Source organism: Ruditapes philippinarum, unplaced genomic scaffold (genome assembly GCF_026571515.1).
Source record: "Ruditapes philippinarum isolate M1 unplaced genomic scaffold, ASM2657151v2 ctg216_1_1_1_1, whole genome shotgun sequence".
Lineage (NCBI taxonomy): Eukaryota > Metazoa > Mollusca > Bivalvia > Venerida > Veneridae > Ruditapes > Ruditapes philippinarum.
This window is the reverse complement of record NW_026866999.1, coordinates 149,802-270,257: the sequence shown is the minus strand read 5'-3', so window position 1 is coordinate 270,257 and position 120,456 is coordinate 149,802. Positions and strand designations below refer to the sequence as shown.

Genomic DNA, 120,456 nt, shown 5'->3' with positions numbered 1-120,456 from the left:
TTAATAATATAGTAATTTCTTAGAAAACCCTCTGGCAAATAGGTGAACAATAAAACAATAACCCTCTGGCAGCGAAAGGGTTAAAAAAAACTATAATAAAATTCTTGTTGGCCCTACTCATTTACAGTTTCTATTCAAGTTGATACAAATTACATTCAGATAAAAAAAAACGTGCATGAGTTAATAGATCGTTCATAATACACGTTGATTATTGTGATGCTAATCGTAACCATAAGCTACATATCTTTTTATCCGTGACATCAAGGCAAAAAACGAAGTGACACATTTAAAGGAGACCTTTGCTACCTTTGAAATGCATTGGTGTGTAACTCTCTCGTGAAGTCTTCTTTTTAATGTCTCCGCTCTTTTAATTAAAGTAAAAATTGCACTAAACACGGATTTTAAAATGAATCTATTAAACATACAAAAAACGTGTGAAACCTGAAAAACGACTTTCATTTAATGTTCTGTCACACATGTAAAATTGTTCATCACCCCAGTGTTTAATCTTTTTATTTCAGGTGTCGGAAATTTGTTCAAGATGCAGGTCAGGTACGAGAAGCACAAATTGTATTCGATTATCACATTAACCTTGAATTAATATTGATCTGCAATTATGTAAAAACATTTGATAAAAAGATTGTTTTTTTCTGTAATAGATTTTTAAATATAGTATTAATGTATATAGATCTATTATTTATTATGTGAATTTTATTTCCATAACATCTTCAAACAATGATTTCATGACCAGTGTTTTTCATTGTCAAACATGTTATCTTTGCAAAAGTAAATTTTATTCATGTTACACAATTAACTACAGTAACTGTGTTTTAAATCTGCGTGCGCAAAACATTTTCCTATTGCAAAGAAAGTCACCGACTATTGAAGAAATTCTTATTTGAAAACAACAATATTTCGAACGTAAACATATTGTATTTATCTATAATTTTCTAGTTAATTAAATTTATTTTGTTTGAATGGGAAGTAATGCACATGCCGCTAAAAATTCTAATAAAAATTTATTCCTTTTGCTTGAATTCTGTATAAAGAATGCTTTAATAATTAACCTTGAAAGAGAAATCAATGTGAAATTATTTCATGAACTTTTAAAAGCAAAAGGTAATCGAAATTATAACATTGAAATTATTAATCAAACATTTTTTTATTGACATGAGGTCATAAAAATGTGATACTACTGGTAATTTGAGATGAACGAGTTCTATATAAAAACAGATTTTTATTGACATAGATGGGTTGTTCTCGTTGCTTCAATGTGGGTAAGCTGGTTTGACTTCGGTCTGCAAACAACCCTTGGAACATTTTTTATCCCCTTGCTGGATGAATTTGGTGAAGCTCGTTCAGCTACAGCTGGTGTTCAGTCTATGTTTGTCGGTATCAACCAGGGATTAGGTATATATATCTTTTGCAACATATATACAGAATATTTAGATTTTGCTAAGTCTCTTCGTTGTAGTCTAGACTTTAGCGTTAAAGTTATTGTTACACAACATTCGTCTCACTTTGATATTACAAGATTATTTGATAAAATAGTGCAATAAAGTTCTTCACTCGGATACTGTTTCAGAGTGAAGATTGACATTGTACATCACATAAAACCTACATTTTCTCTAAATAGAACTAGTGTAGCAATAAAAATATATAATAAGTACCATGTATCAATGCCTTCGTATATTTGTAAAAATGTGACAGTGATTTCAAACATTACGTAACGTGAATACAGTAATTTGGGTTTACTAATCAAGATTTAAATGACAATGGATTGAAAAAAAAATAACACTTTTAAAACTTGATTTCTTTTCTTTACATCCAATTGTTCTTTTCTTTACAGGTGTTTTTGTTGGCCTATTAATCACGCGATTTGGAATCGCCAAGGTCACTTTAACAGGATCAGTTTTGCTTCCATTGGGGTTCTTTTTCTGCTATTTTTCAAAATCTTTAGTCCATGCCATCATTTGCATAAGCTTTTTCTCCGGTAAGGGTTTATAGATTCTGTTAAATAAGATGAAAGTATTTGCATAAAATGCATGTAAATTCTGAAACTAAAATCAATTTAAGAGGCGGATTCCTAAGTGTTGTAATTACTTGAATGTCTTGAAGGAACATTTACCTGTGAAGAGAAGGCACTTATCTAAGTGATTTCCAAATATAAAAAATAGGCATTAATTCAAAAATCAATGTTTGGTGTCAGTAAAATACCGCCGCAATTTTTGTAAAAAGTTTTTTCTTCATAAAAAACGTAGATAGTCCTTAATTTAACAGTGCACTATCCTGAAGACCACCATTTTTTCATTTTTCTTCTTCAAAAGTACATTATAAACCGGTATCTTATTTCATAGCTTTCATTACAATCAGGCAAAATTTGTTATATTTAAGAAATGAAACCAGTTCAAATTGAAGCCATGTTATCTCATCAGTATGCTATTGTTTTCTTGTTTGTGACATTTGAACGTTGTTGCCTATAATGTGCATTGTTATTAATAGAAAATGTTTCTATTTACAGCGATCGGCGTTTCTTTGATGTTCGTAAGTAGTGCAGTGATTTTGAGTCACGTGTTTACACAAAGACAGCTTCCAATTGCAATAGCATTTCATTCAGCGTCCATAAGCTTTGCCGGCCTAACATAACCATACCTCATGGATTACATCTTAGAAAACTTTCAGCTCCATGGTACATTCCTTATTTTAAGCGGATACCTGTTCAATAATCTAGCCATAAGTATTTTCTTTTCGTACACTCTTAGTAATGCTGATAAACAAAAAACGAAAGGAAAGTTGAAATGTCAGGGACGAGGAATAGTCATGAACGTCACTGGCAGAAATTCGACAACAGACTATAATATAATTAAATAGATTGATAAAGATCAAAGTAACATTGAAGTTTTTTCAGTAACGAAGAATGTCAATACATCTGAAGGTACCATTGACTCAAAAGAAAATGGCATAACGAAAATATCAGTGACAAATGATTCTCAAATAACACAGAATAAGCAGTTGAAATCTGGATCATCTTTTGAAAAGACTCAAACATTTGCCTGTAGTAAGATTGCTAGGAGCATAACTGATATTCTCTCTGTTCCATTTGTAACTATTCTTATGGCGACGGGAATAATCATCGCCTCACAAAATGGTTATGTGTCTCTGCTGATAGATATCTTTGAATCTAATGGTTACACACATAGTCAAGCATTGAATGCATTTCTTCCCCTTAACTTATGTGGACTAGCAGCGCGATTATTGCCAGGATTTTTGAAGCATATTTCCGGTATGAAACAACTCATCCTTGCAATATCTTTCACTGTCTGTGGAGGCGTGGGACAGATAGTAATCTGGCTTGCATCAAATTACGCAATGATGATGATTGGCGTTGGACTGACAGGAATCCCAATGGGCGGAGTCGTATGCGTTGCATCAATTGTTGTGGCAAAACTAGTTGAAAATCAGAATTTTCCTGTTGCGTTTGGGCTCATACTAACTACAATCGGCATCCTGGCTTCCACATGTGGCCCTGTTTATGGTAAAAATATATACCAGTCATTAACATGGCCCTTAGTAATGTCTCTATTATTCATTACCCCGCTAAATATCTTAAATTGTCGTACCCATCATTCAATTTAGACAAAACTATCCATCTTTTCAGGAAAAATTTCACAATTATAAGTACTGACTGAATAGCAGACTATGATATAGCATGGATGTGCCGGCGGATCTAGGTCTGCATAAGTTGCATGGATATATTTAGTTGCCGCTAGCAGGCTAAGGTTTATTATAAATTATTTTATTTCTCAACACGGAGACCATTACTTTAAACATGGGTGATAAACGACTCGGCTCCACTAGGTATTTCTGATGATAAGAATGATACTACATAGAAAAAACCTTAACAATAACTATCTCTAAGATTTCACATTATTTGTCGAATTACAAACTGTAAGCATAAAAAATATCAGGACCAAATAGTGTACTTTAAATATCCGACACAAAATGCATTCATTCATTTCAAAAGCTTCTTTCTTTATATTTTATAGTACGAAATTCTACTTCTATTAGCGATATTATATTTATATTTGTTGTATAAGTTAAAGTTGAATATTTTTCTTTTATTCGACTAATTTGGATCTTACTGTGTCTATTTTTCAACATCTTTTGGAAAATATTCTACCGTATCAAATATAGAGAAAATGACTTTTTTCAGTTGGAAAGAGCAATTAAGTCAAGGACACAATTTGAGGTTATAACAATCAGGGCGTATATCCTGACTAATGTAAGCATTTATTGCTGGGTGTATACGCACTGGACTTGAGCGGTCACGGTGACATTCAGCAATGGTTGTTTTCCTAAAATGGCAATATTTCAAACGTTGTTTAAAGTTGATACTCGTAGGTGACCTTTACCACATAATGTAAATCATTGATTATGTAAAAAAAACTAGATCGTTCCCCACATAGATACACAAAGTTAAGACAGTATATTTTTTATATAAGAAAGGGGTGTATATGAATAATTTTATTATTTCAATTCAAACACAATCATGTACTAAATTCAAATTCGTGTCCTCATTTGCAGACATAGCGTACATTGATAAAGGGGCATAAATTTGGTGACCCAGCAACTGTTTCATTAATCCTTTTTGAAAATAATTTTACCTGTCTCGAAATAAGTCAAATATAAAAAAACCACAAACTTTTAAGAATTTATATTTATAATTTATTATACTAGGATATTTAACCAAAAAAAATGATATGTTTAACCAATTATATTGACAAAAAGGCATGGTGAATTGGATGCATGGGGACTGTAATGACGTTGACATGCCTTAGCAAGACATACTTCACTATGCCCTTTTCTTCTCTATTTTCAATCGCTATCCCCGAGTGAATTGCATTTCGAAATCATGATTATGTTTTAAGTTAATTTGATTGAATAAATTAGTAGAAAAATGTTAACTTCAAATGTTCAAAAGTTTCTTCAAGAATACATTGCTTTTCTTTTCTTCCAGGTGCTTTTCGTGACTTCTCTGACAGTTACGCAGCAGTGCTTATAATTGACGCATCCATTAAGATGGTGGGATCAACCCTGTTTTTAATTGCACTTTTGACAAGTAAAGACAATCTTCAGTCTCCTAAAAGGACAGTACTGTAACCAGATTTGTTAGTTCCGTTCACTCCAGCGGCAATGTTCTCAACGGTGTAATATCAAGTGTGGAACGATTTTTGTAACTTAAGAGATTGGCGCAGCTCTGGTAGTGCATTTGAATGTCAAATTGCAAATACAATGTGTAATACTATATTACTGTACCATTATAAATCTTCATAAATTTGTCAAGAATATAAAATAATATACAAGAATACAATAAACTGTGTATAATAATGCAATATTGTTTGAACAAAAGTATTGCTGTGCTGATATTTGATTCACTTAAAATGCTATTAGCCAAGTTCTTGATCATTGTTGTTTATTGTCATTGTTGAAAATTGTCGATATCTTTACCCCATATATAACCTGCTAATCTTATTTTACTTTACACTGCACAGGCCTGAATTGGTTTAATTTAAATACAACGATTGACTATGTTAAGAACCCCAGTTATAGATGTGATTTGTTTACTTGCATTTTAAATGATTTTTAAATGTTCTGTTATAACTTATGTTCGTTGTCGCTGGTGTAGAAGAGAAAAAATGGTTGTTGAATGAATCTTATATATGACAGACATAAAAACAGCACAGTTTCTATTTTACTTCTCTTTTTCGTGAATGCGGTGCAGTAAGGAAGTGCGGGAGAATACATGTATTGCAGTGCAGGAGAATAAGGAAGTGCGGGAGAGTATTACAGTGCGGGAGAATAAGAAAATAATGCAGGAGTGGAAGGAAGTGCGGGAGAATGAGTTCGGGGGGAATGTTGCAGTGTGGGAGAATGGGTAAAAAAGTGCGGAAAAGTAAAGGAAGTTCGGGGAATGGGTAAAGAAGTGCGGGAGAGTAAAGGAAGTGTGTGAGAATAAGGAAATGCGGGAGAATACTGCAGTGCAGGAGAAAAAGGAAGTGCGGGAGAGTATTGCAATGCGGGAGAATAAGGAAGTGCAGGAGAATATTGCATTGCAGAACAGGAAGGAAGTGCGGTAGAATGAGTAAAGAAGTGCGGGAGAATATTGCAGTGCGGAAGAATAAGGAAGTGCGGGAGAATGGGTAAAGAAGTGCGAGAGAGTAAAGGAAGTGCGGGAGGATAAAGAAGTGCGAAAAAGTAAGGAAGTGCGGGAGAATAATGAAGTGCGGGGGTATCCTGCAGTACGGAGTGCGGAAGAATATTGCAGTGCGGGACAAGAAGGAAGTGCGTGAGAATGATTAAAGAAGTGCTGGAGAAAAAGGAAATGCGGGAGAATTAGGAAGTGCGAGAGAATGGGTAAAGAAGTGCTGAAGAGTAAAGGAAGTGCAGGAGAGAAAAGGAAGTGCGGGAGAATAAAGAAGTGTGGGAGAGTAGGGAAGTGCAGGAGGATAAGGAAATGCGGGGATAAACTGCAGTACGGGAGAATAAGGAAGTGCTGGAGAATATTGCATTGCGGGAGAGTAAGGAAGTGCGGGATGATAATGAAGTGTGGATAATGGGTAAAGAAGTGCGGGAGAATAAAGGGAATGCAGGGGAATAAGGAAGTGCTGAAGAGTAAAGAAAGTGTGTAAGAATACTTCAGTGCGGGAGAGTAAGGAAGTGCGGCAGAAAGCAGAATGCGATGCACATACTTGAATAGTCCTTACGTTTATTGTTGTAAAAGCTATGTCGTTAATCGAATCCTTGATATTTTGGAGAGTTTTCTCGTCGCATAAAACTCATTTTTATAGAGCAGCTTTTTAGGAGTGTGTATGTGTCATACTATCGAAAAATAAGTTAATATATGGTAAACTATTCCTAAAGGGAGAGGGCCACAACAATATTTCATTGCGTTATGTCTAAACATAACATATAAATATGCTGAAAGTAATTACTCAAAAAAGCTTAAACAAAATGACAGACGAAGTTCTTTCTTGATATATTTTATTTGCTAGATACTAGATACACATACTTCTTGAAAATGTGGAAAGAAAAGAAATATTTTCGTCGTGTACATTTCCACCTTTTAGAGCTTTGACATATTACTCCTCTTCACCACAGCACGTATATTTCCAGATGGGTTGTCTAATGCCGTATATACCTTTTAAAAATATATAAAGTAAACCTAATAAAAGCAAAACTAATAGTAAAGATATAAAATACCCTAAAACATTTATGAACATTACCGTTTCATAAACAGAAGCCTTTCGGGTTAACAATATGCCCCGCTAGGTATAGATCAATTTATGCCCCGAGTAATTTATTTAAAGCACAAAAAGAAGTTTGTCAGAAAAAAAACCCATCTGTAAGTAAGTTAAAAACCGGCCTCAAATGAAAACATAGCCTTTGATGAAAGTGCTATTTACTAAAGATGATGGGCAAAGAATGCGAAGTTTGTAAACTTGTAATCAGAACAATGAAACAGAAATAAAAGTGTCGATCTAATTAAGTCTGTTAATGAAAAAGAATAAGACAAATATCTCTAACGCTCTATGGCATCGGTTTCGGCACTTTTAAATCTTCAACTTTAAGTAGGTATTATCTATATGTAAATCATAGTATTGTATCGCTTATACCCTAGATTCCTGTGTATGACAAATTTTGATCAGTAAACACGACGTACATTTAAAAGAACTACTAGTTAGATATAATCAAGGTTAAATCATTTCTTTTCTATATGAAGTTGTATTTTCTAGTATAAAACTTACCCTGTTAAAACAGCCTTCAAAACTTATTTTGGGGAATTTCGTATAGTCAATTTCAAAGTAATGCTTGTTCGGGAAATTTATCTCCATTTGATGTATCTGAAAAAAATGAATTCATAATCCTAAATCCTTAACTAGTTTTACACCATTCATCAATAGTTTTCATTTGATGCAATATATACTGTTTATTTCATTATAGACTAAATTATATTCGTAATATGTAATATTATTTATTTATTTGGAATACAAGTCTTCTTTATATTACAGCTATAATAAGCTCATATTTGATAATTTAAAAAATAGATTTACTTCGAACCATTGAATCCTTGAATTAAACAGATGCCTGTAGTAGAAAGGTTTCTTGTTCACTGTTCAAATACTACATCAATATTACTAGCATTACGTTACTTTTGAATTCGATACCGCCAAAACTGTTGTTTTAAGGATAGATGGTGATATAATCTGTACAGACGATCAATGTACTTATTTTGAAAAACTCCCTCAATTCTTAATTGTACAATAAAAATTCACCCCCACTCTCCAATGAGGTTCAAAAGTCTAAAAACATAAAATTTGAATTTCTTACATCAGTTGGAACACTTACAACAGAAATATATACAAGAGATAATTAGGGAATACATTTACAAATTAATTGAAAACCATATTTTGTACTATTCTTAGCCTGGTTTGAGTATTAAGCGAAGCGGCGCTTTTTAATTTTGGGCCATTTTTCACGATTTTGTGGAATAGCGGAGTGAGCAAGTGATCTGATATTTGGTACACAAGTTATTGATATAGACCTACATTAAATGGAACGTTTATCTGGAAAAATTGTTTTCAGTCCCGTCATTTCAAAATATTCAGTAGAGACTCTTTAAGCATTTTTTTAAATTTCTCTTGCTAGTAGATCTACCAATACTTAATTATAATATAATTGCAGGACAATGACAGTGGCGGAATATACCTTGTTTTTCACGTGCGTATATGATAACCTTAACATCAAGATTGATAACACTTATTGTTCATTACCTGCGGAACTCTGGACAGAATTAATTTAGCTGTCATGTACAGCGTGTTCTCAACGTTTGCAGAGAAGACACCTTTGTCCGCTGGGCCTGCAAAACCTTCAAGTACTGCTCCTTTCACTTTATCCCTATGAAATTATTATAACATATTGTAAGAACAGGATAGAATTGAAGCAAAAAAAAATTTAACAGCGTCGGTAGCATTAAAAATATCAAATAACAGTAAATTTTATGAAAATTGCTCTTGCAGGAAATGGGATGTCAAACTTGTTAACATACCATATTAGATTTTTTTGTAGTTTATTCAGTGTCTAATGAGTATTTTTGGTTATTTATTCTTATTGTTGATTATTCCATGTGAATGCGACTCTTTTGTCCGTAAGAAACATTTTTTATTCTATCAGTATTAAAGACTTTTAAAAGGGCATATACCAACATCGGTATTCTCTAATTTCCAAACTAAAACACAATTGCACCTACGATTTTGTCTCTGAGAACTCTACAACATTGTATATTGTATATTATCAAAAAATATTTATAAAGATAAAACCTGTTTATAACTTATTTATGATTTTAGTGTTCCCCTAAGGAATGTTGGTAGGGTAATCATAATTATTTTTAAACTTACCATGTATCATTGAAGTCGACACCCTCGAAGTAACTGTACCACCAATTAGCTGTCACTACAGAGGAAAATATCCGGTCGTCGGAATACGGAAGAGTTCGGTATTCATCATCCACAAATCCTTTAAAAGCTGACTTGGTCGTTTTTAAAACGCGTAGCTCCCTTATACCGGAACACACAATGGGTTTTTCTGAAAGACAATGGAAATACATAAATATAGGGATTTCGGTTTAGATAAGTTGTTTTTGTTAGTGGTTATCCGGTTAACCGAACGTAGGTAAATTGTTATACAAGAAACAAGTACATTTATTTCACTCCTTCGTGGAATATGAATAAAATTGTTTACTGAAGCATTTGGTGTAACATGTAGAGAATTTTCAAATAAAGAGATAACATTACTTTTTACAAACCATGACAATTATTTTGCATTTATTTTATAATCTAATCCTTTATTTTATTTTTTTATTTTATTTTTTTTATTTTATTTTTTTATTTTTTATTATTTTTTTATTTGCTTTTTATACTAGATCTTTATTTAAATATTTAAAGAACAAGAGAATTGCTTAAAAGTTATTATTTTATATTCTCAATTGAGACTATAATTTTTTTATTCAAAGTAAACTTGTGTTGTTTTTTTAAGGTTTACATATTAATATTTTTCATCGTAATAATTACAAGTGAACATTTTAATCGGGGAAATTCAACATTAAAGGTAAAGCCTAATTTGTTTGTTAAAAAATAAGCTAAATATATCAAAAAAAGAAAATTATGTGAAATGACATGCAGTTACTACCCAAGTTTCTCCTTCTCACACAACTTGTTTCTAATTTAAAAACTAAAAATAAAATTCTTGTTTGCCCTACTACAATTTCTATGCAATATACAGTATCTTGTTACATTACACATATCAAATACATTTGTAATATAAATAGATAAACACATGATATAATTCAAAGATTTACAGTATATTGGAGAATGAACATATATTGATGCAGAAAAATTTGTTAAAATAAATGTATATCAAAATAATCTCATTTTTAATATCAGAATAATCTCATTTTAATATAACATTACTAGCGAAATCTAAACGTTTACAATATCTATGAAAATAATATATAACCTAAGCTTATCAACTTATCTTTTCTTTTACTATTTGCAAAATAAATAAATTTACATAAATTTAATAATATAGACTTTTCACATGACTGAAGTAATTCACGTTGATTATTGTGATGTAAATCTTAACCATAAGCTACCTACCTACATATCATTTTATAAAACCTTATATCTATGTCATCAATATGTTATAGTATTTTTAAATCGTTCGTCAAAAACTAGATGACACACTTAAAGGAGACCTTTGCTACCATTGAAATGCATTGGTGTGTAACTCTCTCGTAAAGTCTTCGTGTCCTTATGACAAATAATCGAAATTGCATTTCATCGCAATTTCCAATTTTTATTCATTTTGAATGTAGTCACTGTGGTAACAATTGTTTGATAATATTTTACAGTATATTGAAAAGAAACTTTTACCCTTTCAGTCCAAGTGTCCTCTTTTTTGGACGACTTTTCTCGTACAAAATTTTATACCGTTTTACACTGGACTGTATTGATTGTCTTCAGCATTTATTTTACCACGGTAATTGTCTTTAATTGAATTGTCCATCTTCCTTTCTTGGTATAAATTATTCATAATTTAAAGGAACATTTCGTAATATATACAGCTTGAAATTGATATGTTCTGGCTGATCTTGGTCTGAACAACTCGTATGAGTAGAGTGTGAAGCCGCCATAAGAGAAATGAGCCGCGTCACGACAAAATCAACATAATGGATTTGCGACCAGCATGGATCCAGACCAGCCTGCGCATCCGCGCAGTCTGATCAGGATCCATGCTGTTCGCTATCAGTTTCTTTACTTGTTTTAGGGTTTGTAAGCGAACAGCAAGGATCCTGATCAGACTGCGCGGATGCGCAGGCTGGTCTGGATCCATGCTGGTCGCAAACCCATTATGTTGGTTTTGTCGGGACGCGGCACAAATTATTTCATGCAATATTCACTAGCTTTGTAATTCTAGTCATAATACGACTTTTTATTAGGAAGCTCTTATCAATAATGTGTGGAAATAAAAAAAGTCTTAATTGGCAGTTACGACCCTTTTTACCAACCTTCAACACTTATTTGCACTTTTCAAATTTGGTCAACATAGCGTATCCTTTCTCACTTGGTCATAAAAAAGTTGCAATTCACAATTATGACCTTTTTTTAGGCGTCAAACTAGAGTGCCCCCATCAAGCAATTTTGCATTATCAAAGGAATAAGCAATTTGAGTAGAATCACCGATTTTTCGTTAGCTAGCTGGTAAGCTAACATGGGGAAAAATCAACGTCGTTTGTGGGGTTCGAACCAACAAAGTCGGCAGGAGAGAGACTGTAGCTAGCATCCTTAATCCCTTGCTAAAAGAAACAATTAAGATATGTATATTGATAACAGTTACCGTCACGTCGTTGGGAAACTTCACATATACGGACGCATTCTTTTACATATTGAAACGTGTGCACGTGTTTCTCACCATTCTGAAAATAAAAAAAAAACAAATACCATTGACGATGTTGTCATTAGAAAATTTGCAAAATAATTTATTTTCAAAAATAGTAGTTTACTTAACTTGTATAATAAATAACTTGTACAATAAATAATAATAGTAATAATAAAATATTTAGATGATTATCATATTTTCCAAAGCCCTTTCAAACATTTGCATATGTTAGAGAATATTAACAAAAGCATCCATATATTTCCTAGGGTACTGTATAACCGTAAATCTATTATTCGTAGCTGGCAGAAATTGATAAATATTATAACACCTTCCGTTATAAAACTTTTTATTATTATGTAATATCTTATAAAAGATATGTTTTCCCTTTTTTAATTTATTATTTTACACTTACAACATCAGTTTCTTACAAATTTGAGCATTTTATCAGTTAAAAAATAAGTTGGTATATTGCTATTTCAGGGAAAACAATATTTCAATTTACAATATCCATGCGTTTCCAAGGTTGTTCTTCAATTTTTATTTTGGCAGACGCCAGCTGTTGGTATTGTCTTAGAAAATGACCACAAATTAGAATTGCAAAACTTTCAATGCTGTGTATCTGAAAAGAAACAAAATAGCGATAATCTATGCAATATGTAATGCTAGAAGATATTACTTTGAAAAGTTGTATTAAAGTTTGCAGCGGACTAAATGCCAATAGTTTTGAGTATTTGAAATGCATATGCCATCATTTAGTTTTGGAAAGGCAAATGTAAATAGTTTTATTTATGTGATGGACCAGAGTAAAAAGGGCTTAATTCGTGTTTGGGAGAGAGCAGATACCGAAGAATTTAGTATTTTTAGGGAAAATGACAATAGGTTACATGTACATGCAGAGCACATGTAAAAAAACCTTTGACATTCGGATAGTAAATGGCAAATATAAAGGTTTTAGAATTTTAGGGACTAACTGTGAATCGGTTTTACGGGGGAATTTGACTAAAGATTTAAATATTGCGCAATTGGGAGGTAAAAATTCATTTGCATTTGAACTCTTGGTATTGATAAAAATAAACACAGTCACGTGACATTTTAATCAAAGATAAATTGTATACATATATATTTTTTTATAAATTCTGGCATGTTCCTTTAGAGCAAAAAAATCTCTGTTTCGTTTGACATGGCCAACAAGAGGAGAATGTCTCTTTTTATCTTTTTATCTTCTTATTACTTGAGGACAATTATCCACAAGAAAGCGTATATGTACATAAAAGCACTGTATCCTTACTTACGGTATGCTGCTTGGCAAGAACATGGACAATATTTTTCTGAGAATCTGTCGCTATCACATCTGAATTGTCTGCGAAAGTATAATCTCGGTAATTGTTTAAGCTTAAGGCCGTACACACTTCGAGTTCCTGCAGTGTATAATGTAAACAAGAGCACCGCTAGGCGGAGCATTATATGCCCGAAAATGATTTTTTTTAGTAAAGATGAAGCATTTGTAAGACATGGGAATTAAATAAAGTATTACCTCCTTCACAAAACAATCCTCCTTTGAAGTTTCAATATTGTGGTCCAAATGGAACTTAAGTTATGCCCCGGAAACTGTTTTCAGTTCTAAGGTAATAGTGACCTTGACCTTTGACCTTGTGACTCTAAAATCAATAGGGGTCTTCTACCCAATATGGACAATCATACTATGAAGTTTGAACACTGTGGGCCAAATGGAACTTAAGTTATCCTCCGGAAACTGTTTTCAGTTTTAAGGTCATAGTGACTTTGACCTTGTGACCCCAAAATCAATAGGGGTCTTCTACCCAATATGAATAATCATCCTATGAAGTTTGAACACTGTGGGCCAAATGGAACTTAAGTTATGCTCCGGAAACTTTTTCAGTTTTAAGGTCATAGTGACCTTGACCTTTGACCTTGTGACCCCAAAATCAATAGGGGTCTTCTACCTAATATGGACAATCATCCTATGAAGTTTGAACACTGTGGGCCAAATGGAACTTAAGTTATGCTCCGGAAACTGTTTTCAGTTTTAAGGTCATAGTGACCTTGACCTTTGACCTTGTGACCCCAAAATCAATAGGGGTCTTCTACCCAATATGGACAATCATCCTATGAAGTTTGAACACTGTGGGCCAAATGGAACTTAAGTTATGCTCTGGAAACTGTTTTCAGTTTTAAGGTAATAGTGACCTTGACCTTTGACCTTGTGACCCCAAAATCAATAGGGGTCTTCTACCCAATATGGACAATCATCCTATGAAGTTTGAATACTGTGGGCCAAATGGAACTTAAGTTATGCTCCGGAAACCAAATTGCTAACGGACGGACGGACGGAGGTTCTCACAGGACAGTAATTATGTGGCTACTCTATTGTTCTCTCTATTGTTTTTTTTAGCCACACAAAAGAAAATAGCCACATAAAAGCATTACGGAATGAATGACATCAAAGAGAAAGAACAGTTACCTATTGTCCCTCTGGCCACATAATTACTCTCCTGTGAGTGCGGACAGACAGACGGACGACAGGGGGTATAACATAATATGCCCGAAATTCTTTCGGGCATATAAAAAGGTTGATCTTTATTAACTTTTAGTCTGCTTTTTACTAATGCGAGCAATGCAGACAAATATAAGTCGGCATATTCGTGCCGGTTAACATTAAATTTTGATCCCGTTGAAAGTTGACTCCATGGGTCATTTTTCATTGTTGAGAACTGAACCTGGGTCATTTTTCAACATTAAAAATTGACTCTGCCTACAATTCAACATTAAATTTCAGTCAAAAATGCGTTGACAGTAACTGTTAGGGTCATTTTTAACGAAGAACAGGCGACATAAAAATGATATGGCCAATCCTTGGCCCATGCGAAATTCGAAAAAGGAAAGATAATCCGTATGTTGGTTAGGAACTGTTGTAGGAAGATTTAAGATATTTGTTTCTACTAGATGGTTATATGTGGTCGGAGTCCGACGTGTCCATCGAGACTTCCACAGAGAAAGCAACTTTTCAAACTAAGTTTTTTTTATCTAATAACGATTGTTCTTTCACGAACTAGTATCATCAACTGTAGAAATTCATTAAATATTCTCTTTAAATTGTGTTTAGAACAACTATATATATGCTCCATATGTTGTGTACAAATAAATCGATCTAAATGAACTTATACTATATTTTTAATGAGGCTCATATTTCACATTATTTTATTTATTTATTTATTTATTTTTATTTTCTTTTATTATTTTTTTATTTAGAAAAATATATTTATCTATTTTCTTTATTTCTTTATTTTATTTTTTTTTGTTTTTTTTGTGGTTTTTTTTTTTTGTTTTTTTTTTGTTTTGTTTTTTTTTTTGTTGTTTTTTTTTTTGTTGTTTTTTTTTTTTTTTTTTTTTTTTTTTTTTTTTTTTGGGGGGGGGGGGGGGAATGACACATACATGTATATTTAAGATGAACACAGATTTTTTATCAATCTGGTCATATCTTTTTTTCCCGATACTCGTGCCTTTGGGGAAAAGGTAAGTTTTCAACGTTGACAAATGACCCTTGGGGTCAATTTTCAACAGGGTCAAAATTTAATGTTACAAAAGTTTTTTTTCACCACAGGAGGCCGCAAAAAATTCAACAAAGGGTAATGTATATTCCATAGAATGTGTTCCAGAGGGTGTCATGACTTCAGTTTTTGCGTGAGTTTCATGTAAATCTTAGAACTAAATCATATACAAGAATAATTAAAATATCATATACTTACGATTAAATTGTGTATACGTGTATTTTATAATCTTTTCTAATACATGTACATATATATTGTACTTAAGGTAAATGTTTTACATGTATTACTAGTATCTGACTTGGTCAAAATAACACAATATGATATTTTAAAGTTTACGACACCATGACTATCATATACTATGCTCAACTTTTCTTATGAGTACATTTTGTCAAGATTGTAAATTTATACATAAAATGTTTATAACTTTGCACACAAGACATCATTTTCCGCAGAAATAATGATCAGTACTAGTCAAAATAGACGTGGTAATTATGTAAGTTGTTTTGATCGGCGTACATGTATGAAACCTTAAACTGCTGGACTTATCCAACTACTTTTAAATATCAGTTTTGGGGATTTCGTAACAGAGATTTGAAATTGGTCAGCGAAGAAATAGTTAAAGTATATGAAAGGAGTTAGTTACTGGCTGGGGCGACATCAAGGGGTGTTTCTGCTAAAAAAATGTGGCGAGGCCGTTAGGCCGCGACAATTTTTTGCAGAAACATCCCGAGATGTCGCCCAGCCAGTGTTATATCCTCGTAACTAACTCGTTTCATATACTGTTTTATCGCAATTGCATAATGTTTTTTTATGATAGAAATAAATAAATAAATCGTCAGCTACGTTACAGTTATTTATGATAAGGCAGTTTTTTTTCAAAATTGCCGCAAAAAAAAGATATACAAAAGACATCCTATGTTAGAGGCGGATTGTAAACTGTTACCAATATTGATTCAAGATTTAAGGGCCTTTTTCAGTGGAAATGATTCATTCAGCGGATGTACATTTTGATTAAATGAGAGTTAATTTCATTTCATTCACTATCTTTGTTTATATTTTTCATTGTATTTATTTTATTTTATTTTATTGATTCCATTTCTATTTTTTTTTTTTTGCTACTGGGAATGTTCGTTACCACTGCCCCATCGATAGAAATAAATAAATAATGAATAAATAAATAAATAAATAAATAAATAAATAAATAAATAAATAAATAAATAAATAAATAAATAAATAAATAAATAAATAAATAAAAATAAATAAATAAATAAATAAATAAATAAATAAATAAATAAATAAATAAAAATAATTAAATAAATCGTCAGCTACATTACAGTCATTTATGATAAGGCAGTTTTTTTTCAAAACTGCCGCAAAAAAAAAGATATACAAAAGACATCCTATGTTAGAGGCGGATTGTAAACTGTCACCAATATTGATTCACATTTAATATATATGAAACAATGAAAAAACTGTACTGCTATATATCAATACAGTTTTTCAAATGCTCATTGAAGTGTACTGAATATATGGGTTAGTAAGAACCAAACCATGCGATAACAGTATATAGAGTTTTCAGGATGGCTTGTCTCTCTCTCTATACAGGTAGCAAAGGCCAGCCACTTTGGTATCAGCACTGTCAGCACACTGGATTTTTTGGCCAGGATGTCGCAAAATTTTGAGAAGGCAAACGTAACGTATATTCTACAGGGATTGGTTTATTTACATGTACTAGTTTTCCAGAGGGGGGCCACGCTCCACTTTTTTTTTATTTCTGAGGTTAGACATTGGAGTACAATACAGAATTGAATTAAAACACATTCAATTCAAGAAACCACACCAATTATTTCTGGATCTAATCTCACCAATTTAGCCTCGTTTTCTTTTCTCGAGTCAAAAACAATCAAATGCATAATTATTATTCTCAATCTAGCCTCGTTTTGATATTTCGAGTCCAAAATATAATATCAAACCCATATTGCACACCAGGTAACTGTATCTTATAATTTAATACAAAAACAGTGTCGATTTTGTGTGTTTTCATAATTCAATGTGTTCTGTTTTTTAGAATTGTTGGTGTATTTTCTTTAATTTTATATGTTTTCATTAGCGCCTCGTCCAATATAGTCTTAACAACTGTATACTCGTCCAATAAAATTCAGTATCGTACTCAACAATGCATAATAACCTCATAGTGCAATACAGGTTTTGTGTATTACATGTTTATGGTCTAATGTAATTTTAAAAAATCCAAAAAAAATCTTATTTCATAGTGACCTCTTTCCAAAAAAGTGAGGAATATCTCTACTAATGTGTTCATTTGAAAATATTTAAAACGTTTTTTTCTAAAAAGATATTAATCAGGAATAGTGATGCTTTTAAAAATTAATAACAATAACAATAACTAACTTTAATAATAATAATAATAATAATAATAATTATAATTATAATAATAAAAATAATTTTAATAATAATAATAATAAGAGGAAGAAGAAGAAGAAGAACAACAACAACAACAATAATAATAATATTATTACCTTAATAGAATGATAATGTTGGTCCTTTTTGACAACAAGAAGTTTAATCCGGTTTTTTCCCCATTCCGACGAAACGAAGTCCAATTTCGCGCTTGTATTCATGACCATTATTTTATATATTACTTCAAATATACCAACAAAGTCTTCAAAAACAAGCAGGAAAAAAAGATTCAACTCTTAGTGTCAAAGAAATTGTGTTCTTGTTTTTTGTCTTACAGGTCATTAGCCGCGATATAGTTTACGGTCTATGCACGCGATATTTAAATTTTTAGATTTATTTTCGGCAGTATCCGTAACATATAATGACAGATACTGGTATATTAAAATTTTCCCAACTGAATATCTTAAATGAACGTGTCCATCTTTAAATCCGGACAAGATCATGTATTGCATTTTTGAGAAAAATTCAAAATATTAACTATTGCACATGACATCTTGGGCTGTACTGGTCGCATGTGTATATTCTGTAGGGCTTGCTTCGTCAATGCGCTGCAAAGTGTACCCTAACTCAGTCATCTTTTTAAAATCGAGATTTGTACTTTTTTCTACAGGACGTGACAAAATAGATTTTACGGCGTGAAATGAACATCACTTTGCCATCTTATTTGGAGGGGATGTTTTGTATAAAACGACCACTCAGTCGCACGATTCCTAATGTACACAGGCGTTTTAAAGCTTTAAAAACTGAGGCGAGAAAAATAGCGAAACGCATTACTTGACAGTTGTACTCCGAACCTGCTATCACTGTCTCAAATCCACCGTGTTTCCATGGACCTTTCCGGTTTTTTCGTAGTGGAACATTTAGCCACACCTTTTCCATTCATTGCTAGGTCAACTGCTCACAAACAGTATCACAAACAAAGCCATGTGTTCTTTTGTGCAAACCAGGTCAACCAGTGACTATGTACTATCTCAGTGTAGCAAAAGGATAACAAGTTAGCCTGTAAACACTGGAAAGGTCTATTGTGTATCTGATTGTCCGTTAATGCCGTCTTGATTAATCGTATATTCTACATGCATGAGATAAGTAATTACTGGTTAGTTAACCAGGAAAGCCTGTTAAGATGGATCGACAGCCGAAGTATGACCAAAAATGTGAAAATATCAGTAAAGCAAACAAACAACCGCAGCTGAATACTCGAGTGAGCGTTTTATTAACGAGTTAATAAAATTAAACTTTACTTATCTGCCCAAGCATTTTGAATATTCAAAATTAGTTGGGTTTTTTTTCGGGAAAATATACAGTCTATATGAACATCTAAATGCCTTATGCCAGGGTGATTCTTAATAGTTCATACCAAGTTTATATGTACTAGATATACAAATACTTTAAAAATAATGTAAAAATATTATGTCAGGTGTTGCGAATGTCCCCAGTATGAAATAACAGCAATTTTGTCTCTCCAACTTGCTTAACTGCGCGGCACCAAAACAACTTTAAATCTGTACATACGGGTGTAAACTTATTGTTAACTTGACATCCACACCTGACGAGTACGAGTGTCTGCAAGCAATACGTGCCACCTAACCAAAATGCCAGTGCACACCGTAAAACAAAACAATTACCTGTATAGTCTATAAAATGTGCACATTTAACTTCAGGAATTTCGTCAATTCAGCTTTTCTTCGTAAGTTTACGATTTCAACTTTCTTATGCCAAGAACATGATAGATCTTCTAAGAAACGTTTAATATAAAAGGGCTGTATGATAATTTTGTAGCTATAGACAACCTTTCTTAGAAACATAAGCAAGTAATACAGTTTTAAAATTTATAAATATACAAACAATAGTTTATTTGTGATACAGTACAAAAACAAATTATAAATGCATCAAATATTTTACAAATATTATGATATTATTATACATTATTGATTACAATATTGAATTCTATCGGATGAGTACACAGCTAAAACCTTTATTGGACGAGACACTAGCCGAGTCTGATGATAGGTGTTTACTCATCCAGAAGGATCAGTATTGTTCTTAACTATGTAATTTCTTGGCGTCATGGCTTTTCTTATACCGCTAGTTACTGTTACTGTTACAACAACTCGCATTCACAATCAAATTTTGCGAAAATGACACTAAGGCTTAGCTCAAAGCCATAGCATTATCCCACCATTTTATATTTTTTTTAATAATATCAGCTGTGAACTTGGAACAGTTCATTCAAAGTCTGAGAGATTGGTATTAGATATTTAATGTTTTTGTACAAATGAGCTACTGAGTGAGCTATTAGTCACTCTGTATGGATGTGATCTGGCTCTGTACTGGTGGCCTCTTTTAGCGTCATTAGTCCTGTTAGTTTTGTAATGCCTAGCATAAGCTCTTACGGTAGAAACATATGTTTTCCCATACAAGGTAACATATATAATATGAAACCCCAAGAGTAGGGTAAATCTTTACTCCATAACTTATAATTAATTTAACTTTAGCAGAGGACAAAAAGGTTATGCTTTTACAAGTTTTGGGCATTATAGTTTCTAAGTAAAATATCTTTTGAATTCAAGTTACTTCCTTATATAAGAGGAAAAATAAATTAAATAAATAATCCATTTTCACAGAAGTTCACCAAGCAAATTGCTACAGCCAAATATTTCTTTTGGTTGGGTTTCACATCACGACAACACAATAAAGGACATATTGAAAGTTTCAAGCTTTACTGGTGCATTATTTCAGGCATAAAATATGCAGACACTTCTTCTCTTGATTGTTTTCTATGATTTTTATCATTCAATTTATATTGTATTTGCGGAGAAAGTTTATTGTTCTGATTTTCTAACAGGATCAGACGTGGACAACATGTTTGTAAATAATAATTTCTTTCGGGAAACAATTGTCAAATTGTATTAAGTTACAATATGCAACCAAAATGTTGAAAGTTTGTCAAGATCTAATAATCATATATTTCTTATTAATTTACGAAGAAAATACATTGACTAAGTCGCAAATAACTTGATTATATTCGCCGACAAAAGGCGTTAAACCTGTGTAAAAATTCTATACCATATATGAAAAATATCACATTTTCCGGCGTTACCGCGAAGCACAATTTACGTACATCAGCGTTACCTCATAAAAACGACTTGAATCTCATTTTATCAGTTTATTTTCAATTTTCTATATCTCAAGAAGTAAGGTTTATGTCACCTGCCTACCGAAAATCGAAATTTTACTGAATAATATGCATTGTTGTACTTATAAGAGCCGACAAAAGCCAAAATCTCGCTCAAAACGGTGGTGAAGCCATCATTTTCACGAATGATCTTGAAAAGTAAACAATTTCGTGGAAATTATCTTGGTAAGGAATAAATAGTAATGTCTTCGCAGCCGTAAATGCGGCTGTTCATTTTTTCAGTTCGGTTCAATAAAACACATATTGGTCAGTTTACTTACCGCGTTGGAAATCCTGTCAGGTACCCGCCATTTATTGCACAATGCTGCGTTATTTATTGCACGAATCGTACGTTATTTTCACATTCCGGCGTTACTGGATATACACGGTTGTAAAGTTAAGCTCCGAACAAGCCCTTTCAAATAAATCTAATGAAGGGGAATAACTCTAAAAGAAGGCAAGATAAAGTTATTGTTCTTGCACAATGTACTTTCTACCAATGTGCTACGAGTAAGTCATTGTATGAAGTTTGAGGAAAATCCCTCAAGTACGTTGGAGGTGAGCTTCGATAGTTTTTGTTTGTTTGTTTCATTTTACGCCTTTTCCCCAACAGTATTTCAGTCATATAGGCGGGTAGTTAACTAACCATCGTTCCTGGAGAGTAACACCAGTACTAGACTACCTTCCTCCACGCTAAACTACCAAAGCATCTCCCGGGATCGAACCCACGCCAGAGAGGTAACTGGATTAGGAGTCATCGACTCAAATCCCTCGACCATCGAGGCGGTTAGCTTCGGAAGTAAATCTGATGAAAGGGAATAACTCTAAAAGAAGGCAAGGTAGAGTTACTTACACATTACACTCACTCCCAATGTGCTCTGTATATAAAGTGTGTTAAGTTTGCAGAAAAACTATTTAAAGTAAATCTGATATAGGGGAATAACTCTAAAAAGGCAAGGTAGAGTTATTATTCTTGCACTTCCTCACAATGTGCCTTGTCAGTGTTTAAACTTTGAAGAAAATTGCTAAAGTACATTTGGAGTTATGCTCCCGAAAAATGGGGACAAGCACACAGATGCACAGACCCAGCTCGCCAAATTACAACCATAATCCGAACTTATCATACAGCTCTGGTGTAATATGTTAGTTGTACAAATAAATTGATAAACATTTTGACATTTTCACAAAGTTTTTTATCTTTTATTGTTGCATGTATATGACGCATACCATGCATGTATTTCATGTAAACAGAATAATTAACAATGTTCAGGACATAAAGCACATGTAAAAGAAATAATTACACAAAGGGCAACAACTTTCTTTTCCCTTGCCATATTCTAAATAGTACATGTATAATTCTAACAAAAACAAATGAATAGTAAAACTGTTATTAAACCTCTAATCAACAGCTAATTTAAAAAAAAAACAGTAACATATTAGTATTATAATTATTTTCATTCTTTTCATCATATATGATACAGACAAAAGAGTCCCTTATGACCATCTGACTTTTGAAAACTTGCTGGATAGCATTCTTAGAGTCTAAAACCTCAACATAAATCATGGCAAAGTGGGATTTAAACCCACAAGAGAGCACATTTATATAACATGAAGTCAGTGACCTCAATCATTTGGCTTTAAAGATCTCCATAATATGCTCACATAAAATCTCAATCAAAATTTGACTTATATTACATCTAAAATGTCAGCACTTTAGGAGTAAATATTAATAAAACAATGTTACGAGAAAGCATTGTGTATACTATATCTTATAATATTTTATATATTTTATTAACTAGTACTAACAACATGTTTTAAAGTTGAAATAGATAGAGGCTTTAAAACTTATACAAAAACATGTAAGATCAGATCTAATGTCACTTTAACAAAATGAACAAACAATAACAATTTATTTACAACAATTTATGATCACCTAAAATCATTAGAGACTACATTTCTTTTCCAGAAATATATTAACTAAATGCCTATAAAAACTGGTGTACTTTGTAGTTAAAAAAGTACACAATAAGTATCTTGTGTAGAAAACAAATATGAGAATACTGTATAGAAAAAAAGAAATATTCTGAATTTACTATACTGAAAAAAACAGAATTATTTAATAACAAGTTTAAGAAATATACAATATATGTACACTTAAAAGAAAACAAAAAAACAACAGAACCAGTATACTCTGTGTACACACAAAACACTGCAGATTGCTCAATAATTAAAAAAACAATCTATTAATACTCGTACATCAAAACAAAATAAAAATATAATTAAAGCGAGTCTGTAATGTTCCCATGGCAATTTTTTTACTGTTTTAAAGACATGTAACTCCATGTAGCTCATACTACTTTGTGAGTAGTTTAACAAACAGTTAGAATTCCCTTCTTTTTTTACTTGTCTATTGGGTAACACATATTTGTTTACAGAACCCACTATTATATAAAGAAAGAAAAATGTGGAGAATGGGGGTTATATAATCGTTTATATGCTTATTAGATAATTAAATCAATTCAATAGTTTCAAGCAAAATTTTCACATCATTTTCTTTTACACCTTAAAATATAATTCAAGTACAATCTAAGCTATTTATTATCAGCATACATTTTTACATAATAATTACCAATAACATATTTTGTTGTTTTTTATTAATATTTTCAATATTCATGTCAAGTCCTTGAAATTATACCCAAAGTTAATAAGACTTTAAAATGAAATCTACATTGTTGCGCATGTTATTATGTTAAAAATAGCACTCATTTATATATATACTTGGGAATTGTAAACATCTTCATCTTTAAAAATGTTTGATTTTTATTGGTTTTCTCTTTGCTCAGGTAAGTTTGTCTTAGTGAAAACAAATATTATGGTAAACAATACTAGTAGCAAATGTATCTGTAAAAATATTCTTTAAGTATTTATGCTTTTGATTTTTCTTGGAAGATTTGATATACTGTATCCTTGTATATTAGGATAACTGGTCTAAAAAGAACAGACTATATATATCTTTTTTTGGGGGGGTTTTACATCTCATTGACACAATATAGGTCATATCGCGACGTTCCAGCTTTACTGGTGGAGGAAGACCTCAAGTGCCCTTCCGTGCATTATTTCAGGCACAACAGACTATATACTGAACATTTACATGTACATGTATATACAGAAAGCTTGCTTAGCAACAAATACAGCATGACAACGTTCTGCATATAAAATCTACACCTTTAATTTAAAACATCAAGTGTTTAGCTTTAAACATAAAAATTGTCAAACATTATTAAATTCTTCAAAGCACTTGTCAAAAATCAGTGATATTTTGGTTTTAAAACTTATTTAGATCAACTTTATGTTTGATCAGATACACATTATATTATGCAAACAATAATTTTACCAGATTAGTAAAGCTTAATCTTGAATCTTTCAACAACAGTTTTTCAGATTACAATTCAAAACTGATGTATCACCATAAAGATTTTTTTTTGCCAAGAGAGAGATAAATTAGCGCTTTAATACGGTGATACTGTTGCAATGAATGCAATTTATATATTGTAATTTAGTCTGTAAATATTAAAGAAGAAATAAATATTGTTTAAACCAACAAAAATTCCTTCCCTTAACATCTAAATGAAATGAATTCATTACAATATTAAGTATCTGATACAACATCAACATCTTTTTCTTTGGGCACACTGTTAAATAATATGCCAATTTTCCTTTGGAAGTAGAAAAATATCCTAAGATAGCATCAGTAAAGTGTCTCTTCACAAATCAACAAACAGGCATCAGGCTAGAAACAACTAAAATCTAGTTTCACAGTGTCCTTTTTTGCCTAATATGTTTCAAAGTAATCAAGTCTTAATTGATTAAAGTCAACAGTAAGGCGTGTTAAGTTTCCTAGTTCAAGACCTTAAACACTTGGCAACAGAGGTCTTTTCAAATAATATTTTAATATTATGTTCTATCTAGTAATTACTAACATTTTACCAAAGTCATAGATAGACATATATGAAGTATGTTAGGCTGTTGTTTATATAAACATGTCAAAAAATATTGACATTAAAAAAGTCAAGGAAAACACCCATGAATTAAAATTTAATAGATGCTATTCTCTATGCAGCTCTATGTGCAAGAAATGAAGATGTGAATTTTTATGTTATTCAGGAGGTATTATTTTGGAATATTATTCACTGTGTAGATCATTAACAAAGTCCTGATCTTTTGATTGGAAGGAGGGCCATCTACATACAGGACAAAAGTGATTCTCTCTTAGTAACCAAGTTAAGATACATTTATCGTGAAATACATGGCGACATGGCAAACCTCGTAAAAGTGTATGACTTGAAAAGTGATCGAGACAAATCACACATTGCGTTCCTTCTAGATAACCAGGAGGTTTAAACTGGCATCTGTTCAAATTTTCAATTTTCTTGATTTTTGACTTTATTTTCGGAGAACCATCCCACGGCAAATCAAATGTACCGCCTAAACTGGGAGCTTCAAGATTGGCACTTGATGTTTGTGAAGGGACATAACTTTGATTATCATTTCTTATTGGATTTCTCTGCGATCTTCCACACTGGCATCCATAATATTTATCAGATTCAAGAAACTGAGCATCTTGTAAGAAGGGTTCTTCTTTGTCGTCATCAAAGTTATCTACATGCTCACTATCATGCGTGATATATCCATCTTTACTGGCCATACACTCACACCTACTATCAAAGTCCCGATACACCCATACTGGTAGTAATTTTATATACTCGTTAGAATTAACTGTCTGACAAGCCTCAAAATCATCCGTTATACTTGGCCCACCAAAAGAAGGGTTAAAGATCTGATCAAAAGGTCTTAACCGCATCATTTCCCAGCCGTTATGATAGTTTAAAGTACGCAAGTTTGAGAAATTCCACCAGTCGCCTTCATCTTCGTCATCATCATCCGCGCTAGTGAAATATCTCAATTTAACAAACAAAACGCTTAAACTCATAGTCATAAGGACCATAAAAGGACTAATCTTATGAGTAGAATAATATAGAATATCCTTGCGTACATCGGAAAAGAATGATGTTAAAGTACAATATCTCAAAAGCTTTAAAGCAAAGAGAGATAATCTTGAACAGAAAGGTATTTGTAGAAGTGCCAAAACACATATCCAAACCAAAAACAAGATTAGATTGTACTTGAATACACATATGATTAATTTTATAAATCTTCTGACCCATCCACCACTAGCTAAAGTTAATTCAAAGAAGCTGGCAATATTTGTGCAAATAAAACTTATTATAAAGATATCATTGATACTAGGATATACAGATTTTAAAAACATCTCCATTGCTCGAAAGGTCATAACCTCTGCCCTTTTTTGACCATAAATGTATTTCCTGTCCTGAGTTAACACAACATACGATGGCGAGTTCTTAACATCAAGCTTGGAAGCCAATACTTTCCCTTTTGCAGAGTTCATTTTGACACTACCTATTTTAACACGACCTGGAAATTTTACACTTAGTGCCGAAAGAAATAATGGGACGCTCGATAAAGTCGAAACAAATACTACCCGGACGTCTGGATTTAGTGAGGATTCGAAAGTAAGCCATTCATCGTGAAGTTTCTGAGGATCCTCGATGACAGAAGTCTGTTCATTAACTTTAGTCTTGATCCAATCAAACAGTGAATTAGTTCTGACAGGTCCTGGGTAGGTGTACAGAGCTACATTAGCTTTACTTCTGTAGTTTTCTGGAAGGGCAAGGACAAGTCTGGACGTAAACCAACCTTTCCTGGTACACAGCCTGCAGAATAAAAACAATATTTCAAAAACTATATACATGTATTCACAAAAACACATAAAGTAAACACTACAAACATTATACCTACAGCTTTTGTGGTCAATTCGTACACAAACCAGTGTTAAATAAGCTAATAAACACCACTGACTGATACTATTTCTTAAACAAAATACATATACATTTTCTTAAAGGTTCTTACATAGTGAAACCAAAGATGAATAACGGGTATACCACACAGTGTCATATTATACCATAAACAGATTGAGCTTTAGTATTTTGTTAGTAACCATAGAGTTTGTTCAAAGCTTTAAGCCATATACTAGCCTTATAGCAAATATATATCATACATGCATATCTACTAGCCTTATGGCATATATATATCAACCTTGTAATTCAAAATTTGAACACAGATTTCAACAAAACGTTTTTATTTGTTATATCAATACCTTGTATGTCTTTGACAGTCAAATCTTCCGAGTCGAACCCCAAACTTTCCAATTTTATTACGAATCAGGTGCCAGCTTGTGTCTGACAAGATAGGACCGTTGTCAGTTATTATTTCTACAAGCCACATACTGTCCTTGGCATCTTCAACCTGCAAAATAAATGTATCACAGTAATGTCTCCCATTAATTGATATGGAATAAACAATTCTGCACAATTCAAAATACTATGTCAAAAGAGCACAAAGGAGGTTCTCAATTAAGCAATTTCACGACCCAAAATTTCCCAAACTGCCAGTTACTGGGAATGTTACTTTTTCCTTAAATGACTAGGAAATGGTCTGTCTCGGCTAAATAAGATAAAGGATCTTAGTGAAATAACTTGCAAAAGCAGTGTAACCTCTGCTGAGCAACCCTATGTAAAACAATGGCCTTTATACAATAATAAAATCAATTCTTCAATGTTACAATAAATGTCATCTCTTTATAGCAATAATTCCCAAGCTATTTAACTGAAGTTATTCCAGCCAGTGAGGCAGTGACTATTATTCACTTTGTGTCTTACCTGTTATAACAAGCTTATATAACAGATAATAATGAGATATATAATTCCAATACCAACATTGAAAAAGTTCTATGGCCACTTTCAAACTTTACTGGCAGTGGAAGACCTTAGGCACATATGGGCACCCAAGCAGAACTACAGACATCCCATAAGCTAGCTGGATAACTTCCACACATGGAAGAATCTAAAGTCTCTTACAGGTTAAATGTATACAATTTATACAAGGTGCTCATTCAACAATGCATTTGTCAGGTTCTTTTTTGAATATACATGTAGATATCATATGGTCAATGCTATTCTTTAAATCTATCCACAATCAGGACATGTTTCTGTCAGCTGTTCACTTTGGACTTAATTCGCAGAAATAATTACAAAACCTCTTTAGAACAGTATTTAATATAGGTTAAAACATAACTAAAATATTAAGAAATCATACATGTACAAAAAGACTGATTTTAAATTCATCAATTAACAACAATATCGTACCTGTTCATAGAAGTCAATATCGCTGGTATAGTTTGTAATCTGCATGTCGTCATCAACATTAACAGTGGTGGACTCAAGTTCTTCATCAGTTACTGCCCCTGATCATGTACAGAACAACAGGTTTAAATAATGTTATGTGTAAAAGTAACAAGTATCCTATGAACATGATGAATACTTGAAAATGTTTGATCTGTTTACAAATTTCAAACTGCAGGAAAGATTTGCTTAGAACACAGGATTAGCAACTTTGTATTAACCCATAACCTGTTGGAACCAAAAGTGATCAGCCTTTGCCACCAGTTTACAGTCAGGCCAACCAGGCTCTATACCATTGGTAGCTCTTTTTGGTGTATTTTTATTTCAAAATTCGTTAATTCAAATAGACTGTTCCAGAATCAAAGCAGAGCAAATCCATTTAGCAAGTTCAGCGACTTAAGTGTTAATATACCTAAAAAGCAACAATGAGTGAATTATCACAAAAATATGACTTACACATCACCAAACAACATGATGATGTATACATAGCTGTTATACATTTTGTTTTACTGAAAGGTTGAAAATTTTGATTATTAAAAATTTAGCTGTTAATATTTTGAAATTTTATCTCACAAGCTGCATCATTATGTAAGTGTTTTAAAAACTGACTTTTATTGTATAAAGGTAAGTTTCATGATATCTGGATAAGAGTTTTCATTTCATACAGGTATCAAATGATATATATATATATATATATATATCTATATTCATAGCTTCATGTATACCATTTTTTAGTTAGCCATTTTTATCATGTCTTAGATATTGTTTACAATTTTTTATTTTTTTTCATTATATTATATAAACATTCTTATATAGGTCTATTACTAAAAATGAACAATTCATGCCATGATGCTACCATGTGAATATCTGGATATTATACCTGTTGCATCCACTAGCTCTGTCAATTCTGTTTTCTCTACCATATTATCATAACTCACTCCTCTCTGTTCCAGAAGAGCCTTCAATTTCAGCACTGATAAAGTCATAGGGTCAAGAAGTCTACGAGAAATTTGCCCTTGCTCATAACATGCCACAGCCTCCAGAATTCGTGCAAGAGTAAACAGGACAGCCAAGTAAATCAACAGCAGTGTTACCTGTGAATGAATATATGGCACAAGATAATTAGATATACATGTAGGAATTCACACAGTTCTATTCCAAGCAGGACAAAACATTGAATTCCAGTTATCATGCAACAAATGTCCAATATTAAATGTCCATTTTAACTTAATTTCAATACACATTTTTTTTTTCAAACGTGTCTGCTATGCTACTGTCAAAATGTAAAAGAATAAAGTTTTCATTGCCTAATTCATTATATGAATCTTACACTGGCTGCCGGTACAGACCAGAATATCTAGCTCGAGGGTTACTATTTACGGCAGTATAATGAGGCTCTGCTGAGTGCCCCCTAAACAGTTACCTGAGAACTAGATACTCCCGTCTGCACTGACAGTAGGTGTTTGATTCTTTTTCTTGCAATTTTATTACATATCAATTATTTTCAGAACAGAAACTATGAAAACTAATATTCTCATTACACACTTTTTTCTTATAGTAGCGTATGAACTTAAACTTCATTCATAACGGTAAAATGACCTCACCCTTAGAACACTATTCATTCATAAAAGGCACATGGCAATGATGTCATTTAAAGCATGCGAATTGTCTTACATTGGGGTGTAAGACAGGGTTTTCTAGCACCGCCATTAACGGTAGATAATCCTGTCTGATACACAAGAATACATGTGTCGTAATGGTGGCAATATGTATACAGAAAAAATAATGTGATAAAAATGTGAGGGCAAAATACGCTACAGCATGTTATATACCTTATAAACATGTATATAATATAGAGTAGACGCGTGCTTGTTAGTATTTTGGTTTTTGATGATCAAGGGGAGATTATTTTATGATAATTTGACTTATTGGCAAGACAAATTTATGTTTTGCGCCGGTGGATGCAACTGACTGGTGCATAACTAGCAGACTTAATTTGATTATGGATATCAAACTGTGCACTGACTGAATATGTTCAAAACAGCCATAATTCTGGGGGGAAAATCCATGTAAGTGTTTTTTGGTCCTTAGATGGTGACCCCATTAATGATTAATACTAAAGTGTGTGATGTTTCTACCAAGTCCCTTCACTAGTTTTGGGGACACCAACTTGCACGCAGTTGCGCTTAACCCAAGTGTGGCACCGGCGTCTGGCCGAGTACAATTGCTCTCCCTAGTCTTATAATAGTCGAGCTAAAAGGGTTACCTTTAACCACACTGCCATATTTGTATAATTGAACTTCACTTTTTGTTTATATTTTTCCCTGACGTGTCATCCCGCCAAATGTCAAACAATTTTTATCAATTAACGCTTTTTTAGTCGGTGTCAGTGGTTGTATAAATTTCATTTAATTTAATCTAGTAATGCATGTTGAGATAGTCAAGATAATTAAGCTGTATAACAAAACTTGAGCCAAATTAAAGGATGTTGATAATTCCTTGTGGTTTCGCGAAATGACCTAAAAAAGAATGTATCACGTGACTTGTCAAAAAGACAAACCCAAATATATAAATCTACCAGAAAGAAATAAAATAAAAAAAACGTCTGCTAATTACTTTTCGGTTATTAAGGCTATTTTAAAAACCAAAAGCATTTAATCTTAAATATTTTGCAGCCCCGGTGGGTCATTAAAACTATATGGCCGATCATACATGAATAATGTAATAGATAAATAATTGATAAACACTTTCCTTTAATCAAAAGTAACCATTAAATCATGGTCAATGAGATGACCCTCAGATTTAACATCTAGTTTTGTAGTTTAAGGAGGAGATTGTGATGATCGACTTTATTAAATTCCTTAAAGAATATGATAAACAAGATCAACACGGAAAGGCGGCGTTCAACGAACGCAACCCCCACCCGACCCAGCAACAAGAGACAGTGGCAAGGAGTCCAGGAGGACCCCCAAACCAAAACAGGACAGGGCCATGACTGTAATTAATATCTGTCTGTTAGACTTGATCCAAGTTGTCAAGACCTGCAAGAGAGAATTTGATGAGCTGTCTTTCTCATCTATAATTTGTCCTGAAACTATGCTGAAAACGACTCAAGCCGGTGCTTGGGTTCGCAAGAGATGTTGCATTTTTTCATTATCCAACATGTGCAGACTCAAATCAAACCCAGTGTGTTCAGTGTTAATTAATTTACCATGTTTTCTAAGGCAGGGTTTATAAGAGTAGCTACAATTCTACTCGCATTCGACTATCTGAATGACATAGTATTTAGCTGTTGTTATGTTTGTTTAATTGTTTATTTTTTCTTTTTTCTTCTAATTTATATAATGTCATAACATTATTCAACATATTGTATAAATATATGCTATACACCAAATTCTTATAAATAACATTTTGCCTTGAATTACCTAGAATAATTTTTTCTAAGTTTATGACTCGTCGCATAACGCATTTCAATTTAATTTGAAAATAGCCGGAAGATAATGTCTCAAGTATAAATACGTTATTATAATGCAAATAATGATAAAAATTAATTATTTACGACCTTGAATCATGTAAAGAAAATTAATGAAATGAAAAGAATTTTACCACAGCGTCTTTAGAAAATAATAATGAAAAAAGACTGAATAATAAGTTATATTTCTATTGAAAATTCAAGGGAGTGGGACATGGAATTCAACCCCTCAAAATGCCAAGTCCTTCATATCACTATAAACAAAAAAAAGTAATCAACAACAAGTACTTCCTACATGGCCAAGCTTTAACATCAGTTCCTAGCTCAAAATACATTGGCCTTGACTTGTCCGCAGACCTAAACTACAGCAAACACGTACATCTCAAGAATTACATAAAATGCAAGTTTAACCCTAGGATTCATAAAACGAAATATCAATACAAAAAATGAAAATGTAAAACAATTAACTAGCTTATAAATCCCTAGTAAGACACCAGCTAGAATATATATCAACTGTTTGGAGCCCCTACACACAGTCAAACATCCAAAAAATAGAGATGGTCCAAAGACGAGCGATATGATGGGTAAAACATGATTACCCCCCCCCCCCCCTTGGTCATAAGTTTCAGCCATGCAGAAAGATCTTGACTGGCGTCCTCTTGAGCATCGCAGACTAAACTTAAGACTTATTATGTTTTTCTTTTTTAATTTACCATAATCTAGTAGCCATTAGCCTTCCCACCTACGTTTAAACTATATCTAGGCTTACTAGACATATGCATCCCCTCTCTCTTAGGAAACTACACGTTACATCAGACTACCATAAGTTCTCTTTTTTTCCCCATTGTACCAAACTTTGGAACCAGCTCCCAAGGAACACTGTCACCCTGCCTGATATAGATCAATACAAACAGGCAGTGGTTAAGATACAGTATTAGTTGACTTGTTGTGCTTTTACTTTAAAATCTTTCTTTTACCCTTACTAATAAAAACATTTTAACAATGACTGGGATTTTTCGTGTCTCTCACTGTCCTGTTAATTTTCAGGTTTTTACTTTCTCTCACACCTTTCACTAACACACCTGACGCGCACTATTCTTGCCTTTGACACTCGCGAGACGGGTTGGCAGTACTCAGAGAGATAGATAGATAGGATAATTCGAAGGTATTTGGTAAAAGTAAATGTTAAAGTCAAATGCAATACTTCCCCTCTAATCACTTCATACAAAATACGACGGACAGACACAATTCACAAATTGCACGAGATCATAGTCTTCAACGACGCATAAGTATAATTTATAAACGACACACGGCAAATTGAACGTTACAAATAAGTTGAACCATAACAGATGCTTTTATTACTTTAGTTGCAAAAAGCAAGCCACTAGCAGTATCCTGGTTGTACTATCTACCGGGAGTGTAAGCCTTATTAGGCCCACCATCATATAATACAGAAAAAATCTAGGATAAAATAATTATTAACTGTAGAAGCTGCCATTTTTTGATAAATATATAGATTATCCAAAAGAAATTTTAACTATAGATCAAAAAGAAATGTATGTGAATAACCTCATATGAGAGGCAGCCATTTTTGTTTTTAGGTACTTAATACCAGGAATGACTTTTAAACAATCAATAAAAGTTAAAAACATATGTAAATGGTCCATTGCTGTTAATGACACTAAAGTTCTGTTCAATATTTATCAGTTATCACACAGTAAAAGGGTAACAATTTGATAAGCATTTGCACACACATTCAAAATATCATGATGGGTCCAAATCGTTAGCAATATTACTGCTTTTTATACATAAAACACATTTATGTGAATAGGGTTATTAAAATAAAACTTTGAATTTTCTTCAAAAAAGGCTATATTTTGTATGAAATTAATGTGAAAAACACTTGCATACAAAAGAAATTTTTTATGTAAGTATTGTTTGTAATATCTGGACATTCCCGGTACAAAGTACCTCCCGGTATTAAGTACCTTGATGCCTATCAGTCCACTACTTGTTTCCTATCTGCGAAACAGTCTTATTTTGAACGAAAATATTTTATAAAATTTCCGGAAATATAAAGTTCATTTCGCGCTTTGTTCGCATGCGGTATACCTTTGCTTTCATCCAAAAAAGAAGATATTCTAGCGTTTAAAATGATGTAATGAAAGATATAGCTGAAAATGATATATAAAGGTTTTTGATTTATCCGTTCCTACAACATATTTATGCATAACATATTTTAATTCGGTAGAAAGTAGTCGTTTGACACTTTTGACTAATGAATCCCGCTAAACTTGATGCATCACTTTGTCAAAATCGAATACGTTCCAAAATGGCGGACTTGTTTGAATTATTTTGGTTTAAGAACATGAAATCAATGTTGTGATGATTTATGCTTTTTTAACGTATAAGAGTTTCGCTATTTTCAAGTATATACTTCATCCATCTGACCCACATGGAGTTAAAACTCGTGAAACTTCTTACTGCACTTTCATGATTTTTATTTGTCAAAATCATGACAACATAAAATCACTTTTATCAGTTTTGCATTCATGCAGTCTGATTTAAGTTCAGTTCTTCTTATGTTTATTTATAGATCTGATGATCACTAACTCATTTTTTTGTTCTTGACAATTTGGAGTTTCCAATAACCGAATAAGGCTATTTTAAGCAAACCAGACTTGAATCAATCATCAGGATAGGGGCTGCAAAATCAATTTTCTGTATTGCCCAGGGTTGTCCTAAAGCCTGTAAAGACGAGTGGGAATTTTCAAAATCTTGCTATAAAAATATCAGAATGATACAGATAAGTTAAGAAATGCTTCATGGACGAGTCAAAATAAGATTTTGTTGGCTGGAATGAATCAAAGCATATAACAAAACTGTCACTGTCCACAAAGTCAGAAAAGTCATCAATTTTGCTTTAGAAAAACTTAAAGAGCATACTGGTTGGAGACCACCAAAACCGGACAACCACCAAATCTGGACGGCCATGAAAATTCATGATTTTGATACCCTCCTACACAGGCCTCAGATATAAATATCAAAATAATTAGAAATAAACAAACTATTCCATTATAGGAGAAGAACCTAGCTGTACTGTGTCAAATTTTCAGATCTCTAGCAGCATGCCCATTCATACACTACAGTGCGTAATTCACACACAAAATTCTAGATGCACGCATAAAAATTGTAAGCCCCCTTTACATGCATGCAAAGTAAAATTGTCAGAATGAATGTTTGGGTCAGGGATAGCCTAATATGCATATCAACTAAATGTCGTTGTCATCTACCAATGGTTAGGAACAGTACAAACCCGGTCAAAATTGCATGTCTGCTTTCAAAGTCATCTCAGTCTGATTTGTAAATATTTTAGTGATGTCTTGACGTCACATGTACTACCTTAAGAAAAAAAGTTTTGGATATTTACAACTGCCAAAAAGTCTTTTGAGTTCTCCAATGATCAGCAAAAAGTTAGTCACTTTATTTTTTAACAACTACTTCAATTGTGACTTTTATGTATGTCGTATGAAATTAAAATATAAACAATTGAGATTTTGAAATAAATGTACATAATTATGATCAATCTGGGGCCATTTATAGCCTCTCACAAGTCCAAAATTTTCTTGGCGATGAGGGGGACTCCGCCCCCCTTCAAACCCCCCAAACAGAAGGGGGCACATCCCCCTTCTGGCAACCCCCTGATGTATCTTTTGGTTGGGGGACCGCGCACTTTTTTTAACAACATTTCTCAAAACAAAAACAAGCGTTGGGGGCCTAAATAAGGCATTTTTCACCATTTGAGACAACAAAAAGGGGGCGGGGGGTGAAAAAGGCGTTAAAAGGCGTGTATATAACGTAATGGGTTAATTTTCATACTTTATTTTTTTCAGGGCCATTTCTCCGAAAGTATATAAGCTATGGACTTGAAACTTCATAGGATGATAGATCTCATTAAGAAGTGCAGTGCACAAGAACTGGTACTCTGCATTTCTTATTTTTTGAGTTATTGCCCTTTGTTAATTTTCGTACTTTATTTTAACCAGGTCATTTCTCCTCAAGTATGAAAGCTATAGACATGAAACTTCTAAGTATGATAGATCTCATTAAGAAAAAGTGCAGTGTACAAGACTTGGTACTCTGCATTTCTTATTTTTGAGTTATTACACTTTATATATTTTCATATTTTATTTTTGTCCAGGCCATTTCTCATAAATTATAAAAGATATGGACCTGAAACTTCATAGAATGATAGTTCTTATTGATAAGAAGTGCAGTGCATAGAAACTGCTGCTCTTCACTTATTATTTTTTGAGCTATTGCCCTTTGTTAGTTTTCGTATTTCATTTAACCAGGTCATTTCTCCTCAAGTATGAAAGCTATAGACATGAAACTTCTTAGGATGATAGATCTCATTAAGAAAAAGTGCAGTGTACATGAACCGGTACTCTGCTGCATTTCTTATTTTTGAGTAATTACCCTTTACATATTTTCATATTTCATTTTTGTCCTGGCCATTTCTCCTAAACTATATTGTTCACAAGGCGACACATCCGATATTTTCCCCTTTAGATTGAAAATTGGAAAAAAATCACCGGTATCAAAGCATTGATTGAAGGTTATTTATCTAAAAAGCGTGGGTGTCATCGTTGTTGTTCACTTGTCATATCTTGAAATCTGGCAGTTGAACATGAATAACACTCATGTTTCTGGTTTCACAACTGTTAAAAAAAACTTATCCACTTTCAAATACACAAAAGTGGCCACTGACTGATTGATAGAAAGGACAAGAGAACTGAGAAGGTGACCTTTTATTGGTTACCATCATATCCTTATGCATATCATTATCAATATACTTAACCACTAAATTAATGTAACCACAGTCTTCTCTGTCCAAAATTCTCCTTTTTTCTCTTCGCAAAGCACCTTTCCATTAAAACTTAGTAAAACTAAATGAGAACAAAAACACAAGTTGGTGAGTTGTGTGGGTACTTCACCTGTTAAGCTTCTAATGGTTCCAGAAGGTAGAAGGCCCTTTACAAAGGATGTGAAAATCCTAAAGTCCCCTGCAATGCCCCATAGTTGGGGGATAAGGGCTATATTTAGATTAGCCCCCCCCCCCATAGTCTTAAACCAGGATAAACATAAGGGTCCATTCCAGGAGGTTGCCTCAGAGAAACCATTCATTTTAAATTGTGATAAAATACCATTGTCATCCCAAAACTACAAGGACATTTTTCTAGCTTTTGGTAAAAATGTTTTAATATCAAGCGCTGAGAACAGTTGAGCATGCAGCCCAACCAACAGCTCTTGTTTACGTTTGTAATAAAATCTTTCAAGATATTCTGTAAACTGTCACAGCTCCTTTAACTGTTACACAATTTTTCTTATTCAGATTGATCAGTGATGGACCAGCGTGTTTATTTGCGATTGGAGAATGGGGAAATTGTTGCCATTGAGGGAGGTGAAGGTCATGGCTCATCATATGTAATCCAGAATGGCGATTCAGATGAGATATCTAGCTCTGTACAGGGAACCACCTCACAAAGTACATCCTATGTTATAGGTGGCAATGGTCTTCAAAATAGAACCAGTTCAGTTGAAAATGAATCAAGTCAAGGTAATTATTTTATATGAAACCTGGCTGTAATTAAAACTTTTGTTTTATCCCATAACCTGCTGACTTTTTGTAATGGAATTTACTCTGATACAAATAAAAAAACCATTACTCTCTAATTGTTAGAGATATATAGAAGTTATATCAATATGAACAATACAATATACAGTATATAGTTGGGTCAGTCTGAATGGATGTGCAGGCTGGCCTGGTTATATACTCGTGGCAAAGATAATCACTTTTTTTTCCAGCTGGGTAAAAGTTAAACTCCTAGTTTCAGATACATTATGTGTTTGTAACAAACTTTTTTCAGATTTCTCAAAAAAATGTACAGTAGTATATAAAATATTTTTTCGCATCATCAGTCATTAACCTGTCAATAATGAATTAAGTTATTAACTTCAAACCTATCTGTTCAATGATATTTAGATATTCCACTATTGAAATGATGATGGGTTTGAGTTCAGCTTTTATTACCACAGCTCTATCTTTCAAGTATAAAAGTAATTTTTATGATGCATAAAATTTATTAATACATTTTGTTTTTCATGGCATTTTTCTTGATTTGAATATCATTACTACAAAAATGAATAGTTAAAAAAAGTTACACTCCAATTTATACTTGAATTACTGGTACTTAAAGTTATAATAGAGCAGCTTATGCCTAGTCATTGAAGTCTGACATCATCTTCTTTATGTGTCTAATTTTTCTGTGCTTTGCCGCCTTGGATAAAAACATTTTATAGTTGCTATTGTTTTATGAACTTGTTGTCCATAACAATTTCCATAAATCTTTTGTAAATCCCATCAGCAACTTGTATACTACTGTTATTCCAATTCAAAACTTTTTTGCAGAAGGATATGGTGAAGAAACAGAAACACTGGGAAATATTGCTATTGAAAACAGTGGCTCAGAAAATATTGTCTACATTGTGCAGCACGAGGTAAGAGCAAAATGAGATCAAATCTTTTAATTTCAAAGACTAGCATATATATTTTACAAACAAGTTATATAGGCAAAATCAACATTGTCAGTGTATTTACAGGGCCAGTAAACATTTGATTAAGGTGCCTGCTTGTTTTTGAACTGAAACTGTAAAGTGTTTTACTTTATGAATCCAGAAATCTACAAGTTGGAAAAGTACATCATTAATGAGATAGCTTTCTATTTATTTTAACTGAAAATTCATTCATCATGCCAGATTAAGGTTAGTTTCCATTGAAAAGATCTGTTACACATTATTTTAGATTAAGCCTTTTCAGCTTTTTGAATAGGAAATAAATTACACATGTATAACAAAAATTTATACACTACAGTGAATACTAAATAGCAAGAGTAGCGAATTTCCAAAATTCCAAAATTATCTTATTCATTATTATTTCAGGGAGGTAAAACTGATGGCATTCAGTATGCTGTTGTTGAAGGAGCAGGCTCCATAGATACTTCTTATGCTATCCAAACAGTTGATCCCAACAAGGCAGATGCTGGTGATAACAAGTCAATTCAATACACTGATATCACCAATGTACAGGACCTTAGTGGTATAGAGACATTATCAAGAGTGGCATCTCAGGAATATGCTGGTTCCATTGCTTTAAGTGTAACAAGTGGAACCAGGCAGCCAAATGGTGGAGACAATCCTGTAGATGTTGTTTTACAGGACAAAACTGAGAGAAACAATGATGAGAATATAAGACTGTCTTTCTATTGCCAACACTGTGCTGAGACATTTGAAGACTTGACAAACTTTAGATTACATCTTAAGACTGAGCATGATATTGCAGAGTTTGAAGGGGGTTCTGATGTTGAAAATGAATTTACTCTCTTCTCTACATGCGAAGTCTGTTCACAAACATTTCTAGATGTGAAAGAATTAGAAGAACACAAAAAGATACATGACAAAGACATTGACTCTGTTTCAGACACTTTGGTTGAGTTAAATCAAGACAGTAAAGCAAATAATGTGGTGAATAAAGGGAATTTTAAATGTAGACACTGTGATAAAATCTTTGATAGCAAAAGTATGTTACTAGACCATGTTGCATTAGAGCATCCTGATAAAATAGTGCAAGAGCAAAGTAAATCTAGTTCCTTTACAAAATGTCCATACTGCCATAAGATGTATGTACTTAGGGGAAGTAACAAAGCTATGATTAAACATATTTATGCAGCTCATCCAGGTAGGAGTGTGGAAGTTATGTCAACACTAGCCGACAAAGATGATGAATTTGAAGAGCAGGTTAAATGTCCTTCGTGTGATTTAGGTTTTTATTGGCAAAAAAGTTTAATACGTCATATCAAAGATCAGCATCCTAAGTTACTTGAAGAGAATGGCAATGATATATTTGCTGTACTTGGTATAAAAGATTTAAAGACACCGAAAAGACGGTATAGACGTTCATTGAAGGACGACAATGAAGAGGCTGAAGTACATTGTACAGAATGTCCGAAAAAGTTTTTATGGGAAAAAAGTTTAAGGAAACATATGATGGTCTGTCATAATGAGTCTTCTTCACGAAATAGAAAAGGAACCTTAGTTTATACCTGCCCTTATTGTTCTTTGATCTCTAAATATGCATGTGCTGTTAGAAAACATATAGAGAGAAAACATCCAGAGGAGGTGAAAGGTTTAGATGTTTCAAAGTTGCAAGTGCCAACAGTGGAAGCTGATGCTGCTACAGGTCTGGAATTGAAAACTGTGGATAAGAGACCAGCTGAGGTTAGACTGAATTACAGACGGCCCATATTCAGGTGTCCGTTTTGCTCGTATGCTTCCAACCAGAGCTCCAACTTAATTCGACACTTAACATCAGTAAAACATGGAAATATATTCAGTTTTGAAGAACTGAAAGCAATTAAAATCAGATCTTTCAAGGTTAGAAAAATAAAGGTGAATGATGAAGAGGATGATGATGAGGAAGAAAATCTTGATGGTACAGTTCAGAAACGGTTACCTAAACTAAAGCTGTCAGCTAACATATTTAACATTGTAATGAAAAAGATTGAAGTATTGAAAGAGCAGAATTTGGGGATTGTAGATAATTTATTTGAAAAAAAGTCAAGTGATGATGAATTTAGTGACATGGACATTGATAATATCATTGATGTTGCTGAGGATGAATCAGAGGAAAGTTTTGATGAAGAGGAGGTCAAATCAAAGGAAACACGGAGGAAGAGCAACACAAGGAGGGCAAAATTAGCTAGTAAAAGTGTTGGTGAAAAGTTAAAGAGAGATAAAGAGAATGATTCAGAAGTTCATGAACAAATGGAGATTTCAGATGATGAAGAATCAGTGAACACAAATGACGTGCAAAATGCAAATGCGACAGGTAACGATGATGTACAGCAAATTGAAGAAAACTCAAAAAAGAAAAGTGACTTTTCTGCTGATAATGAAATGGAAGAAAATACTAGAATTGAAAATGATTCAGAAGTTGAGAAAGATATAAGCTATAATGATGATGGTGATGATAATAATGAAGGTGATGCTAAAACTAGTCAAAGACATATGTCAAGTGTAACAGCTAATAAAAATAAAGGACTGTCTGGTAGTAACGTTATTGAAATCACTCAAGAAAGTCATAGGAAGAAACCGAATTTGAAAAAGGCGCTAGTCTGTGATGTTTGTCAGAAAGAGTTTGGGAATTTTTTTGAGTTTAAGGAACATTTGCCTTCTCATGTAAATATAAAAGTTATACTCAGGTGCACAGAATGTGATCATGAATTTTCTCTCCTAAAAGATGTGAAAAGTCATATGAGAAAAGAACATTATCAGGTTGTTACTGATGTGGACATTTCAAGTGTACAGACTAGTAGCATACTGATGAATGGAAAACCTGTTACAACATACGACTGCCCATACTGTGAAATGTTGTTTTCACAGTCTGCTTCTCTTCAGCAGCACATTATAATGGACCATACTGACGGTATTAAAACAGCATGTATCAAACAGGAACATGATGAGGAAATGAGACATAAGCACAATGAAACAGTTGTACTGGCTTTCAACTGCCAATTTTGTGAATGCTTTTTCCATAACATACAGGACATTGTAAAGCACATGTACATTGTACACAAGGATGTCAGTAGGTCAAGTGTGAGTATGGATTCTGCTGTTAGAAAGTCTGGGAGAAAAAGGAGGGTACCAAAGTGGCTTGAAGAAGCAAGTGATGGTTTAAGTCCTGCAAAGAAAACTAAGGATAAGAATGATGGAAATGAAAATTTAATGGTATTGTCATCGACAAAAGACACTCCAGTGTCAAGGCCTAGAAGTAAAATACAAACAAAATCAATGGATGATAACAAAGTTAATAAAGAAAAAGTTAAACAGATTAAAGTGCATAAAGGAGACCCTGATAGTTTAGATAAAAGTATGAAAGAAATTAATTCAGGAAGATCTATTAAAACTAATACTTCAGTTGCCAAAATTGCCATTGCAACGTCAAACAAATTCGAAGCTATAAGCAAGAAGGTGCCAAAAAGAAGTGAAAATCAAATTTCAAAGCTTCCCAAGAACAGAATATCAAAGGTTGTTTTAAATGATTCAGTTAAAAAACAAGATGAAGGTGAAAACCAGAACAAATGCCCACATTGTGATTTTGTTGCAAGAAGGTCTTCCGCATTAGTATTTCATATCAATATAAAGCATGGAAACCTTAACAAGGAAGATTCTGAAGAAGGGATAAGAAAGAAACCAAGTGAAATAGTGGAAAAGTCTCCAAAGAAATTGTCAGACCCAGATATCATTTCAAGAAGGAAATCGGAGATTTTGATAAAAGGAATGCAAAATAACCAATCTTCTTTATCAAGTCCAATAGAAGACAAACTGAAAGAAAGGCAAAATTGTAAAAATGCACAAGGAGTTGGACAGAATGGTGCAAATAGTATTACAAAAGTCAAGAATATTGAAATAGTAAATCCTAGTGAAATGATGAAAGACAAAATAGATAGCCAAGCATTATTGGATGAAATTGAAGAAATTGAAAATGAAAGGGATTTTGATGATGATAATGATTATGACTTAGAGTTTGGAGACTCTGATGATGATTATAAACCAGAGAAGGATAATGATGATGGTGACAGTGACAGTGATATGGATGATCTAGATGATGATGTTGATGAAGGTTATTCAGTCTCTGAAAGCTTGGAATGCCCATACTGTAAAACTGGGCTTTTTGTGAAATTTAGTGTTCTGCAGTCCCATGTACAGAAAAGACATCCAAGTTATGCAAGTACTTTCAGTATTGCTGATGTGAAATCAAATGTTGAAATTGATGGTACAATAGGATCTTCAAATCTTGTTCACACTTGTAAATATTGTAAGAAAAGTTTTGCAAGTAGATCTCACGTAAGAGCTCATGTCAGGACTAAACATAGTAACAAAATTAGTGAAACTCCTGAAAAACCAGTACTCGAAACTGTAGATAAAACTGTAGAATATTATAAATGTAATTTTTGTAACATGTTATCCAATTACAAAGAAAATATACTTTCTCATATAAGTAGGGAGCATGCATTAGAAAGAGAAGTTCGACTGGAGGAAATTGTAAAATTTACATTTAAAGATTCAGACACTGTACAGAGCATGTTTAAATGTCCACATTGTAATTACAAAAGCAGATGGAAACAGACAATATTTAGGCATATTAGTAAAGAACATTCAGATGTGAAGGAAGGCTCTATAGAGATAGTGTGTGAGAAACAATTAGTGAGGAATAAGCCTCAGGTTAAATACCAATGTGTATATTGTAAGTGGCAATATGAAAGAAAAAGTGATGTTCTTACTCATATAACAGAGACTCATTCTGATCAGCCAGCTGTTGTTGAAGAAGATATTCCTATAATTCATATAGCAGATGAGGTGAACGATAACTTCCAATGCCCCTATTGTGGGCTTAGAAGTAAATATAAAAAATGCATAGGTCGACATATTAGCAGAGTTCATAGAAAGGAAGGTGGCGCAACAAAAGACATAATTTGCTTGAGTTCTTCGAAGACGAGGAATACAGTTTTAGAAGGTCTGGTGTATATGTGTCCTTATTGTGATTTTGATAGTCGATGGAAACAGGGTGTTGTTCGTCATATGCAGTCTACTCATACAGATGTTTTAAACATGGATTCTGAAGCAATTCCAAGTGAATATAGGTTAAAATCTGTATTGAATCTTGATGAAGTTGAAAGTAATGAGCATGTAGTTGACACAGATGCTGATTATTTCAAGTGTCCCTATTGCGATTCTGTCAGTAAGTCTAAAAAAGGAATAGTTGAACACACTGCTAAATACCATCCAAAGAAACCTAGAATTGAGCAAAGGCAGGTTGAGAAAGCTGTATGGGAAGAAAGGGACATCACAAGCAAAAATACCCTCTTCAAGTGTCAGGCTTGTGACAGTGGTAGCAAATGGAAAAAATCTGTGGTCCTTCATATGTTGAAAGAACATCCTGAAATTAACAAGTTCCATGTTGACTTATGCAAGGCTGAATTCTCAAAAGAAGGAGAAAACAGTGGTAGCATGTATATATGTCAGCTTTGTAATGAGTTATTTACAAACACAAGAGCAGTTTCTGCCCACTGTATTCACATTCATCCGAATGAAGTAAAAATTGTTGTGGAAGCTATATCATCAGCTGAGAAACTTGTCAATGTTTTCAAATGCTCGTATTGTGACCATACCTCAGGTTGGAGAAAATCAGTAATGAAGCACGTAGAATTACATCATCCAGAAATTACAAACTTCCAAGCCAAAGACGTTGTTTGTGAGGTTATACAGAAGACCGAACATGATGGTACAGGCGGCTTTCAGTGTCCATTTTGTGATACTGTAAATCACTGGAAAAAGAGTATTGTTCGCCATATTAAAACCGTTCATCCTCAAGAAGACCAGAATACGCCAATTCATTTCAATCCATTAGCCTCCATCAAAGTTGGTGGACGATCTTCAAGAAAAAGCAGCAAGCAGATAAAGTGTCGTCGATGTAAGATTTCTTGTAGAAGTATTGAGAAGATGAAGCGGCACTTTCTGTCACAACACCCAAAGTTGGCAAAGAATTACCTGAATAAAGAGAACACTGAGTTCGTATATGACTCATTTGCAGGTAGAAAGCTTGATTTCAAATGTATTCTGTGCAGTGCAAAGTACATGTGGAAGAAAAGTTTGCTTGTACATATGAAAAATCGTCATGAAGACATATTTCATGTTTACCAGGCATTAGACCATATAGTGGAGATAGTGGAGGCATGCACTGATGGTGAGTTAATTAGATAACTTTTAGGGGTACTAATGTAAGCTTTCAAGATCTATATTGTGTATTATTCTCAAAAAAAAATATTCAGCAAATTTTAACAGCCTATATCCAGCTGTGTTTTCTTTCCATTTCAAATTTTCATTGTTGTTTGTAATAAATCTCATAGACATATGCCCTTAATTATAATACTAAGTACTGCTAATCTGAATTTTATGCACTCAAAATTAAAGTCTATTTCTTAAATGATAATCCTTTGTTCTAATCTAAATAATGATTGATTCATTAAGATTACATCTATATAATTATATTGAATAAATTTACAATTCTGTTTTATATTGTAGAAATAATTATAGCCAGTGTATGAATATCTACTTCATATGTTGTTATGCAATAAGTCTTAAACTTTCTTTACAGGTTTAGAATTAAGTAAAGAGCAGACTTCTACAATTCAGCAAATTCCTGTGTCCAAAGCCACAGTGGTATCAAAGAATGCAGGTATTATTTCTTCTGTACTAGACTTAAAATTCAGAAAACTATTGACATACTTATATAGTTGTATCATAGTTTGAAGACTTAGACTATTGAAAGCCTGTCAGAGATAAATGGTATACCAATACATGCACAGTGCGTTAAATGGAGTGCAGGTATTCGTTACCTGCACTCACTGTCTGTTTAGAGCATGCTCGTTGATTGTTTCATTGGCTATGCCCACTCATACAAATCAGATAGTTCCATGCTCAGTTGAATTTGTAATACATTTCATTATTTACTTTTATCATGGTAAATGACAAATAATTGATAATGAAAAATGTTTAAGATAATGTTGACTTCCATACTACATACTTATTCACTTTATTTGTACTTGTATGAACAATACAGAGGAAGCAGGCTCAAGTATTTAGCCAAAGGCTTATTGTAACTGTTTGGAAACTGCACACCTATTAGCATTTTTTAGGCTTAATGGGCCTTTAAGAAAAAAATTATGATGGAATGTTACTTTGAAAGAGTGTACATAATCAAGTGTTTTAATTCATTTTGATGTTTTCAGATTTAGAAAGAAGATTAAAATGTGGAATGTGTCATATGACGTTTAAAACACAGTGGGCTATCAATGTACACAGGCGACTGAAACATAAAAAGTGTCCAAAAACTAGGTAAGTCAGCCAAAACATCGGGATAATAAGATTTTTATACGCCGACGTATTATGGGAACGCCTCTGGCGGGCGGGCGGCGTCCAATTTTGTCCGGAGCATATCTCCTACATGTATGGAGGGATTTTAATGAAACTTCATAGAAATGTTCACCACTATGAGGAGCAGTGTCGCGCACATGAACCAGGTCTCTAGGTCAAAGGTCAAGGTCACACTTAGAGCTCATTGAAAAATGCTTGTCCGGAGCAAAACTTCCACATGTATAGAGGGATTTCAATATAACTTGGCACAAATGTTCACCATTGTGAGGCGGAGTGTCGCGCGCAAGATTCAGGTCCTTGCGGCCAAGGTCAAGGTCACACATAGAGGTCAAAGTTCAGATAAAAAATATGAAGATGTGTATATGGACCATTTAGTCATCATTTATTGAGGGATTGTAACACAAATGGTCATTATCAAGACTATGGCTGTGATACATATAATTTAGGTCAATATATACAAGGTCAAGGTCACTAAAGATGATGAAATATCCAGATTTTGTCCGGAGCATATCTCCTACACGCATGGAGGGATTTTTAATGAAATTTCATAGAAATGTTCACCATTATGAGAAGCCATGTCACGCACATGAACTAGGTCAAAGGTCAAGGTCACACTTAGAGCTCATTGAAAAAACGCTTGTCCGGAGCAAAACTTCCACATGCATAGAGGGATTTCAATGTAACTTGGCACAAATGTTCACCATTGTGAGGCGGAGTGTCGCGCACAAAATTCAGGTCCCTGCAGCCAAGGTCAAGGTCACACACAGAGGTCAAAGTTTAGATAAAAATATGAAGATGTGTATAGGGACGATTTAATCATCATTTATTGAGGGATTGTATCACAAATGGTCATTATCATGACTACGGCTGTGACACATGTACTTTAGGTCAATATATGCAAGGTCAAGGTCACTAAAGATGGTGAAATATCCAGATTTTGTCCGGAGCATATCTCCTACATGTATGGAAGAATTTTTATAATACTTTATGGAAATGTTCACCACCATGATATGTATTGCTCCATGCATGATCCAGGTCTCCAGGTCAAAGGTCAAAGTCACACTTAGAGCTCATTGAAAAACGCTTGTCCGGAGCAAAACTTCTACATTCATAGGGGGATTTCAATATAACTTGGCACAAATGTTCACCATTGTGAGGCTGAGTGTCGCACGCAAAATTCAGATCCCTGCGACCAAAGTCAAGGTTACACATAGAGGTCAAAGTTCAGATAAAATGTGTATAGGGACCATTTAGTCATCATTTATTGATGGATTGTAGCACAAATGGTAACTATCATGACTACAGGTGTGACACATTTAATTTAGGTTAATATTTGCAAGGTCAAGGTCACTGGAGATGATTAAATATCCAGATGTTGTCCGGAGCATATTTTCTACATGCATGGAGGAATTTTAATGTTACTTTATAGAATTGTTCACCACCATGAGACGTAGTGCCCTGCACATGAACCAAGTCTCTAGGTCAAAGGTGAAGGTCACAGTTAGAGCTCATAGAAAAACGCTTGTCTGGAGCAAAACTTCTACATGCATAGAGGGATTTCAATATAATTTGGCACAAATGTTCATCATTGTGAGGCTGAGTGCCGTGCATAAAATTCAGGTCCCTGCGACCAAGGTCAAGGTCACACATCCTGTGCATATCTTCCCTACTGATTTGTTTTAAGGTTCATTTAACAACACAGTGCCAAGAATAAAAACTTGCTTGCTAGATAACACTTATCCATAATGCCCCCATCTCCATCTAAAGCTTTCGTAAACGGGCGTATTTTGTGACTATGGCACCCTTGTTTTATTTGCATTTTGACTTCCAGCTTTTCAAAGAATAGGAAGAGCTATAATAATATTTGCACTTGTGTTGGTGTCAGCATTGGCGTCACACTTTGGTTAATTTTTAAGTTGGTATCTCAGAAAATACTGAAGGGAATATGGGTTGAAACTTCACACACTTATTGGAGAGTGATGACTTGCCAGAAAGAGAATATGTGTATAGAGTCTAAGGAAAGTCAGTGTTTTTGTTTTCTCAAAGTTTTAGGGCAGAGATAGATTCTAGAAACTGCAAAAAACAAAAAAGTATTTTTTTCACAATTGTGTAATCAAAATTCAAATTGTCAAATTATAGTTATTGACAAATTGTCAGTGACTTAAAAATATGATGGACAGAGAACTTAGTTTAAAAAGGCATTAATTATTAATCCAAGCATTTTCCACAGAAAGGAATTTTAACTTTTTCCCCCCAATAAATAGGTAAATTTTAACAGTATAAAGTAGGACTATATTTGCAAATAATGGCATTATGCTGCTAATTTTCAGAATTCAAACCCATTCATACTGGAAGAAAACATTGAGTCAGTCACATGGCATAAAGTCAAAGACTGGGGGAGAAAACACTGAGTCAGTCACATGACATAAAGTCAAAGACTGGGGGAGAAAACACTGAGTCAGTCACATGACATAAAGTCAAAGACTGGGGGAGAAAACATTGAGTCAGTCACATGGCATAAAGTCAAAGACTGGGGGAGAAAACACTGAGTCAGTGGCATGGATTAGAGACTGACATTGCTTTGCAGAATCGGCATAGGAATGTTTTTCCATGGTTCAGACAGCTTCTATCATTGTTATCATTGATTTTTTTCAGGTTTCCATGTAACAAATGTAGCTTGTCATTTCCAACATTACTGTTACGTTTACATCACAAGATCCGATATCATAGGCACTATGTGCATAGACTGATGTTGCAATGTACTATTGCTGGATGTAATTTCAGGTAAACCATTCAAAATTAATTTATCATGTATCCTATCATGTATCCTACATATTTCAATTATTTCAAAATGTCTGAATTAATATGGAAGTTGATTTCATACTTCTCTTCACAGCTGTCGGTTCAAGTCGGGGACGGGAAGTTTAGTTCCGTCAAGTGAAGAAGTATCCACCTGGCTTACTAAAAGTGGTTGTTATACATGTACATTAGTGGTTATTATGCCTGAAATAATTCATCATTAGTAATATTATAAGTAAAGAATTATATATTTTTTATCACTTTTATAGCTCTGATATGACTTCAAGGAGCTTCACTGAGGTCCAAAAGCCTTGTCTCTAGCAGAGTGGTTAAGGTTGTTGACTTCAAACCACCTACCCTTTACCACTGTGGGTTCGAATTTGACGGACTGGATTCTTTAATGTGAGGAAGCTATCCAGCTAGCTTATCGAACATTGGTGGTTCTAATCAGGTGCCTGTTTGTGTCTAAAATAATGTTCAGAGGGGCACCAGAGGCCTTCCTTCGCCAGTAAAGCTGGGAAGTTGCCATATGACCTATACTGTGTAGATGCGACATAAAAACCAACAAACAAGCGAAACAAAAAGTAAAATTTTACTTGTGTTTGCAAAACATGTCTTCCACACCTGGAAAATCACATATGGCCTTAGTGATGCTGGTGTTAAAAATTAAAAGAAATGTGGCTGAATGAATTAAAGTTGTGTTATAAAGTGTTTGAATCTTGTAGAGAATGTAGAATTCTTTCAAGTTAGGATGCTGTCAAGCTAGCCTACATGTATTATTGGCTTAAATTATAGTGCTATGGACATTTTACAGTAAAGTAATTCAAGTAAAATAACAACACCATGGATTTCTCTTTTTCAGTTGCAAGTTCCATAAGGTACTACAGAATCACTATAGCAACAGACACAGTCTAAAGATACCAATATTGGGAAATACAACTTTCTCAACATATGGTGAGTATTATATGCTTTATTGCATGACTGAACTTTGCATCTTTTGAATGACTTCTTAAACCCATTAAAGTAATTAAACAACTGCCTGAATAATAGCTGTCACTGCCTCTGTCACCGAGTTGTTAAGGATGTTGGCTTTGAACAACATGCCCAAACTGCTGTGGTTAATACTTTAGATTATTTCATGTGATAAAGCTTTTTGGCCAGCTTAAGGATCCAGCCTAGGGAAGGTTGGTGGTTCTACTCGGTACCCAACCATACCTGAAATAATGCATAATGGATTGGTACTTGAGGTCTTAATACACCAGGACAGCTAAAACATAGCAGTATAATTTTAACACTATCGGTTTGACTTTAAATGCAAACCAACTCTGATTTTGGTGGATATATTGATATCTGATTACAACATTGCTTATACTTTAAATGTAATATACGGACAAATAACTATGCTAATCTTTCAGTCAAGTCCTTCAGTGATTTCCTCCCTGTAATATATTAAATTGATGTGATTTGTTGTCTGACACCACTAAACAGGCTTTGTTAAACAAAATATGATTTACAACAACAAATAAGCAATTTATGATTTTTTTCTTTCCTTAATAATGTTTTGTTTGATTTAAACAAAAATAATATTTTACCAGTTCAGATGACCATACCAATTGTTGTCACTCTAAACAGAATAACACATAAAGTAATTTGCAACAGGTGACATTCTGTCCTCAGACTTCAAACCATATGATATTAATATAACTTCGGGTACCATTTATATACATGTAATTTCCTTTTGCATACATTATTTTCATGATTTCAGTAAAATACTACACTATATGTAGTGATTTATACATTTTCAAATTATCAAATTGAAACCTGGAACACTTATTACCCTGACATGGAACAGTTGTTTGACAAGGGGCCTAAAAGCAATATTTTAAATTTTATAAGTAATACCACTTCTTGGCTTTAAATATTTAAGAAAATTAAAAATCTTTTGTAGGTGCAGCTGGTTCAGCCAGGTGTGAGATTTGTTTACGAACATTTAAGAACAAGGATATATTGAAGCAACATGTTGACCTACATAAGAAATGGCGGCCTGTAAAGTATCAATGTGGCACATGTGGTGAGCAGTTCCAGACTGGGTCACTCAGGGATGCTCACATTGAAACGTTCCACTTTGACAAGCTGGAGATGTGTGATATTTGTGGAAATCTGTAAGTGTTTAGTTTTTTTAACAAATTTATTTTAGTTTGTGTTGGAAGCTTCAGTTTGTTGTAAGTTTATTGAAACACTCTCAAATCCCTTCCTGGAACCAACCAGTATTATGCCTAGGTCACAAATAAAACGGCCGCCGTCCGATTAAACGATTTTCATAAAATCGGCAGATTTTTTGATGTCGTGGACGCTGGGCGATTTTAAATCTGAGACCTTGCGTGGTCATGAATGAAACAGTCGTCGGGCGATTTTTGCCGAGTAGATTTTACAGAAAGAATTGAACGGATCAGGCGGTCGCCGCCCGATGTCCGTACGGCGCCTGTGCGATTAAAAAGTGAATCGGACGGTTGCCGCGCGGGCGCCGGGCGACAATGACTTTACATTTAATGACATCCTAGATAAATCAGCTAGTTGTAATTATGCCAGCAAAGAAGTCAGCTGCCAAAGCCAAGGGAAGGCCAAGGAGTTGGTCCGTGTTGTTGACAACGAGTCACCAACGACCAGTATCGAGGCCGTAGAAGGCGAAAATCAATCAGACATTCGCATGGACATTGAAGAAAAAATTCATGTTTACTAGTATTCAAAAGAAATTCACAAATATATTTTTGAGGCAATTACAACTTCTTCAAGCTGAAATTACAACAAACACAAGCAGCCCGGTCGCCGGATGACAAAACGATGACCGCCCGGTGCCTGTACATGAATCGTCCGGGTACCGGGCGATAATCGTTTGACTACTTGTCTCTATTCAGGCACCGGGCGGGGCCCGGCCGATGTCCGCCCGGACGCCTTTTAAATCGGACGCTGTTTTAGTAGAACAAAAAATCGCCCGATCAAAAAAATCATCGCCCGGTCGCCGCCCGGCGACCGAACGATGTCCGCTTGATGATAAACTCAGTGACCCCAAAAATTATCGTCCGGCCGCTGTTAGCTTTTAAGTATTACTTAAAACTCGAAGGCGCCCGCCCGATGAGCAAAATTTTCAGCTGCTGCCGTCCGATAGTCACTGCCGCCGGACGGACGCCGGCCGATATTGCGATTTTTTGGAGAAACAGACGCCGCCCGGCGGCATTTTCTTATTTGTGACCTAGGCTTTAAGCAATGAATGTAGCTTCTTGCTCACAGAAGCAATTGCTTGCCCCTGATGGGGTTTGAACCCACTGGTCCAGCAATCCTTACATTACTGGTCTGATGCATTAAACACTCGGCTACACAGCCACTCTTTAATTGGAACATTGTATATAAAGCTTATATACAGGAAATTGTATGAGTGTAGGTTTAATACTAAATTTATTGAAGTATTCAACTCATTCAATAAATTCACTTTTAATATGGAATCCTTCAATAAAAACACTATTAAATCTATATGAATATAATATTCCTTTTATCATATATCCAAAGTGTAAAGCGTTTACAATTAAAAAATTTACTTTTTCATTGACTCACTTATAGTGTAATGCTAACATTTAGTCATTAGTGTGTCCTTGATTGTATCTGGGAATGTTTTATTTTATTTTCATACATATGTCATGTTTATCAAATTATGGACAAATCATTTTGTTAAAACATCCCAAGATAAAATTGTAAAAATATGAATAGTGTTTTTTGAAAATTTGAAATATGCTGGTTAAGTTTTGGAATATTTTATAGTAAATTTTGACAGGTTTCAATGCTAGAAACAGTACTCATTTTTCATATGGAGAATAATTTTTCCTACTGCTTTTTAAAGGGTTTGATGTCTGTAAACTGTAAAATAACCCTTAAACACACTTTTATTGTTATAGAGGTCAATACATCATAGCTAATATAGTCTTTTTACTCAATATAGTACCTTAAAGAGATAAAGGTCTAAAGCTGGCAAATTTGGTTGTAAAATTTCTCATAGTCAGCAAAAGACCAATAAAATGTTTTTGTAAGAAATGAGGGGTCATAGATTATTGTTATGTTGATCCTGATACACAGAAAAATATTTAACAAAGATATCAGTAAAAAAAACTAAAATCAAAAAAATGTAAAGTATAAAAAATTAAAATATATTTTCCCCTATTGTTTTAGGTACACAAGAGCCAATTTAAAGAAGCATATAAAGATTCATGATGAAGATCAATCAGCCTATGTAACCTGTCAATATTGTGAACAAGGTGTGTCTACTAGGATGTTTAACAGGCATGTGTTCCAAGGTCATCAAGATATCATGAACTGTCAGTGTGCTATTTGTACTTTAGGGCAAGTAATGCCTGGTGAAAACTGTTACAGATGCCAAATTTGTAAGCAAGCATTTTGTCAAAAACCGATGGTGTTCATTCATGGCAAACTTACCCATGCAGACGAGACGAAATCCAAGGTGTTCTCCTGCGATGCTTGTCCGCAGTACTTCTTAACAAAGCGATTGAAAGATATACATTGTCATGAGCATCACAAAAAGAAATCTTCTGATCAAAGTTCTGCACCTTCTGTTAGTCGTAGTACTAGCACTTATAATAATAGTGATCCTTCGACACACGTGATTCACATTGGTCAAGATGAGGGAAAACAGTATTTGCCAAGGTTGAGTGATGCTAGTTTGAATGCTGTCATTAAAGAATTACTTGTCTTTGAAAAGGGTGCGGAGAATCCATACAAATGTTTGCTTTGTGGCCGAAGCTTCTCGAGAGCAAAATATATCAAGCTGCACATTAGGCGTGCCCACGTTCGTGATGAAGATCAACCATATAGATGTAAAGTGTGTGGTTCTGGTTTTGTAAGGCTAACTGAGTTTAGAAAGCACTCTCGGTCACATTCTGACTTTCGTCCGTATAAATGTCGATATTGTGATAAAGCGTTCAAGCAGCAAGCTAACCTTAGAGATCATTATCGTGTACATACAAATTCCAAAGAGTTTAAATGTCTTTTTTGCAACTCCGAATTCAAACAGCGTGGTGGCCTTACATCCCATGTGGTGTTTCACGATACCCTTAAACCATTTAAATGTATGTATTGTCAGAAAGGCTTCACTACACGTGGTGAACTGTCAAGACACATGCAAAAGTACAACAAAGACCAAATGGATGTGGCAGAAAAGAGTTACCCATGCCATATTTGTGAAGAAACTTTCCCTCATTATCCAATGCTGTTGAAACATATTGATACTCATAATCCTGAAAAACCATTTCAGTGCAAAACTTGCAAAGAAAAGTTTGCCAATTTTGTTGCCATGTATTTCCACAAAGTCAAAGAAGAGCATTTGTTGCCTGAAGAAATTCAAGAGGGAGTGAACGATCTAAATAAACGAGGAAGAAAATTTAGAGTAAAGAAAAATTCTATTAAGTCTTCTGGTCCAGAAATAGTTTACAAAACAAATCAGCCAACTACTGAAACTATTTATGTTAATCAGCCAGAAGCATATTCAGAGGGGGAAGCTAGTGTGAAACCAGTGGAGGTGATAATTGAAAACTTTGACCAAGAGCAAGTTGTTCGTGTGCAAGAAAACGAGCCAGAGCATGAAGAACTGCTATCAATTGCTAAACAACTAACAGAGCTGTCTGGTTTTGCCGAGTCAGAGTATTACACCACTAAGAAAAATTTTCACCAAGAAGAAGATGAAATAATAAAGACTATGCTTGATGCAGATGATGAAGTGTTAGCTAATTTGAGTAAACAGAGTATTGTCATAAAAGAACCTGTAAATGGTAGAGAAAAAATGGGTCAAATGAGAGAAGTTAGTGAACAAAGAGATTCTGACGATGAAGATTATGATTGCATGCCAGAGATTGAGAATGATTCTTCAACAGCAATAACTAATGAAGAAGCTCAATATGTAATGCATGACAATCAGACCATTAGTCTAGCCGGTAGATCAATTCCAACCAACATGGAAGAGCTTGTTTCTCTAGTTTCTCAAAATGCTTCAGGTGATAACAATGAACAGGTAATGGCATATCAAAGCGAGGATGGTTCAGTTATTTATGTTTGTCTACCTGATGATCAAAGTATAAAAACTGAAGAGGTTGTTGCTGAAGGAACAGTTGATGAGCTAAATAATGGTACTAATAATTCTGTAACAGTCATTCAAGATTCTATAAGTATAGGGTTGAACATGGAATCTAATGAAACGAATGGGACTCTGTATGAAGGAACAAGTGAAAAAGCTCTAACAGGAACTCAAATTGTTGTTGATTCCACTATAGCAGAGGGTATAAAACATGCAGCTGAAACAGATACAGGTAGTATAATACATATACCTGCTGTTGAGGAACAAATTGGAACAAACCATTTACCTGAGACTGAACTTGCTACTGAACAGATAAATCAAGCAGATGAAACAGCTGAAGTTGAACATTTAGCATCAAATGAAATTCAGATGACAAGTTTTGTCACAAGTAATCAAAGCATTCATGTTACAAATGATCAACAAATTTTTGTAACAAACCCTTTGGGAAGCACATCTGTTGAAAACATACAAAATCCAGATTTTTCATTAGCAGAATCTAATTTTGGAAATTCTGTTATCACAATTCATCCTCAAGATGCCCTAAGTGAAGAAACTCAGGAAAGTCAAGAAGATTTGATCAGAAGAAGTCAATTAGCCAAGCACCTGACAGGTAATATAGAGCCTATGAATGAAACATCAAGGGATGAAGCTCGTGTGTATACAACTGAACATGGACTTCAAAGTATAGGCAATGAAGATAATCTTGTGGCTCATACAATGACACAAGAAGTTAATATTCGTGAAGATATTATAACCATTCCTGCTACTGCTCCTATGGTAGATTATAGTGAAACAAACATAGTGAGGAGTCAGGTAGCTGTTAGTGATGCTTCAAACTTCGAGCATGGTCAAGACAGCAGATCTGCTGATGGATTTGTTGAAGGGGAAGAAACTCTTGTTGAATATCAAATTGATGAGTCACGTTTCATTAAAGAAGAGCTTCTTGATGCGAATTATGCAGAAATGAAGGAAAAGGACCAGGAAATCATGTTCTTTTCAGATAACATATATACCTACAGCCAGCAGGAGAAAAAATTCATTTGCCTTCATTGCGGAGTAAAAATTGGATCATTTAAGAATTTGAAGAATCATATACGAAGACATGCACCAATGAGTGCTAGAATACATAATTGTAACTATTGCCCGAAAAGGTTTGTGACAAAAAACGAGTTAAAGAGGCATTTGTATACTCACACAGGTGAAAGGAATCATGAATGTAAAGTATGTGGTAAGAAGTTTATTCAGCCAGGACATCTTCAAGAACATATGCGTTTACATACTGGTGACAAACCTTTCAAGTGTACCAGTTGCTCAGCAGCATTCGTCACTAAAACACAGTTAGTGCTGCATTGGAGCAGACTTCATTCTGACAATGAAATTCCTTGTGACAAATGCGACAAAGTGTTTAAGACGCATGTTGATCTACGTAGACATAAAGGATTAGAACACACTGGAATGAAGCTTCGTTCACCAGTTGTGAAAGATGAAGGGGGTGACCATATATGTGACATATGCGGACAGTCATTTAGTAAAAAGGCCAGTTTGAAACGGCATCTTGAGAAGCATAATTTGGAAAGTATGGATGAGTCTGAAAGAGTTGAAGAACGGTATGAATGTCCTGAATGTGGTGTACAATTCAAGTCCAAATATTACGTAAAAGAACATATAAAAGTGGTACACACTAAAGAGAGAAATGAAATTTGTGAGTTATGTGGTGAAGGTTTTAAAACGAAAACTCTTCTACGACGGCATAAAGAAAACAAACATGTTGATGCTGATGGGAATGAAAAATGGTTTTGTAAAATTTGTAATAAATCTCTTGGATCAAAATATGCATATGGGTACCACATGGGTGCTAAACATTGATATTAACTGATCAATAAGCATAGTTATTAGTTAAATTTATGTTAAAGATGAGCTATATAGTCATAAAATGTATCTTAATGATAGTTCAATAATTTTCATCAAAGACTTATTTATTTGCAGGGAGTTGACTTGAAATGATTTATGGCTAGGTTTTGTACTGAAAATTTAACTGCTTTAATTTCTTCTCTAAAGATAATTATAATTCAAAAACATGTTACTACAATTTTCTATTTATTTAGTATGATTCCAATAAGACCAACCACAGCGTACATTCAATTATTTATTATTCAGTTTTTTTTCTATTTATTTAGTAAAATTACTGTCTGGATTTTTATACATCTTGGAAAGTTTTTACTATTGAAATTTTAATTACATGTACTTTTATTCTACTAAACAAGTGCTTATCCGTCAGTCCAAGTTAACCTTTTCCTCTCTATATTCTTTAAATGTACTTGACAGTCTTCAGATACCAACAAAAAACCTCTGGACAAAAGCTATCCTATCCAAAAATGAGAGTAGACAAAATGTTTGTTAATTTATTAATGTGTATGATATAATGATGTTGCTCTGGATAAATTTGTATCATATATATATATATTTAGCTTATTGCTGCTATCTACCTCAAAATAATGATAAAGATGCATTGTAAAGTATGGTAGAAGTGCTATATGGCAGAACTTGTGACTTTTCTTCCATTCATTTCATTATTTGGTATTTTGGTAATTTTGTTTGTATTCTTGTACATAGTCATATTTTATTAAACCAGCGTTTATGTATTTCTATATTAGAACTGTTTAATAATGGCATTGATATTTGTTTATGATATTACTCCTGTTAATTTAATAAAGTCCTTGTGTTAAATAATATTTGCTATTTATCTTTCAAACAACAATGGTATTACTGTCTATTTTACATCATTATTAACATGTTCTGCAGCTTCAAGGCTTAGGAATTAGATTGCAGAAAATGATGGTATATCTTGAGTTTGCTGAACTGATACATGTAGATATTGAACTGATAGATACTAACATATCCTGTATGGTTGCTAGGTTAATATTTCCTGTATGTGAAGCCGCCACTGCCAAAGTAATGTGGCCACTTAACCAACTGAAGTGTTTAGAAAGACTTTAGGTGCTCCTCCTTCCAGTTACATTTCATCGCTTATTAAACATTGTAAATCAAAACTAATGTAGGCCTGTATCAATGGGTTGATATTTTAACTGACTGCCACATAAGCAAATATGGCATACTTTTTTAATAAGTTGACAAATTAAGTTTTTAAATTCTATACATGTTGTTTCTTCAACTTCATATTCAGGCATGCAATAAATATTCACACACAGTAATATATCAATGATGCCTATAGCATACATGATGATGAGCCACAATCAGGCACCCTGGTGCACCACTTAATTACTTCATGTGAGCCAGCTAAACAATTTAAACAACTTACTTTATTTAACAAAGCAGAACAATTGGAAACACTTCATGTACTTATAAGCTAGCTAGACAAATAGAACCTTTTACTTTGTCCCGATTAGAACCTCTAACTTCATGTCATCCAGCTAACTCTGGACAGAAACACTTACTTCATTTGATTAAGCAAGCTGGACAACAAGAACCACTATAATATTACATAATTAAGTAAGCTGGATATATACTTAATGTAAGCTAGCTGGACAATAAGAACCACTTACCTTATGTAAGCCAACTGAACAACAAGGACCATTTTATGCAATTTAAAGCTAGCTAGATAATAAGAACCACTTACATTATGTAATTAAGCTGGCTGGGCAATAAGAACCACTACATTTATGCAATTAAGCAACATGAACAATTAGAACCATTTTGTTATTAAGCCGGTTGGACAATTAGGACCAGTAATCTTAAATCATGATGGACAATTTCCATTTCATGTAATTAAGCTAGCTGAACAATTAGGCCTACCACTAACTAAGTGTGATTAAGCTAGTTGGACAATATTGACCGGCTACTTCATATATATATATATAAGTAAGCTAGCTTACATAATATAATTTGATATTAGAAAATAAGCGGAACATAATAGATATACAAATATAATATATCTGATACCAAGTCTGGTGTGTTACTGCCACATATTCTTCACCTTCATACAAATCAATGAGTATTAAATTCTATTTGAAAGACCCTGTTGGATCATTGCAAAATTGAATTGTGGGTTATATTGCAACACTACTATGCTTTTTTTAATTTGGATGGAATATAAATTTGATGAATACAAAAAATCCATTTGTATTTGATGATCTGTAGTCAATATATGAATTATTGTAGCGCCCATGTTCTTTCGGGCGTTTCATTTTCTTTCGACCTTAAAAGTATCTTTGGGTTAGATATTTAGAACAACAACAACATTAAAGCAGAAAATTAATATTATTCAACAAAACTATGATTTTAGTGTAAAACGACTCTGTTGTCTATGAATAAGAGGTCGGTAATCTGAAATTATATTGAATTAATTGTATTACACTTATTTCATTGCAAATTTAATCATCAAATGCACAGGTATGCACGTTTTAGACTCCAATACGTTTCGACCTCAAAACTATTCATCCTCACAGATGCTAGGGCCAAGGGGGTCAGATCCTGCCCCCCCCCCCCCCAACGTGATACACTGCTGTAAACTCTGTAGCATAAATCTGTAAACATATAAACACGAATGGTTTATCTTTTACAATGATTAAACTGGTTGTGAGTCACGTACAGCTAGCCAAAACACACTGTATTGGCTAGCCGTACGTGGCACTTTTGAGAATCAAATCAGTGTTGATGATTAATGCGTTATTTTATGCACATATACTGATATTTGTCAAAGAAACAATATCAATTTCGAATGTTTACTTTTTTTATTTTTTCGACCATTTTGATAACAAAATATACGAACCAACTAAAATCATTATTTGTGCTCTTATGCATCTTTACAGTATGTGCTTAAATGCATCTTTTTAAATGTTTTTTTTATTTTTTCGATAATTGAAACAATATGTATATTGTCGATATATAAAGTTGTACAGACCTTGAAAATGCGCCGAAAATAATTGTTAAAGGGTTCTGCTACTTGCCTCAATTACTGACAGTGGACAATATGAAAGTTTGCATCTTCTGTGAAACCCTAATTATCTAATTTTATCATATTGATAATCACTTTAGTTAAGCTATTTTGCCTAGATTATTGCGAATAACTTATATATCTGTTATTCTTTATTAACAACTAACAATAATAATTAGCTTTGTTTACAAAATATCTTTATTGATAACTTAGAATACATACAGTACAAAATTATAGGAAAAGTGAGAGTTCTATATTATGTTCAAGATAATATTAATTAGCTTTGTTTACAAAATATCTTTATTGATAACTTAGAATACATACAGTACAAAATTATAGGAAAAGTGAGAGTTCTATATTATGTTCAAGATAATATCAATCGCTTAATCAAATGTACAAATGACAAATAGAAACAAAATAATCTAAACAATTGTCTATTTTAACAAATCAGTCTTTTAACATGTGCAAGCAATGAATAACACATCACCGATCAATGAAAAATGAAGATGACAAAGGTTTTTTTTAATTTAAATTTGAAGTTTGATTTCTTTCAAACAAAATGTACGAACATATAAAAAAGTAAACTTTAGAAATTAATATTGTTTCTTTGACAAATCTCTGTTTATTGGAATAAAATAACGCATTCATGTTCACATTGATTTGATTCTGAAAAGCGCTGTACGGCTAGCCTTTACAGTGTGTCCTGGCTAGCTGTACGTGACTCACATACGGCTAGCCAAAAGTTCTAGCCGTACGGGCCCGTACGGCTAGCCACTTCCTTTCACAAACCTCTACCATCAAGTTTCAAATAGGAGTAAAGATTACTAAGCTCAGTGTTTTTTTTCTTTATATAACTATTACCCTAAAACGGTACTGTTCCCAATAGAAAATTCCCACAAGGCCAACTGATTTCTCTGAAATCATTTAAATCCAACATATTCATATAAATTACCACTCAATAGTTCTACCTGGACAGTGGAAGCTGTTAGCTATCTTTATTCATGATGACTAATCTTATTTGTAGCTGAAAGAATGCATAAAAAAATTCCCAATTTAAGTCAAAATAACGCATTTTGTCCCAATCAGTCTGGTACCGGCACCATTCCCAAAGTAGAGGAAAAAATCGCTGAAGCTTACCTTATGTTTGTGCTCTTATTTCGCTTTTTGAGCAGGGACTCACACTCTTATCACAACTAAACTTGTAGCAAAATCATCAAGTTCCAGGAGACCCAATCTGCCCACCAAATTCAAAAAGTTAGAATTCATTATATAGAATAGGAAAGTGTGGAAAACTAATTAAACCACAACACTGTGTATCTTGGTAATACTTTTATTACACATAAAATATCTTTTAAATGAGTGCTTGAAAAAATATCTTTTAAATGAGTCCTTGAAGGCAGCTAGCACACGGTGAAATTATGATTATGATACAATGAGCAAGTAGTCGAAAGAGAGTATGTACACCGTTTGTGTACCAGCTTTATAAGCACTCAATGTAGAACTGGGAACTCCTCTTATATTGCTTGATCAGGACGCAAAATTCACTTTTGATTTAAATAAATATTGATTTTGATATATAAATGTTTATACTGATTGATCTGGAAGATAATTTGATAATCTTTTGATTTACACCAGAAAAGTCTGATCCCAAAACATTTGTGTTCATCTTATGTCATGTGGGGAATGAGGGACATGATTTCACAATTTGACTAGCACGTCTTAAAGTGTACAAAGCTATATATCTGATTATTGTTTGAATTTTAAAAAAGTAACTTCCAAAATGCTTACAAGTATGAAATTAATATGGTAGTTTATGCCTTAAAAACGAATGGTGTATATTACTATATACATGCACAAAATCATTGCTAAACAGATAAAACCTTACTTATAATAGCAAAAAATATTTTGTTCCGGAACATTTTATTCTGTTTATGTACATTATTCATGTGTATTAAATGACAGAGACATTCTATCAGGGTTGTCATTAAGAGGCGGCTGGAGGCCAAACTGACTGTCTCAAATGTATTTTGGGTTGCCTCAAAACCAACAAAACACTCTTTGTCATATATAATGAAATCAAAAATGACCGCCTCAAAGTCAAAACTAACCTTCTTCAACAAGTCTTAATGACATCCCTGTCTATGTTTCAACTCTTTTGGGAATCAACCATATTATAATGGAACCAATATAATTTTACTGCTGCTAAATTTTATTAAAAAATTTCATAAGATATAGATCTATACCCTTTAAAGAGCAAATCTTGAAATCTGTCACACAAATAAATAACCTTTAAAATGGTTTAGAAACAGTTGCATGAGGTCAGGTGTTATTTACATGTATTACAGTAAGATATTCAATTCTCGACAAGTAGCTTTTCAAACATGTAAAAATTATAGCTTAATGACTCCAACACGGGTCCCAAAAAGTTATACTTTGCAATTTGTATAGTGATAACAATTGCAGCTTCACACCTGATGTCTTGTTGGGGGAAAAATGGGCACACCTACACCATGTGTAGTAGTACTAGTACGCTAGTTACTTAATGTTAAATGCAAATGTTATGTTTTGTAGCCTTCATTAGTGCATAAACATAAATTAGGTCTAGAATCATTTCATACTTTTTTTAGATATTTTTGAGCATATTATAGTGAGGCATGTCCAAAATGTTACATATAGCAAACCAAAACAAAAGATAGTCAAGACACTAAAATAAAGGTGGACTTGCCCTTTATATATAAAGCATTTAAATTTTATTCAGATTTATGCTTGGTTTCACTGCTAATGAGACAAGAATAAATGGTTAAAAAAAAAAACTGCATTTGTTAGTTACAGTATCGGAGTGCATTGTTTTACAAATTAAACTAAGTTATAATGTAAATGTGCTTTAATGAACATCTTTGAAAATTCAAGTATTGTTTTAACCTTTTACCCCATGAGCATATTGCGAAAAATGGCCGTTTACATTGAAAAGCCTCCTGTAACAAGTTCAAACTGCTATGAAACTGTGAAAAATGCTTCAATACTAATGAAACTTGGCACAAATGTTGACTACACTATAGCCTCTGTAACAGCATGCTCAATAGTAAATTTCCTGTTACCATGGCAACGAGGGGACGTCTCAAAATTGCCAAAAATCACTATTTTGCATTGTTTTTTTCCATCAAAACTGATTTCAAAGTGCTGCAACTTCTCAATGAATTGAGATAGAGTAAAAGGCTTTTCAGCGTCGGTTACTAGTTACCCTAAGATCGACCTGAGGCCATTTTTAGCCTGTCACATGTCCAAAATGTTCTTGGAGATGAGGTGGACTTCGCCCCCCTTCAAACCCCCCTAACAGAAGGGGGCACATCCCCCTTCTGGCAACCCCCTGATGTCATATTTGGATGGGGGACGGCGCCGAAAAGTGGTCACTTTTTTTAACAACATTTTTCAAACGAAAAACAGTGTTTGGGGCTTAAATAGGGCATTTTTTCACTGTTTGAGGCCTCAAAAGGGGGGGGCAAAAAGCCGTCGAAACACGCTTATATAGGGAAAAGGTTAAGAAGAAATAACATTAACTTATGTACCTGTATACATCAACTAATTACAAATAGTTGCACAACATTGCTCTTGCTTTTTGTTATAAGTTATTTCAAGTTTTACATTTAAATTGTGTTTTTTGGTCAAAATACCAAAAATTTTGAGAACACTAATTTTAAAATTTAGTTATTACTGATTAGTGATTTAGATTTATAATGCTGGCATGAAGTTTTTCTTAATCATACACAATTCTTGTGCGTACCTTACCAAAATGTCACTAAAATGATTTTATCAATGATATGTTAATTGAGTGTGGTTAAACATTATATTACAATTTGTATTTTTGAGTATACACTGAATATCATATTTGTGAAACTGGAATTAAGTGTCGAGTTAGCACCAGGACCAAGTGTATGTTGTCGATTTATTTATTTCTACATTTAGCTTTATTTTGAATTTTTGACATCAAAGGTATCAAATTTATATCAATGAGGTATTAAATTGTAAATTGATATAGTTTTTTTATCTAATATATTGTTCTCTCTATTTCAGACTTGTGATGTTAAACTACATGTCTTACAGCACAGCTGCATGACTTCATTTGCATTATTCTGCAGTACGTGGTCATTGTTGAAGAAAGATTTGTTTACTACTATAAGTAAAAAAAAAAAAGAGACGGAAAAGACATTGCTGCTGGGAAAAAAGAAAGAAAATAAAACAACAAGTTACCAAGATGTGCCTTAAAGTGAAAAACAAGTACACATATTTAAGCATGTGTTCTTCCTGTAATGCAGTTTCGAAATTCTCTTCCATAGTGAAGAAACATTTACTAAAACAGCATAAAAAATTGCCAGAAACTTCAGTAATTCCCATTAGAATTGAGAACAAGTTCGAGAGAAAAGTTAACAAGACACTTGATACAGCAAATGCGAAAGAAAGTTTTATGAAAAAGAAGAGGAATCCTTTAGTTGAACTTAAGAAAAATTATTCCAAAAAAGGTACCAGAAGAAATATTGAAAGTAGAGGAAAAGTAAATAAAAGAGAAATTAGTAGATGTAGCAAAGACACTGTAAAATGTGCAGGTTGTGATGAAATGTTCAATGACTGCATAAAGTATATATACCATTTAGTCACTACACATAGCAACTATAATATCAAAGTTAGTTTTAAATGTGTATATTGTCATTACACTATCCAATATGTCAAGGATATACAAAAACATTTTGAAAAGAAACATAACTGTAATAAAGCACAATTACCACTCATTGACTGCATAAATATTGAAATAGCTCAAGAAGAGGATCTTCCAAGCCAGAATCATTGTCCATATTGTGATTTAGATTTTGACAAAGTTCATAACCTTAATAATCATGTAAGAGATACACATCAAGACAATATTGAGAATTTGTTAATTCCAAAACAGGATCCAGAGGTAGCTGAGAACCAGTCACAACAAGAGAATGATCTTCTCATTGTGTTCCGTTGCCCGTCTTGTCCAGAATCATTTCACACTATGCTAGACATTTGTGAGCATATTAAAGCAAGGCATGCACCAAATATTGCATATAGCAAACCAAAGCGAAAGAGGAAACAACCAAAGTGGATGGAAGATGATTTTGAGGAAATACCTGTCAAAAAACCAAACAACATCAATTCTGATAAAGATTCTCAAAAGTTACTTGCATCTGGTAAAATGGTGAAAAAATGTACCAAAGGAGTTTCTGAAAGAAAATGTGCATATTGTAATCATGTTGCTAAAACTGAAAAGGCCTTGGCAAAGCATTTTAGTGTGTTTCATCCAGACCAAAAGTTAAAAGCACCAAGGACAGATGCAAAAGCAAAAGAAACTCCTGACACAGAACAAGTACTGATAGATGATAAAAACTCAATATCAAAAAATAGCCATCCTTTAACTGTTGATATGTTGACTTTTGACAGAGATGCTGAAAGCGCAATATCTGAAAATTCAGATGGTAAGCTAGGTACTAGAAATATTGTAGACATAGAGAATGGTGTTGATGACAAGGACAGTGAAAGTTTTGGAGATTCCGATGATGATTTTGTGCCAGATAACAGTGATACAGATTCTGAGGTATCAGTTACAGAAGATGGTATTGATACTGAAGAAAGGTTAAGAAAAGTAAAAGGTCGGCATGTAAAAAGGTCTGTAAATGAGCAATATAAAGGGACAGCAGTCAGTAAAAAATTCACAGTTAGGTATGAATGTCCTTTCTGTGGATTAAACCTTCACAATTATGAATACATTAGGTACCATGTGGTTCAGTGTCATCCTGAAATAACAAACTTTAAAGTTAATACTAAAGAGATGGTCAAAACAAAATTGATTGATGGAGATAACTGGGAATCTTTCAAATGTCCAAACCCAAAATGTGATGTTGCATACAAAAAGAAACAATCATTGATAGATCATATGGCTACTTGTGAAAGAGGAAAGTTCAGAAAAGAAAAAATAGTGTGTACCTTGCCGAGAGCCTGGATGGAAAAATTTGAGAAGTCAGTAAGTGTGATATGTCCATACTGTCAATCAGTCAAAATAGGTAAAACTAATCTTGAAAAGCATTTACAGGAGCATTATCCAGATAAAGTATTTGAAATTGAACTTAACAACACATTATCATCACAGCAAATAAAGACAGATAAATGGTCAGAGTTAGAATGTGTGATGTGTCCGTATTGTGATGTTGTCGCGACAAAAAAGATCCAGTTAAGCAAACATATCAAACGATTCCATTCCAATGAAATATGCACTAATGTGGTATCCTGTATACTAGTCAACAAAAGTGCCAGCAAAGACAAAGCCAGGTTGATTATTAAAGATATTGAAAACTTGTCTTTAGCAAGAAAGAAAAATGAACTTTCAGAAACACCAGAAACTTTGGGTAGAATAGAAGAAAATACTGTAGAAAAAAGTATTGAACATGCTACTATGCGTACAATAGAAATTGACAAAAATACTGAATCTGTTAGTCTAAATGAAGTGGTTAATGATTCATGTGGAGAACAGTTAGAACATACCAATAGTATACCCTCTGCGAGACACAGAGATAGTGAAGAACTTCAAGGAGGGAAAGAACTTTATGAAATAATATTTATTCAGTCAGCTATACCATGTGGAATGTATATATGTCCAGTTTGTGAATTTAAAACAGGTATAAAGAAAGAAATTAAATCTCATATGAATGAACATAATAGTAAATGCCATGGAGATATAGACTCCATTTACACAATCCCAGATTCTTGGATCAGGATGGACAAGGACGATAGCCATCCATTTCAGTGCCAATTATGTGATCATAAGGATGTGAATCTGACCTTTGCATTCAGGCATGTTCTTAACAATCACAAGGATATCACTGTCAATGAACCACATTCAAATCCCCATATTTCGGAATCGCTGTTCGAGATCCTGAATGTAGAGGTTGAAGGTGTGAAAGAAAAGTATGAGAAAGAGAAGTATCGTTGTACTGCATGTGTACCTGGACATATATTCAGATCAAAGAACGGACTTCAGCGCCATTTGAAAACACGCCATACAGACAGTGACTCCATCATTGCATATGAAACCATGTACAAAATGTTAGATCTTATATCAGATTCATGTAAGTACCTTACTGGCTGTAAAACTTTTACTGATACATATTTATAGCATTTTATACTTGTTTATTTAAATCATTTTGAAAGTAAGCTTTTTGTGTTGTTCATTAAAGATGATATGTTTAAAATAATTAATTGTCACAGTTATGAATACCTGACAAAAAACCTTTACGTTTATTAGCCGTAAAAGATTTAGCTGGCCTTTTCTATTCAATGCTAGGTCAGTTACTCAGCAACAGTATCACAAACCAAACTATATGTTCTTTTGTGTAAACCAGGTCAACCAATGGCTAATAATTAAGGGAAGCAATTGCAAATTAGATAGTCAATAAGTCATTCATCCAATTTGCATATATAAATGAATATTTAATATTGAATACTGGATATGAATGCATATGAATATGTTTACTTGTTTAGTCTTCTGTGTTGTTTAATTTTCATAGGGTTTGTAAGTAAATGTATGTTTTCTCTCATGAATTTTCCTGTTTTTGTTTTTGTTTTAATTATAAGTCGATGTAAGTTTACAACTTGCATTGTATAATTGTCTATAACCAGAAAATTTTGCTTTGTCATGTCATTTAAGGTGTCAGATGCATTATGTTGTTGTTTGAAATAATTTTAAGAAATTTTGTTTATAATTTTAGGTAACACTCGTCAAATAATTATTTGTCTATTGTGCAAGAAGGAATTATGGGACTTTTCTGATCTTGAAAAGCATTTTAATCAGAATCATCCTGAAAAGCTGAATGAGTTGTTGTACAAGCTGAACAAATCATCAGATGACACACATGGTATTGTTACATTTATGAAATATATATACAAATGTACATATATAGCTGAAATTCGTAAAAAACAGATATACCGATAGTTAATTTATTTTAACATTAGGGAACACAAAAGTTAATCTATTTTAACATTAGCGAAACAAAGAAAACTTTGTCAGATTGTTGGTATTGCAAATTGGGCAGGCCTTTAGGCAACTAAAACCGCCTTTGTGGTTGAGGGGTTGGAGTCGATGACTGCTAATCCAGTTACCTCTCTGTCGTGGGTTCGATCCCAGGGAGATGCTTTGGTAGTTTAGCGCAGAGGAAGGTAGTCTAGTACTGGTGTAACTCTCAAAGAAAGATAGTTAGGAAACTACCCGCCTATATGACTGAAATACTGTTGGGAAAAGGTGTAAAATGAAACTAACAAACAAACAATTAGTCAACTAGGCATATACAATGCCTGCAAATTAGGCAGATGTCAAGGGATTTCATCCAAACTTCAAATAAGGTTACTATCATCTAGTACCGTTGTGCATATTAAAATACCGTAGTTCTTTGATTTTTGTCCTTGTCAGCGCACTTATGGCACTTCTTTTCAAATGTGTTACATGCCGCTTCAAATCAGTGTCCATATCAAAACAGTGAAAGTGACTATTGGGTCATCTGTGTCCAATAGACACATTTATAGTGACTATTGTAAATACTTATCTTCCAGATAAAACTTGATGACTTTAATAAACTTGTTTGTTTGAACATTCCTAGGTTCGCCGACTGTATCATCAACTTGTGAAGTTTGTTGTAAGCAGTTTATGGATGAGAAAAGTCTCAAACATCACCTTATTCTACATATGAACAAATATAAACCAACCTGTACTCTCTGTAATATATGCTTCACCAATCATCCCGAGCTGGAATGCCACAACATGGAGGTCCATGCTAAAGCAGGCGAGATGTGCTATATATGCGGTGTTACGTAAGTTTGTGCAGTTATTAAATAGAGTATAACTCAGGTAGATTTGAAACTCATAAAAGCTGTTATCTTATACCATCCAGCTCAGGTTTTAAATGGAAATTTAAAGGTTCAGCATGACTAATGAACTTGAATGAACTTGAATAAGAAAAACTACTTATGAAAACATTGTACTGGTCTACAGAAGCATATCATGAGACTGTAAATCCCTAATTTCTATCTTTTGCTATTTATTATTCCAAAAACCTATTGATTGTATATATTTATATGTATTAATTTATTAGCAATGAAATATGATCAGACTAAATAAAGCTATCTTAATTCATCCTTTTGGTCACATTTTGGTTAAATTATTTTCTTTTCTTGTTTAATTTAATCAAAGTTGAACATATTTTCAGGTTTTCCAGTGTTGCGAAACTTGATCGACATTTAAAATGGCATGAGACTGGAGAATGTTCTTCTATAAAAGCATTGTGCCAGTATTGTGGTACAACTTTAATGGGCAAAAATATGAAAAAACATCTTGTAGACAAACATATTAATGAGATCACATGTGCATGTAACATTTGCACAACACAAAATGTTCCTGATGGGAAAAGGAGTGTCAAGTGTGACCAGTGCAAGGCAGTTTTCTGTACGTGGTATGTACTGAGGGCTCATCAGTATAAGGAGCATGATGTGAGGAATGGGAAGCCATTCAAGTGTAGAAGTTGTTATACAACTTTTCTTAGTAGACGCGAACAGACGCTTCATTCTCACAATTGTGGAAAACTTGGTGATTCAGTGCAGACTAACTTTGATTTGGTTAACGAGGATTCTGCTGCTAACTACGGGAATGTTACTGAGATCACAGTATCTGAGCAGGCAAACATTGATTTTAATCTTGGTTTAGCATATGTTAAGCAAGAATACATCTCTGTGGACAAGCAGTCAGAGCAACCCTATAGCTGTAAATTATGCGGAAAGGGATTTACAAAAATGCGTTACATTTGTAATCATTTGAGACGGATGCATACGAGAGACGAAACAAAACGATTTCGGTGTAAAATTTGTAAGATGGGATTCAATAATAAACAGGACTTTGGGAAACATTGTCGCTCTCATATAGGTCTGCGGCAGTACCAGTGTAAAGTATGCCTGAAAATGTATAAAACAGCAGCACATTTAAAGGAACATTCTGAAATTCATACACAGCAGACTTACACTTGTGAGTACTGTGGATTAGAATTTAAGCAACGTGGAGCACTATTAGCTCATGTTGTTCATCATGACAAAGTCAAACCTTTAAAATGCCTATATTGTAATAAAGGATACACAACCCATGGTGATCTTCAGAGACATATGAATTCTTACTCAAAATCCGCAAAGGTCTTGGGTGCAAAGCAGCTTACATTTTGTAACTATTGCTCAAAAGATTTTCCAAATCATATTTCTCTTGTCAAACATTTTCAGATCCATCTCCCTGTTAATCCATTCCAGTGCTCAGTTTGTCAAAGTAAATTTGCCACTTTTAGGGAGATGTATAATCATAAGTCAAGGAAAGAGCATTTTACAGATTTGGACAAGGAGGAGGGTAAGCAGGACCTACATGCACCGGGTAATAGATTCCGTAGATATCAAGTTTCTAAGTCTAAAAAGGAAATTTCAAAGACAAATAAAATTTCAATGATGGAGGATCCTGTTGGGGATAATGCACTCAGCGTTATAACTGATGATGAAAACATTATTGAGATTGAGATAGGTAGTTCAGTAGCTGAATGTGATGACAGGGCAAAAACTGTTATACAAATGTTTGAGAATGATGTTATTAAAAGCATGCTTGATGCTGATCCAGAAATTTTGGAAACTGTTGAATTTCACGATACAGACAGTGGTGCTAGGAAAGATAAGCAATTGCGGGTTTATAGTGATCAAAACAGCATACCACAGGGATATCAGTTTGAAATGCAAGAAGGAAATAGCTACCAAACTAACACAATAGAAATGCAAGATATGTACGTAACTGTTAGACACGATGCATACAGTGACAATAATATTACATCTGCAGATAAACCGATTGTCGACAGTCCGGAGAAGCTGGCAAGTATTCAGCAGCCAGAAACAGTTCCGGGTAAAACGCAAACATTTCAATCATCTGATGGCTCTATTATTCATGTTTGTGTTATAAACCCTGACAAATAAAAAGGTTTCCTTTAAATTGTAAAAACAATACATGTACACTTTTGTCATTTCCATTCAATGATTAAATAGCTGTTCATATTGTTTTTATCCTGCATGTTTGTCTCTCATCAAACAGCTTTAATATTGGTCATAACTTGTTCTTTCTGTAAGCTAGAATCTTCATACTTTTTAAATCCATATATAAATACTATCATTGACCTCTTAAAGCAGCATGCCTCCAGATTCATGCTTATTTTCATGAAAAATTTTAAAAAGGTATTTACAAGTAAAATACAGTGAAATGAACAAAGAAAGTATTTAGCCATTGCAAATTGCACTTACAATCCATGAAAATTACCTAAAAAGAGGTCAAAATGTGTAAAAATAGCCATTATTGTGTGTCACACAGTAGAAACATGTTGATAAATTCTCCAAAATCAGTCATTAATCACACATAACTTGTAAATTTTTAATCTTATATCTTTTGACTTTTCTTAAAATCTTAGAACATTTTTCTCAAGTTTGACTTTCTTGATATATTTTTGGCTCATCTAGTGTCATGCAGCTTTAATGACATTGATCTTCAAGGACAAATTCTCTAGATTTTTGAGTTTTATGACTTGTTAAGGGAATGTTTTATAAAAAAAAGAAATAGAGGTATTGTTACAGTCATTTAGGCATTTCCAATGCGATTGCATCCCCAAATTTTATCTTGATCATAACTTTTAAGTTTTTGGTGTTTTGTCTTCATACTTGGCCACAACAACCCTTGGGACAAGACTTTTTAGTAGACCAGACTAACCTTCGACCTTATTCATAAATGACTTTGACCTTCATTAGACATGTGGAATGTAAATATGACCTTACCCTTTAAATGACCTTGACAGTCAAATGATCAAATTTTAATTATATTTTCTTAACTTTGTCATTTATTTATGGAAAGGATTCATACTTGGACAAAACAATAAGTGTGACTATACAGACCTATTAAAATTAAGAAATCAAAAACATTTTTTTTTTCTTTTTCTTTTTAAAAAAATTTGTTTAAACTGTTTGAATAGCGAGTCTAGCGCTGGCCCTGCCTGATGGTGGCTCTTGTTTTGTTTTACCAACATATCTTATTTTTCTTCTGTTGTGCTAAAGAAGGTCGAATTTTAGGATTATGAACTACATTGTAAAATTTTGCCAATTCTCAGAATGTCATTTCAGGATATCACAAGTAAAACAAAAACAAAAATTTGGTTTATTATAAATCATGCTATATCTACATGTAAATGAGAAAATATTCATATTTTCACTTTATTTAATTACTTGTGTGTAATTGTTGTAGTTTCCTTACATGCCTTATGTGAATAATATATAGCATGTTCACAAGAAGTCACAAAAACAAATATTCTCAAGATTTCAAGATTTGATTTATACATTAGGCATATACATATCAATGTTCAAAAGAAAAGGACAAATACAAATAACATAACAGTCAATCCAAAATTCAAAAATGCAGGACTGCCAACCTACTTTTATACATTGTAATTGTAATACAAATTAAAGACTTTTATTGTTATTATGAATATTAATATCTCTAAAAAAAGTATTTTTACAATATCCATAATAGTTTTACAAAATAATGCTGATAATATTATTCAAATTTTAGAACTCTTACTACATATAGCAATAACAGCAAGGGTATCAGAGAGTTGGAGTATTTAATATCACAATGAAATTATTTCACAATGTCCATAATAGTATTGATATTAATACATGTAATGGCTAATTTGGTAAATTTTGCTTTGTTCTTACAATTCATAAGACCAATTATACTTATGATATCAATATGTGCCGCGTCATGACAAAACCAACATAATGCGTTTGTGACCAGCATGGATCCAGACCAGCCTGCGCACCCGCGCAGTCTGATCAGGATCCATGCTGTTTGCTTACAAACCCTACAAGTAGAGAAACTGATAGCGAACAGCATGGATCCTGATTAGACTGCGCGGATGTGCAGGCTGGTCTGGATCAATGCTGGTCGCAAACCCATTATGTTGGTTTTGTCATGAGGCGGCTCATATATGTTTTACTGTTACAATTAAATCAATGCATTTAGAATACATGTATATGGATAGTATTTAAATGGACCATATATGATTTACTGTTTATTGCTATTGTTTGAAAAGAGTTACTCTGTTTTATCTTGTTCAATTTAACTTTGATACAGAATAAAGATTTCTCTATTTATTTCATAGCATGTTAATTGTTGGAATAAATAGTTTAAAAAGTTGTAAAATTTATTATTATTATTACTACTGCTACTATTATTATAAGCTTATATAATATTGTCAGAAACATGCATTGTAAATTAACAAACAAACAAAAACTGATGCAACATGTTTACCCTTTACCATGCTAAATATCTGAATGTGGGCAAACCATTCATAATTTCTAGATATATTCAGACTTAATAGCGGACAGTGCAGACCAAGATGTAATGGCATTAAATTAATATCCAGACTGATCTTGTTGTCACATAGTATATGTACAATATACATGCATTCAATTGCAGCTAGCAGACTAAGAGTAAATATTAATTTTTCCATGAAGTTAGATAAGAAAAAGTACTCAAAAGATATGTAAAATACAAGATCTACCTTTTTATACGCCTGTTTGAAAAACAGGTCGTATTATAGTTTCCCTCCTCGCAGGCAGCTGGACGGGGGGCTTTCGATTTTTGTCCAGAGCATATCTCCTACACCCATGGAGGAATTTTAATGAAAACTTCATAGAAATCTTCACCACTATGAGAAGCCATGTAGTGGGCATGAACCAGGCCTCTAGGTCAAAGGTTAAGGTCACACTTAGAGGTCATTGAAAAATGCTTGTCCGGAGCGAAACTTCTCCATGCATAGAGGGAACTTGACACATATGTTCATTATTGTGAGGTGGAGTGTCGAGCGCAAAATATAGGTCCCTGTGGCTAAGATCAAGGTCACACTTAGGGGTCAAAGTTCAGATAAAAAAATCACTAGAGATGATAATATATCCAGATATTTTCCAGATATTGCCTGGCAGAGCATATCTCCTATATGCATATCTATAATGCCCACATCTCTGTCAAAAGCTTCTGTGAAGGGAGTATATTGCGACAAAGTTGCCCTTGTTGAGTTATTGCATTTTCTATACACTAGTTTGAAGGAGTGAACATGGCTGGCTGGCCGGCAGCACCTAATTATGTCCAGAGCAGGTCTTCAACCTGCAAAGAAGGTATTTAGTATTCAGGGTATTGCTTATAATATTACATTAATGTTCACAATCCTGAGTCATTGTATATAGCTCACATGAACCAAGTTCATAGGTCAAAGGGAAAAGCTTTTCATTGGAGTAAAATTTCTACATGTATGTAGGTATTTGAATTTCACTTAGAATAAAATTTAATATTCACCATTGTTAGGTGAAGTGACCTGTACAAAATTCAGGTGCATGTGGTCAAGGTCACATATTGAGTTCAAAGGTCAGATAAAAGTATGAAAATGTTTTTACGGATCATTGAGTATTTATGATAGGAGGAAATCAGTATCATGAATGTTCACCATCATGAAACTGAGCATTACCCGAAAAAATAAAAAGTCCTTAATATGCAAGGTCAAAGTAAATATAAATGATGAATTGTCCAGATTTTGCCCTGAGATATCTCCTTCATGCATATAAGGATTTTAGCATTACGTTATAGAATTGTTCATCATATCATAAGACATGTCACTTAAAGCAGGCCAGAGGAAAAGTTTTGTCTGGAGGATTATTTACATGCACTGAGGTATATTTAATATAACTCGTTACAAATGCGAAATTCATGGCCCTGTGGTCTTGGTCATAATGTAAAGCTCAAAGGTCATATACGAAAATGTTTACAGACCATAAATTTTAAAAATCATGGACAAAGCGATTTTTACAGAAAAGTTCATTATTATGAGACTGAGCATTAAATATCTACATGTATAATCCAGGTCCATATTATTTCATGCAAGGTCAAGGTCTCTCATTAAAATTATTATACAAAGAATACATTAACACATGAACTTATAAGCCTAGTGTTAAAATATGTGTATGTAGTCTAACCAAGTTGGACAAATTATTACCCGCAATGGGTGAAATATATAAACATTACCAGTGAGTTAAGTTGTTTTGGAGGGGTATAGAGTTGAAATTAATATTGAAGAAGAATATATAATAATTATGCTTTACAAAAATGCATTTCACTCTTTTTTGAAATAGTAGTATCTTAGGGTCAAAACTAATTCCACTTGTCCTATTAAGAAAGGGAGGTAACAAATATTTTTTCCAAGTTTCTGGATAAAAGCTAAAGGAGGATATTTTTTTTTACTAATATGGTATTAATTTTATGAAATAAGTAGTATTTATGGTGAAATAATTGTTGAGATGATGCAAAATGGTGGAGTATTGTCCGTTTAAATAGATAAGTAAGAAATATTTATTAATGGAATTATTAAATTTGCTTAATGTCCCAGGGCACCATGAAAAGGCCATCATATTGTTCCACTGATTTTTACATATGATAATTGTATAGAAAATCGTGATGGAAACATTATAAAATCAATGTAGCTATCGCGCGAGGCGACTGCAATCTTATAGATTTATCCGGGCCGTTTTTTGCGTCCAACTTTATTACGGTACGTAACGGGTTTTAATCAGATACTGCACAGGAAGCGCCTATTGATTTGGAAGAGGAAACAAATCTGCCTTGTGGGTTTTCTTTTAATCTTTGTCGAAGTATCTCTTTTAGTTTCATTTTACAGACAAATCATTTATGATAATTATAAATTTTGATTATATCCCAAATTGCACCAAAATGTAGAGCAATGTAATGAAAGATATTTGGTTGTGGGCAGCTTCGTTTTGACGAATCCGGGTCAACTCGGCCCTATATCAACTCGTGCCATAATTATATATTACTGGTCAAGATTACTTTTTGTGTATTTTCATCATAACTTTCATTGTCGTAACAGACCCAAGGAGTTTTTTTTACTGCTGCATCGCCACAACTCAAGAAAACGACAACATTCACGATTTCGAAAACCTAGCTAAACGCCGTTTTCCGGTACATTCTGTACATAGCTCTGGTGAAGTGTAATAACGAACTCAATGTTTTTGATCTTTTATTTTTTAATTAAAGAGACATAAAACAGTTATTATTTTGTAAGAAAATAATTAGATATAATAGTGTGAATAATTTCATACAAAAATTATTAAAAGTAATGTTTTAATTTTATTGATATTCATTTCAAACAATTTATTTTTTGAAAAAAATGCAACAAATAGTACTGGTTGGAGAGATAACTCCGACACTAAATCACATATTTTTTGCAATATTTTAATTACGTTCCAGTATATTTTAAATATTGAACCACCTAAACAAAGTTCAGTTCAAAGACTTTACATTACACCACAAAAACTATGTATGAAAATGGAATCTGGTACTTCTTTAAGGTCTTGAATGAGGTATACAAAACATGGTCTTTTTACCCCACAACAGTAGATAAAGTCGACACTTATATATTTAAGTAAAAATGGCTGGAAAATCAGCATCAATAATTTATTTTTACATCTTATATGGTTTATCTATTTTTTGTAAATATTTAAACAATTTTTCAAAAATCTTTCCCAAGTCAGTGGCCTGTGGTCAATACATTTCTAACTACCTTACTGTAATTTAGTAAAAAGAACGTTTTGAAGCAGTTTTTGCTTACAAATGTTTAGGTTATTTGAAAAACATTAAAAAAAGATTCCAAATTATAACAAATCATCACATTCTGTCCTGTTCCTATACTGTTAGGTGATCATGTGCTTATTTGTTGAAAAACAAAGCTAAAACAATTATATTTATCAAGTGTCGGGGTTATCTATGCGTCGGAGTTATCTCTCCGACCAGTAAAGGAACATTGGTAATTTTCAAACACATCAAGTTTTTTCACCTTGAACAGCAAAATAATGATAGAAAAATAGAAATATCATGTTATAGTGTCATGTAGCCCGGGGTTCTATGATATCAAGGTACTTAACGTTTGTAAGAAAAATTTTGTTTGGAAAATATTTAAATATAAATATCATAAATGAATAAGATTTTTCTTCCATCTTATAATTGAACCTTTTCCAGAACTGTTTGTCATAAAATTATTTGAAAAGAACCAATAAAAATGACATTTTTTAGAATATTTTCAATGCCTGCCATTTTGGGTCATTTCAGAGGAGGTTACTACGGTATCAAGGTAATCCCCAAAAAAGCAGATATGGAAGAATTGATGGGTCAAAACTTTCAAGTTAAGTTGTGAAAAACTTCCAACAGTAAACTTGCTATAAACTTAAAACTATATGAACAGACTATATGTCAGTATATGTGTTTATAACATATTTTAATTGACTGTGTAAAAACCACTAAGGAAAATGGTAGTCAAATATGAAGGTTTTATATTTAATAGTTTTCTTGCCACAAATACATTCATTATTCACCAAATTAAATTTATTGGCAGATGAAAATGAATCTAGTTTGCAAGTTTTACAAATATTAGCATCACCATGTGTTGCTTTTACCAGCAGTCACAGAAAATTTAAATACCTTGATATCATAGAACCCTTGATTTCATAGGAACCGAGTATACTTCATTTGGTGTAATTCCCCAGAGCTAAATCCGTAACGGTGTTTAGCTAGGTTTTCGAAAAGGTCAATGTTCACAATTCGAAAACCTAACTAAATGCCGTTTTCCGGTACTTTCTGTACATAGCTCTGGGAAATTCACCCTAATTGAGTGTAATAGAGAACTCTATGTTTTTGGCATTTTTTTAAATTAAAGTGAAATAAAACAGTTATTTCTTTGTAAGAAAATAATTAAATATCATTTTATGAATAAATTCATGCAAATAATAAAGTAAATACAAAACTTTACACAGAAAATATCTTTATTATGGAAGATGCCACTACAACTGTTTTAATTTTATTGACTTTCATAATAAACAATTTAAACAATTTATTTTTTGAAAAATTTGCAATAGATATATAAGGAACATTGATATTTTTCAAACACATCAACTTTTTCACCTTAAACAGTAAAATAATTATAGAAATATCATGTAATTGTGTTTTGTACTTCATTTGGTGTAATGCCCCAGAGCTAAATCCGTAACATACAAACAGTGTTTAGCTAGGTTTTCGAAAAGGTCAATTAAATCAAATTTAGATTTAATAGGCCAGACATATACATGCATAGACCTGTCAACCATTTTGAAAACACAGTCATCATTTCAAACGCGGTAAATGTTGTTACACTCTAGTTTTTTCATGTTTCAATTAATTGAATTACTAAATGTAAAACTTATATTGCTCAATTTTAAATATTAAAACTATCAAACTTTGTAACCCAAATTATTTTCTTTTGTCAAACAGGAGCATTTAGAAAGTGAGGATCATTTCAGACATAGCATTGATTTTAACTTTTTCAGAAATTTGTAAAATGTTGTTTTCAAGTTTTGTTTTTTGTTTTACACAAAATCTTAATTGTTCTGTCAGTTGCATACCTAAAAAATATAAATTTTGCCTAATGTTAACACAGATCATATAGCCATTACCATTGAATAAATAATGATGTGGAATTAATGATGTTGACTATAGTATCTTGATTGTACTATCTACCAAGAATGTAATATATGTGATACAGACAATGTGTAGGATAAAATAGTTATTTACTGTAGAAGCTACCATTTTTAAGTACTTTTTTGGCTGACTCAGTCACAGTTTTATCTTTATACTATAATTATCTTTTTTTTAAAAACATATATATATATATAATATATTCATGCATTCCATAAATAAAAATTTCTATGGAAAAACAAAAAATAAAAAATAAATATCTTATGGCAAACACATTAATTTTTTTATAAGGGCACTACCGCCCATGAAAGAATATAATATGAAAGTCATGAACTGAAAATTACACATAAAAAATAGGCATGCTGCAGTCGGAATTTGATTCATGGGTCTTATAAAAATTAAAAAGTCAATTCATCAATTGTAAACACAGGCTACATTCATTTGGTACCTTATTTTCTGACAAGTTCTTGCTCAGTTACATAACAATCATCAAGTGAAACATATAGTAAAAATTGACATCACATGTAAAGTAATTTAATTCACCAAAAAAATCGTTTAGCCTCAGTCCTGTTTCATGTGTTTGTTATGTTTATTACACAGTATTACATAAACAACAATGATGTCATTTGCGAAAATTATGATGTCACTACAATATATTAAACCCATTCATTTACTGTAAAAGGGTCCAAATTCAGCACCTCAAACTTACAAAATGCAAGTCAAAATAAAAAAATGCCAGTAACTTTCTTTACACTTTCAAACTTTTACTAGCCCGGCAGTACGTATAGCAAATAGTAAATGTACATAAATTGATGTAACTTTGTAAAAAAAATTGAAATTTTTACAAAAAATGTCATCTCCAAAAAGCAATTCATATGAAAGAGCAATTGCACTATAAAAAATACAGATGATGATATCAATTCCATAAGCATCATCTGTTATATTTGTAAATATCCCAGGCTTCGCGAAAGTTGCCGGACCGTCGGACATGTCCGGCAAAAATCAGGCCGGTCCGATATTTTTTTTCGGAGTTCCGGACCTTATGTCCGGTACGAATACCGGGATATATCCAAGATCGATCAAGACCGAGTTTTCTTCCTTGAATAAAAAAATGTAAAACGAGTTTTGATTTGCCGTTTCATTATAAGTGTCCGATACATACGACTGTCAATAACCAAAATGTCGATGTTACTTCATTATTACGCTGGCGCTACGCCCAGCAAAAATCGTAAACTATCCAATGAAGAAAAAAAAGCAAAACAAAAGGAATACGAGTCCAGGCGCCCGCCGAGAAAATTTGTGGGTAAATGGAAAAATGGCCGCTTTGATCATGAATGTTTTGATTTCCAAACAGAGTCCATTCACAGGTGCTTGAAACAAACTTTTTAAAGTTTTATATGGGCTATATACTATATATCTTTATATACATATATAGACTGGTTATGTAAAATATTTGAATATATGTGACTAGCGCCTGTGAGTCCATCAATCTGGATAAACTAATGTTTTATTTAAGGGAATAAAATTGTGTTGCAAATCTTTAAAAGTTGTTATGTCTTTAAAAAAAAAAAACAAGGTATTACCATATACATATATTTGGGGGAAAAAATTCGGTCAGACAAAAGTTCTTTCGGTCAGACAAGAATTGAAAGTTTGTCTGACCGAATGTCAGGCAAATTTTTCAGCAGTTTCGCGAAGCCTGATATCCATTGAAAAAATTGCACATTCCATTAATTTTGGTTTTTCCGAGTTAGAAATTCTCGAACTCTCAAAAATTTGCAAGTGATAAAAAAATGGTAAATTCTAGCCCTGGTTACTACTTGATTCATAATTAAAAACAAAATAAAAATAGTAAATTTTTGAGCTTGATTCGAGAACTAGAAAATTGTAGAATTAAAAGGTTGATAGGCTAAAATGAGAATTAAAAAAAAGTCTGCTGTAACAGGAGGGGCTTATTTTAAACATCAGGTTATAACCGTTATAAACTGGTAAAAAAAAAAATGTTAAAAGTTAAACGATTAATATATTTCTGGAATCACTACACCTCTTGGCCAGCCTGAGTCATTCAGCAAGCCCATACTGGCCCTGCTTCATTAAATTGATAGTAAAATTTTCCTTTAAGCTACTAGAATAATGGTCCTTAATGATGTTTACAGTTTTATGCAAATTGGCTGACTCACAGTTTATAAACCAAGTCCACTTTACGTTATGGCAAGAAAGGTTCATGTTTAGATATATAGACTCCCAAGAAGGGTTCAATGATCGGAAGTATCATATGCTTGTAATCACAATGATTTTGTTTAAATACTTTGGACTGTCTAATATGCTATACATTATACATAGCTACTGGTTGACTTTATTAATTACACAAAAGAGTGCATGCCTATTTTCTATATATTTACGTAAAACTTTTGGGATTAAATGAGAAAAACCCATATTGGTCGAGTTCCGGAGTCTCTCTACTTACATTACTAACAAGTTGTCAAATACATGTACTGTTTGCATTTACTGATATGTGTAACTGCAAGTAAATGTTACATGGATTCAAACTAGGAGCAAGTGCTCTGCCTTGTTTTGGGCCAACCTATCAATGGTATCCACGAACATCAACAGTCACAAATTTGATTGTATTTAAAGTTATGCAAACATTGACATTTTTGCAAAGTTTTACATAACATTTTAAGCCTATTATAGCATTCGGCACGATATGGCCAGTTATGTGTTGACGTGCCGTAAAAATCCAAACAAACAAACAAACATATTTATAATCATAATCAGTGTTAGCGATTTTCCCTAACTTTACCGAGTACCTTGGACTCAGTGCTAAATAGATCTGTTACGTCCAAATTCAAATGGGACGAGTCCTCAATTACAAAAATGTCAGTGTTTGCATAACTTTAAATACAATCAAATTTGTGACTGTTGATGTTCGCGGATACTATTGATAGGTTGGCCCAAAACAAGGCAGAGCACTTGCTCCTAGTCTACGTTTGGGATATAAATCTGCATTGCCAATGACAAGGGAAGAAATCAAAATCCGGTGAAAGTCAAGTTCTTATAATACAATTTATTTAAAGCGAATAGACAATCGTTTTCAATCAGAGCAAAAAAACTTAAGAGAGAATTATCCAATTATCAGGGAAAAAGTGTTTCATCCCAAGGACATAACGGCCCTTTTTTTCTTTCCTCCCTGGCAATTTTAACGAGTAAATTGATATGTTTACTCAGTTAACACGAACACTGTTTATAATGTATCATTCTCTTAGTGTTAAATTTAACCAAATAAAATTAAGGTTCTGTTATGTTACATGTCAGATGCTCATTCCGGCCATACATAGTATATTACATGGATTCATCAATAACATTGCACAATTCATGCATTATTTATACATTTCTGTGTTACAGTTCTTATGAAAGTCCTCTGTCCTTTATTACAATTGACATTTATTAAATGTACAAAACAAGTTGTAGAAAGTTGTATGACTATGAAGTGACTGTGTTGTACTCTGTCTTGATATGTTCACTTTGGATATGTTCATAATTTTCTCAGTCATCATAATGTCCAACTGAACTCTATCACCTTTTAAGTAATTATTTTTAAGTTGCTTCATCCTTGTCACATCTCACCATTTATATTAATTGAATTTTCCCACAGTAATTTTTTTTTAAATTTCATATGTAATTTTTTATCTGATCTTATTACAAACATGATAAACTCCTGACTAGTGACAGTTGTTTCTTATCATTGCTTGTAACATTTGTACATCTATAAAAGCGCTTGCTGAAATAAAATATATTTTAATCAAATTCTTTTTCATTTCAGGTTCCTGTAGAGATTTACTAGAAGTTTCATCCTGAATCAGGATGCCCTGCTTGTGTAACTGGACGGTAAAGCTTGGATGTTAAGAAATTTATAACATACAATATTTCTAGAGGAATACTTTACACACTGCTTAAACATGTGTTTTCAAATAAGAAGGAAACATTACACTTATTTGAGCATGTGTTCATGCTGCCATTCTATTTCCAAGTATTCTTCAGTTGTGAAGTCTCATTTGTTACATGACCATGCCAAACATTCTTCTAAAAATGGAACAAAAGTGGTAATTCCCATAAGGATTGATAGCAAGCATGAAAAGCATTTAGCTCTTAGACTTGACAAAAAGAGCTCACTACAAAGCCAAAGAAATACAAATCACAGAAAGAAAGACACGAAAGAAAGTATCAAGACTGTACATGATGAGAGTATTTCCAAGACTTCAAACAAAAGAAATAAGACTGGTGAAAAATCAATCCTTTGCATAATTTGCAAGAAATCATTCAGTAGTTTAGTGAAATATTTTTCACATTTATCTGTAAAAGATCATGTTAATACTGAAGTTGGTTTTAGATGTACACATTGTGAGAGTCAGTTCCATAATCTAAAAGATCTTGTGCATCACAATGAAAAGGAACATTCGATGAAAAAATGTTTAAGTGTGACACAGTTTGATTGTACAAAGAGTACTGTTGATGATGTAAAACATTCAAAGCGTTCCAGTGTTCAGTGTCCATATTGTCTGAATATGTTTACTGACATCAAGAAGCTGTATCAACACATGGGAGGTAATCACTGTGATCAGATAGATTATATCAGTATAAAGTCAGAGGAAGTTGATGGAAATGAAAGCCAAGATCAGAATACTGTGGTTGTGGTTTACAAGTGTATGCATTGTAATGAATGTTTTCATGGTCTTCGTGATATAATGCAACATGTCACATACGTACATGTGCCTGTGAGACAATCAAGGAAAAGAAAAAAGCCAAAGTGGTTGCAAGAACAAACAGAAAGTAAAAAGATACCAGTCAAAAGAATGAAAAATGATCCAAGTAGCAAAAAGCACCCAGGCATTAAAGATATGTGTTCCAAAGACCAAAGTAACAAAAAGAGTTCTGGTGAAAGAACCATTTCTCATAAAAAAGTTGACAAAAACTTGGTCCCAGGCTTACAGCCTGTAGTTGCTTTACGAAACATAGAAAGTTTTGACAAAAGAAAATCATCAGAGAAAAGAAATGCATCTGCGAAGCGTGCATTAGAGATTTTTTACCAGAATGAGAAAAAGAATAAGAAAAATGATAAAGAATTTCTTGTGAAAATAACCAGTGCATCAGAACATAATTCTGATGATGAAGAAGAAAACCCCAAGAATGTTATTGAAGAGAACAATGGAAGTTCATCTCCAGAGTACTGCACTGATGATATACAATCAGCTGACAGTTATGGTGATCCACTTGATGAATTTAATGATAACAACGAATTGGAAGGCAAAAATGAAACTGCTCGGACACAAAATGAAATTTCAAAATCGGGAATGCTAAAATGTCCATATTGTAATTTGAAGGAATATTTTGGGCTGAATTCACTGAAAAGACATATTAAAGCTAAACATGCTGAATATGCTAAATTGTATGCTGAAGATGGAACAGAAGTACAAAATTCAGTTGGTAAAGATATGGAGAATGCATGCCAGGAAACTTTTAAAGAAGATATGATCGATGACGAATTAGAAGGTGATTCTGATGATGATTACAATCCAGAAGAAGACAATACTACTGACTCAGAGAAAGAAATACAAAAAGAAGTTGAACTGCTATCCTTTAAATGTGAATATTGTGCAGATGTTGAATATACCAAAAGAAAATCATTACATCAGCATATCAGGAGCAAACATCCGGAAGATTTCTATATTAAACACAAAGTTAAAAAGTCAAGTATAAAGAAAATCAATGATACAGACATTACAACTATGTTTAAATGTCCATTTTGTGCCTTTTCTTTGTACCACAGAGAGTATGTTTTTAGTCATATTGAAAGAGTGCATTCAGAAGTTTTACATTTTACTGTTGCTGATATTGTTAAGAAACAAGTAGAAGTCAATGAAAATCCGTCAGAAAGGGAATGCTTTAAATGTCTGTATTGTAAATTTGTGTGCAGATGGAAGTTAGACATAACAAGTCATTTTCGTGACAGCCATCCTACGCTCAAAAAGCCAAAGCAGATACCATGTATAATGCCAGCATCATGGCTGGATAACCAAACAATCTCTGCTAACCTAATGTGTGGAATTTGCAAATCTGTTTTTGAGGGCAAGAAAAACTTTGAAAATCACATGAAGGAGCATATTTCTAATGAAGGAATGAACATGATATTCCAAAGCACTTTGCCTGAACCGAAAAGATTTGGGAAACAACCATTTAAGAAAAGACTTCAGAGTTTTCTTTGTCCCTTATGCGACAGTGTTTTCAAGCGTAAAGATAGCTATATGTACCACCTGAAATCTCATATGGGAGGGACACAAAAGAAAGATGACATCACCGCAATTAAATGTATTGTGCTGAAAAAGAATCCGTCTATTCTGTCAGTTGATCACTGGGACAAAAGTAAAAGTAAATACATAGATGCTGACAAGTTTGTTAGTGATGAAAGCCTGAATGTTAACAATGAATTAAAAGAAGAGACTGATGACAATACAGATAAAGTTAATGTCGCTCCCAGTAAAAATGTGGAAAATAAGGATTCTGACCAAATGTCTAAAGAAGTTAAGAATATATCTGATTGCATTGAAGAATACAGAAGTTCACTAAATGAAATGGAAAGAGACTTAAAAATTGTTCACATAGACTCTGACTCTCCTAAAGATCATACAACATACTTGAACATAACCACTGGACAGTCAAAGCTAGAAGAAGGTTCATTTATTTGTCCAATATGTGATGATTTTAAGACTTTTTCAAAATCACTTGCTGTTAAACACGTCGAAGAGTCTCATTCAAGCAAGATGTATGAAATTGAAATATTACATATTGTGCCTCATGTTTACCTTGAGAAGTATAATCATGAAAAAGATGAATTCACATTTGGATGTGAATCTTGTAGCTTTTCAACAGATACTACAGTTCATGCTGTCAAGCATATAAAAAGTCATAGAAATAAGCAAGGGAAAGAAAAAGAAAGAACTGGAGCAGAAGAAGTTCTTGCAACAAAGACTACTGAATCCAAATATTTTGATATGGTTTCATTGCCAGGTTTAGAATTTGGCATGTATGAAGACGTTGTTCACAAATGCTGGTCATGTCATCCAAACTATTTGTTGAAGACGAAGAAAGGCTATAGAAAACATATGCTTTCATATCACAAAGATGAAATAGGCTGCGAAGTTGGAGATGTTATGAATCAGATGCTGGGCCTGATTGAAGGTTTGTAATTATTGTTGAAAATTAAAACCCTGCTGAATTTTGTTGAAGTATTTAACATATATGCTGTATGTCCAAAATAATGTACATCCATGCAGTCGTTATGCAGCCTCAAGGTCAAGGTCATTCTTGAAGGTATTATGTCTGACAATTTTGTGTTGCTTTATAAATCCTTTACGAGTTTAAAGACTCTTTAAACTTGATTCAAATGTTCACTTCACCAGGATATATGCAGAACCCAATCCGCCGGTCAAGGTCACCACTTCTTTTCAAACTGAAATGTTTTCTTTCAAAATGTTAATGAATTTCACTACATTTACATGTATATCCTGTGCCTTAGGTTTCAGGTGTGTGTATATGTCACTTCTGTGGAAGCTACAGTATATCATTGCTAATTGTAATCTTGGTTTAGTAAATGTCTAGAATATTGTGGTGGGATACCTTTGGTCTAAATCATAGTTATGATAATGAAAAGTTTACAAGTTAGGTTAAGGATATTAGTGCAACTTAATAATGCCTGTTTTTCTCTGCTCAAAGGTTACAGGAAGAGCAGTTTTAGTGATAAGGATTAAACGACCCTAAAAATGTATTTTTATTGCTATTTGCATTTGTAATCTGTTTTTAAATTAAATATACGCTGGTACAATTCAGCCTAATGATGAAGCTGCAGGTCCTAGTTATAGACTTGTCATATCAACATATCATATAAAAGAGTTTTATCATGTTGTCTGATTTGGCAAATATGTATGTTTTTAATCCTTATGAAATCATGATATTAAAAGTTTTATTTGAATCAAATTAGTTTATAGTTTTTAGTTGTTACTCTTCAATTTTAAAATAATATGTACATTTTACAAAAATATGTACATTGTACTTCTCTTCTTTAGGTAAAAAAGGAGATAATTATAGATGCACCATATGCAGTGAAATACTGAAAACTAGAGACGATTTAATAGATCACTATAAGGAAAGATATCCAGATAAAGTTGATGATTTGATGGCTCAGCTAAACAGCAGGAAAAATATTGCAAATACGCCGGATAGTGCAGGTAGGTCATAACCTAAATTCTAAAGAAAAGATCCCCAACCTCTCCCAAATTATCTTCCGTGAAAGCATAGGAAACAAAAGTAAATGGGTGAAAATTTCAGACTGGGTCTATATATGAGAGATAAAAAAAGGTGCAACATCTTCCTAGCCTCCTATTGATGGTTTAAGCAGTATTTAGTCAATGATGCTTAAGATAAAATAAAAACTGTTGCAACACTGAGATGAAGTATAAAGAGGCAACTTTTATCTGCTATCTCTAGCTTTTTTATTTCAAGCTAAACTTGAATTGATTTTTTCCGCAACTTTTAAGTGTTTTTCTTTATTTTTAGCTCACCTGTCACAAAGTGACAGGGTGAGCTTTTGTGATCGCTTTTCGTCCGGCGTCCGTCCGGCGTCCATCCGTCATCCGTCCGTCCGCAAACTTTTGCTTTAAATGACAACTCCACATAAACCACTAAGCCAATTTCATCCAAACTTCACAGGAATGTTCCTTTGGTGGTCACCTTTAAAAATTGTTCAAAGAATTTAATTCCATGCAGAACTCTGGTTGCCATGGCAACCGAAAGAAAAATCTTTAAATATCTTCTTTTAAACAACCCTAAGAGCTAGAGCTTAGATATTTGGCATGAAACATCTTCTAGTGAGTGTCTACCAAGTTTGTTCAAATAAAAGCCCTGGGGTCAAAATTGGCCCCGCCCCAGGGGGTCATTGATTTTCCCTATATGCATATAGTAAAAACTTAAAAAATCTTCTTTTAAAGAACCCAAAGAGCTAGAGCTAAGATATACAGCATGAAACATCTTCTAATGAGTGTCTACCAAGTTTGTTCAAATAAAAGCCCCGGGGTCAAAATTGACCCTGCCCCAGGGGGTCATTGATTTTCCCTATATCCATAGTTTGTTCAAATAAAAGCCCTGGGGTCAAAACTGGCCCAGCCCCAGGGGTGTCATTGTTTTTAACTATATGTTTATAGTAAAAACTTAAAAAATCTTCTTTTAAAAAACCCAATGAGCTAGAACTTAGATGTTTAGCATGAAACATCTTCTAATGGGTGTCAACCAAGTTTGTTCAAAGAAAAGCCCTTGGGTTAAAATTGGCCCTGACGGGGGGTTTGGGCTGGGGAGGGCCTATATACAGGTGAGCGACCTCAGGGCCATCATGGCCCTCTTGTTTTTATTTTTTGAAGGAGTTTGTTCAAACTTTAAAAATATGTTTCTTAACAAAAGCATCATCATATATATGATAAGATTCATAAATGTGGCATCAATATTTTTAGAATAATCTCCCTTCTGAACATAGAATTTTCCTGATTTCTTAATCACTCCCTTTGGTAAAACAATTATATAAGATGGATAATTTTCTTTTTTGATAGGATACACTGAATGTGAAATATGTTACCAAGGTTACAGAGATGATTCAGCATTAAGGAGACATTTACTGCTGCATTTAAACAAGGGCCGTATACACTGTGCAACATGTGGCATATATTTCAGGACGAGGGAGGAGGTGGCCAACCATTCTGTCTCTGCCCATTCGATTTCTAATTATATGTGTAGTACATGTGGAAAATTGTAAGTTCCAATTTAATTGTCATTTTTTAGTCAGTATTTTTATTATTTAAGCATAAAGAAAAACAGAACGTTAACCTAAAACCGAAATAAAAGTATCCATATTATGTTATCATAAGAAATGTATTGAAGAATTAAAGTGTAATTTCAAATATGTGTAATCTTGTGTTAGAAAACTGGTTACACAGATATAAAGTGTTGATGATGCATGGGAATTAGATATAATCTAATATGATTAATAAATTGAGATATAATAGTTTGGATAGACCACTCTCATTGTTTAAGAAATACTAGGTCAGATTGCTTTTCTAGAACCAGTATAATTCCGTAACATCTTATACATCATTAAGATTTGCTTATCTTGATTGTAAACTAACTTGATTATGAGGTTTACACAAACAATGAAATTTCATGCATTTTATAATGTTAATAATTAAGTGTTTTCATAATTCAGCCTTGTTATTGGGCTGGAGACTCATATTAGCCTGAGGCCGGTCAAATTAGCCTAAGGTCCCAGGCCGAAAGCTAATATGACGGTCTAAAGCCCAATAACAAGGCCATTATGAAAACTCTTAATTTTTGACAATTTTATTAATTTACTACACATAAACTAGAAAAGTTAATTACTCAGTGAACAAAAAATAACTAATGTAAAATTACATTGTTGTGAGGTATTGCAAATGAGATTCATGTTTTAAAAATGTTTTGTAGCAATTCAAAATGGCGACTTTTTTTCAATGAAAAAAAGCAGATTCAAAATGGCCGAGCTGGGGAGCCAATTAAAATTCTCAAATCTTTTAATAGCTGAATTTTTTCATAAGGCCCTACTGTTTCATAATGGCCTTGTTTAATGTTCATAATGCCATAATGAACTTCATATTTGCCTTACTTTTGAAGTAAAAACGTGCCTAATATTGAAAAGTTAATTAATAATAGATGTTAATCAATTGACTTGAGTTTTAATACCCAGAAAGATAACTGCATTCTATATTATGATAATATGTTGATTTTCTTCTTTGTAGTTTTAAACCTTGAATCATTTTTATAACTTCAGGCTTTACTCCAGTAAAGATTTCTCCCGGCATATGCGTCAACATAAAACAATTGAGATTACACAAGGAAAAAATACAACTATCCTGTGTCAGCATTGTGGAATAGAACTCAGAAAATTTACCAGTAACTTAAAACGCCATCAGCTTCGTTACCATGCCAACCTTATCACATGTGATTGTGCCATTTGTAAGAAACAGTCAGTCCCAGTAGGAGCTACCTCTTGTGTATGTACTGTTTGTAAAAAGGTTTTCTGTACAAATTACATGTTAGCTGTCCATCAAGTAAACGAGCACCCCCAACAACATGCACGCAAGAAGAAAGTGCATAGCGTCACAGCAGAATTTAAATGTGTAGGCTGCGCCTTGATATTTGACAGTCAAAAAGAGCTTCAGTTACACAGTCATAGATGTGGTAAAGGAGTTGAAAAAGTAATGTGTCAGAGTACACAGCTAGATGAAGAACAGGAAAGAATATCAGAATGTGAAAAGAAGCTTAATTTCAAAATTGAACTGAACGCCGAGTATATAAAAGAAAACTTCCTTGTTCATAACGTTGGTGCTGAGCTTCCATACAAGTGTGGCATATGTGATAAGTCGTTTAGGATACTTAAATACATGTATAACCACATCAGAAGAAAGCATGCAAGTGACGAAACTAGAAGATTTCGTTGTAAAGTGTGCAAAATGGGGTTTGTCTCATCCAGTTCATTGAAGCAGCATTGTAAAAGTCACATTGGTCTCCGACTTCATCGATGTACGTATTGTAAAAAGTCTTTCAAATCATCTACTCATTTGAGAGAACATATGCAAATACATACAGACGCAGAGGAGCCAAAATATACATGCGGTTACTGTGGTAACAAATTTGTACAAAATGGAGCATTGCTGGCCCATGTTGTTCATCATGATAAAACTCGGCCTTATGAATGTCCGTATTGTCAGAAAAGTTTCACATCTACTGGAGACCTGAAACGGCATATGGATAGGTATGATAAAATACTTGTAAAGAAAGACTTAAAATGCAGTTTTTGTCAGAAGACGTTTAAGAACAGTCATTACCTTCTGAAACATTTCCAGACTCACACCCTACAAAATCCATTTAGTTGCTCCGTTTGCCAGATGAAATTTTCTTCATTCCGTCAGATGTATCTGCACAAAGATAAAAACAAGCATTTCACCGATGCAGAATGTAAGCAAGCGCGTGAAGATTTGCAAACTCCCGGAAGAATGTTTAGACAAAGAGCTAACCGGAAGTTAAAAGCGAAAAAAGTTGCATCTACTGGCACAGAAACTGCAAATACTACATCTTTGATAGACAAAGTGCCTGTAACTTTTGACAAAGAATCAGCAAAATTTGTATTTGATTCTGATAGCTGTGTTGAAATTATTCAAATACCAAATGATAGTAGTGGTGAACAAGGTGAAGCAACAGTTTCGGCACTGGCACAATTTCAAGAGAATGTAATAAATAGCATGATGGATGTCGTTGAAAACAAGCCAGAAGAGGTAAAGATAGAACAGGAAATTTACAATTATGATGACGGGGAGCAGGTGCAGTATGTGGTAGAGATAAGTGATTCTCAAACACAGACTTTTGACCCAGCGATAGCTTCTAAAAGTTCGCCAGGTCTTGTTACATTAGGTACGGATGCTGTAGTAGTTGCCAATGACTCGACTGTTGTTGACGGTGAGGCTGGAACAAATATTGGTGAACTTGTCTCACTTGTGAGTCAATCTGTACCGAATGAAGGTTCTGGTAGGACACAAACGTTTCAAACACCTGATGGTTCACTTATTCATGTTTGTGTTGTAAAATCAACCAAATAGTCGAAACTCATTCTGGAAATTAGATTTATTCAGGCTTTTGGTAAAATGTACATTGTATGTCGTTGCCTATAAGTGACATTATGCCCATCCAAGTGTATATTGGCCAGTGAATAGGTGAAAATATATACATGATTTGTATAAAAATCTAAACATTTGCCATTATTGTGTTCAATTTTATATTTTGCAAAACAAAATCCAAATGAACAAAGGAAATTATAAAATGTAGTTGGGTGGTCTTTTTATAATTTAGATACTTCTAATTTAATAATGGGTCAATCACCATGAGAACAGGCTAGCCAATCTTTTAAATTAATATTCCTTGTTCAGCTCAACATGACCTCGAAAAAAATGAGCATGTCACTTTAATTTTGTGGTGAAAAGATGCAAAGAATTTGTATTTCTTAATTAACTTCTGTAAATATGTTTAACGATTTAAACAATGTTACACATTGAATCTTAAATTGTGCATGCATTTAAATTTGTCTTTTACTAAATTTGTGTAAGTTGTTTATGATATTGTAGAGAGTTATGTGTTTATTACGAATAAGTACACATTTTGCTGTCAATTTATTGTATGAATAAATGGAAATATGTTAATCTTCACGTCGTTGTATGTATATCACATTTATGACAGATGAGTTTTCCAATTTTTAATATTGTAAAACTTCTCTTAGTGACCGAGTCTTTCACCTGTATTATGAGTTTATGACTGTCTTGGTTTGATTCTGGAACATTTTATTTCAAGTTAAGGGAATGTCAGTATCAAAATATTGTCAAATTACAACAGAGTATAGACAGTTTACAATGTATTACTTTAGTTTTTGTTTGTTTGGTCTGTCAGCGCATCGGCACTGTACATGTCTTGTGGCGGAAACGAGAAAGCTGATTTTGGCTTGTTTGTTTGTTTGTTTCATTTTACGCCTTTTTCCAACAGTATTTCAGTCATATAGGCGGGTAGTTTCCTAACCATCGTTCCATGATTTTGGCTAACCTCGAATGCTACAAACTTCAAAGCAACACCATATATCAAAACCACCTCACCTGCAGAGCTAAAAGATGCATAGACTTCAGTTATTCGAACCCATTTAGTCGCATCTAACGGTTACACAGGGATAAAATGTAACTCCGTTTCTTATGCCTAACCCATAAAAGACAACCCCTCAACCACATAGGGCATATTACTTTAGAAAGCCTTGCATTATTTTAAGGAGATACCGGGTTGGTGATAAGAAGTTGTCTCTAGCTATATAAATTGCACTTTTGTTCACTTTAGATCGCATTAGAGAATGCTGTATAATTTTGATCTATATCTATTTAAAAGTTACATAGAGTTTGGCCATTGAAGAGGTCAATAATGATGCCGTGAATCAAATACACGCCCTCTGATTAACCAAAACAAAGTGACTATAACGCACGCCTTTCTTATTTTCATTTTTCCCTTGTACTGGTATCTTTCATATTCTCGCTTGCATAAGGAAGTGTGGACTTGGTGACTTGAAAATAATTTATACATACATGAGCACAATTTGCAGAAATGTATTTACTATATAATGGTTTAATTTGTATTGACCTTTTCAGTGCCACACTACAACGTTAATTACTGTATAAACGCTTAAGTGAATCATCAGAATTTTGGATTTGCGTAAAGTACAAGTTGTTATCGTTTCTTTTGTCTCGTTACGTGACAGTTTATCAGTGTATGTCGCGTTCATCTCATCTGTAGACGTATTTACGAAAGTATTCGAGACTGTATGAACTTTAAGTAAGATAATTTTGGCTTTGGCATGAATGACGTTCCAGTAAAAATAATCTTCCAAGTGTCCAGAGGCAAAAACGCATTTACAAAAAGGCACAAATCTGTTCGCTCACAGATGTAAACAAAGTTCTGATACAACCCAAGTTCAATTAAATGTAAACCATCGTGTAGTCCATATATTTCCGCTGATTTTAATACCAATTAAGTATGCCAGTATTTTGGATTATTAATTGTATGTAAATTTTTTTCTATAATTAAGTGCACACTTTCTTTTTCAACTCCGTAAACGTATCAAACATAAACGTTATCACAGGGCCAAGGTTCTGTGATCTGCTACTACACCTAGCCATGGTGTACCTTTTATTATATATAGGTCCACGAATTATATAAAGTAAGTCAATTTCCGCATTTAGTATTCATAACATTTTTAGTCAATTTTCACTATACCTGTACAGTAACATCTTTGGTATTAGTTATTAGAGGGATACTATCTAATGGTGTCATAATTTTGTTTTTATAAATATTAGATGATGAAACTTATTTATTTATAATCTATGGGGTTTTAGAAGGGACTTGGGGTAGAGGGTATACTCTAAGTGGATGTACGAGGGGTGTTCAGGAAGTTTAAGGACTTTTGCTGTAGTTTGATAAATAATAGGAATTGAAAAACAAGAAAAACACCATTAAATATTTAATTCTTTTATAGCCAGCTGTAAAAATTACAATGAAATACATTAAACAATAAGTAAATTACAAATAAAACAAAACATACACCGGAGCACGCTGTCACGTCAGTGCTAAATATGTTAACATCAAATTTCCCCCATCGTCATATCGACTCACTTCTCGACGTAATCTCCATTCACAGCGATACATTTTCTATGCCTCTTGACCCATTAGTCGTACGTGTCCTCGTACCAGATGTTGTCGAATGACGAAACTATTCTCTGGGTTTCAATGTGTAATTCCAACCCGGAATCAAAGAGTCGACCACGCAGCTGTGCTTTGATTTCCGGAAAAACTCGGAAATCCATCGGCGCGAGGTCCGGGCATCCTCTATTGACTCTCTTCCGTTTCGGAACATGTCATGCCGTCTAAATACTAGCGATCTACAGCATTTCTTTGTTGTACTAGATGCTTGAATCATTTTATACGTCTCCGTTGGTGTCTTTTCTATTCCTATACAAAACTTGATGATTGCCCTGACTTCAACGTCGCCTATTGACGTCATTTTTCTCTTGATTTGTGTAAGCACCAGTGATGTTAAAGCCGTTGTTATTCAAACAATTGTAACGATTTAAGAGTAGAATTTTCAGGAAATGACGTTGACGTTGTATTTAACGCTCTTGCTTTTTCGTGACGTTGTCCATTGAAATTTAAGAAAATTATTATCAATTAAATATATCGGTACCATTATCTTAAATACGATAAAATCGGAGTGCTCCGGGTATGCGTTATGCGGTTCCTATAGAAACAAATTTCGAGCGGTATTTGTCTATTCTTGTTAGTAAGCGTTATACTACATATTGAGCACATATTTAAATTACATTTTGTGAAATATGGATAAAAACGCACCATTGAGGAAAAAAATACAGCAAAAGTCCTTAAACTTCCCGAACACCCCTCATAGTATTAGATCACAGCATCTTGCTCATGTGGGAATGATCAATGTTCTGTTTATCAGTAGTATGCCGAGCCGCAGATTCCTTCACGTAAAAAAATATCCAACTAGCTTACGGAACATCGGCGGTTCTATTCAGATGCACGTCGGTGGTTCTAATCAGATGCACGTTGGTGGTTCCAATCAGGTGCAAGATGTGTCTGAAATAACTCACAATGAGACACCTATAAGATCTTCATCCACCACTTCCAGGATAGTAGTAAAGTCGTTGTATGACCTATACTGTGTGACATTAAACCCAATCAAAAAGAAAATTAACTTCTTCACTATTCTTTTTTTAATTTATTTATTTACATGTATTTATATGAAACAAATGTTTTAAAGATCGTATTTTAAGGATGTCATTTAAACATATATAAATATAGTTATATATATTTATAAAAAAAACATATGTAAGCGTGTTCTGCAATTTCATTGGAACAGAGTAGAACATATTTGGACATCATGATTATTAACGTTACATCGGACTTTTTTATATGCATTGGCAAAAATAGAAATAATGCATTTAAAAGTGAACGGTGGTGGACTGATTACTAAGGTCATCGATCAACGCGAATCACGATCGTGTTTCTTCATATAACACCGGTGTTGTTTGGACGCGACAGTAATTCTAACAAGAAGTATCTTTTTAAAAGATACTCGGTCGAAGTATAACTGTTAAACATGCAAAAGTATATGTTATTCTAAAGTTTTCAATACTAAAAGAAATGTTAGCAATGCTTGCATAACAATGACGTGATAATTATTTCTTGTAGCTATTAAGAAAATACCCATTTTATAGCATATTGATATTGATGATATAAGCTGTAACAAGAATTTGTAACAGAGTTACCAACGTCCCCCGCCCCGGGAGTTTTATATGAAGCATAAAATTGTGCTATTTCAAAAGATTGAGGTATGGACCTCAGGACATTCAGTCCAAAATTATGATCAATGCTAGATCTGCAAATGTAACAATAAATTTGTTAAAAAAATAAAATGAAACACGGAATTTAAAAATCTATCATGTTAAGCTTTGACCTCTAAGTGTGAACTTGACCTTGGAGGTAGGGGAGCAGGTGTTGTGCATGACATAACGTCTTATTATTGTGACTATTTGTGCCAAGTTATTTCAAAATCCCTTGAACTATGAAGAAGTTCTAGATTCAACACAAAATATACCCTATAACAGACTATGTTAATTTTTGACCTCTAAGTGTGACCTTGACCTTGGAGGTAGGGATGCAGGTGTTGCGCATGACACATCCTCTTATTATAGTGACTATTTGTGCGAAGTATTTTCACAATCCTTTGATCTATGAAAAAATTATAGACCTGACACAAAATATACCCTGTAACAGACTATGTAAGTATTTGACCTCCAAGTGTGACCTTGACCTTGGAGGTAGGTGACCGGTTTTTGCGCATGACACATCATCTGATTATTGTTAACAATTATGGCAAGTATTTACAAAAGTCCTTCATAGATAAGAAAGTTATGGACTAGACACGACATATATCCTCAAATAGACAATGTTGACCTTGAATGAACAAGTACGACCTTGACCCTGAAGGTACGGGTCTGGTTGTTGCGCATGACACATCGTCTTATTATAACAAACATTTGTGCCAAGTTATCTCAAATTCCTTTGATAAATGACAAAGTTATGGACCGGACACGAAATATACCCTGTAACAGACTATGTTAATATTTGACCTCCAAGTGTGACCTTGACGTTGAAGGTAGGCAACTGGTTTTTGCGCATGACACATCGTCTGATTATTATGAACAATTATGGCAAGTATTTACAAAAACCCTTCATAGATAAGAAAGTTATGGACCGGACACGAAATATACCCTGTAACAGAATATGTTAATATTTGACCTCCAAGTGTGACCTTGACCTTGAAGGTAGGTGACTGCTTTTTCCGCATGACACATCGTCTGATAATTGTGAACAATTATGGCAAGTATTTACAAAATCCCTTCATAGATAAGAAAGTTATGGACCGGACACGAAATATACCCTGTAACAGACTATGTTAATATTTGACCTACAAGTGTGACCTTGACCTTGAAGGTAGGTGACTGGTTTTGCGCATGACACATCGTCTGATTATTGTGAACAATTATGGCAAGTATTTACAAAATCCCTTCATAGATAAGAAAGTTATGGACCGGACACGACATATACCCTCAAATAGGCAATTTTGACCTTGAATGAGCAAGTGTGACCTTGACCCTGGAGGTAGGGGTCTGGTTGTTGCGCATGACACATCGTCTTATTATAATAAACATTTGTGCCAAGTTATTTCAAATTCCTTTCATAAATGACAAAGTTATGGACCGGACACGAAAGTGTGACGGACGGACGGACAGACGGACGGAGCCTATTTCTATATCCCCCTTTTTTCTTCGAAAAGGCGGGGGACAATTAAGCATTGACTTAACAATACAGTTTATATAATGTTTAAACTAAAACAATTCATTTACTTTTATTGTAAAATATGATAATTAAAGGAGAAGAAATTGCTTTATCAGTTTTACAATTAAATAAAAATATTTGTCTAATGACAATTTCTGCATTTAATTGAAATAGAAGTTATCAAAAGATGCCTTCAGTGGTGGATTTTAGATTTACTTTTGGAGGTATCCCTTAAAGCACTACCTTCTGTAGACTAGCTTGGTAGTTTTTGGCTTGCAGCCACGGCTGCAAGCCTATTTGTTTTGGAAAAGTTGTTCCGGGTAGGTGGTTTCCTGCTTACATTTGTTAGTGCATGATTGAACGGGAAACCAGTTGCAATCGTGCCAATCGCAACTTTTCGGCCCTTTCCGTCACTCTTCGGATTAATTATAATAGCCGAGGTTGTTCCGATTGCAATCGTAACAATTTGGGCGATTCCGTCATACTGCGGAATCAGACGAAATAATATTACGGAAATCTAAGCTATTTTAGTTACTTTGGAAATCCCAGTTTGTTTTTCTATTTTTACTTGATTCCGTGTAAATTCTTTTTTAATACGCAAAAGTTAGTTTCTTTTATAATTGGTTTTTGTCTTTATTAGTGTTATAAAATAGAGAATGGTTACTGTAGTATTATTCCGTCTCCAAAGGGCGGTCCTGCTTACCAAAATATCGTGACCGAATCACGCAGAATATTAGTGCATGGTCAAGTTATATTTAGATCTACTGACATAGTTTAAACGTCTTGCTGAGGTAATCTTAAAATAGCCCATGCATATCATTAACCTTACCCTCCTGTCCATAGATATTTTAGGTGTAACATTGTTGATACATGCTTATTAATTGGTACCACGTAACAAAGTCTTTTAGTGCATTCACTTGTCTCTAAAGCTGCTATAGAAATGAAATTAGCAACTGCCAAAACTAATGACTCTCTCTGCGAAAAAAACGTGGAAATGAAATGTCCTTTCAGAACGATAGATTGATCTCCACACATAACCACTGGTGCTCAAACAAATGGGCACAGGTGCTCGTCCAGTCTTGGGCTTACCCTACCTATTCCTTTAAAAGTTAAACTTTTTTTTTTTTCGAGAAAAAACTATATTAACCCTTTATGATATACAAATACCGTAATTCAAAAAAAAAAATGTCATAATAAATTGAAACAAGAAAAAAAACACAATTTTAAAGGGAAGGGATGATGACACACTGAGCAAGCCTTTCCTTTTAAAAGGAAACTTTATTGTTCTTTCTATTGTTATTCCGAAGGATTGAAAACGCAACTTAAAGGATCAATTGAGAAACTCTGAGGAGGCAACCTAAGCGTTCAGCCTCGGAGTCTCCTCTGTTGGGATGAATTAATATTCGGGTCTACATTTTCTCATTTATAAACTGGAATAAGTAACGCACTGGGTTGCTGTTAAGAAAATCTAGAAATAAAGGGACCTCCGGATAATATCAATTATTATTAAGCGGATATTTAAGGAATTATTGATATTTTCTGCAATAGATGATTTAAACGCTATATTTGAACTGCTTTTTGCTTGATAAAATTCTTAAACAGTGCTATCATTGACATTTTATGAATGAACAAACAGTATGACTCATGACTCCACTTTTTGTTCCAGTGTAAACTCTTTTGTTTTTGATCTCCCTTAATCCCGTTCCATACATGTTATGTCAGCTATGTGTCAGTATACGGCGACCGGTATTAGTATCAACAGTGTCATATTATCAATGGGAGTGATTAATAAAGTTTACGTTTGGAGATATGGGAATCTCTTAGTTATATACAGAATTTTGTCGGTTACAAATTTTTCAAGGCTTAGGCAAAGTGTTTTAAGGAGTATATTCACGGATTTGAAGGGCTATAAGATAATGCTTTGTATGTTTGTCCAATTGGTACAGACACTAATTCCGTCTCATCGTAAATTACATAACAATTGTACAATTGGTTGGAAAAATGTTTCTTCGGGTGCTAAATTCATATCTAAGTAGGTTGAAGAATGTATATGGGGTTTACAATTGTTTGCCAAGTGATTTTTCGAGTATTTGCTTTTTCATGATTTATTGGGATTTGTTTAATTAAAGAAGCACGTGGTACACAGAACAGGCTTTCCCGCGGAGAAGGTTCTTCTATCAAATAAAATAGTTTTAAAGTAAAAAAATTAAATCTGTGACAAAATGAACTCTTCAGAAAAAAAAAACATTTGATAATGCAGGTCACCATGTTTTTATATATATTGTTACATATTTTAGCAAACAGCCGAGGTAAATTGTTGAGAACTTTGCGATGAGAAAGAAAACCCATCCCCATTGCTTCACGTCATTCTGGCGTAAGCATAGGTATAGTTCCGTATGGCTGCAGCATCGACGGATACCCACGCTTGATACATGTATCATGTGATCAATGATGAATGTTAATGGTTCGGCCGTGGATATCCGACGATGTTGCTGTCGTAAATGGGGTGAAAGACTCAACAGGGAGATTGCGTGATAGTTAAATTGATCAGGCGTTATTTAATGCAACATTTACTTTTATATCGTAACAAATGCACGAATAATTGAGTGAATGTTTCGAGAAAAACAAACTGACCGGCTTATTACACGCAGTATATGTTTACACTCCTTTGATATATCTTTATCATAAGTTATAAAAACATGCTGTGATATACCTCTTAAAGGTTGAAAATAGCTGTAGTGTTGTAATTACATATTATAATCCCCTATCAAATACTGAGAATCTTTGGTATTTCTATATTAAAACCAAGTAGGCCTACACGTATATCAGAAAGGCTGAATACACAGTTTTGCTATTCTTTAATGTGTTGTTGTTGTTGTTGTGGATGTTGAAGAAAATAAACACAATAAATTAAAAAGCCCGAAGCAACGGATTTATATTATATTGTAACAGAAATCCGTGCCGAAAATGTAGTTTCAAATGAATGGTAGACCAATATACCATATTATTTTCCAAACTAATGTCGCTTTAGTTTAACATCATGTTTTTTCCATGTATTGTAATGACTTCACTAATATTGTTGAATATAAATGTGAAATAAAAAATACTTTAGAAGCTGGCTTCTTAAGAATTTGAAGCTAATCAAAATAAATGTTACAGTTTTTAAGATGAATATACACATGTATATATAACATGCGTTATTCAAGACCCATTATGCCTCATAAAGCTTTTATTTCTATTTCTCAAAAACTTTTTTAATTTCGGTGTACTCAACTTTTATAGTATCCAAAAAGATACTCATTGACCAGTTACCCGAACCATCTTTTTCAGCTGTGACACAGTGTGCATAATGTGTCACGAAAAGCGATTCTGTATCGACCATTTTAAAGTTTCATTGACAAGCTTAGAGCAACGCGTATAGATACATTTACCATATGACATTACAAAAAAACTCTGAAAAAAAGGTAAAATCGCCATTTGTTAAAAAGGTGTTTGAACAAATTCTTCATTGAATATAATCGACGTCATATGTGATAAGTAGACATGCAATTTATCGAAATATATTTTCCTGATATATATTTTTTTCGTCTAGGACGTCTTCTTCATTTGTTCGCTCGGCATTCATTTGATTGTGTAAATGTATAAAACATTAAATGTATAAAATCTGACACGAAATAATGTTTCTGATTTGTAAGTTTTTCTCAGGAAAGTGCTAATGAGCTAGATTTTGTGTTAATCAAAACATCAATTTTTTAAACATTCATAAAACAGCATCATGTTCATTAATTTATTTGATCGAACAATTTCAGTTTTTTGTGATAGCGACAAATGCACGTGAAAATTTGTGTACAATTTTCGCGGTTGTTGATGTATTGGATTGGAATCATACTAAAATCGCATGTCCTGAAACAAAATATGTGTAAATCTATTTGCACCAAAAATAAAAGATGTCCAAACGATAATTTATGGTATTATAAATTAATGATATTATATAATATTTTATAGACAACGCTTCTGTTTTGTTGTTGTTTTTTTTATTATTAGAGTCATTCCATATTTTTGACAAAATATATTTTTGACAAAACATTACAAATATTGTATATTTAGAAAAAAAATGTTTGCGTATTCTTAATATATGTCAACGAAGAGAAATAATAATAGTGAAAATTCTCAATGTATTTTCGAAATGTAAATTTTGAAGTTAAATTACCTATCTACAATTGCATCACATAAAGATAAATTTATGGTACTGAATATTGTCACCAGTATAGAGCCAGACTAGCCCAGCACCCCCGTGTAATCAGACCGGCCTATATACTGTCAGTAGCTCAGTTGTTGTATTTAGATACTAAAATCCCTTAAAATTTGTATGGACTGTTCCAATTCAAAAACCAGGCAAATCCATTACACGAATTTAGCAGGTCATATGCACATTATGCCTCTCAAAATGCCTTTATTTCCTTTTCTTATATTATAATGTTGGTGTACTTTTATAGTACAAATGTATCAAAAAATTAAGGTACTCATTGGCCAATAACCTGAATCATCTTCTTCAGCTGTTGCTTTTTGGTAATCCAGACAGTTATAGTGAATTTGAATTTTGCATTGAATTCAAAATACTACTTTGTTTACATTTTTCTACTTTTTTGACAAATTATTCCACATTTATTATTAGTTTTTTCAGGTAACAAGCATCTAAAATTCTCTAAAACCATTATTTCAACATCATAAAATTCATATTTGACCTTTTTAAAAAAAGTAAACATTTATTTGTTTCAGAGGCATAATGTGCCCCTAAAGCTTTCAATTTCATGACGCAAAAATAATTAAATGGCGTTCAGCCAAATGTTATATAAGTACATTGTTTAACAACCATTATGACACAAGTATCGTTAATTTGCATTTTGAATTCATGGAAAGACTAGCGTTTAGTTTTTAGCAAAGACGAGAGATAGAAAATGATTGCACTGCACTTATATGTTAATTGATATTACAGAAGAAGTGATGAAGTACCAGGCACAAATGGAATCTTACCCAGTGATATATTTATAGTCTCTCTTAGAAAATGTCTGTGAGAAGAGTTAGTCCCTAATATATTATCATGAGGTATGGCTGTTCATTATTTTCAACTAAATACTGTATTTTATGATAGATATAGAGTGAATTCTTTTTTTATGGCACTGTGACCTTTTCCGATCAGGAGGAATAGAGAAAATAAATGTTCCATTGTTGAGAGTTTAAAATTAATCGACATTAGATCTTTTCCAGACACCTTTTTTAAAAACATTATTAAATTAGATATGTTCATTTTTTTCATTTTATAAACACACGAACTATTTTTATCTTTTCGTTTTGGCATAATTAAAATGAAAAATTAGAAGAAAACAATCAAATAAACAATTTTTTCCTTTCATAATAATTGTAAAAAATAAGAAATATATATTAATTTTATAGGTAAAAAATGATACTAAATCAATACTAATTTGCATATTAATGCATATTTATTTGAGTGCAGTCACCTGATAATAATATAATGATGTACTCTAAAATGATAAATTTGTAAATGTAATTGTTTCTGTTAGGATAAAAAAACAATCAACCGCATTTGTGAATATTTCTAGTACGGTTATTTTTTTCTGCAGGTTCCTTTAGATAATAGGCAAACTTTACCGAAATGCATGTAGCATATTTTAAAAACAACACTCATACGAAACAGTAAACATTTATAGTATATTTAATACATGGTTCTCAATTTATAACTTTTATCTTCCGAGCTTCCGTTCATAATTTAATTAAAAATATTTATTTATTTTTATATTGAAATTAAACTGATTAATAAAAGACATCTAGACTATGTAAATTTCAAGTGCCTGAACAATTATCACACTTGTGTATAAAAGAAAAGACATTGGCACATATTTTAAAACTTTTAAGTGTTTTTTAAAATATATTGAAAATGTATGTCCCCAAAATATAAAAAAGAAATGTTTTCTTTGGTCTACTCACAAATTTAAATCCGTTACAGGAAATACTTTAAAGACTATTTTTCTTGTTTAATAGCGGTTAGCTGAATAGATGAGCGTTGGACTGAGAATCGGACAGTGCATGTCACTTTCGTTGTGATTGATCATGAAATCCTTTCTTTCTATGGTCATTCGCACTGTACCCCTGCTCTGGCATGTACAGAAATTTTCAGTTCCTTGCGAAAGTGAAGGTAACTAGTACTGGTTAACTGCTTGACAACATGCCCAGGAACGATGCGGTGGGTGAACTGTACTCTGGTATATTAAATGTGGCTTACTTCCGTGATCCGGAGTGAAAACTACCAAGAGCACGGCCACCTTGTTTAATGGAATACAAGTGTAGTTCAACAAACACTGTTATCATACGGCTGACCTCTGGAAGAGCATGTTTACCGTCCAGCTTTTCTTCTTGCTTAGAGTATACCACAACTCTAACTTAAAAATGTGTTGCCATAGATGTTGTAATTGAAATATATAGCTACTATATATGTCAACTGTAAGGGAAGTAGATGTAGATAGCTATATGGCAACTGTTAGTGAAGTATACAGCTATATGTTAACTCTAAGTGAAGTATACAACTATATGTCAAATCTAAGTGAAGTATACAGCTATATGTCAACTCTAAGTGAAGTATACAACTATATGTCAAATCTAAGTGAAGTATACAGCTATATGTCAACTCTAAGTGAAGTATACAGCTATATGTCAACTCTAAGTGAAGTATACAACTATATGTCAACTCTAAGTGAAATATATAGCTATATTGCAACTGCAAGTGAAATACATAGCTAAGCTATTAATGTCAGTTATATATGTAGCTATTTTGACAACTGAAACTTTAGTGTTCATTTTTTGGTATAGTAATATTTTAACTGCAACCGGAATAACTATAATGAAAAACTTAAGAATAAAGTTATATGGAAATTTTACCTTAAGTGTGTAGCTTTACGGCAAATGTTACTTAAATTATTGCTGTTTGACAAATGTAATTTAAATTTTTAAAATAAATGAAAACTTCACATCAAACAAGTAGGTACTAGTATGTAACAGCATTTTTTGTGAGACATTGCAGTTCTAAATGTTGTTGTTTCCTCAACTTTCGCATGATTCATTCAGAATGATACGATGTTTTAGAGCTTTTATTCGATTTAGGATTTTAATTAACGAAGTGATATATGACACAAAATTAAGTCTTATTAGTCATATATCTTTTTAATTCTAACACGTTATTACCCTTGATAAAATTAGAAATCTTTTGTCTTACCCTTGGTAAGACTTTAGGCTGCATATGTCTCCAGATGAGTCAAACTAGTTAAAAAAATCAAACTTGAAAACAATGTACTAAAATTTTAAGAACAGTAAGAAGATTCAAGATTCAAGTTATAATTTACATGTTGAGTGTGATTAATAACTGATTTTGCAGTATTTATCACCATATTTCTTTAGCGTGACTAACGCAGTAAGGAATAATTTTGGCATATTTCATTCTCTTTCTGGTAATTATCTCATTGACTTCAAAATATCTTATAACAAAGCTCATTCGACCATTCAAATAAAAAAATTCTATATTAGAACTACATAATATGATATGCTAATTTATAAAATATACTTTAATTTCCAAATTGAATCTGAAATTGAAATTGAAATTATTTACAAATCCTCAAAATCAAGAATTTGAACACACAATTGAACTCCTTGCGCCACTAAAACTTTTTATATTTAAAATATTTTTGAAAAACATAAGAAATGTAAGTCAATGATCAATTCAATATCTTTGCCATGCTTCCACGAGCTGGAATTTATGTAGATATACATATAATACATAATGCTTATGTAAAACACATTTCTTCGTGTACTGTAAACAATGAGTGGAATAAAATTATTCTGTACCTGAAATGATTTTTTTTATAATAACGGAAAATTTCAAAGTTTACAATTATTTACGTTTCAGTATTTGTACTATCAGAAGCATTAAATAAACCCGCCTGAACAATCAAAACAACATCATCTTCTTCTGGATGACCTTTATTTACAATAAAAACACATTATGCTGTTCACAAGAAATAATAATTATTTTAAAATTAAAAGAAATATTTCTTTCACCACCAACGGAGATCTTACAATCGGTATCATTTAGCACTGGTTTTTATATAATAAAAGTCCTACCATATTCGTGAAAAGTTTGAAGTAAACAGCTGAGAAAGTTCACTTTTCAAGGAGCTCCACTGAAGTCCAAAATGCTAAAAGAAAACTGAAATTTAAAAAATTGACATTGACCAAGAGCTGCGCTTAATTAAATTGTACAAATATGATAAATATACCTGGAATTTAACTGAAAATAGAATTTTGTGCGATACTTTGCCTGATTTGCGTATTTTGCACAATAAAAAAGATTATTATGGAAAAAAACGATCTTAGGCTTTTTACTGTTATTATTACTGTTATTAAGTTATTGTTTCAGACCTATATAAGATGGTACACAAATCTTGAAACAAATATAACCGGTCCCATCACGTAAAAAATCTTAGAGGAACACCCAATGTTCACAAGAAATATTATTTGTACATCACATATACGACACATAAATCAACCACGCTTGAACAAAGGTACAAAATGTTTTGCACATCGTTATTGCACGTAAGGACAAAAATAGTTGAATGTTGGAACTGGAATAGATGGATAAAAATATGGCCGCATAACATCTTCTCTTTCATAGAGACGCTTGCCGTCTTTGACCAAGATCGTCACAGACGCTGTTTTGGAACTGCTGGAAAGCGCTTGTTCCTGCTGCAGTTGTTTCCGTTTAGTTTTATAGCGTCTGTTTTGAAACCAAATTTTCACTTGGGTTTCTGTAAGTTTTAGGGCATTAGCAAGATCTGCTCTTTCGGGACCAGACAGATAGCGCTGGTGACGAAATCTGCGCTCTAATTCGAACACTTGCGCGTGCGAGAAAGCTGCTCGTGATCTCTTCTTCCTAGGTTTGTGGTCTCTATGCATTTCGCGTTTTCGGGAATTCGCATCTTTTCCCCTCCGCCCATTATTATCTGAAAATATAATTAAGTCATGAACTGTTTTGCAACCAATACCATAAATTTACAGAAACTAGACTAACAAAATAGTACAGTGCTTAATAATTACATATTATAATAACGCAAATATATGGCTCAAATTTTAAATGGTTGACAAAGCAGACCCTCTGACAACCTGGAGATTTTAAAAGTCGTGATTTTTTTCCCTTTAAGTTCATTTAGTAATATCTTCTAAATACCGGAACCTCTGAAAACCAAAAACCGGACGATTTTATATGGCTTCTAGTGGTAAACATGCACGAAAAATCCTTTGAAAACCGGACAGCAATAATTTTAAACATTCTGTGTATTTTAATGTGAATAAAGACATAATTTAGGACAGTTTTTACTGTAGTTATTGTCAAAGAATTTATCACTGTAAGCGCCCCGTTTTCCTCCATATGTATATGAGAAGTATATTTATTTAAAGCAACAAAACGGAGGACTCCCGTCGATTCTTATCAAGCATTTACATTTCCAATCCTTTTCATCAGTTAAGTTGCAATATATCGTTTTGAACAATTGTTATTTACAAATTTGTTATCTGTATACTGAAAATTTAAAAAAAGTTATAAAGCAAGCTTATTTACATTATTTTCTTGATATTATTAAAAGAAAGCGCTTCCAAACGACGGATGCCAACCGATGACGTAATTTGACATCATTTGCAAAATATATTATTCTAACACGACCCGCATTTTTCCCTATTGAACATAGAAGAACCGAAAGTGTGTGTTATTATGCTATAAAATCACTGTTTGACGTTCTATATTTAGACATGTGACGTAATCATTATACACATGACGTAACCACTAAAAATGTGACGCGCTGACAATAAGTACGGAAACAAATCAGGCGCAATTTAGCTAAATATCAGGTACGGCAGCATTTATTTGTTGATGTCGTGTTAGAATCGAAATAATATATCCAAATCGGTGATTTTATTGCTTGATAACATCACTGTTTGTCGTTCTGATGCGCATCATTATATCACTCGGGCTACGCCCTCGTGATATAATTCCTCGCATCCGAACTCCAAACAGTGATGTTATTGAGCAATAAAATCACAGTTTGGGATATATTATTTCTTAAGTAATCTTTATAATACTGAACGTTTGAAACGTCGCTTTTCGTTGGATAATCGCGACGTTTATAGTTTTATATCTATTTATGAAGAAATCTCACTTTTTTTCTCTAAATAAGAAAGTTTGCTGTATTATGAATTCGCTATAAATATTTCTGACATGTTATATGACCGTATATAAACGTTTGTTTGCAATATAACCCTCGTCTGGCGGCTTGGATTATATATGCGTACAAACAACCGTTTTTAAAGGACAATATAACCTGTCAAAAATCTTTTTAACTACAAATATAAACAGAAAAACGGGTTTCCTAATAAGAACAATATGTATAAACACGTGATAAATTATTGCGGAGGCTGCATGTCGCAGAAAATATTATTTACATAACTTGCAGTTAACTTCGAAATTTTCCGTAGAAATTACGTAAACAGGCGAAAATTTGAGTCTTAAGGTGAATACAATATATAGCCAGCTGAGATTTATATAATCCTCGGCTATCGCTTATCGACATATTAATTATCATTTTTGCTATATACATCCCGTTAACAATCTTTGTAACTAACAATTTAATGATAGTATATATATATCATATTTCAACTTATGAAATATATTAAAATCACTAGCGCCCTGCTTTAAATTCGTTCCCGTTTTTATCTGTAATACTTTTGACAATTTAGTTAGTGACAGCATGTGATAACATCATCATGTAACTGACAAGATTTGTTTACATTGTATTTTTGTCTACTGTTATTTCACGCTATTGTCAAGATAAACATTTAAAGATACTATATGCCGGGCAATCTCAAGTCCCACGTATGTTTGAAATATTAATGCATGTATTCAGTAGATAAATTATTATGGACTGAAATGAATTATGGCAATAATCATAATGTTTATTAATCATCTACTGCAATAATAATAATAATAATAATAATAATAATAATAATAATAATAATAATAATAATAATAATGATGATGATGATGATGATGATGATGATGAGGATGATGATGATGATGATGATGATGATGTTGATAATAATAAAAATAAATGAATTCATTCATTCATTCATTCATTCATCTGGGGTCATAATGAGACAATGATCTCAGTTAAAAAATGATTCTTCTTTTAGAAGAAGAAAAACAGAATTAATAAATGGATAACTTTGAAGCCGTTAGATCAATTGCATCAACTATTGAGTACAATTATCAAATCTAATTACAAAGAAAGCTCTTTAGTCATGCGGCTATTGTATAGTATTTTAGATGATGTACCATGTACAAGTCTTGAATAAATTTTCTGTTCTGTTCTGTTTTTCTTTTCTATTTTCGGAGATTGCGATATTGGCATCATTGACAGATATAACGGTACCTCAAGATGTATTGTTTGTTGTTGTTGTTGTTGATTTTGTTTTTTTCCTCAGTAAAATAATATTATATTGATCTATTTAAAGTCCCAAACTTACAACCTAATCTTAATATGGTATTATTATTAAAGTGGCCAACAAGCAAATATTAGTACATAGTTTATAACATTTCGCTGCCATGTCGCGAAGCAGAATTAGTTTCAAATACAGTTTCAAAATCAAACTGCATACTTATCATTATGTGATCGAATAACAGAAATTCTGGATGCATAAACGGACGAACAAACGAACGTACGAAACGAGTTTATATATGAACTTATGACAGATTATATGGAGATATATATTTTTCACACTGGGGGATTTAAATACTTCGAGGTCGGATCAAAAGCTAAACATGTTAAAATAAAGATTAAGGTCTGTCAGGTTAATATGTCAATTTAAAAATATTGATATTTAGATATATACCCTGCTGTAAAAATTAAAAAAAAGAACAAGGGACCGTGATAAAAAAAAACATATGCAATATGCAGTGCAACCGAAGTAACTTTAAAGGAAGTGTCTATATACGTATGTATATAAAATATGTGCAGGAAAAATATATACCAATAGCATTGAAAATAACATTGAACAGTTCTGTTTATTTGTCTATATTATCCTATAGATATGTTCTAAATGTCCAAAAAGAAGCTTTCTTTTTGCAAAGATAACACGTGCAATATTCAGTGCACAACTTAGAAAAATATGCAAAATGCAACTTGTTCATTCATCTATATACTGTCTTTTCTAAATGTTTAATTTAAACAAGCATCTGTTTTAGGTTTTACATTTTCAAATAATTCTACAAAATTTATTATCTTACCAGAAAAAAATATTTACTAAAATAACTGCAGATAATACTAATTTTTAGTTTTTTCGCGACTTAAAAGTAGGTTTGACCAGCTTTAAAATTGTTATTAACTACTATAATAATCTATTGTTAAAATTTTAATAAACTGAGTCCTCTGCTTTGTATACGACACTTCGGTAAATAAATTTGGAAATAAATCTATAAAATAAATAAGCAATTGATATATAATAAATCTATATAACGCATGTCCCGTTTCTTTCAGTTTCCAAATGAAAGAAAGGATAAAACAAAGTATTTCATTTTGTTTTTCTAATCAAATTTGCAAATGTATAATAAATATAGCAATATTTGTTTCACGGTTGACAAATGAACTTAAATTACTATATATTTATATATATTAATAGTAAAATAAATAAATAGTAATTTAATTTTATTTGTCAACAGTGAAATTAGGCTGGCTAATCAGATTCTAACGTTGTCTGTATAGATTTTGGTCAGGTAAAAGTTTTAAAGTTTTTCGTTAAATAAATAATTGTTAATAATAATAACTTGACAAGAAGTAAGGTTAATTTTTGATACAAATGGAACACAATTCTGCGTCATATACTGCGTTTAACCAAGTTAAAATTTTGTTCAATGGTTAGGCTGTATTTATAAATATATTTTCTACTTTAAAAGACGGAAACAAAATTGCGGCTTATTGTATTTTATAACAATTTGGTGCGGTTTTATTATTATAATAATTATTGTTTAACCAAAATATTACAAATTAATTTACTTTAAGACCGTTTACAATATAGTTGTTTTTCAAACACAGTCTATGTGATCAGCAAAGAAAATTGCTAGTGTATGTTTAAAAGAAATTTACTTTCATTAGAATATCTTGGGATGTAATTCATTTTTAACCGTTTATATCTGTTTGTATCTTATTTGTTTCTCTTTAATGTTGAATCATTAATATATTATTTCTTTAAGTCAAAAACGAGCTGTTTTGATTTGTAAACCAGTCGCAAGCACCTAGTTAATTTTTTCAGAATACAATTTTAACAATTAGAATATGTCTCCGTACCTTTAAACGACTCTGATTTATACTCGGCGAGGGAATCTGTTTTGTCTGAAATGGCTTCAGAAGATTCTTTTTTGTCCGCTGGACAACTGTTTGTAGATTGATCCTTTTCATTTTTAGCTTTATCGTCATCATTTGTCTCACCGCCAACTTCTATTTCGTCCGCCGACACGACGGAAATGTCTGAATCACTGTCCATTACTTCAAACGAAGTATCATGGTCACTGTCCATTGTAATTGCTTGAAACTCGCACTTGTCTCTGTGTTCATCACCAACCTGGTTTTCAGATTTAACATTTTCAAACACGCGGTTGCCATCGAGGCAATTATAATTTCCCAGTCGGTTTCCGTTGCTAAGAAAGTGCCTGTGAAGGTACCCATTCAAATCCGCCAATCCATTCTCTGGAAAACTGCCCCCACCAAAATGACGCAGACGATTCCCGAAACAAAAAGTGTTTGTTACACAATTGTTTGGCAATTCATTGAAATATTTCTGTGATTGGTGAGATACGATTGCGTTATGATATTTTTCCTTATTTTCGTTCACGTCTTTAATAGATAATCCACCTATATTGTCATTTCTATCAACTGCAGCCGTTCTAAGATCCAGAGCTGTAATCGGCACTGGTCCGGTGTGTGTTTCAGTTTCTGTAGTTTGACATAAATCTTTGTCAGATTTTGATTCTTTTCTATCGCGGGTTAGGATATTGTCAATCGAAAAAGTAATTCCAGCTTTCTGCTTATTACCTTTATTGTTATCGTCACTAGATTTTAATTTATGTTCATTTGCCATTTCTGTCGAATATTTAGTGCACTATTCACTATAATTTGTGTTTTAATCTTATTTATACATACAGGATTGTTGCCTTTTCCTCTAAGATTATATTAACTCTTCTTAACACACACAATAAAAAATCAGGATGTCAAAACTACACTATCAAAATTCCTAATTGCTTCCCATTAAACAATAACACGTTTATTATTTTCTTCTTGCCGCAAGTAGTGATAAACTAATGCACAAATCTCCGCATCTTATCGCATTTATTCCGGTTATATTGCTGAAAGCTTTTAATGATAGGTGGGAGGGGTAAATACGGTAAAAAACAAACATTTCAGCCAATAGGCGGGCACTTGTGAACGCTACTTCTCAGGTAGCTGGCTGATTAATATTCATTTTAACACCAATAATGGGAATGGCAGGAGTTGATTTACTTGCTAGGAGCTCGGTCATTAATCCGACATAATCTCTACGATGAAAAATATGCACACACAAATTAATTTACATGAACCAGATAACTAGAAGTGGTTGAAACAAGAGCGTTACCTGTCAGGGTAATCTATAACATGAATGTTTGAAACAAATTGAGAATTTATTATGAACCATTTCAATGTACGCTCGAGAAATATTAAATGAGCCTAGATCTATTCTTCCAGAAATCTTAAAATGCCGTAGATTATATTACAAAATATTATAAGATTAATGCTGCAATAATTAAAGAATAAATAAACAAAAATTTAACGAAACAAAATGAAAATATTCAAATATCTGGAGAAAAATGTGATCCGCCGGAAGCATCAAATTCAGCAAAATTACAAGAAAATTGCAGACTCGGTTTGATAGGGATAATGAAAAAGTACAGCATTCCTCACGCCCCCTATTCTAAGTCAATTATGAATAAGTTAATTTAAAATCAGATTAGTTTCGATAACGTAACCACTTTCGGACCAGTAATGGTGGCATATAAGGAAGCAAGAACAAGATTGAAATCAAATGTTGTGTGCAATTCGCAGGAATAACATCCCCTCTTTTTTTAATTTACGCTTTGATAAATGTTGTAAAAACATAACATGACGAGAAAAATGATTTTTCATTGATTTATTACATATGCCAATTGGATGGAAAAATGTATACATCGATCTTTTGCATAAAATAAATTAAAAATTGTAAACTTGTTTATATAATTTTCATAACTTCTAAAGTGAAAAGTTAACATGCCTTTATTCAATATGTATAACGTAATTTAGGTTATTTATGTGCCTGTTCTTTCTATCCAAATGTCTACCCCTCTGCGTAAAGTTGTAATATTGACTACTGACTGCAAATATAACTATTATTATATAATAAAGATTGTCTATATACAATTAGAATAAGTCACACAAATATTTCAACTTGACTATTGAATATATGATTATAATGCATTGTTAAAGAATTTATGAAAAAATATCTATATATTTATACAAAGTAAACATATTATCATAAATAAATAATATATTTTACAAAATATGCTATATGACGTCTCCGACAATGTTTTTGTCTTAAGGAAAGAGCGAAATAAAGCGGGTGACTAATGGTTCAAGATAATGTTTAAAACTTTTGTCAATAAAAAGACAAATGATGGATAGGCCCCGGTCAAAAGTTATTTTCATATTGCTGGATATGGATTTTATTAGATAATACGATTATTTTACAAGATTTTAGGCGTTATAAAACTGCGCTCATCAAATTTACGAACTAGACATATTGAGAGTGGGGTTCTCGTTGTTGATATATGTTCAATAAAACGGAAAAGGTGGATAAGTGTATATATAGTTTCACTGAGTGCCTTTTCATATTTTTTTACCTCCAAAATATTATTTATAAGGCATATTCAATAATGAAATATAGGAGAAACTTTCAGGACACTTACAGTGATATGTTTGAGAGAGAAAAAATCCTTTTCTGTAATGTAATTAAAAGTCCTCAATTTAATTGATTTTTAAAAGATTTTTTTTAACAAAAATATGACGAAAAAATAGCAACACACCCCATTTTTTTTAAAAAAATTTAAAAACAACAACAAAACAACAAAAACAACAACAAATATTAATTATTATTTTTATTTTTTTTTTGTTTTTTTGTTTGTTATTTTTTTTATTATTATTTTTTTTATTATTATATAATTATTAAATTAATATAATAGCGTTGGGAAATTAAAAATGGACGTCCAACTTTTATCCAATTTTCTTTTTTCAAATTTTTAAAAAAACTATAAACCCTATTTCCCATAAAACCCCCCAAATTATATTAAAGTTTTTAAACCCCTGTTAACAAAGGCCCAACTAAAGGAAGAAAAACGTGCCGTTATATGAAATGGTCTATATTTGTGTTATTCTTTAAAATTAAAACAAAGGGCTTGTAAAAAAATGGTCTTTTCACAGGTGACTTTATTTAGAGGGTTTTAACAAAAGATTTGACTTTTAAATTTAAAAAAGAAGGGAAAAATATCTATGACATCTAAAATGGTTGTTTATTCTTTAATAAACCCAAAATCATCTTATAAAGGGGTTGACTTGAATTTTCTAAAAAACATTTGGGGGCATTTTCCAAATTTAAAAGTTTTTAAAAATTTACCGACTAATAATATATATTTTCATTTTTCAGTAGCTTTAGACATTTTGAATTGTAAAAAGCATCTGATGAATTCCACAGCTCTATTTCCTCCCACCATTTACAAAAGGAAATAGATTGAAATATATCCAATAACATTTGAAGAAATTGACTTTTAAAGTTAAATTTTTTTGGTTGCCATGTTAAACAAAATAAATTAAGCTTTCGGAAGTCTTCAGAATTTATATAAAACTGCACGTTTGTTATCTCATTTGTCATTGGTTATACCATCTGCATTCAAAGCTGCTGCCTATTTATTCTGAATCAAAGATGCCAAGTGTACACTTTTAAATTTCGTTATTACGATTTTTGACATGTTATATGACCATTGTTTGCTATATAACCAACGCTATTATATAAGTCAACAATCGTTAACATGATTGTCTTTTTAACCACTTAAAACCTTCATAAGACTATAGGCCCAAATTAAACAGTATTTTTTCTTGGTAATCATATGTTCATCGGCCTAGACGCTTTAAAAGGAGACAGCGCGTGCTAGTTTTTTCCCAACACTTCCGGTTACAATGGAACTAGCAATGTAAAATCACATGTAACAACTGTCAAATTCTGCACACTGTAAAAATGTTTGCTCATTTTGCTGGAAATATTATCTTTAATACTTTTCATATTTTCTAGACAAACTAAACATAAGTGAATAATAAGCAGACGACAGACACTCAATGACTTTAGTACCTAATCTAGCTCTAATGAGATTCGAATATACTGCTGACAGAGTCATGGCGAACTTGATACGGGTTACAAGTTACCTGAAGACGTATTTATGGCTCGTGCTATTTAGAATTCAAGATGTATGGTTATGAGGCAATTAACAGAAGCGGAGAGGTATGGTTAAGGATTTGGGGCACGTGCTTTTGTTATTAGCAGACGATTTTTTGTGTTCAAAGTCGTACATAATTGTCTGAGTATTTAGTTTGTCTTAATAACTTGTTTATGATGTGTGATATAAACGTTTGTCATGCCTGTTGGCCGGACTGGAAGTAAGATGCAATTCTTTCTATAATCAAAGAAATTTTTGTTTCATTTCATTATTGCAACACTTAAGTGTTGTAACAATAAAGTGAGTGTAGATTCGCGATTCCGCGTCATTTTCGGAATGCATAATTGTTTGCTAATGTTATGAAGCATAATTATGGTAGACTATGACATGAAAATACAAACTTTTCTCCTATGGCATGAGTAGTGATAACCCTGGGATTCATACTTGATGTGCCCCAAAGTACCCATATACTGTAAAAAAACGAAGTGTAGCAAACTTCTACGCAGTGGTCCCCTTAAGCTTCTCTAGCACAGATCATAGCCAATCAACTCATTGTTGTAGTATCGTTTCTAGACATGTCATCATTTCATTTAAGAAAACAAACAGTCCCGTTTTTACGACCTCCTGCAGAATATCTGATTTGAGCATTCGTAAAGAATGAAGTGTGAAGAACCACATGAAAACCTTTTTTTTTGTGACTTAAAACGATCTGATTTGATTCATAATCAGTACTGCTCTCCCACAAACATTGTTACAAAAAGGCATAAGCACTGGCTGAATAATTTTTAGATGATTTTTATTGGACAATTAAGTTTATTAGTAGACGAAATATGAAAACATTTAATTTATTGCTACAATTACACAACTCCGGCTATTGTTTTATGATGTTTCAAGTTGACAAACTATAGATTTATTACAGTATTGATCTTATCTTATATCACTTCTATAACGCTAAAGTGGTAATGTCTTTTTCTTAAGTGTGATATCTTATAAAGCTTAATATAAAACCTATCACTGAATTAAAGTCATTAAACATTCAAAAACAATGAAATATTGCTTTAAAAATCTTAACTTGTACTCGTATCTTGAGACAGATAAAACACAGCTTCTTAAGTAACAAAATGATTTTGACGATGATTTTGATGATGATGGTGGTGGTGATGATGATGATGATGATGGTGGTGGTGGTGGTGGTGATGATGTTGTAGTTGTTGTTGTTGATAATGATGATGATGGTGGTGATGATGATGATGTTGTTGTTGTTTATGATGATGATGATGATGGAGGTGGTGGTGCTAGTGTTGGAGACGATGATGTTTATTATGATTAAGTTATTGTTGCTTTACGATGACTACGACGGTGATAATGACGATGACGATGATGATAATGATGATGATGATGATATGATGATGATGATGATGATGATGATAATGGTGATGATAATAATGATGATGATAATGATGATGATGATAATCGCTCATTATTGTACGTTTCTTGCGATAACAGAAAGTAGACTTTACAAAAATACCAAATGGAGAGTCAAAAAAAAAATATTTAAAAAAATAAGTATTTGGACACAGAGTTGAGTCGAATGCAGTAAACTTCACATATAGCGAACACGGTTATAGCGAACTTCCGGTTATAAGGAACAAAAATTTTTGTCGAATGTAACTAGAAAACATGCGAAGAAAGGCGAAGTATATTTGAAATAAATTGCCAGATATTTGGAAGAGGATGTTAATTCTAAACATGCTCGGTGGTGAAGAGAAACTTTCTTGCGCATTTAATTTATTTTTTGAAGTTCATTTACTGGAAGTAACCACATTTGGTGACATAGAAACGGTGACCCGTGCTCCCTGGGCTGAGAGACAAACTCTCTAGCCACTGTTCCACCATCTCTCATGCCCTTCCGTTCATTTTATCGCTAAATTAATAATTTTTCTCAGCTTAAAATTAAGTCCAGTCAACATTTTAAACAACATCTTGTTGAGGTGATTTACAATAATTACATGAGATCTTCGGAGATTTCCGAATTTTGTTGAGGGATAGTCACCACTCTATTATTAATCATTTGCAAATACTTCCACTGTCATTAAATACCGGGGTCTCACCACACACGGCACTTTTATCTTTAAATTATGAAGTCGTCCAAATATGCACGTTATATAATCTTCTATCTGTCAAGCACCGGCTCTTTTGCCCTGGTTAAAGCACTTCGCATTTTTTGAACGACTGTCTGTTAGGCGCTTTTTGCCTCTCAACGAGTCCGTGTCTGATTAGTTAATTCCTCAAAATGACAAGTTAAACAAATAATTGAAAATTCTCTGCGAAGTGGTCGCGAATTCGACACCTGTTAACGACAGCCTTTCATATTAGCTTGAAGGGGGTGTCATTGATTTTCAATCTAGTGGTTTACGACCGGAGCTACTTAAGATAACGATACTGTAATTGAACGCTCTTCAGAAATTATCAGTAACCGTACTTAATAAACAGCACATGTTTTTTTTTTCGTTTGGATAAGAGAGAAGGATGGCGATTATCCAGTATCGCAACAACGTACATTTGGAACGGGACGAAGAAGGACATTTTTGCAGAAAGCATCAAGGATACACAATTTAAAAAACATAGTCGTGTTAAAATAAGCACAGAAAACCACAAACTAATGAATGACACCCTTTAAAAAAGAAAGAAAGAAAAAAAAAAAATAAAAACGAAAAAAAAAAAAACAACCGCAAAGTCTCTATAAATATATATAGTAGTACTTATACATGTAATATGAAAATGATTCTACAAATCCCTTTGCGCAGGATTCATTCTCCATATTAACATATTAAACATAAATTCTTTCTCATTCTTTCTTTCTTTCTTTTCTTTCTTTCTTTCTTTCTTTCTTTCTTTCTTTCTTTCTTTACTCACCAATGCGGAGATCACCGAGCTATCGTTTGATTTTGATATGAAAAATAAGACAGAAAGAGGATGCGCAACTAGCACTAACACTCCCTTAAACACGAGCACTTTAAACCACTGCCAGAAACACGAGCACGCCCCTCCTAGAATCATGCGTATTCAGTATACATTGCCGATAGCTTAGATATAAATTAACAAGTGTAAATTTGAAAAACATATATCGTTTCAAAATATTTACATTTGCAAAATTGCTTTTCTTACATATGGTGAATTAAAATGAAGTTAATTATTTGTATTTCTTATAATAAACCATCGCCACCCTTATAAAACACTCACGGCTATATTTGATGTAAACAAGTTAATTAGAAATTTTCTCGAGATTAAAGAACTATCTGTTGACTAAGAGAAAGATGTACGATCTGTGAAACATCACGTGGAAATACAGGAACAATGAATTGTTTAGTGTTTATAACTGTAATATTTGAGGTTTATTATACGGCATGTAATATCATGATGCGCTCCACTTTTCAACTGCCGTGCCACACACGAACATAAATCGTAAATTGGTTGTATTTTTGATACCAGCTCCCTGATTTTATGCTAAAGTCAAAACCAAGCTTGATACCGCTGTGGTTCACTTAGAAGCTATTCTGCTATTTGACGGAAGGTCGGTGGCAGCTTTTGCCTGAAATTATGCTCGAAGGGGCACCCTGGGTTATGGTAAAAAAATCGACATTTGACCTTAAAAGCGTCTGTGCAATTTGCATAATTTAATTCCTATTTAACCAGATCTGTGTTTAATATAAATTGATCTCATTTCAAAATACTTAAGTTTTGTCTACAAACTTTTTAACGTCTTTTTATCGTTAACATGCATTTATTTAGACTCATAGCGCGTTATGAAAAATTCTTTCATACACAAAAAGTGATAATGACAAAACAGAAATGATATTCTAATATTTCTAACAAGGATTTAAATATATTTTGTGAGCGCGTTTTTGAAATAATAATGTCACAATCTTCACATAAATATACAATACTTATAAAAACATATTGTCTAAATTTCGTAAACGTTAAACGACGTTGAGTGGGCTGATTTAAAGATGGAACTTTTGTGTTAAAATCTTGGTATTACAATGTGAATAGAAATGTAGAGCGCGGGAGAAGAGGCGTTGACTTTCTTTTAGCAAATATAAAAAGCACCCGGCACTCAGCAAGTCTGCCCGGGAGAATGGAAACAGCCAAGCGCATGCAACTAACTGTAAATCCGTAATTCTTTTGTCGAATACCATATATATGTACATACGAGTCGTTTTTCATATTTATGTGCTATTCATTTTGAACATAAAGTTTATGTTCCACACTACAAATTTGAAGACTGTGATGATAAGATAACATTTTTAATTTTATTTATTTTTCTCTCAAATCGACTAAACTCTTTAATCTTTTAAACATTTGTTAGAAATAGCAAGGGAAGCTGGAAATCGCTTAGGGCAGCTTAACAAATCAAACGCCATCTGGCGCGTGCATACCAAGCAACGCAGACAGTCTCGCACATGCGCAAAAATGATTTATTTTGTCGAGAATTAGCAAATGAAAACATACGTCAAATAGTTAAAATTCGTTTGCATATTTATATATTTCGTCAACTACATTATGTTGTAATTAAAAACTTGAATATTTTAAACATTACATGGGTAGCTGGAAGATTTTTTTAAAGAATACAACAGTACTTTTATGTGTATTTTTCACTAAGATAATCAAATTAAAGTGACAAACATGTGCCATAAATTGAGGATACGAGTATGTGCAGGTTCCGTATCGAATTAATTGAACGAGTTGAATGGAATTTTATTATGCGAGCGTCTGACAGCATGATATGTTGTTGTTTTTTTTCAACGAGTTTAATGAGCATATGTAGTATTGAATCTTTACGAATATGATATTCAATTTATGACAACCCAAACTAAACTCAGTTCGCAGTCAAATTTTATTGTTTTCTAGTGACGTGTTTTGACGCCTGTAACACAAACATTTTCTGTAACGTCTACTGTATATTCGCCATGTTTGTAGAACGCTTAAAGGGAGACACAGGCAAAATTTTAATTTCTTCGTTTTGAATTTTTTTATTCATGTCCTAAAAAATGCACTAAGTAGTCACAGGAACAGAACTTTTCTTCTTATTAAGAAAAAATGTCGGTTGCCTAACTAGATCCACGCGGGTCAGGTTAGAGCGTTAAGATTTTCACAAAAGTTGTCACAGGGAACTCTAGACACGTTACAGAAAATGTTAAATGAAAGACTTAGACTTGTTTCAATCATACAATATCCACCAAATCTGCTATTATAGCTCCCAGATTTTGTTCAAGTTACATGACTTGTATTAAAACTACTTGGTGATTCTGTTGGCGTCTTTATTTTGCACAACATGTATTTACATGTATATTTACATTTCAAACGCAATTTATATAAAATGTATACAAAAAATCATGCTGGGGCTTTTAAAAATGTCTTTTAGCTTGATTTGAGTACATAAGATCAATTTAATAGTTTTGTCATTAATTTGAGTATAAACATAGCTTTCTGACTAGCTATACTAGTACATTAGCTAAAATGGAAACTCCCTGGGCATTTAGAATGGAGAACAAAATCTTCTCAGAAACCAAGCATGAAAAAGCTTCCGC

At 33.0% G+C, this 120,456-nt stretch overlaps 5 protein-coding genes across 6 annotated transcripts; 2 read left to right on the top strand and 3 right to left on the bottom strand.

The window, feature by feature from the left end:
- Window positions 1–7,058: 7,058 nt before the first annotated feature.
- Window positions 7,059–11,121, bottom strand: LOC132734451 (uricase-like). The gene is made up of 5 exons (XM_060721193.1): window positions 11,091–11,121; window positions 9,456–9,642; window positions 8,832–8,955; window positions 7,806–7,901; window positions 7,059–7,198 (listed from the first exon to the last, which is right to left on the bottom strand). The coding sequence occupies exons 1-5, from the start codon at window positions 11,119–11,121 to the stop codon at window positions 7,124–7,126; spliced, it is 513 nt and encodes a 170-aa protein (XP_060577176.1). The 3' UTR covers window positions 7,059–7,123.
- Window positions 11,122–22,387: 11,266 nt separating this feature from the next.
- LOC132734461 (E3 ubiquitin-protein ligase RNF103-like) lies at window positions 22,388–31,072 on the bottom strand. Its single transcript, XM_060721203.1, has 5 exons — window positions 30,802–31,072; window positions 29,416–29,629; window positions 28,500–28,597; window positions 27,452–27,600; window positions 22,388–27,008 (listed from the first exon to the last, which is right to left on the bottom strand). Exons 1-5 carry the CDS (start codon window positions 30,817–30,819, stop codon window positions 25,400–25,402), a joined length of 2,088 nt encoding a protein of 695 aa, XP_060577186.1. The 5' UTR covers window positions 30,820–31,072; the 3' UTR covers window positions 22,388–25,399.
- A 3,003-nt stretch (window positions 31,073–34,075) lies between these two features.
- On the top strand, window positions 34,076–73,284 carry LOC132734450 (uncharacterized). Its single transcript, XM_060721192.1, has 14 exons — window positions 34,076–34,200; window positions 37,403–37,627; window positions 38,480–38,568; window positions 39,010–44,872; window positions 45,284–45,364; window positions 45,918–46,023; window positions 48,718–48,846; window positions 49,724–49,815; window positions 50,810–51,023; window positions 53,080–56,858; window positions 64,127–67,087; window positions 67,727–67,873; window positions 68,612–68,822; window positions 69,218–73,284. The coding sequence occupies exons 2-14, from the start codon at window positions 37,414–37,416 to the stop codon at window positions 70,998–71,000; spliced, it is 15,669 nt and encodes a 5,222-aa protein (XP_060577175.1). The 5' UTR covers window positions 34,076–34,200; window positions 37,403–37,413; the 3' UTR covers window positions 71,001–73,284.
- A 2,401-nt stretch (window positions 73,285–75,685) lies between these two features.
- Window positions 75,686–91,961, top strand: LOC132734438 (zinc finger protein 521-like). Of its 2 annotated transcripts, none has more exons than XM_060721178.1 (5): window positions 75,686–75,737; window positions 82,460–85,872; window positions 86,757–86,918; window positions 88,290–88,488; window positions 89,540–91,961. In XM_060721178.1, the coding sequence occupies exons 2-5, from the start codon at window positions 82,596–82,598 to the stop codon at window positions 91,362–91,364; spliced, it is 5,463 nt and encodes a 1,820-aa protein (XP_060577161.1). In that variant the 5' UTR covers window positions 75,686–75,737; window positions 82,460–82,595; the 3' UTR covers window positions 91,365–91,961. The 2 variants fall into 2 exon arrangements, with proteins under 2 accessions (XP_060577161.1, XP_060577160.1); XM_060721177.1 differs by having other exon boundaries at window positions 75,696–75,764.
- A 13,445-nt stretch (window positions 91,962–105,406) lies between these two features.
- On the bottom strand, window positions 105,407–111,705 carry LOC132734442 (homeobox protein Hox-C12a-like). The gene is made up of 2 exons (XM_060721185.1): window positions 110,664–111,705; window positions 105,407–106,274 (listed from the first exon to the last, which is right to left on the bottom strand). The coding sequence occupies exons 1-2, from the start codon at window positions 111,451–111,453 to the stop codon at window positions 105,859–105,861; spliced, it is 1,206 nt and encodes a 401-aa protein (XP_060577168.1). The 5' UTR covers window positions 111,454–111,705; the 3' UTR covers window positions 105,407–105,858.
- Between the last annotated feature and the right edge of the window lie 8,751 nt (window positions 111,706–120,456).

Excerpts from the sequence above, each read along its gene's own strand:
- LOC132734451 (XM_060721193.1), bottom strand. The coding sequence starts at position 11,121 with ATGGACAATTCAATTAAAGACAATTACCGTG. Across the intron at positions 8,956-9,455 it reads GTCGACTTCAATGATACATG|GGATAAAGTGAAAGGAGCAG; the intron begins GTAAGTTTAAAA and ends ATAATTTCATAG. Across the intron at positions 7,199-7,805 it reads TTGAAGGCTGTTTTAACAGG|GTATATACGGCATTAGACAA; the intron begins GTAAGTTTTATA and ends TATTTTTAAAAG.
- LOC132734461 (XM_060721203.1), bottom strand. Across the intron at positions 27,601-28,499 it reads ATATTGACTTCTATGAACAG|GTTGAAGATGCCAAGGACAG; the intron begins GTACGATATTGT and ends TTTATTTTGCAG. Across the intron at positions 27,009-27,451 it reads GACTGTCAAAGACATACAAG|GCTGTGTACCAGGAAAGGTT; the intron begins GTATTGATATAA and ends TTTATTCTGCAG.
- LOC132734450 (XM_060721192.1), top strand. The coding sequence starts at position 37,414 with ATGGACCAGCGTGTTTATTTGCGATTGGAGAATGGGGAAATTGTTGCC. Across the intron at positions 37,628-38,479 it reads TGAAAATGAATCAAGTCAAG|AAGGATATGGTGAAGAAACA; the intron begins GTAATTATTTTA and ends ACTTTTTTGCAG. Across the intron at positions 44,873-45,283 it reads AGTGGAGGCATGCACTGATG|GTTTAGAATTAAGTAAAGAG; the intron begins GTGAGTTAATTA and ends CTTTCTTTACAG.
- LOC132734438 (XM_060721178.1), top strand. The coding sequence starts at position 82,596 with ATGTGTTTTCAAATAAGAAGGAAACATTACACTTATTTGAGCATGTGT. Across the intron at positions 85,873-86,756 it reads GATGCTGGGCCTGATTGAAG|GTAAAAAAGGAGATAATTAT; the intron begins GTTTGTAATTAT and ends TCTCTTCTTTAG. Across the intron at positions 86,919-88,289 it reads AAATACGCCGGATAGTGCAG|GATACACTGAATGTGAAATA; the intron begins GTAGGTCATAAC and ends CTTTTTTGATAG.
- LOC132734442 (XM_060721185.1), bottom strand. The coding sequence starts at position 111,453 with ATGGCAAATGAACATAAATTAAAATCTAGTGACGATAACAATAAAGGT. Across the intron at positions 106,275-110,663 it reads TAAATCAGAGTCGTTTAAAG|ATAATAATGGGCGGAGGGGA; the intron begins GTACGGAGACAT and ends TTATATTTTCAG.